General features: G+C 36.5%; 4 protein-coding genes across 7 annotated transcripts in view; 1 reads left to right on the forward strand and 3 right to left on the reverse strand.

Moving 5' to 3' along the window:
* Positions 1-1,661, reverse strand: part of LOC149798004 (heat shock 70 kDa protein 12B-like) — a 9,722-nt gene extending 8,061 nt beyond the window's left edge. The window contains exon 1 of the mRNA XM_089963091.1: positions 1,443-1,661. The gene's annotated coding sequence lies outside the window, so the exon portion shown is untranslated. The remainder of the gene's footprint in view (positions 1-1,442) is intronic.
* A 19,649-nt stretch (positions 1,662-21,310) lies between these two features.
* LOC149798005 (heat shock 70 kDa protein 12A-like) lies at positions 21,311-49,556 on the reverse strand. 2 transcript variants are annotated; one of them, XM_089963089.1, is made up of 5 exons: positions 49,486-49,556; positions 44,587-44,895; positions 27,054-27,269; positions 23,862-24,000; positions 21,311-23,115 (listed from the first exon to the last, which is right to left on the reverse strand). In XM_089963089.1, exons 2-5 carry the CDS (start codon positions 44,890-44,892, stop codon positions 22,067-22,069), a joined length of 1,710 nt encoding a protein of 569 aa, XP_089819215.1. In that variant the 5' UTR covers positions 44,893-44,895; positions 49,486-49,556; the 3' UTR covers positions 21,311-22,066. The 2 variants fall into 2 exon arrangements, with proteins under 2 accessions (XP_089819215.1, XP_089819216.1); XM_089963090.1 differs by lacking the exon at positions 49,486-49,556 and adding an exon at positions 46,748-46,768.
* A 12,085-nt stretch (positions 49,557-61,641) lies between these two features.
* LOC149798006 (heat shock 70 kDa protein 12B-like) lies at positions 61,642-74,673 on the reverse strand. Of its 3 annotated transcripts, none has more exons than XM_089963095.1 (5): positions 74,374-74,670; positions 67,876-68,184; positions 66,734-66,949; positions 64,491-64,629; positions 61,642-64,069 (listed from the first exon to the last, which is right to left on the reverse strand). In XM_089963095.1, the coding sequence occupies exons 2-5, from the start codon at positions 68,179-68,181 to the stop codon at positions 63,021-63,023; spliced, it is 1,710 nt and encodes a 569-aa protein (XP_089819221.1). In that variant the 5' UTR covers positions 68,182-68,184; positions 74,374-74,670; the 3' UTR covers positions 61,642-63,020. The 3 variants fall into 3 exon arrangements, with proteins under 3 accessions (XP_089819221.1, XP_089819222.1, XP_089819223.1); XM_089963096.1 differs by lacking the exon at positions 74,374-74,670 and adding an exon at positions 68,631-68,913; XM_089963097.1 differs by lacking the exon at positions 66,734-66,949 and having other exon boundaries at positions 74,374-74,673.
* A 34,980-nt stretch (positions 74,674-109,653) lies between these two features.
* On the forward strand, positions 109,654-132,565 carry LOC149798007 (uncharacterized). The gene is made up of 5 exons (XM_089960825.1): positions 109,654-109,682; positions 111,470-111,784; positions 113,987-114,233; positions 117,391-117,495; positions 121,791-132,565. The coding sequence occupies exons 3-5, from the start codon at positions 114,000-114,002 to the stop codon at positions 122,244-122,246; spliced, it is 795 nt and encodes a 264-aa protein (XP_089816951.1). The 5' UTR covers positions 109,654-109,682; positions 111,470-111,784; positions 113,987-113,999; the 3' UTR covers positions 122,247-132,565.
* The last annotated feature ends 11,614 nt before the right edge of the window (positions 132,566-144,179 follow it).

Below are 144,179 nucleotides of genomic sequence, written 5' to 3' on the forward strand. Positions count from 1 at the left end.
GACTGGGTGGGACATCATGCTACATGTCTGCGGCATGATGCCCCAGTGCTAAATATCACTATAAACTGTCACACTGCAGATATCGTAGCGATATGACTGAAAAATTGTTAAAGCAATGTTAAAAATCCAAATCACACTCACACACCGGTGGCCTAAGTGGTTAGAGCGTCCGCTACGGATGCGGGAGGTAGCGGGTTCGAACCCCAGTCGAGTTATACCAAAGACTTATAAAAATGGTACTAACAGCTGCCTCACTAGGTGCTCAGCATTAAGAGCTTAGTGTTAGGTCTGATCGGCCTGATGTCAGGATAATGTGACTGGGCGAGACATTATTCTACATGTCTCCGACATGATGGATGTGTCCCAGACATATAAACTGCCACACTGCAGACATCGTAGCGATATGACTGAAAACCTGTTAAAGATGCGTTAAAATCCAAAACACATTCACAGGCAAACTCTCTCTCTCTCTCTCTCTCTCTCGCGTGCGCGCGCGCCAGAAATCAGTCAAGTTAAATGAAGAGATGCAAGCAAGCAAAACGGAAGATAACGTATTTATTTTCTTTCATTTTATATCCATAACATAACATACTGAATATTAATGTTGATAACTTACATCGGCCTTTACGAGTACGGATCCTACGTAGGTCAGGTTTTGGAGAAGGAAAAGAAAGTTTAAGAAGAAAGATTATTCTACTATTATAAAAGGCAAATTCAAATATCTAACTGGCTGCTTACCTACTAACTTACTTACCTACTAGTCTATCCACTTACCTACTTACCAGTCTACTTACATTCGTGCGAGCATTATTGTGCAGAAACGGACACAGCTGCTTACAAAACAAGCTAGTACTGAAGAAACATTCTGTTTTAGTCTGTGCTAGGCATAAAGGTGTTACGAAGGTGTCTCTTTGTAACACCATTATGCCCAGAGCAGGCCAAAACAGTCCGAATATCAACAATCTTAAAACCACTGATTTAAAATTTGTTGTTTTTTGTTTTGGCAAATCTAGAAAGGATGCCTTAAAATCCGTTGACAGTCACGAGAGAGAGAGAGAGAGAGAGAGAGAGAGAGAGAGAGATCATAACTGTCAGCGTTTTGTGCATATAATTATTATTTAGATACCTATTATGTATGATGACTGAATCCTAAATTATACAATAATTATAAATCACACACACTGATAGAATGAGAAATGTCTGGGCTTGCATACGGAAATCCTCAGCGACCTTCTTAATAGGCCACAACATGAACGCCCGATCTACTTTCGTTTTGAAATAAGGCTCCTGTGCTTGTGTAATACAGAACCCAGCATGTGGCATGTCTTGGATATTAATATAATTTACCAGAATATTGGCATTGACCTATCATACTTGTAGATGTAGGATATTTTCTCATGAACTGCCTTGAAATGCAAATATGGTTCTGCATGGATTCTTACCTCACCAAGGGTAAATTGCTGTGTAGGCTCAGTCGTTAATCCTAGCAACGAAGAAAGCAAAACCCTTTGTTAAACACTCTAGTAATTGAACTTTGTTCCTGTTTGTCAATGGTATATGACAGATAGTAAGTCTAAAGTCGGACCATATACCCTTACATGCCTTCTAAAATGTCGATCCTTCTTGCTCTTGATTGTGACCAGGAAGTTTATACCGGGATGATTTACATAGTGTTTAGCCTCGTTTCAGACAAGTGCTTATTTAAGTAAGTACAGTTTACTGATAACAGTTTGCATTATAAGCTGTGCTACCAAAATAAATTAACATAGCCTCAATCTTTGCTTGTTTAAATATCTATGCAAACCGTCGATAAACAATGTGCACCCAGTTTCAAATAAGAACAAAACAGAACAGATTGTTTCGTCCGTACTTTAGGCCTCCGGTTCATAATACAAAACATATCAAAACCGCTCCGGTGGCCTAGAGGTTAGAGCGTTCGCTTCGGAAGCGATAGGTCGCGGGTTCGAACATCGGCCGAGTCATACCGAAAATTATAAAGCTGGTACTAACAATTTCCTCGCTATGCGCTCAACATTAAGAAGTCAATGACAGTGTTAGGTCTAGTCAGCCTGGTGGCAGGATAATATGACTGGGTGGATCATCATGTTACATGTCTGCGGCATGATGTCCCAGTGCTAGACATCACTATAAACTGCCTAAAATATAAATCACACACACACACACACACACACACCATATTAAATAGACTTTGAAATGGAGTGTGCCCTACACAGTATTCTGATTTGTTTAAATGGTGATTCTGATACTTTTTAGCAGCCGACCTCTTAGTTTAAAAGCAGAATACCAACCTTTGAAACACTTTTAATTGGACTTAGTTTCTGATTTCACAATATATATTTTATACATTATCCAATAAAGGGTTTATATGATACATCTGGTCGAAAATAGTTCCGTCTTAAACTGATATAAAAAGCACATGCACACACAAAACACTACTCATCATTTAAACACTTGATATAGTTTGCAAACTCTTTGATCTTTTTTTTAAAATCAGCGTGTCTTCATCTTTCAATAATTAAATCCTGTTTATAAAATCGAAAAGAGGCAAGTGCTTTTCTGAAAATGAAAGGTAGATCTAATGTAAAATAGTATCAGTTTAGAATAATGACTTGGACTGACTGTAATAAGCATTTGTTGTAGAATCTTAACTGGCCAAATCTGTCACGAGGAATCAAATAGACGTTGTCTGATCTTAGCTAGAAAAATGTTTATGTCGCCCATTGTTTGCACTAGCTATGCATAGCTAAAACAATGAGAAAATAGAAAATTTAACTTTACTAGTCCATGTGCTTTTGCTGGTATTGTCTGGTTTCTTTAAAATACTATACGATTGGATAGGATATATACTTGTCAGCATATGTATAATTTTATTTCAGTACTTTAACTTTACACATCTGAACATATTTTGCATCAAACACGGTGTTTATACAGCAAAACACAAATATTAATACACAGGACGTTATGACTTGCATGCAAATGGATGCAATATACATGCTAGTAAACATCCACGATAAAGAACATTGACGGATTCTTCACGTTGCGGTGGGTAGTATTTAATATGTAATATTTTAAAATTCGTGCATACCATATACGGAATGGGAATACTGGTATAAAAAGCATAAAACTATTTGAATTCCAAGTACTTTTCTTTATTGAAAAACACGCGTGAGAACCATTTAATCAAATAACTTATTTGGAGTGTTTTAAAATGGTAATCTGCTATTTTAAAATGGTAATGTGTACAAATTGCATTTCTTAGTAGCACAAGGTTTTCTTCATAAATGTTGGTAGCACAAAGCAGCAAAATACTGCTAAATCTTTTATATAAATGTATAGAGCTGAATCATGCAAGTGCATGAGGATGCAGTATGCATCAAGCAACTAACTAGCAATAAAAATGAAAATACTCATCGTATGTTAGTATTCTCATCTGCTGGGTTAACATGGTTAATACTGAGTCATGTAAGGTACACGTGTTCAGTACTCGATTAATCATCTAAAGGAGCTATAGAAGGAGAGATGTTGAGGGTGGAAGCGTAAAGAAAGATGTGTGTGTGTGTGATTTGGATATTTAACGTAGCTTTAACAATTTTTCACTCATATCGCTACGAGCAGAGAGGAGGCGAACAGACCTTTTGCTGAAACGTAACTTTGAAAACTAAAAACATCATACGAAAACAATAATATAAAACAAGGTCACTGACGCTAAACCAAAACCTCTAACTTTAGCGAGAGTTTCTTTCCCAGAGTCTCTCTTCCAGAGTCTCTCTTAGGGCTAGTTTCTTTTGTTACTTTAGTTTTGTCGTTTGCGTTGTTTTTTTAAAGTATATGTGTAGTCGTTTACCCATATGACATGTCACTGACGTCGCACCTCCTGTGCTGCTAAAATTATCAAACAAATATTTTATCAAAACCTATACCATATATTGTTCTGGGATCGTGTAAGTTTTTTGTTATAAATCCGAGTGGAGTATCTTGTGCTTTTGAAAAGAAGTTTCTAAACCTAATTATGTCCATATCTCCGCTGCACCAAGTCTGATGAATATTTCTCAGAGTATGTATTATTAAACACAACTAAAATATTACAGTTATCTCTAATTACTTTTGGTATTTGTGTGTATCGTTGAGTGACATAAATTATATCTTTATTATTATGCCTACCTCGAGAAAATATTCTAGATGGATTTGATTGTTTGTCCAACATTACGTCATCATATACTACGAGATTATTAATAACCCCGTCTAGTTCATCTACAGACGCTGCTTCATTAATATTGGTTATAAAATTAATAATGTCGTCACCATCTTCATTTAACAATCTTACGTTTTTATTAAAATTTTTAAGTACATCGTAGCATCTCTGATCATCAACTGATGGTGCAACTAAATATATCTTGTCCCACTTTAACTATCTCATTATCAAATTAATTGAGTCTTATCAGACCCAGATGGACCTATTATAATCATCATGATTGAATTTGGTAATGCTGAAATATGTTTTACTGGCTCTTGCTTTCGTGTCGCTGAGAAATCAATTATACCCATATTGTAAATATACATGAGTCTATATTGTTTACTTTGTAGAGTTAAAACTCCAACCACTGATTTAGTCACGGTCACAAAAAAAAAAAAATAGAAAAATAGCATATGGTGGAAAATGTACAATATATAACATAATTTTTTTCGTTTTTGCCTAAAATTCAACGTAAGGATGGTGGTGATATTGCTACATTAATGTCAAAATTTCCAGGAACTCCATGGGCTAAATAACCAGAAGAAAAACATCTACCTGGATATAATTAGTGTGGTCCTGGTACCCGACTTGATATGCGACTTGATAACCAAGATCAACCAAGACCTGGAGAGTATCCATTAAATGATATTGATCGAGAATGTCTCGTTCCTGATGTAGCTTATAAAAGTAAAAACCTACAAGACAGACATATTGCAGATGTGAAGTTGAGTCATTCGTTAAATTCTATAAAAAAAATTAAAATATCAGAGAATCACTCGCCAATTGGTTAAGATCTGCGATAAAAGGTAAACTAGCATTAGGGGCTAGTAATTAATTAACCAATTATTAAAATAATGGGATCAATTTATCGTATCCCAAGAGGATATTGGAGAGGTAGAGCAGCAATTAGTAAACTTGATGATGCATCAAATGTTACATGTTTTACTGCTGAAAAATAGTTAGCAAGACATGCAATATGGCAAATTTAATTACCACCACCTAAACGAATTCAGCATGCACATTTTGATGTCAGCATTCCTAATGAAGTTCATCAGGCTGACATTTTATTTTTACCACACGATACTATCAAAATTGGAAGACGTAAATTAACATATAAATACGTGTTAACTGTCGTTGACGTTGCAAGTAGATATAAAGAAGCAGAGCCACTATCATCTAAAACAGCCGCTGAAGTTGTATCTGCTTTTGAGCGAATTTATCAACGAGGACCCTTACGATGGCCACAACTATTACAGGTTGATCCTGGCAAGGAATTTCTTGGTGCAGTATCATCTCTGATGAAAAAACATAATGTCGAATTTAGACGAGGACATACTGCAATACATCGTGATCAGGCAATTGTTGAACGACTTGATTGAACGCTTGCTGAGCGGTTATTTGGATGTCAATATGCGAAGGAAATAATTCAAGATACAAGATCTCGTGAATGGGTTGTAAGATTACCAAAAGTGATATCTTCATTAAATAATGAAATTACTCAAACAACTTATATGAAACCTATTAATGCAATTTAGAAAAAAAAACATATACCAATATAACGACATGATTTTTCAAAACAACCAGATATTTATATGAACCTGTTGAACTTGAAGGTGTTAAGAAAAAGAGCGACTGATCCTATCTGGGGTTTAACGACACATAAAATATCTAGCGTGGTAAGATCCACGGGTAGACATGCAATCTACCGATTAGATTCAACTGCTCCTCAACGTGGATTTGTACGGGAACAATTACAAGTAATTCCTGAAGACACACAATTACCACCGCATTCACTTAACTAGCACCTCGACGTCGGTTACATTCAAGACAGGTCAGCATTACATTTTCGCGTGTATGACCAAACTTACTATTAATTCTGTCTACGGTAAATTGTCTTGGATCATTACTCGAGTATCGCCACAACATTACTGTGTTACAGCTCGCACAGTGATTATTTTGCTTTGTTTCAGCATCATTATAAATTCAGCATCAAGGTCAAAGTTTTTTTTTTGGTCACACTGTTCAAAACTAACTAAATTTTTCTTATTATACATTGTCAATAACATCGCCAATGGTTTCTGTAACGTAAATAATAACCCTCCACAACTGAGATATTTTCCTAACTCTAGACACTGCGAGATAAACTAAATTTGACCATTCGATACGATCTTCGACGAGCCAAACTCACGTATCAGAAATAATTAACCTCTGAGATGAATTAATCGTCACTGCGTATCCTAGCGTCCATGGAGTTTTGTCAATAAATAACACGCTGTCAACAACATTGACAGGAACTAAAACAATATCATTTAATACAAGATTTTTTTTCCTCCTTGACTCTGTCACGGGTCCTGATATATCAACGTCGATATTCTGTCGTCGCATATCAACCAGTCGATAACATAATGATATGGGTAGATTTGAAAACTTTTCTGTATGTAAGATAAATAATTGTTGTTGAAGTGTATCACGAACTATCTTTCTACTTGCCACTATCAAATCATCTGGTCTCCACGAATTCCAAAATTTGCTCCTAGGAGTTTCCTAAATTATATCACGCATTATTTCACACTGAACTTTATTCGTTATAGTCCGATTAATTTCTTAAACTCTCTTAATTCTGGATCAAGTGCTCTATAATCATCAGTTATTTCTTCATAATAATCAACAAAGTTCTTTAACCATGTATGTGGAGATAATCCAACAAAAGGTGGTGGTTGACCATGATCGCCACACATTATTACAGCAGTATTTTTTGTTAATAACAAGAAATGTTTTTAATGTTTCTAACGACACTGTACATATTTCATCCCAAACAATTATCTTTGGAATGTATTTTTCGCCCATTCGATCAGGAGTCCATGCTTCTCCTTTCCATCGAAAACAGCTGTGATAAGTACATGATTTAATATTTCTTCCTCTCATTTCTCTTGCAAGTCTGTGTGAAGGGGTTAAAACGATCATATTAAAATTCCGAAATAGTTCAATCACACGAGTTGTTTTACCAGAACGTCCAGGCCTATTGATATAAACTTTTTTATGTCTAGTTACGGGATCATACACTGACGGTGAAGATGATAGTTTTAATGTATGATATTTTCTGCAATAAATATCTTTAATCGAAATATCTGCGGATTCATAATAAGCAAGTAAATGTTCTTGTTTTATTCTCCATTCGTCCCTTGATACATAAGTGCCGATATTTAATTTTTCCAACAATCCTGAATATATTTTATTGATTTAAAACGAATCTGTAGCAACTCTGACAGCAAACTTAGAAACTCTATTTATCATCGATAATATATTTATCGAAACGTACGCGAGCATTGAAGATCTTACACGAGTAAATTGTGGTGACTCACTGTCCATATAACTCACAATTATACCTAATTTGGCTCCATTTGACAAGAAAGCTATTTCACGACTTATAAATGTATTTTTTTCCGTTGTATCAGCAATTATAAAATCTAACTCAGCATCGTCTGTAATCAAACTTGCACAATGTCGTTTATGATCTTATGATCCTCCTTGGGTAAATTTACCGATTATTTTTCTGCCCAGATCTTTTGCGATTTTATTTTCGTAATCAGTCGTATCAGGATTTTCATCATCAGAATATTTCTTTTGTTGTGGTAATCAAATTTCTTTCTGCGGACGAGATGATATAGTTGCTTCACCTACTGTCAGAAATATCAGTATTTTTACACCGAGCATATATCGTAATAATACTGTTGGTACCCAAACTTTTTCTTAAAAATGTTTGCCAAACCAAGCATAACAAATCGGATGAAGACCTTTAGCAAACTCAAATGACTCGAACAAGCGAATTCAGTCAGGTCAAAATCTGGTAATGGTCCGTGTATCGATATTCTGGTCATTTCATGTGTGGGATGACCAAATCGCTCAAAATACTTAGAACACTCTTCCATACCAGGAAAACCTCCGGGATGCAACCATATCAACCGAGATAACATCTCTGTGATTGTATTTACTATTCCACAGTCCGCCGTGTCCGTGTTAGTTTCCACGAATTTTCTCTTTAGCAAAATGAGCCGCAACTGACCAAACAGTAAAACAGTTACTCAGTAATTGTTCAGCATCATCGGTATATTTCCATGCAAGATTTTTCATTTCTTTGTGAAGAGATTCTGTACGATAAATAACGCCATCAGGTCGTACAAATTGATCATAATTTCCATCTTCAGAACCCTGAAATAACATACTGATACAGGATCGTTTTTACTTATTTCTTTAATAGAAATCAAAAATATCTCCTTGGTAAATTTTAACAGTTAGATTTCGTGGAATTATTGTTACTGCATTAGTCCACGCATGCGCATAATGATCAATAATTTCAATCGAAGCTCCTTTTGATTTATATTTTGATTCGTACAAAATCTCTTCGGTTATCGTGTTTAGTATTATTGGGAATTTTAGTTTCTTTCCTAGCTCAGCGATATTTCTCCCCACGCTTTTATTATTTTACGTCTTTTATCCGTTAGACCGGTTCCGCGAGTCGAAACGGTAAAATGTTCCGTTATTCGTTCGGCTACACAATTCAGTCTTGAAAATGTCATTGGTTTTAAAATATTAACGTTCTGTTTTTTATTTATCGGATAAATTCCATAAATAACTGCTGCTACAGGATACGCTCTTTCAAAATACGGTTTGTCAATACCAGTCAACATTCCTGGTTTGGAATTTTTACTCAGTATGGCAATTTTTTCATTCTGAAGGACAAGATCATATTTATCACGGATAATCTAATTATATGTTTCTTCTAGTACAACAAATTTTACTTTAAAAATATATTTTTTATTGTCGAGATAATTAAAGATCGTTGCCGCTCGTTTGTCGTTCATCGTAGCATCGACACCAATGGTGATTTTGAATGTTGACCACACATGAGATGCGCCATCTTTGCGAAATTCTCTCTTGGCGTCATGAATTTTATTACTCAAACTTTTATTCTTCGGACGAACTAGAGCTTTTATCGGTAAGTCAGAAAATATTCTATCAAGATTACATTTATTTTTAGACGGCTTGATCTTAGATAATCTCTCAAATTCGTTCATATTATAATTAAGACAAATAGTTAATTAAAATATTATATAAGGGCCCCGCGTGGCCGAGTGGTATAAAGAGCTCTCCGTTACGGATCACTGCCATCTCACCTATGTCTGCGTGGGTTCGAGTCTCGGATTCGGCCAATGTGGGTATGTCAGAAAGCTTGCCAGTAGCTTCTCGAGAGTCGGTGGTTGTTTCTGGGAATTTCCCTGGTTCTTCCTCCCCCATTAATAGTGGCCGCCATGTATAGCCTATCGTGTGCTGAAAAATGGCGTTAAACACTACAACAACAAGAAAATATTATATATATATATATATATATATATATATATATATATATATATATATATATATATATATATATATATATATATATATATATATATATATATATATATATATATATATATAATGATTCAGACAAGGGACAAATGCAGATGCCTAATGATAGGTTCTACGACTCTTTATAACAAAGCTTGCCGAAACGACTTTTGCGGACATCATTTGCAAAGTGTTCGTAATGGAAGTCTAGGACCAAACCCGTGTTTGAAATGTGGTGTTGAAGTTAGAGGAAAAACGCAATTATGTATGCAATGTGGTGTAAAAAATAAAGAGAACTGAAAATATACTATGATAAAAGAATAATGACAGTGACAAGGTTATAAAAGTGCAGAAGACTATCTGATAAGATTCTCAAAGTAATGATTCAGACAAATAATCAATTAACCAAATAATACTGTATATAAATGGAGCAAAAAGACTTTTCTAAACACTCAAGCCAAGACTTTGTAAGATATTCTATCATAACGAATTTCGAAGCAAATCGTGATGGTGTAATCAGCCACTGTCGACTAAAAGAACAGTCGGAAATGTTAGTAATACTGGTTTTCGCAAATTCCGTGCTGGGAAAAATGTAACTTTGTCACCGATTTATATTCGAATGTTTCCATGGATTAATCGAAGATGGTCTTGTGATCGATCATATCAATGGTATCAAAATCGATAATAATTTAATTTAAGAATTGTGACACAGAGTCAGAATATCAAATTCGGAAATGCTGGTTATAATGATAATAGTGCAAGATGAGTTGTATCTACAAATATAGAGACTGGCAAAGAAAATATATTTCAATTGATGTATGCAGCTGGAAAATATTTTGATGTTCGCAGCTCTTCTATATATTTAATCGTAAATAATATAACCAAATCTGCTTTCTCTAAGAAATATAAACAAAATATTACATTTCAGTATTGTTAGTGGTACCTGTCAAACTAAGCTATCTCTGGTAAAGTAATTAAGTAGTTACCTCGATTATATTTATTATTTATGTAATTGTTTCTTTTTTGTCATGATTCAGTAATTAATTAATTATGATACTGATCGTTAGTTTGTTACTCTGAGACCTTCGGTATGAAAATGCGTTCAAAATCCCCATTCATATAATACTGCTACTTCCTTTCTTAAGGTCAGTGACATGAAGGAAGGGAGATAATTTGTCATGACGATTAACCACCTGTGTCATAATTAGTATCAGTGAAGTAACATAATTGTATATATTATATATGTGTTCATATTAGTAGAAGGATAATTTATGGTTCTAACCTACAAACGAAATCAAGGTAGGAACATGTAAGTCCTTTTTCTATCTGTAACATCACGGTTACATGTAAGTTGCTTTTCGATCTTTTCGATCTGTAATATCACGGTTACATGTAAGTTGTTTTTTTCGATCTGTAACATCACGGTTACATGTAAATTGCTTTTCTATCTGTAATATCATGGTTACATGTAAGTTTCTTTTCGATCTGTAACATCACGGTTACATGTAAGTTGTTTTTCTATCTGTAAACATGCAATAATTTAACTATCTGCGTAATAATTAACACACATACTTTAAGAAAATATTTTACGTACCTCCTGTCCACTTCAAAATGCGAATTTCCAGGCTGACTGAGAGAGAGCGATTCACTGTCTTTTATAGTCAAACATTTTGGGAAAACCCATCAGTCTGGAACGTTCCAAACGGCTTGAACGTTCTATATTGATGATTGGTTTTCCCAGACCGTTTTTTCCAGAACGACTTGACAACACAAATATCTAGTATGTTCTACATTTTGGGTTTCCCCAGACGGTTCTTCCAAAATGACTTGATCACATGATTCTCTAGAACGTTCCAGACTTATGGGTTTTCCCAAAATGCCTGACTATAAAAGCAAACCAGAATTTCTCTATCCCCCAGTCGGACTGGAGTTGAATTCGAGAGAACATGTGTGTGGTTTGCGCTATATTACATATGTACTATATCATCCTGGTTGAGGAATATATATATATATATATATATATATATATATATATATATATATATATATATATATATATATATATATATATATATATATATATATATATATATATATATGGAACATTTTAAATTTTCAGATACTAGACTTCATGTGCTATTGATGATTTTATTTAATTGTATGTTTGTGCATCACTTTGTACCAGATGATTTCACAAAAGTTACAATTATACCGCTACTAAAGAGCAAAATTGGTAACCTGGCGGACACAAATAACTAAAGACCTATAGCTCTTATGACTATTATCTCAAAAATATTTGAATGCATCATACTGCAAAGATGTGAAGTCACAATCTCCGATAATCAGTTTGGTTTTAAAAAGCAGCGTTCAACAGATTTATGCATATATGCCTTTAAGGAAACTGTTAGCTATTATGTACAACATGGTAGCCCAGAGTTTGCATGCTTTTTAGACGCTAGCAAGGCATTTGATAGGGTCAATCACCGGACACTCTTTAAAAACTTGATTGATATTAAAATACCTGTCTACATAGTTCATACTTTAGTTAATTGGTATGGAAACAGTTGTACTGTGTGCGATGGGGAAGTGTAATATCCAGTGCTTTCGATGCAACCAATGATGTGAGGCAGGGGGGTATTCTTTCCCCTTTGTTATTTAATATATATATAGACGAATTAAATCGTCAGCTCGGAGAGTGTCACGTGGGGTTACGTCTGCCACCAAATGCGTTGTTCCTTAACAATTTTAGTTTTGCTGATGATATGTCATTGATAAGTCCTTCTATCACAGGTTTAAGAAAATTATTAAAGATATGTGAACAATACACATTTGAGAATGATATCATCTATAATACAAAAAAATCAGTATGCATGGTCTTTCAGTCAACTTCTTTCAAATTACCATCTCCTCCCCCTGTACATCTTAACGGAAATGCTCTTACATATGTCAACAGTTATACCTATTTGGGTCATATTTTGAAATCCAATCGGTCAGATAATGAGGATATGATGAGACATTACCGATTTTTGTGTACTCGAACAAACATGCTTCTACGCAATAGATTGTTCAAATCCTATTGCTACACTATGTATTGTGCTCCTCTGTAGACAAACTTTAGTGAATGTCTGAAAAGAAAACTAGTTATTGGATATAATAATAGTCTTCGTTTTCTATTAGGTCTTCCTAGGTGGAATAGTGCCTCCAACATGTTTGTAAATTGTAATGTATTCAGTTTTGATGAAGTAATGAGAAAGTATGTTTTCTCAATGATGACAAGAATATCTAATAGTAAAAACTGCATATTGAAATCTCTTTGGAACTATGACATTCATTTAAATTCTCATATTATTAGTAGATGGAACAAATTGCTCTTTAAATGTGTCATTTAATGTCATTCTTAACAATGCCTGGCACGATTAATTGTTGTAGATGGATATGTATACTTGTATGTATGATATATATGTTCTTTTATGTTTACAATGTTTTTACTTTATAATTATATTTTAATTTAGAAGTATGGACTTTGTAGTCTGAACGTAAAAATTATTATCTTATATATATATATATATATATATATATATATATATATATATATATATATATATATATATATATATATATATATATATATATATATATATATATATATATATATATATATATATGAATTTTGAAAATATTAATGCTATTATTTCTGCAATAAAATATTTTAAAAAAGACGGAATAAATATTCAACTTGATCCAGAGATTCTGATCTTGAATCATTACAAAATCGTAAATTTCAGGTGGATATACACTATCATCTGAGTATCGGTTGATTAAAAATATAAACGAAATTATGTTACACTCTTTATCAACAGTGAAAGATATAGAAGTAGAAAAATTCGTACCGCTTTCTATCGCGATTGACATTATTAGATCAAAATTTTCTGACAAATACGAAACAGAAAAGAGTATAAATACACGCTTGAGACAACTGAGAAAAAGCAAATTATATCAGATATTGAAAATGAAAATACTGTCACTTATGAAAGAAGTGACAGTAGCGATGAAAACTAGTGAGAATCGTTAAAAAATATTCTGTTATAATATGTAAAAAAAATATTTAAATATACCAAATTAGATATTCTATTCAAAACTAGACATTATTTTTTAAAGTTGATCGAGTTTAATACAGGAATGTGCATAATTCAGAATCTGATCTCTATCACACGTGATCATATAAATATGTTCTCGCCGCAGTTGATTTAGTTGTTCCTGCGTCAATAAATCAATCTTTGTTACCGTACTCATCAATAATTATATCAACACTAAATTGTTCTGTGTTGACTGGAGACTGTGTCATTATTGTTCTGATGTCGTTTTCAAGTACCTCCCCCTTGTCATGTATAAGAACCCTCACGTGATGGTATATTATATAATATACCTATTGATTTTATTTAATTGTAAAACACTCTATATGATCGAAAAATCCACGGACAATATTTTAATTTTAATGATTTTATTTTTTCTGAATTATTCTGAATTTTGTAATTTTTTCATGAAAATTAGTCAAAATTCATCGTTTTAACACCTATTTTAGTCCTTTCTCTGCTTAAACAACAACTAAAATTAGTCCAAAAACTGATTAAAAAAGCCATAAAAAATTAACAGTTTTAGGTGTGTTTTACGAAAATTTAGCGATTTATTGATAATTCATTTAGAGAGTCGCTGGATTTTTCGTCCTCAAAAATTAAGAAATCTGATATATTTTCCTCGACAATTTTATGCAGAAGAAAATAAATCTTTCACGTTGAGGTTGAAAATCATTAAGATTTGACATAAAGATTTATATGAAGAAATTCTACACGTAGGTCAATTAAGTGTCCGGATTGGTCAGTAAGTTTAACATTTATTCTTGATTATAACGGATTATGACATCGTAGATAAACATGATTAATAGGTTCTTGCAAAACCAAATATCCAGGAGGTACTTGCGGTGTAAAATTATACAGAATATATCCTTGCTGAGCCTGATTTAATTTTTCAAGATCTATTTGAAAGCGGCCATCAATTACGTCGCAAGCAAGATTAACTGCAATCATTGATGTTATACTAACGATTCCTGATGAAATATGACGACTTTCACCGTACGGATTATTATTGTGTTTAAGAATAGTTGGATGAGGGGATAGTTTATTCCATGACTCGAGTATTTTGGGAAAGTTTTCATTAATAAGATCATTGAGTGATTTCTTTAGCTCGTCAGTTCTAAATTCTGGTATTACAAACGTTGGTAATTGTTCTTCTCTGATCGCATAGTGTCGTAGGAACAGCTGTTTAAGGGTCATTGTACGGGATTTTCCATGGTAATCAGCCAATTCACTGCCGAGTCGATTCATATTCAAATGACAGTTTTATTCATGTAATCAAAATCTGATATAACCTGATTCAGATGTTATATCGTTGTAATAATCTGTTGTTTTATATCATCGTTGTAGTAATGTGTAACGCCAGAAAATAAATTTTGCAATTGGTTCGATGATCGTCTAAACTCAGAGTTAATGGGATTGCAACATGATTTAATAAACTGTTCATGGACAATCGGATTTAATTTATCTTCATGGGTATATAAATCACATATTATTGTAGGAAACTCATTCTCCCAAGAATAATAATATCTCCACGGATATTTTCTCCGATATTCTGGTTCCGTTATGTATTTCTTTTCGTCGGTGGAAAAACCAGCCAGCACTGGTTCTGGTGGTCCTTCATATTTTGGTGGGATTTCAGTCCATCCTAAAACATTTCTGATTAATACTGAAAAATATCTTCATCGTAATCTGGAGAATTTATCTTATTGTAGCAATAATGTTGGTTCATGAACTGAAATAACTATTTTCGCTTCTTTTCCAGTTATAGATTTGATTCTCAGTTGAAATTCATCATTCATTTGTTCGATCTGAAAATTACCTGTAGGAATAGAAACAACATTCCAGTATGGTGTTCCATCATCTTTATTTCTATTTGCAAATACTAGTGAATTATTCGCCTGTAATCAACCAAATGATTTTGATCTGATATTTGGCCAACTGTAATATACTCGTAATTGCGCTAGTGCGATTTCTTTCACTGAAATTGCAGTTGGAAAGTTAATACTAAATTCTGGATTAATTAAGCTTACCGTTATCATTGATGTTTTTGACGAAGTCGTATTATTTACAATCTGTTGCAGTAGCTCGCTTGGCGATATCAGTGGAGTTGACATTGTTATTTAAATCCTGATTTTCTAAATCAATCACTGTCATTGCTTCTTTGTAGATTTTGATCATCTCCGTAAACTCAAATCTGATATTTTTCCATCACTAAGGCTCGTTGATAATAGCGAGGATAATTTGGAGTATGCTAGCGTTTCTGTGTAATTTTATTATATAATCATGCAATTTTGCATTTGTTCACGTGCATAGTTTTATTGCAATGATACTAAGAATACCGGCAATCGTTGTTGCAGCTGAAACACAAATTGTTACAACTACTGGTGCCATCATTGTTATTGTTGATAATAATACGCCGGTTCCAAGTTTAGGTGTATCTCCTATTTTTTCTATTGCCTTAATAGCCATATCATTAAATTTTTCCAGCATCTTAACCTATTGTTCTTCTGGTTCCGCTTCTTCTTTTAGTTTTGGCTTTGGTGTAAGAACTGTTTTTATTTCACCAATACCTTCAAGTATTTTTCATCTGCGGGGGGTGGCTGAACAGCAGCTATATCAGTTGGAAGTGTTTTTAAAAGTTATTTTGTTTTCTTAGTTCTTTCTGCTATTTTTCTAGTATTGGGAAAATATTAGATAATTGTTGAGGTATAAGGCCTTCTGCTCCCAAAGGATTTACTCCAACGTAACTACCACAGGTTGGACAGACTGATTTTGATGCCTGTAATTCTTCATCAGATGATGGTTTTGCTGATGTGGATAGTTCACAAGATGAAACTGGCTGACAAATCACCATTTTCAAATGGCTATTGACAAGCTGTGTCTTGTCAATAGCGTCAGGATTCCATGGGTGTATACCAGTTTTTCTAAAGGCTTCTTTGACCTGATAAGTGGTAAACTGATCAAGGGCATAAGACAGCACTGTTGAAAACTTGGCTTTATTTAATATTTGATTCTTGTTGATGTAACCAAGGTTAACTGTAATTGAGGTGAGTTTTGCTTTCAGTGGACCATTGATTTGCACATCCATTGGTTGTATAATGTGGGTTGTGTGTGGTTGCAACCCACAATAATTCAATTTGATTATCTCGTGTAAGCTTGATGACATCTAGGTTTATGTGGCTGTCATGGTTGTCCATGATAAGTAGCACTGGTCTTGCTGATGAACAATGACGCATTTTTTTTCCTTAAACCAGTGAGTGAAGAGTGTTCCATCCATATACCCATTAGCAGAGTTTCCAAATAACCATGAACCTGGAACACCTTCCTTATAAGCCTGGGGTAAACATCTTTAAAAAATCAAAAAGGATGGAAGACTTTTTCCACTTGCAGATATGCATAAATGCGCAGTGATGTGACCGGATGTTGTGACAGATTGTTGGTAGCTGTATTGCCTTTGATACCAATAACTTTGTGACTATTTTTTTCTTTTCCACTAAATTTTGTTTCATTGCAGTTGAAAATCTGATCTGGTTTGTTGTCTAATCCTAATCTGTGTAATGTGTCTTCAAGAAGAGTGAAGTATTGAGTCATCACATGCATGTTTGACATCCTGTTCCTGCCTCGGTCATGTGGATCAGCATGTTTCTCTGATAGTTTAGAATGTCTTTTAAAAGATTTTCGGAACCATTTGTCGCTGGGACCTTTTTTCATGTTAAATAGAGAATGGCGCCCATTTTGCTTCATGATGGTAATTACATACTGCCTGGTAATTTTGCTGGTCAGCAGAAAACCTTGTTGTGCCGAATACTTCATATAATTGACCATTAACATTTCTTCATTTGTTGTTAACATTGGACATCTTCGAGGGGCCTTTTCTTGTACCTTCCCCTTGACATGGTCTTCTACAGTTTTTCTAGGGACTTGGAATTCCCTAGATGCTTGTGAAATTGTGAGCTTTTTCTGCTTTACAGATAACACAGCAGATTGAAGTTCTTCAGTTCTATACCTCTTTAGCATTGCTAAAAATAAAATTAAGTAATTCATTTCTTGTCTTTACTGCTGTAGGTAGCATTCACCAGAAAGATGTTATTTTTCTTAACAGTTTTCATATTGCTTGTGTTGATTTATTTGAGGAAAAAAATCACCATTTCTCTTTCTCATGAATTATTAAAATTGTGACAATGAAGTATAATGATGAACAAAAATTTTATAAATCTTAAAGTAAAATTCATTAAAATAATGTGCAGTGGAAAACACCTTTTAGATGCCTTAATATGTGGACTAAAGAATATTTGTCAGCTGACTAGTTGGTTTTTTTTCATAGCTGTTTCATATACATGTTTGATAACCGAAAGAAAGATAAATAAAACATATATTAAATTCCGATTAGGAGGTTGTTTTTATTTAATTGTCCCAAAATAGTAAGTATTTAATTTTACTAGTTTAGAAATTTTTTGATATAGCCTGGAATAATTGATAGATGCATTCGTGTTGATAGTAATGGTGCACGCAGTTCCATGGAAGGGTAACAATTGTTTTTCAGTGTAATATTTTCTAAAAGCGTTGTTTCCCCCATTTCGGGAGAAATATAATAAGAAATATAATAATCAATGCTCACTGGCTATTGCCCCTTGACATTTCTTTGCAAGTAAAATATGGAGTCTGGAGACGCCGTGAATGCTGGTGGAACTGTGTTAACAAGGTCTGATAATAAATTAGATATGAATACTGCGGCCATGCTATTTGTTGTGCTTTTGCATAAGTGTGGAAAAAGGAAAAATGCTTGATTGAGGATGCTTTATTGTGGAAATGTTGTAATGAGCCTTTACAGCGTCTGCTATAAAAGCGGGAGCCTACATCAAGATATTGTTTTATGACGTAGTTCTTTTTGACCTATGTAGCTAATTGTACCACGTGACTCCCGACGTCAGTAAATGGAGGCGTAAGGGGATAAAGTGGGTATTTGGGTTAGTTTCTTTACTTAATGGACTTACATAATGCTTATTTCCGCTCGGACTTGTCAGCTTAAATCAATCTTCTTATTTTCTAAACAGGAACCAAAACTTCGCGTGTTGTCACGAGTTATTATTACCATGGCGACAATTGGTACGCGGCGAGAATTGACCTATCGCCAGTTGTCAATCATTCTGCTCGATTGACCAATCAGTGAGCGCTATTTTACACACCTCCAGGCACTGTTTACGTCCGCCATTTTCCTCCGACAAGCTGCTTCTGTCGATATCGACTCGGCTATTGTATATATTTACAAATTTCGCAACGGTTCGGAGAAGTAGCCCCACTTCGCCTGGAGAAGTCACCCCAAGGATCATATATACCAATTCTGAGATGTCGCCACATGGTTAAGGCTTTATTTATTGTTGTTTTTCTTCAACTTAATAACTTATTAAATTTATAAAATGTGCAAGTTTTCAACTTTTCCATTTGATCAGCTCCGCTTCTGTACTTAACGAAAAATAAGTGTCATCTGTCCCTTTTGCTCTGCTCTTCAAATCATTAGATGCATTTTAATAATATTTGTAGAGATAGTGTTATCAATATTTTTTATTACATTTACATCTAAAAATGAAACATGCGTACTAGATGCAGTATAAGTAAATTTAATCGTCGGGTGAAAAATAAATGATTTAGGCGATCAATAATTTTTTTCAATTCTTCAGTTGAATGATTCCAGATCGTAAATATGTCATCTAAAAATCTGAACCAAAGAGATGGATTAAACTTTTCGTTTTGAATAAAATCCTTTTCTAATTCACCCATGAAATGGAAAAGTATATAGGAGCCATATTAATACCCATTATCTGTATGTAACTCGTATTATTAAATTGAAAATAATTATTTTCCAAGATGAGTTTTTATTATTTTACAAATATCTTCGCTAGATAGTGTGATATTATTAGGATTGTTATCAAGAAAATATTTGCAGGCTTCAATACCATCTGCATGCGGAATGTTGGTATATAGTGATGTTACATTTAATGATACCAGGATTGAAATTATCAGATAGATGTGGAATAGACTTCGACTTTTTAATGAAAGTAGTTGTATCTGTAATGTATGAAGGAAGTGATTTCATTAAAAGTTGTAAAACACTATCAATAATTTTGGATAGGTTTTCAGTATATGAATTACAACATGATATAATGGGTCGTCCTGGAAAATTTAAAGGTAAATTATGGTCAGGGTTTGTATGAGTTTTGGGTAATATGTAGAATTGAGGTGTACGTATGTTAAGGGGGAAAGTATCAAATTCCTCATATACGGAATTATTATTTTTGAGGTGTACGTATGTTAAGAGGGAAAGTATCAAATTCCTCACATACGGAATTATTATTTTTAGCGATCTCATTATTGCATGTTGAAATTTTTTATTTAATTTCTAATTGACGTTCAACTTCTTTAACATAATTATCTTGATTCACAATAATAATAGTGTTTGACTTATTATCCTTTTTAATCACTATACTGTCGTCATTCATTAGCTCACCAATATCGTCTGGTATGTCTTTTAATGTTATCACGCCCGCCATTTTCACAGAAGGTTTGTCGGAGGTTAAGAGGTTGTCAAGTCAAGTGTTCGGTAGGCGGAGCGATCTACCTTCTGGCGTAAGGTCAATTGGTCTCTAACCAGTAGTGTAGACAGTTGAATTGCCTTCTCTACATAATCCATCATTGCAACATTAGTTTTATTTGCATTATTTTTATTATTATTATTATTATTATTATTTACTTCTTTTGATGAAGTCAGTATTTTCTAGTGGTGAAACATTATACAACGCTCAAAATTTATATCTTTAGTTTAACAGTATTACGTTCTGCTTGCAAGTGCAGTATTGAGTCTAGATCCAATTTTTTTACAATTCGTAAGCATTACAAATGGCATTATGTTTATGCAGCGATGCCTTTAAAGCCAGTAATAACTGAACTAAAATTTAATTCCCATTGAGCATTTGTAAAGTACAGCTAGTTTTACTACCATTCTCATCCTTCATGGCAGGCATACAAAAGTTTCACGTTGAGCATTGCAGTGGCGAACACAACTAATTGGACTATCTTACAGGCCCTTCGTTTCCTGCAAGATAGTCAATGGTGGTAATATCCGACACAGGATTGCATTATATGGCGTTTTCTGGCAACAAATAAATAACAATATTCTTTTCCAATCGCAGGCCCATCTGGAGATACGTCGTTCGTATTGTATTGTCCTGTTGTGTTTCGATTTGTGTTTTCTTTTCGTTTTTTGTCCTAGCAAAGTTTAAATAGGCGAAACAAATTCGAAAATATATCTAAGTGGACTGTTTGCTATGTTCTTGGTACATTTGTGGAAGAGAGGTGCCGTAATTTGTGTGTGCCCTCATTTTTTCTGTTCTCATAACTGGATCAAGTGACTTATGCAGACCAAATAGGAAGTGATCAGAATCCAACGGCCACGTATGGGCTAAATTGTTATATGCAGGGGGTAGAAGCGATGACGGGTGGAAGAGCCACAAATGGGATAAAAAGGCAAAACGCCTACTGTGACACTACTTATATTGTTTTATTAACAGATGAGTAATCCATTCCATTCGTTGAATCTTAGAGTAAATAATTCCTGTAACTAAAGTAAAATTAATTGGAAATACTATTTCGTACAGATTTGAATTGATCATGATCAACAACATCGAGTGTCATGTGGTTGTAATATCAAACACTTTGGGCTTCTTGCCAGCCTTGAATTCTTGCAGCGTTTTAATCACGAAACATGAACCAACAAATATGAAAAATGTATTATGCTCCTTTTCAGTTACTTTCTACATACTTTTAGTATCATGTTTTGCTTTGACCTTTGCGCTCGAGCCTGGCTTTGGTGTTCAACAACTTTTCATTATAAAAGTTTTTTATTTTCTAAAATATCCCATAAAAATATAAATTATTATCCCCAATTTTCGGAGTAACCTTCTCGTTTACAAGGACATTCTGAATAAGACATTTACTAAAGAAAATATTCCCTATCGTTGACAATTGTAGAGCTTTCTTTCATCTCATCTAAAAAAGATAACGACGATTCTTCTTCAATAGTCTATATCTTAGTAAGCCTTTACAATTGGAAGTAAAAATTTACGAATACTTCAGGATTCATAAGTGGTCGAGTTATATTTTAGTAACCCCTGGAATGTTTGTCTTCCCTTCAATAGTCACTTATTAAAACTTTTATGGAACGCGCAAACTATTTGACAATAGCAGAATATTTGTATTTTAATAATTACATCTTCTTGAGTTTAGTTTTTTGGTCCTATAGGAAGTCAAAATATGCGACAAATTTCGATTTCATAGTTTCCTCTTCTGCTTCCACCATCAATTCAGTTTCACCAAACATCATCTTAACATCGACCCGGATGTTCTCAGCCGTGTCCGGCAGCTTGACCACAACCTTACCCAGCATTTCGCAATTGGAATCTGTAACAAACATGGGGTTCTTATCGGGGCTTGCGTAGACCTTCAGCAGCATTTCTTTCTGATTCGATTTGATGGTGACATGTTTACCAGTTCTGACTTCACCAATTTTGACAGATTCGCCAACTTCGATATATCTCTTAAACACATCTTTGCATCGATCATTCCCTCCGACTGAAACTTTCTTGTCTTGCGGGTGTCTTGCGGGATCGAATGGAGGCGAAATATTAATACCATAAGTATATTTGGCTATTCTAGATGTTATGATCTGCGGTGTGTGTCCAAAAATAACGGCTCCGTTCAAAACCGCCAAACCAGCCTCTTTGGGTATGACGACCTTAGTCTTGGGGAAAGCCGTCCTTATGGCTTCTTGCATAAGCTGGCATTCAGAAAATCCTCCCACCATTAGCAAAGTTGAGGTTCCCTTTACACCAGGCTTTTCAAGAAGATCTGCTAGATGTTCAGTGATTTTGCTGATACAGTTTTGGAAAAGGCTTCTAAACAAGTCAGCATCAAGTCTCATCTTATCCGCTGTCCAAACAATTTTTCCTTTATAAGGAGTTTGCTCTATCGCGTCTTTGATCTTCTCTCCACAACTCTTTTCATATGTGTCTATAAGAGCTACTGGTACCTTTAATGTAATCTTGTCATTCTTGTCTGTGCGAACACTTCTTTTTTTTGTTTCGAACTCTCGAAGCATTTCCATGTGGTCAGCTTTGTCTTTATCACAGAACTTCTTGAACGTCGGGGCTCCAATAATTTTAATTATCATTTGGTTAAATTCCTCATCTACTTTAGTGCCACCCCACGCTCCACCGCTGGCTTTGTGAATCTCTTTTATTGTTCCATCTGGTTGCTTCTCGTGGACAGTAATATCTGCCGTTCCACCTAGAACAAATTGATATTAAGTTGATAGAAAGAACTCATTGTACTCATATAAAGAGAGTAAAACACTAAAAGTAACTATTCAGGAGCAATGGTTAGATGCAAATCCAAATAATATAACTAATTTAAATTGTATTACCTATAGAGAAAACACACAAGTTCAAAGTTTTGACCATTTTACAACAGGTTCAAGCACCGTCAGAAGACATATATTACAAATGTTACGCTCCTTTACCCCACACTGCCGCATGTGCAGAATATCCTCATTTTGATAAATATACACAAACCTCCTTAAACAATCACTGTGAAAGAAAGTAAAATGTTCTTGATATTGTGACCGCACATGACCTTTCTCGCTATTTGAATGAGTCAATCAGTTTCTTTTCCAAACAGTCACTTACCGATTGATAGACGATACACTTTCATTGATGCGTAGGAAATTGTAACATTGCGTTGCTTGCAACAGTTTTGTTTATGCGTACTTGTTAGAAACAGGAAAATCTCAACACATACAGCCAAATGTTTTAAAGGAACCTAGTGGATTGTTGCATGTAGCTTGCGTCAAGGCAGGTAATGCTCAGTTCAAAAACAAAATGAGGCTTAACAATTCGTCATGAAAAATAGACAGTATGAGGTAAATATTACAAGCTTACAATGAATCGAACATTTGTTTATGTTGTTTCTTGCGGTTTGGATTGGTTCAGTATAGTTTGTTTTACAAATATAAAATAAACATCACAACATTTTACCTCCTAGATCTATGACCATGTATTTCTTGTCATCAAATTTGCCCATGCTGGAAAGCTTATCAGAGGAAAGCAGCTGACAGTACATGGAGGCAGTCTCGGGTTCCAGGGCTATAGTCAGTAGACTCCCGTCTATACCAGCCTGTTTATGAGAAAGTGAAATTATAAAGCTGAATTTTTATTATCACTGCTGTTTCTTGGAAAATGCTGGAGAATTTGTGATCATGCCCGTCTGTTTGTTTGTTCAGAATGTGATGCAACGCTTCCCAGCTTATTTAGCAAAGTGACTTTAAGGTACAGGAGATAGAGATTGTATGTATTTGTCAATGGCGGTTTTAGAATTTGTATGGTAGGCCACAAATACCGTTTTAAAGGCTGTCTACCGCACATAACGTTTTATAGTTAAAATCCACCGCTTCTGAAAATTAAAAGAATTTTTTAAGAAAAGAACAAACACACACACCTACACCCGAATATTGTATTTTTATGTGTTGTATCGCCACACCAGAGAAACCAGCCAGAACCAGTTTACCGGAGACCAGAAAGTTTCCACCAGTACAACGACTAGTGCAATGATACGTGACAGAACAACTAGGATTATAATTGTTGAGGAATAGATGACATGTGTGCAGTAAAAGCTGTTAATTAATTACCTTGTTGTTGGATTATGGGGAGCTTGAGGCCAAATGAGGTGGTGTAAGTAATAAAGGAACAAAAGGTGGTCATGATGTCTTATGAACCTTTGATGAAAAATGGCAACCATTTGCAGATAAAGATCAAATAGAGAGACCATCCATATTAAATTATTTCTGCAGACACATTAGAGTAAGTATTTAGATATTATGTAATGTTTAACTGCTATTGCATCGTTCAAGATGTTTAAAGTATGATCTGTCTGGGTAACTCTTACATTTTTTTTCTTCAAATCGAGGCAAAATGCCGATGTGTTCGCTTTTTCCCAAAGTTAAGAAAACCACAGCATAAAAAATATACGTTCAACAGTGCTGGGATAGCAGAGTTTAAGCGTGTGCAGGAGAGTAGCAAAGGTTTTGAGTCTGCATGGTGTATTTTAAAGGTATTCATCTTTTGTATTTCAAGCATATAAATTAATTTCAATCCCTAGATAATATAGATTAGTAAACACTATATTACAAGATAATTATGTTTAATACTGAGATACATTATTCATAAAAGCATAGGTAATATATTTTGTCATTGTTTACTTAAAATCTAAATCAATCTTTCTTTAATTTACAGTGATGAAACTTGCGAAAAGATTGTTGAATCTGTGCCATGAAGAAAAAGAAGCCCAGGAGGATGAGATTCAAGAATACAGCTTAAGTACAAGCCATGAACTTCCTCTGTGGAATGAACATAACTTGGAGAACTATTGGAGATCAATCGGCAACCTTACAAACTCAGCAACAGGAAAAATGGAGCTAGAAGTTCTTTGCAGACTGAACATACTTCTCCTGTTATTACACCATTCTTATACTTATACAGAGAGGACATTCTCTGTTTTTACCAAAATACAAAGTGATTCGGGTGAAAACTGAACTATTGAGAGCCTGTTAAGTGTGCAGCTTAAGAATCACAATGAATGACTTCAGTGGTTACCAGACAATATTACCAGACAGTAATCTTGTGAAGGAAACAAAACATTCTTTTGGTTGTTGATAAATTTGTTTGCAGTGAACTATCAGATAAATAACTCTTCCGTTTTCATTAATTAAAAATATACTGACTCGTAATAACAATATTGAATATTTATGTTCAAAACATACTGTTTCTATTATACTATGAAGAGAATACATATGGCTTATTTTGCTTAAAATTCCCTAGTAGAACATAAAATTTATGCCAATAAAAAACTCTTTTTGGTTTAGAAGTCAATCTACTGATAAAAATGTGTAAATCTACTGGTTTGAGATTCTGGTTCTGTCACACGTATCAATCTGATGTACAAAGGGAGGGGTGGGAGTTGCTGTAAGAGAACTGAAGTAAGGGATATAAGAGAAGTGATGTACTTTAATAACAAGTTAAAATAATTTCAATGAGATTGAAATGTCCGTGAGTTTCTCTGTACGATCTCTGACCAAAGCATCGAAACATCTGAGATGGGGTATTGAATTAAATGAATGAGTCATGCTCAGGATTCTCACATTTTGGGCTAATTGGTCAAAAGTAAGAAACAGTTGAGATCCCCAGCTTACATTTACCCACATTGGACATTAAACAAGATTTAAATATGCAACTGCCAGTGACTCCTCTGTCTGCTCTTATTTCCAAAGTCTTGATCGTTTGAGCACAGATTTGTCGATACATTAGTACTTGAAGACCCAGTATGTTTTACTTAAGTTGTCAGTTGTTTAAAGCCCAGCATTCTCGAAAACGTATACTTTTCGGAAACTGCAGGCAAGAACCGTTGAAAATGCAGCCATAAAGTTTCAATACAAATGAATATTTTTTTCCAGCAGTGGTTTTAAAACAATGCTACTAATGTAAAAGACAACCACATTAAAACCAGCTTCTATATTTGTTTTAAAAAATCATTCAAATATGACATTTATTATTGACATTTTTGTTTGCTGACCTAAACTCTCCTATGGAAACAGTGAATATTGTATGAGATTTGAGTCATGCAGCCACACCAAAAGCTCGCTATTGCTACAAATTAACAATTAATGGTTGCTGTTTTTATTCATTTATAGCTAATAATTTTTTACAAATGAAATAAAAGGTACATATCTTGAGTTCCCACTGTATACTGAATCTATTTTCATATTTCTATGCAAGATTTATACTTTCAAAACTACTAAACTTATATTCGACGGAAACAAAATATTATTTAACTTTTCTTTACAAATATCCTTTATTGGTGCCTTCTGACACAGCCGATCTTGTTCCTGCCAAATGATGAATAATACCAATACTTAGCTGGAGAAAGTGTTGTCAGACGAGTATATCAAAGCAGTTGTCTATATCCACAAAATATTGCTGTCATACTTTTAATGCCTGTAGATGTTTGGTTAATTACTTTTTATAGTCTTGGTGAATAAAACTATGCTATTGCATCTTTTACGAACCAATAGATATTTAGGGAATAAATAATATAAATTTCTAAAGAAAAATTAAACCAATACAATCAATTCATACTTAGTTAATTAATGTTTAATTAAATAAATAGAATGCTACCTCGTTTGCTGCCTCTCTCATAAATTGTTTGGCAGAGTCCGTCCAGATGGCTGGAACAGTAAGTATCCAGTGAATATCGTCCACCTTTAGACCTGTACCACGTATTTCTAGTGCCTTTAGCAGGTGGTCCTTCATATAACCGATTGCCAGCCCAAAAACCTTTCTAGCTGGCATCTTTAATCCCTTATCATCTTCTATCTCAATCCCTCTTTTTATCTTTAAATATAAAGTGGAAAAAAAACGCAGGTGACATAAATTCCATGCAACTGGTTCAATACAATCTCTTAAGTGAAAATATTAAAGTGGTGTATTGATTGCTGGGGGGTGGGGGGGGGGTGGGGTGGATAGCACTGATTTTTATAATCTGTGCACAAACGGGCTATTGGATGCCAATGCAGCGACACAGAACATTGAATAGCTGCATGAGCAGCAGAGAGGGTGAACAGACCATAGAATTCCGACAAACAAATAAAACAAACAAAATAAAATCATGTCGTAGAAAGGTCCAGATTTTTACAAATTAACGTTTCCTTGAAATGTTTTATTTCTGTAATGGCCGATTATACTAATGAAACCCCAGTTCGAAATAGTAGCTGAAAAAATAAAGTACTCTACGTGTTTATTTATTTTTTTTGTTTATTTTTTTGACGACCAACGTTGGTAGGTACCCTCTCTGCTGCTATTAATTTACCACCATACCAAGTTTGATGAAAATTTCTCAACGCGTTCTCGCTGTCGTTTCTCCTCATCTGTTTCATCTTTATTTGTTCTATGTTTCAAGTAATATTCAAGTTCTGATGGTGGTTTTTCTATTTTTGGATTTATGTTCTTTCTGTGTTTATAATACATCATCAAACTTCTGTATCGATCTCCACCGCAATTTTTGCAAATCTGATATAATCCTCTAACGCCGTTGTTACATCCAACACAACTTCGTGGACCAGCATGAGGATTTTTCTTTATAAGATAATTATGTTTTTTACAATATTCTCCACGGCGCATTTGTTAGTGGTTCCCTGACGCAGCCACGCATAGTTGAATGATATCTTTTTAATTAAATTTACACCCCTTCTGCTGATATTAATTAAAAGATTGTTATATTAAAAAATAATGGTACATTCGGAATCTCATACTGCAAGAATAGCTCGAGAACGATTAGAAGCAATTAAAAAATTTCTTCCTGTCAGAGACTCATTCAGAAAAAATCTGCAAGCGCAGCAAGAAGCACAAGTTGAGTATGAAGAAGAAACTAAAAAACTATTTAAGCCCGTCACTGCAGCTACTGAGAAAGTTACAACTGTCATCAAAGAGGATCTTCTTCCGGTATCAAAACAAACTGCAGCACAACAGCACAAACTAAAAAAATAGCAAGAAGAACTAGAGAGACAAGGAAGATTTTACGAGACCTTCCAACTGACATAGCTGCAGCTCAACCTCCACGTGTTGGTGAGGAAATACTTGAAGAAATTGGAAAACTTCGTACTGATCTCGCCGACGTTCAAAAAGTACATGCACCTGAACCCAAACCAGTAGGAGAAAACTTAGAATTAATTGCAAGATTTAACGAAGGAGTTGTTGATGTTATTAGAAATACTGAAAGAGAAAAATTACCTGAGATGATATTAAATAATATATTTGATAAATCTAGTATTTTAAAACCCCGTCATGAAAAAACAAATGATGATAATTTCATTAAATGGATATATCGCGTATATTACAACAAAAAACAAGCTAGAGGTCTAGAATACGAAAGTCTTAATAGAGAAGTAAAAAGACTTTATAGAGAGAGACTGAAACAACAAGAACAACTCGCCCAGCAGAAACCTCCTCCACCTTTACAACAAATAGAACAACAGCAATTGATGTTAAAACCATCTGGAAAGAAAAGGAAGCAGATGGCAAGGGAAATGAAACGAAAAGCAGAAGAAAAATGGAAACAAGAAGAAGAAATATTTAGAGATATAGAACCTAAACAACAGGAGAAATTACGTTCACTGGGTAAAGAAATTGATCCTGACGATGATCCTCCAAGCGCTGTGGGAAGTGGGTTCCTGACTACATCAGAAGGAAATAATTTTATTTGTCCTGATAATATCATCAATGACGTGTTACGGTTAGAAGTTCTCATAGGGGGAAAACGTGCCGGAAATAATTCACCAGAAATAATTAATGAAGCAGCTGATATTTGTCGGCGATTATTTCAAGGTGGTATCATGGATATCGGCGTTTACCGAGAACTTATCGATGAACTTATTGATGACTAGTTGTTAGATAAATGGTAAATAAAAATAAGATGATAATACATAATAATCATCGCAAACCTGTACAGGTCAGAGCGGTAAACTCACGATTACCAATCTATAGAGCTACTTACGGAGATGGACTTGGTGATGTTATTCAGGGATTATTTACAAGGATAGCTCCCAAAGTAGCACCCGTTGCAAAACAATTATCGATGAAGGCTATTGATATTGTTCGTGATAAAGCTCCTGGTGCAATTGTCAATGTTGCTGGTAAGGCGTTCTCGGCGATCAAAGAAAGACTAGCACGATTATTGCGACGAAAACGACAACCACCAGTAAAATTACCAAGTACTGAGGTGATGCCTGCAGATGTCAGTAAAATAATAAATCAAGCTGCAAATCAAAAACTAGCGGAATTATCTGAAGAAGCGGAAAAAATATAACAGCAAATTTAATAGCAGGAAGCGGTCTTCGTCGACGATGATCACCATTTGGAAAAATGGTAATTATAATAAAAATGTTCAAGCGCGAATCAGACCCAGAATTTGATATGGAGGCACCTGTCCTTAAGTACGAATCTGTACGTGATTATCAATTTTATTCCTATGACGCAATACAAGCAAATCTGCGGGGGAGAATCGAATTACAGGTTCACGATACAAGTAGATATTTTTTATCCGCCGAGGCGTTTATTGAAGTAGAAGGTAGACTTGTAACGAATGTTGTAGCTAATACGCCATATGCTGCCAATTTGCGTGTTGGTTTTGTCAACAACGGAATTATGGCACTGTTTGATAGCGCCACATACATGATTGATGGAAAAAATATTGAATCGATTCAGAAGGATGTTGATGTTGCTACAACAATAATTGGTCTAGCGAGATATTCTGACGACTTTACAAGATCAGCCGGTCCAACAATGATGTTTGCCAAGGATATTACTGACAACGCTGATCATGTTCAATATACTAAAATACGGACACCACAAAATACTGCTGTTAATCCACAACCGGTTGATTTTGAACACGCAGACAGACCGGGTGCTGATTTTGATATTATAGGAAGTGTCAATGCGACTTACAACTTAGGGTTTGCAACACGCCGAGCAGCGCTGTCAGGAAATGATAGAAATTTTTCGTGTGCAATTCCATTATCTCACATCTTTGGATTTTGCAGAAATGTTAAAAGGTAATCTTTGGAGCTAAACACACAATTGTGCTCGTAAGAAAGGTTAATGATAATGATGCAATCTGGCGAGGTGATGGTGTTGCTGAGGGTAAAGTAAATATATCAAAAATCTCATTGTGGATGCCAGTAATGACACCATCTATTACTGAAGAACAAAAATTACTATCTTTCATGGATCAAGGCGGTAAATCACTGCTATCATGGTTAACAGTAACCACAGATGCTGCTCAAAGCAATGTTAATGGTTTATTTACATGGCATATAGCATCACAACAGGGTGTTTGTGCACCACGACATATTTTTATTGCGCTGCAAGATAATGCTCGGACGAATAATCAAGAACGTTCACATATGATATTTGATAACCTTGGAGTTAATGAAGTTTCCTTGCGGATAAATGGACATCAAGAACCGGCTGAGGATATATTGTTAAATTTTAATCAAAATCATGTAGCGCGTGCATATCATCGTTTGATGTCATTTATGGGACGTGATCAAAATATAGATACCGGTTTGCAAATATCACAACTAGATTTTACAGGTCTATATCCGATTTATTATTTTTCGCTGGAGCATCTTGATTTATCCAAGCAATCTGTCGTTGATATACACTTTCGATCTCATGTTACTAACCCGCCAGGTGGTGGTGCCTTCTACAGAGCAATCGCGGTCATACTTAGCGATAAAGCCATGTTACTTGAAGGTGGTAGTGGTCGAATGAGAGTCGTTGATGCACCAGTGGAAAATCTTTAATTATTCAGAAAAAATATTATTTATATAAAAATGTCGTATAGTCATGTTAATGTTACTCTCACTCCTGGTCAGGTAAAAAAGCTTCAATCAAAAACCGCCAACAAATGCGGAACTAAAATATCACTAAAACGAGATCAGATTAGTGGTGGTCCAAACAAATTATCGTTGACAAATAATCAGATTAAACATTTCAATAAAGCCCTAGAATCAAAAACTGGAGTTCAATTTCATCTTTCTCCGAGTGCCATCAAAGACATGGTTAAAATAGGTGGTATATTTCCACTTCTTGCGGCTATTCCAGAGTTAATAGCTGCTGCTGCTCCAGCCGTAGCAAAAGCAGCCGCGTTAGGTGCTGATGGAACAGCTGCTGGAATGGCTCTAAAGAAAGCAACAGGAAATGGATACAAAAAAAAGGGACGCGGTCTAAGATTACCGGGATCTCGTTGGGGGAGAGGTCTAAGGCTTCCACGTTAGACGTTCCAGCATCAAATTTTGATTTACTTGATCCTGCTAAAAAATTAAAAATAAAAGCCTTTAGAGGTGTTTTTATGCGAGATCAATTACCGAAACAACCAAACAAACTCGAAACAGGTATTATTAATCTAGACTCGAATTCAGGACCCGGTACTCATTGGGTATCATACGCGGTTGATCCACGTGGAATCGTTTATTTTGATTCGTACGGGTTAGCTCCACCCGTTGAATTTATCAAGTATGTTGCACCACTTCATAAAAAATTTGGTATTCAACGCTACCCACACAAACAATGACAGATCCGCCAATATGCGGCCGTGAAGTAATTAATGTACTCGACGCTATATCAAAATCATCCAAACCACCGCATAAAGTTGTGCATGATTATACAAGTAACCGATTCGTTGCGCGTAAAGCGTTTTAAACAACAGGTCTTATTATAATGGTTGATATTTACGGAAGATCTTCTACCAGTAAGAAAATAAAATCCGACGTTGATCTGTCGAAGTATGTGACTAAAGATAACCTCGCTGATATCATGAACATGGCTGGAGTTGACCCAGATGAGGTTGTTATTTTTCAAGATCGATATGGTAAGCTAAAAACCAGCAATATCAAATGGAATGATATAGTTCGACGAGTACTTGGTGCAGTTACGGATAATATTCCCGTGTTTACTGACGATGGTAGAATCAAAGATTCAAGTATATCGTTTGCAACAATTAGAGATGAAATTGCAAAAAGTGTTGCTAATCGCGTGAGAAACACCGGTGACACAATGACAGGTGAACTTAACATGAACGGGAACAAAATAGTAGCTGTAACAACTCCAAAATCTGACAACGACGTCGCAAACAAACTATACGTCGACGAGGTGGACAGTAAACTATCCATGCTGCGGGCCGAGTATGATGTTCACGTGGGCGCTTTTACAAGACTTCGAAGAAATTTTCAAAAAACCGACGAATCCGTAAATAAATTCTTTGGCACTCCGCACACCATTGATATAAAACTCGTTGATATCAAAAGTAACCTAGACACGATCAAACAAACACAGCAAAACATCGTAGCGGGAATTCCTGAGATTGTCAATAAAACCAATTTGATTAAAATTTCAGCTGGAATAACTCCCGGACATATCACAAACATCGTATACACGGTATCATCGGGTTTTGCAACATGGTCGCAGCAAAATAAAACTATCAAATATACCGCAACAGTCACTGGCGTGTACAGGCTGTCTGTGTTTAGTGCTGCAAAATTTGAAATATTTACAACGTTTCCATGGCGTCATTCCACCGACAGGTTTTCCGGGGTTGTATCTGTTATATTAAATAGCGGAAACGAGGAAATATTTATCCTCGAAGCAGCTGATAAGAAATTAACCGCAACATCTTACTGGTGGTGTTTGGAATTTGTAGCTGAAACACCTCAATTGGTTACTGCATAAAAATATATATGGACGGTGCACAATACAGGTACAATCAAGCGCGTGAATGGTAGGCGGCGTTAAAAGATCAAGTCGATCAATATACAGTAAAAGTAAAAAAATATCGACGACGATTAGTTATCGTTGATGTGATTGTTTATTCAGTATCCGCTGTTGTTGCTGGAACCGGTGTCATATTATCAGCGTTGACAATGATGGCACCAGCAGCTGTAACTATTTGTATTTCAGCAGCAACAACTATTGCAGGTGTGCTTAATATCATCGCAAAAAAATATGTACTTGCACGAACGAAAAATTATCCGATTACATAATAAAATTACACACAGCGACGGTAGCATACTCGAAATTATCCTCGTTGTTATCAGCGAGTCTTAGTGATGGAATTATATCTGATTTCGAGTTTTCAATGATGACTAAAATATACGACGAAAGTATCGGTATTAAAGATACAAGTATTAATAATGACAGAATTACTTCAGCTGATCGTGACCAACACAACTCCACCAAAGATAACGATGATCTCGGTAAGTTCGTCTAATCCTGAATTTAGTGTTAATTTTCCTACTGCAATTCCAGTAAAAGAAATAGCACTAGCGCAATTACGGGTATATTACAGCTGGCCAAATATCAGATCAAAATCATTTCATGGTACACCAACAAATAATTCGCTTGTATTTGCTAGTAAAAATAAACCCGATGGAACACCTGACTGGGTTGTTGTTGGAATACCAACTGGCAGTTATGAGATCGAACAAATGAATGATGAATTTGCGCGTAGAATAAAATCAATAACGGGAAAAGAAGCAAAAATATCAATTAATGTTCATGAACCGACCCTGTCCTCGACGGTTGAAATACATTCTCCCGATTATGCCGTTGATATTTATCAATCCACGATAAGATCCGTACTAGGTTGGCCGGATGTCCCCCCGGTGTATCATGGACCACTAGAACCGAAAAAATCTGATTATGTCACAGATATACAATCATATCATGAAATTAATCCATCATACAAACAACATCTACTTAATATAAAAAAAGCAACGTTGTTGGGTTATAGTTTTTTATTTGTTGATAAGGACCGCATACGGTGGAGTTTTATTTATGAACAAAAACCTGGAGCAAGAACCGAATCTTATGTTATTCACCTGATTGAACTAAAAACATATTTTGAGATCATTAATCGAGAACATAAGATACAGCTAGAAAAACTACAACTAGCTCTTCAAGAGTATCAACTTAATTTGTCATCAGGCAAAGTTTTCCTGGATGAAATTATCAAACAACAAGAAATATTAAATCAGCTTGTATCCGACATGGAATATTTTCACCAGCGAGTAATTGATGCAACAATAAATTATACTGACGGCGACAATAAAGATAAAGAAAGATTTTTAACCGCATACAATATAAAACAAGCTGACCTAGTGAATTTTAAATTTCCAGGATATAACGTAGACAAACTAAAAAAATCTGTCAGTGATGTCATTGATGAGAACTTTCCTAAAATACATGATGCATGGAGAAAAATAGCACCACCTCCAACTGTTCTTAGATATGATAATGATCCACATGGCGGCGGAAGACACGTATCTCCGGGAATCGTTAATATAACGTCGACGGTCGCGGTTAATCTAGTTTGTGACGTAATCGATGGCAGCTATCAAATAGATCTCGGAAGATCAAATCAGGCTCAACAAGGATACATCCTATACACATTTACACCACAAGTTTCCCCTGGAAGTTTAATCGTGCAAGAACCAACTAATCCTGTGTATCTGCGGTGTCACAATAATATGTTAACACGAATAAATTTTAAACTCACAGACCACCTTAATCGCTTAATTGACATACGTGGAGAAGAACTTGTGATAAATCTGTATGTGAAATCTTAAATATTATGTAATGGAGTGTTTTTATACACGAGGATTTCAGACTCAAATTCGATCAACTTTAAAAAAAAAAAAAATATTTTATTATTACTGATATGGTGATTGGCACAAATTAATCAGATTGTGTGTTTGGTACAAATTAATCAGCCTTGCAAAAAAAATATTTTATTATTACTGATATGGTGATTGGTACAAATTAATCAGATTGTGTGTTTGGTACAAATTAATCAGCCTTGCAAAAAAAATTATTCTGAAATATGTTTTTATTCAGAAATATGTTTTTTTTTTTCTGAAAATTTAATTCTAGCCCACACGTGGTCAGCGTTGACAGGGACCCCAGTTACCAAAACTTTCATTTTCATTATTACTTTGGATCGTTTCACCAGTATCGGGGTTACTTTGGATCGTTTCATCAGTAACGAAGTTACTCGCTGACATAATTTTTCTTAATTGTCTTATACGAGTACTAATCGTTTTCTTTGCCTCGTACTCGTGGGATAATAGCGATTTAATTCTTTCTACGGCGACAGAGAGAGGAACGAATTCCTTCACCTGATTATCTTCTACGGTAGCTAGCGACTGAAACATTGCCGCCTGAACCCGTTTCATGAGCTTGTATTCAGTTGATAGTGTGTGTGTTCCCTGGTTTTTACGTTCTTGTAAAATCTCAAAATCAGAAACTATTTTTTCAGGATTTAGTTCATCCGATATATTAATTCCATCTTTTTTCAATTTTTTAATAGCAACAATTACATCATTGATATTTTCATGGTTCATTATGTAATATATAAATCTTTAAAATAAAAAGTTATCCTTATAGAACCCCTATCGAGTCTTTAGCGAGTTCGTCGGGATGTTTCAAGGACAGCACAACATATACAATGAATGAAGAGCCCCTATCGAGTGTATTAGCGAGCTCAGATTATGAATGAAGAGCCCCTATCGAGTGTATTAGCGAGCTCAGATTGTGCATTGGACGGCACAAACATATAACTTAATTAAGGAAATGAATATATACAATGAATTGGATATATACAATGAATATATGCAAGGACAGTACAAACATACACGCTCAGCAAAAATCCCACCCACAATAATTAATCCAGTGGGTGATACGAAAATATGTATCAACCACCGGTCAATATGATGGTTGAATTTTGCTGAGCGGGGGGTTTTGCGGTTCCCCCATTATTATAAAAATTGCAATTATGCGCACCACCGACAAATTGTCAGCCATTGGGATTCGATCCTGGACCGCGAGCGTCACAGTCCAATACCATACTGATTGAGCTATCGAACCTTGTTACAAACATATGTTTCGGAAGTTAATATATAGCTAAGGAACCAATATTTACACTAAAACAGCGGTTTCTGAATAATAACTACTTCTGCATTAAAATAACGGTTTCTGTATTATAACAACAGTTTCTGAATATATAAACAGCGTTTTTCCTAAGCAGACTGCAAATACAACCTGCGAATCAATAAGCGGCATGAACACACCTGCAGATCGATTTATACCATAACAACGGTTTCTGTTCTGTACCTATATTACAGCTTCCCTGCGGATCAATAACATTGTCATGATTTCTCGTAATGTTGTATGATGGGAAATATTTAAAAACCATAAATATACTTCTATGAGTAATTAATTACGACGTAATTAGTTAAACTGACTAATTACGATCATAAAAAATAAAAAATCTACGAAGAAAACTATATATTAAAAAATAATCCCCCCTTATATAATCAAAAATTCAGTAGTATACGATCAGACAGTACTGGGTCCCAATGGTTTTGATAGTTAACAATACTGAAAGGTGATTTTCTGTTTATATTTTTTCGAGAAAGCTGTTTTATATATATTTTCTGCTACTTTTTGTACTGATTGCGGGTGAATATCAAAATATTTAGCAGCAGAAGATATTGAACGAAATATAATTGCTTCGCCAGTTTCTGTGTTTGTGGAATTTACCGCCCTTCTAGAAACTGTCTTACATCTTCCAGTATTACCACGTATATTATTCTCACTCCGTGATATAGCTTGAAGGTTGTGCAGGGAGTTGTTCTGAGGATCTCCGTCAACATGATCAATAACAAGATCGTCTTTGACCAAACCCTTGTGACACTCATACGTGAATCGATGACAATGATATCTTTTCTTCCCAACTGTAAATCTAAGATAGCCAGTATAAGAAACAGTACCAACCGGTCTCTTCAACTTGCAGTGTCTGAAGACACCATTAATATCTGATTCATAGTTTGTTATGACAGGATGTGGGACAAATTTATTTTGCTCCATATATACAATAATATTATTTGTTTAAATCATTGTTTGTCTGAAATCTTGATATATAATCCTCCACGGATTTTATAGCGTTTTCACCGTTATTATTTATTTTTGTCATAATATCTTTTAAGTTCTCTGAACCGTTTTCCACCGCACTTTCCACATAATTCTGTTTTTCCTCGCACTCCAATACCACACCGCAGACATGGTATTGGTCCTAAGCTTCCTCGCCGTATGTTTTGTAAGTGCATCCAACAAAATTCCTTTCTGCAGGATTTGTTGCATCGATTTACTGAGCCGATCATCAACCATCTGCATTGAGACATTGTATATATAATATTTTTTATTTTAAATATTTGTTTTAATTATATGAACGAGTTTGAGAGATTATCCCAAACTAGGCCTGTTAAATATAAATTCAACCTCGACAGATTATCTCACTTGCCAGTGCGAGATTTGGTTGATCCGAAAAATAAAAGTTTGATCTCGAAAATTCACGACGCCAAGAAGGAATTTTACACGGATGGTGCATCTCATACATGGTCAACGTTCAAGATTATATGCAACACTGACAAAGTCAGTGTCGACTCTGTCACGGACGCCACAATGAACGACAAGCGACAACTATCATTAACTACATCGCTGAATACGAGGGCAATCAAAAATATGTCTTCAGAGAAAAATTTATTGTATTAACAGAAACAGGTAGTTGGATTATCCGTGACAAATATGATCCTGTCCATGGCAATAATAAAACTGTCATATTAAGTAAAAATTCCAGACCGGGTCTACTGACGGCTATTGACAAACCGTATTATGAGCGAGCGTATCCTGTAACAGCGGTTATTTATGGAATCTATGAGATAAATAAAAAACCCAACGTTGATAAACTAGCGCCGATGAAATTTTCAAGGTTAAATTGTGTAGCCGAACGAGTAATAGAACACTTTACAAACGCGATGCGTGGAAATGGATTAACTGATTTAAGGCGTGAAAAAATAAACTCGTGGGCTGATTCAGTTAAGGATACCGGTGCTACAATAAAAGATGTTGCTGAGTTAGGAAAACTATTAAAATTTCCAATAACCGTAGCGACAATAACGGGAGAGGTACTGTACGAATCGAAATATAAATCGAAAGGAGCTCCAATAAATATTATTGATCATAACGCGCACGCATGGACTAGCGCAGTAACAATATTTCCACGTGATCGAACTGTTAGATTTTACCCCTCAGATATGAGTATGTTTGATTTTATTAACGAAATAAGTAAAAACGATCCTGTATCGGTATGGTTATTTAAAAGTAATGAGGAAGGTGAATTTGATCAGTTTGTTAGACCAAATGGTGAAATATATCGAACAGAATCCCTCCATGACGAGATGAAAAATCTCGCGGAGAAGTTTTTAGAGTGCAAGCAAGCGGAAAATACTGACAAATTACTAACTAATTGTTTTACCGTTCCATCTGTTGCGGCTCATTTTGCTAGAGAAAAAAATTCATGGAAACCAACACGATTTGATTTACTCGAGGACGTACGCGCAAGTTGCGTCGTATACGGACATGGCGGATTATGGAATACCAAATATAATTACAATGATGTTATTTCGGTTGATATGGTTGCATGTTATCCGGGAAGTTTTCTAGGATACGGAGATTGTTCTGTATACTTTAAAAGATTTGGTCACCCAACAAACGAGATGACGCGAGTGGCAATTAATGGACCATTACCTGATTTTGATCTGACTGGATTCGCCTGTATTGAATCATTCGAGTTTAACGAAAATCTTCACAAGATTTGTTATGTTTGGTTTGGTAGACATTTTTGTGAAAAACGTTGGGCACCTATAGTTTTATTACGATATATGCTAGATTGTGCGATACTGACATCGTTGGTGGTCAGTGAGGCGATTATATCATATCATGCACAGACGAAAGTTTGGTTGCCCATGTCAGATTCTGAAGTTATTAGCGAGTTTAAGGATGTTTCCGAAGATGATATTCCTAAAATTCTCGAGAATAAACTCAAAACCGCAAAAGATCTCGGTAGAAAAATTATAGGTAAATTTACTCAAGGTGGTGCATATGATCATAAAAGACATCACGCACGATTAATTCTAGATGATGCCGAGTACGATTTTATAATCGCTGATACAACAGCGAGAAATATATTTGTAAATCGAGAAAGTGTTTATTTATCCGACGGAACAAAATTGGGTACGATCGTTAGTTACATAAATGACGTCTCCCCACAGTATACTCATCTAAGATCTTCCATGTTGGCTTATGTTTCTATAAATTTATTATCGATGATTAATAGATTTCCTGAGACCGCAGTCAGAGTCGCAACAGATTCATTTTATATTTCAAGTAAATATTTAGAATCTGTTATGAAATTTACAAGTAATGATGAACGATGGGGTTCGTGGAGAATAAAAAAGGAACTATTACACAATTATACAGAATCAGCGGATGTTCCAATGAGAGATTTTTATCGTAAGGGTAATAAAATATCAGAAATGTCGAAAGCGCCATCGTTGAGTGATCCAATAACCAGATATAAGACAGTATATCTCAATGGACCTGGTGGATGCGGCAAAAGGACTCGAGCAATTAATGTTTTTAGAAATTTAGATATAATCGTGCTGACACCCACACATAGACTTGCACGCGAGATGAAACAACGGCAAGTACAATCGTGTACGTATCATAGTTTCTTTCGGTGGCGCGGGGATACATGGACTCCTGAACGAATGGGAGAAAAATATATACCTAAAATAATTATTTGGGATGAGATATGTACGGTGTCATTGGATACATTAAAAATGTTTCTTGATTGGTTGCTGACGAAAAATACCGCTATAATAATGTGTGGCGATCATGGTCAACCGCCGCCTTTTGTTGGACCATCTCCACATGATTGGTTAAAAAATTTCGTTGATTATTATGAAGAAATAGATGATGATCATAGAGCTCTCGATGCAGATTTAAAGGAGTTTAAAAAATTAATCAGATTACAATCAAACAAAATTCAGTGTGAAATAATACGTGGAGTGATCTCAGAGACCTCAATGAGTGATTTTTTAAATTTATGGAGACCCAATGATTTGATCGTAGCAAGTAGAAAAAAAATCAGAGACGATTTACAACAACAGTTATTTCAACTACATAAAGAAAAATACTCAGAATTACCCATACCGTTGTGTTATAGACCATCAGATACACGAAAACAGAATATTAATGTTGATAGTCCAGGACAGACTGAAAAACAGAATCTCGTATTAAATGATATTGTTGCCGTTGATATCAGTGTGGTCGAAGATGCATTACACGCTGACAAATCTCCATGGGTGTTGGGATACGCTATGACGATCCACTCGTCTCAGGGATTAACTATTTCTGACACACGTGTCTGGATTGTAGACGATCGCATCGAGTGGTCAAATTTAGTTTATTTAGCGGTATCGAGGGTCAGAAAAAAATCTCAATTACGTAGAATTATAATTCCTGAAATCTTTGATAAATTTAACATCATCGATGATGATATAATAAGAAAAAAATTAATCGGATACAAACAATCTGATAAAAAAAATAAACGTGACTTTGATCTTGATGTTGAATTTATTATTGAGTTAAAACAGCAGCAGAATAATCATTGCGCCAGTTGCAATTGTGTAATGCTGTGGAGGTATTCGAGTAATGATTCAAGACAATTTACCGTAGATAGAAAAGATAATAGTCGCGGTCATACACGAGAAAATACCATGTTGACCTGTCTTGAGTGTAATCGACGTAGAGGCGCTAGTGCTAGTTAAGTGATCGAAATCACTGAAGTGATTTTGGCGGTAGTTGTGTATCCTCGGGAATTATTTGTAGTTGTTCACGTACAAATCCACGTTGAGGAGCAGCCGAATCTAATGTGTAGATTGCAGGTCTACCTGAGGATCTTGTCACGGTGGATATTTTGTGTGTGGTAACACTCCAAATAGGATCAGTCGCTCTCGCTTTACCACATTCAAGTTCACCAGGCTCATATAAATATCTAACTGTAACATCACCCAATATTTTTTGTTTTTCAATATCTTTTCGTTGTGTTGGTATATTTGTTTTTGTAATTGCATTAATGGGTTTCATGTTGGTTGTTCGTGTAATCTCATTATTTAATGCAGCTATCACGCTTGGTAATCTTGCAACCCACTCGCGAGATCTTTTATCCTGAATAAATTCCCTCGCGTATTGATATCCAAATAACCGCTCAGCGAGTGTTCGATTAAATCGCTCAACAATTGCCTGATCACGATGAATTGCAGTATGACCTCGTCGTATTTTGGTATTATGTTGTTTCATCAACGATGATACTGGACCAAGAAATTCCTTGCCAGGATCAACCTGTAGTAGCTGTGGCCATCGCAGACCACCTTGTGGTCCGAGTCCTCGTTGATAAATTCGTTCAAACGCATCGGCTACTTCAGATGATGTTTTCGCTGATAGCGGCTCTGCTTCTTTATATCTACTTGCAACATCAACTACGGTTAACGCGTATTTGTATGTTTTTCTACGCACAGTATCATGCGGTAAAAACAGAATATCAGCTTGATGAACTTCATTAGGAACACTGACATCGAAATACGCGTACTGAATTCGTTTCGGTGGTGGTAGATAAATTTGCCATATTGCCTGTTTGGATAACCACGCTTTAGCAGTAGAATGTTTAACCGCTGCTGCATCAGCAAGTTTACCAATTGCTGCTTTGCCTCTCCAGTATCCTCTTGGTGAATAATAAATCGATTCCATTATTAATTACCAGCCCCAAGCGCTAATTTACCTTTCATCGCGGATCTTACTAACCAATTAGCTAATGATTCTCTAATATTTTTATTTTTTATGGAATTTAACGCGTGAATTAATTTCACATCTGCAATATGTCTATCTTGTAGATTTTTACTTTTATAAGCTACATCATGAGCGTGACAAGCTCGATCAATAGCGTTTATTAGTTCCTCGCCTGGTTTTGGTTGATCTTGATTATCGAGCCTGATATCAAGTATGGTACCAGGACCGCAATAATTATATCCTGGTAGATGTTTTTTCCTGCTGTATTTAGCCCATGGAGTACCTGGAAACTTTGACATCAAATTAGCAATATCACCACCGCGCTTATTAGGTAAAAACGAAAATTTCTTTCTACCGCATACAGAACATTTTCCACCATACGCTATTTTTTTTTTTTTTTTTTTTTGTTGTAACCGTAGCTAAATCAGTAGTTGGAGTTTTAACTCTACAACGTAAGCAATATAAATTCATGACATAATATATATATGGATATAATTGATTTCTCAGCGACAAGAAAACCAGAGCCAGTTAAACACCACCCTGCGTTACCAAATTCCATCAGAATGATTATCATAGGACCATCTGGATCGGGTAAGACGCAGTTATTACTTAATCTGATAATGAGATGGTTGAAATGGGATAAATTGTATTTAGTAGCACCATCCGCTGATGATCAGCGATGTTATGATATACTTAAAGATTTCAATGAAAACGCGCGATTACTGGATGAAGGTAATGATGTTATAGAGTTTATAACCGATATTGATGAAGCACCATCCGTTGATTCCATAGACGGATTTATTAATAATTTAGTTGTATACGACGATGTGATGCTAGATAAACAATCAAATACAGCCAGAATATTTTCCCGAGGGAGACATAAAAATACAGACGTGATCTATGTTACTCAACGATACACACAAATTCTGAAGGTGATCAGAGACAACTGCAACATTTTAGTTGTGTTTAATGGCGTGGATACACACACACTTAGAAATATTCATCAAACTTGGTGTGGTGGTGACATGGATATAATTAAATTCAAAAATTTCTTTTCACGAGCGCAAGCTACTCCGCACGGATTTATAACAATAAATTTACATGATCCAAGAACAAGATATCGTGTGGGTCTTGATAAAATATTTGGGTAAATTTAATTAAAAAGATATCATTCAACTGTGCGTGGCTGCGTCAGGGAACCACTAACAAATGCGCCGTGGAGAATATTGTAAAAAACATAATTATCTTATAAAGAAAAATCCTCATGCTGGTCCACGAAGTTGTGTTGGATGTAACAACGGCGTTAGAGGATTATATCATTTGCAAAAATTGCAGTGGAGATCGATACAGAAGTTTGATGATGTATTATAAACACAGAAAGAACATAAATCCAAAAATAGAAAAACCACCATCAGAACTTGAATATTACTTGAAACATAGAACAAATAAAGATGAAACAGATGAGGAGAAACGACAGCGAGAACGCGTTGAGAAATATTCATCAAACTTGGTATGGTGGTAAATTAATAGCAGCAGAGAGGGTACCTACCAACGTTGGTCGTCAAAAAAATAAACAAAAAAAATAAATAAACACGTAGAGTACTTTATTTTTTCAGCTACTATTTCGAACTGGGGTTTCATTAGTATAATCGGCCATTACAGAAATAAAACATTTCAAGGAAACGTTAATTTGTAAAAATCTGGACCTTTCTACGAGATGATTTTATTTTTTTTGTTTTATTTGTTTTGTCGGAATTCTATGGTCTGTTCACCCTCTCTGCTGCTGCATGTGTAAATCTAAAAGATGCGCGTTCACGAAATTTATTTGATATAAAAGGAACCAAGACTAATGAAGATGTAGCGAAGTCACAGCACGTTCAATTTGTTGATGAGGCATATGTGCAGTGCAGTAACATTGTTTTGGTAGAGTACAGTGTCTCTAGTGGAGTGTACAAAAGTTATGAGAGACAAAATATTATATTATTGTGAAGTATGCAAAACTAACATATTAGAACCTTCATTCGGAATACTTTTAGACAGTTTCCATAATAATGTGAAATCGATGGTACAATTTAGGATAATAATCTAGGAATTCATACACTGTAAGTTATTTTTAATTATTTGACTTTGTTTGATTTTATATTTTAGTAAAATAAATTTATTTTATTTTATGGAAAAATGAATGCTTGCTCGACTTTACCTTGTCTTATTACTATGTTTAACCCCCTAAACATAGCAATACATATAAACATACGTACAACATTCTCAGCTAAAGAGTGTCAGAAAATCAGCAAATACTTCATTTTGATTTCATCTTGTTCACTTTTGGAAGATGTAACATATTTTACGTTTTATACATTAAAATTTACATGTAAGAATTTTAAACGCTGTTGCCATATTATCGCGTTACCTGCTTCTCGTGCAGCACCATTTTGAATCTTCGGAAAAAGTACCATTTTTCATGTTTATTTTCTTCAGCCAGTGCTAAGTACTTATCTTCTGCATCATAACCAAAACTATCCAGTTGACCGTCTGGCTTACACAGGACACATGTAGGCTGTTTAAGGGATAATAGACTCCCGGAATTCCATACTTGATTTGCGCTAACTTTGGTTGGGTCTTTTTCATAGTCATGCTTGAAGGAGAAGGCGTATCCACTGTAGGTTGTTCCGAAATCAATTGCAGCTACAACAATCTTTTCCTTCTTTTTTGACATTTTCTGAAAGAAAGAAAAAATCTGAAAATTGTAGACATGGGTGCCTTCGAATACTGTATCTATTGTTTCTGAATTATGAGCTGAGCTGACAAAAAAATCTTCAACAATTGTTTGCACGAAGACCTTAACATTAGCCCGCACAGAGACTTTAATATTGGTATGTACCGAGACTTTAACATTGGCCTGCACAGAGACTTTAACGCTGGCCTGCACAGAGACTTTAACACTGGCCTGCACAGAGACTTTAATATTGGTATGTACCGAGACTTTAACATTAGCCTGCACAAACACTTTAACCTTTGCAAAAAACAATTAACTATGGTATGCATACAAATTTCTCATTGGCTTGCACAAAACCGTTAGCATTGACCTGGACAAAAATGTAACAATGGTCTGCACAAAGATTTTGACACTGGCTTGCACACTGGCCTGCACACTAGCCTGCAAACTGGCCTGCACACTAGCCTGCACAGTGGCTTGCACACTGGCCTGCACACTGGCTGGCACACTGGCCTGCACACTAGCCTGCACAGTGGCTTGCACACAAATTTCAACACTGGCTTACGCAAAACTTTGATATTAGCTTGCACAAAATTTTTAGCAATGGCTTGCACAAAATCTTTAACAGTGGTCAGCGCAAAAATTTGAACACAAGCTTGCGTACTTTAACATTAGCTTGCACAAACCTTTAATATAGGTCACCAAAAAATTTTTAACATTAGTCTGAAAACTGTTTTGCAGTTGGTTTTCACAGAGACGTTTACATTGATTGACCTACACTAAAGCTTCACCAATGACCCGCACAGAGACTTTAATAACACTGACCTGTACTAAAGCTTCAACATTGACCCAGATGGAATTTAACAAAAGCCTTGTCCTTGGTGTGCAAAACCCTTCAATACTGTGCTGATGGCAGGTAACACAACGCCGACGACGTAAACATTGCACAAAGGATATATATATATATATATATATATATATATATATATATATATATATATATATATATATATATATATATATATATATATATATATTCAATAACTCGCAAAATGTAATAATTCTCTTGAGATCGTAATTTTTCAAATCTTCCTAATTTATATGCATTTCATCTAAGTTTTGTTAAATTGTTCCAAGATATTTATAAAATAAAAATTGGGATATTTTATCAAACTCTCTAAAACTTTGCAAGAGAAGGCAATTTTCAGAGGATTTTCAATCCAGTTGAAATGACATAACCGGAAGTAAAATCATATATATGTTGAATTGTGTATTAAGAATTGTATATGTATAACTTGTTGGCTGGGTGATATAGAAAGGGAGGGTTGTTTAGAAGGAACGAAAGAAGAAAAGAAGGAAGGAAACATGAATAGATTCATTGGATGTATGGAAGCAAGTAGATTAGTTGATACAGACTATTTTTCCTTTCCGGAGAAAACGTTCTTCCACATTTACTTTACACTTCACACTGGGTGTCACTACACGAGTTAGCATTAAGGTATTAATTACGGGTAATAATTACATATGTTCGGGGCGTAAGAAAGATTTCATATATGATATAAATAATACTTTCATACAGGTTTTAAAAAAATTCAATCGTAGTGTACGGGAATTTTTTTACCTATATGGTATTATTACTTATATCAAATATTAGTTCTGCATTTGTATTTTCAAGCATTCTCCTGTATAATCCAGTGGTAAAACGTTCTGTTCTGTTTTGTGTACATTTTAGCTAGCCATCTAGCCAGATAGACAGATAGATAGATAGATAAATAGAATTTATCATTTCAAATAGGGGGCCCCGAGTGGCCGAGTGATCTAAAGTGCTCTCCATTACGGATCATTGCCATCTCACCTCTGTCTGCCTGGGTTCGAGCCTCCGATTCGGCCAATGTGGGTATGTGAGAAACTTGTCAGTAGCTTCTCATGGGTCGGTGGTTCTTTCCGTGGTTTTCCCGAATTCTTTCTCCACCATTAATACTGTCCGCCATGTATAGCCTATCTTGTGCTTAAAAATGGCGTTAAACCCTACAACAACAACAACAACAATCATCTCAAGTACTGATTATATCAAATAGTATCAATTTTCAATGAAAGATTTTAGTTCAGGTTCATTTTGTTGCTCTCTCTCCCTCTCCCTCCCTCTCTCCCTTTCTCTCTCTCTCTCTCTCTCTCTCTCTCTCTCTCTCTCTCTCTCTCTCAGTCTCATCCTCTTATTCTCTAACTGGTCATTAAGCTACAGAAAACGAGGCAAACCAGCCAAACTGGCAGTGCATGAGGTCATGTTTCTGTCTGTCTGATGTATATGCATGTATATGTCTGTATGCAGAGTAATCGGCAACAATGTAATAAACATTATTATCATACTAGAGAACGCAGATCTGATTGAAATGGAAATTAACTCCACTATTGTTGGAGATCTCGATTTTAATCAGACAGGAAATAAAGTTTACTAAACACATAAGGAAAATTGTCTGCATTCTTTGACAATCTGCTGAAATTTAACTTTTTATGAATATTTTAGTTTGAAATATAGCAATATGTATAAAAGGTTTTGTTTTCTTGCACTTGCTATAGTCATGCTTTTTGAAGTAAGTCGGCAATAATGTAAATCCCTGAGTCAAAGCATATAAACGATTTATATCCCCGTTTATTATCAGATAAATTTGTGAGATATCTATCATATAATCATATATACTTTTACTTGGAGTCCATTTCTAACCTCCAAAAACTTAGCTCCACCCCACCCCACCCCCGAGTCATGTCTACGATGCTAATGAGATCCCCCCCCCCCTCCTCTATCATACCTACACTTACTGAGCGTGTATAGACATCGGTCCTAAAGTATACCCCGAACTCAAGGGGCTTAGCCCATCTGTCGCAACCTGAAAACTATTATGATCCCCACCCAATGCATATACTTACTCGGCATTAACTATCTACCGTCCTGTGTGCATCATTATTGTTTTAAACCGGCTTACATAAAACAATTGAATTTTCTTTGCAAAACACATAGACACTGCAGATCAAGAAGGTCCAATAAAACTAAAAGCTCTAGAAAAATGTACAAACATTTCTTTCATGGCTTTATAAACTAATCAGGTCCTAAATGCATTCATAGAAACATGTATAACGAATTTCATTTATCTTCCTCTATTCCTGAATTGAGCTTATAAAGGTTTTGTTTAAACAGGTCCAACAAAGTTTAACAATTTTAAACAAAATTTACAAATTGCTTTAACGACCTCAAAATCAAATCAGTTATGCACACAATTAAATATAATATGCTTACAAAATGTCATTTATCTATCTCAAGTTTGAAATTGCTTCACAGTGCTAATTGTTTTTGTGTCCAGAATTATTAGTCTACAAAGTAAAAGTTAATGTGCGAAAATAAATTGACTATTTGGTGTAATGGCATGAAGATCTTATTTTGTCATCTACTTTTGACCACAGTGAAGTGTAAAATTTTGTGGCCAACAGTTTTTATGATATATGAATAGAACTGATTGTTAACGAACATATATAAGTGCCGACGGACGTACGGATGGACAGCACGAAAGCATAATAAATGTATAGAAATAATCATTGTTTTGCTTTCTTTTGTTCGTTTCCTTTTTTGTTTGCTTTTCGGCGGGGAGGTGAAGTAGTTTCTTCTATCTTTCACTTGTATTTCGCATGAGCAAAAGAAAGAGAAGGTTCCTAACGCTTTGAGATCTATCGGAGAGAGAGAGAGAGAGAGAGAGAGAGAGAGAGAGAGGTCGGGGGTGGCGGGGTAGGGAGGGAGGTGAGAATCAAAAGAGATGGGGTGGATCAACATAGAAACGGAATTTTGAACACAAAGAGAGAGAGAGAGAGAGAGAGAGAGAGAGAGAGAGAGAGAGAGAGAGAGAGAGAGAAAGGGGGTGGCGGGGTAGGAAGGAGGTGAGAATCAAAAGAGATGGGGTGGATCAACGTAGAAACGGAATTTTGAGCAGAGAGAGAGAGAGAGAGAGAGAGAGAGAGAGAGAGAGAGAGAGCGGTAGAGAGAGAGAGAGAGAGTGATAAATGAAGTTGGAAAGTACATCATAACTGGCAACGTTTTGGACATATTACCCAGATAACTGTTGGATGTTATAATATAAACATTTATAAAACAATAAATTGTATACACTAATATAATAAGAAATGACTGGGCATGCACACGAAGGTTTCGCCTCCCTTTTGCATAGGAACCACAATGAATGCAAATGTACTTTCATTTTGAAATGCCTGCTTCTGTATCTGTATGACAATTGAGCCCAGCATGTAACCTGTCTCTGATATTGCTATAAAATTACTACAATATTGACAGATGTATCATACTTGTACATATATTTTCTAATTAACTTCCTTGTACACTATAACGTGTCTCTACATGTTCGTTACCGCCATCGACCAATGGTTAAATGTTATGTAGACTCAGTCGTTAAATCCAGAAAAAAGCCACATCCCTATTTCAAGAAGCGATGATGGAAATATTCTTATTAAACACTCTAGTAATTGATATACGTCGCTGTTTGTCGCTATTTTATATAACAGATCGAAAGTCAACGCATATATATGCCTTCATACCTTCTAAAATAGCAATCCTTCGTGTAGGTGGTGACCAGGAAGGATTTTATACACGAACGATTACAGTGAAGAGCCTCGTTTTAGAAAAGTACTGATACTCGCTTGTATTATACGTTGCGCCAAAAATACAGTAGCATCACAACTCATTGCTTTTTTTGTTTTTGTTTACATATATGTGCAAAATGTCAGCAAACAACGTACGGTTCCTACGCTTTGCTTCGGCAAGCGAGTCCGGTATTCTCCGGAGATATATATTAAATGCAATATTTTATGGTAATGCTTAAACTTTTAAAGAGAACAGAATTGATCAGCTTGATTGGTTGATATTTATCGGCCCAGAAATCTTTTCCGTTATAATTACTGAAGTATCTGATCAATACTAATTGGCCAGTGTCAAACTGATTCCAACTGTAGCTAATATCCAACCGTATTACACCAATTTGATTGTAAAATATGCATACATTGCATCTTCTTGTCTTGGAATAAACTTTTTTTTTTTATAACGTACACTGCCATATTTCAGTGTACCATTGACAAAATAAGGAATAGCTAGAACTGAGATGGCCATGCCTACTCAACAACAGAGCATTTATGTAGAACAATTGTATTTTCTTTTCGGAACAAGAAGCATAGTTTTGCTTGATATTTAAAATTTCGCCTAATTTGGATTTTAATAAATAAATTATTACTAATTTAATTTATTATATATTTTATAATAAGATATTGAAATATATCGATGGGAGAAAAAATGTTATTGTCACATTGGCGATATCATGTTTTTGTTACCGTTTTGGCGATATCACGTTTCGGAACTAATTTCATTTAAAAATAGGAAATATATTTACGCTTATATGTGTCACACAAACCTGTATTTCTACGTATATAGGCCTCTTATTTTTGCTTCTTCTTCTCCTTCTATCTTTTACTCTCTTGCTCTCTCACTGTATGTCTGTCTGTCTTTATCTCAGTCAGGATGAAGAGGTCTTAAAACTTTCTACCCTTTAGTATATGTATGTAATCAACGACGAGGCTCAATCATTAATGCCTAAAAAAGAACCTAATACAAGAAAAAAAGTTGCATTAATGTATTACGGTTTCTAGAACTGGTTTTCCAGACGAATAATACAAACTGTCAGTGACTGGACTTACATGACCTATTGCTCTTGTATATTCTATGTCACCCATTTGGTGTCGTATACTCTGTAAATCAGTACAAATTTTGTATAAAATAATCTTGATTCACCATATCAGTAAAATCGTTTAAATGACGATTTTAACTCTCATTACAATCATAACGAACAAAACTATAGAGAAATCGGCCATTGACGAATGTTGATTGCAAACCGAAACTAAGTAACTATCGAAATTCGGATGCAGCCTCCATTACCGCAATAGAATGCAAGCTTTCCAAGACCACACAAAACATGAACGCAGAATGTTACGTTCTGAAGTCTGTCGGATACGATTGTTCTGTCATGTTTCTATAGTAGCTCCTCCACCCATTTCATTAACATCCACTATATCAATCCGCGCAAGAAACGCGTTATAAAAATAAAACACCTCCTCATTTTAGTATTAAAGCAGTCGTTAATTTCACCTAACACACATTGTGAAGCAGTGTATGCACAAGCTAAATTTGTACTGAAAAATAAAACTCCTTTTTATTGATGTAGTAATGATGTAATGTAGCCGTTAATCGCATTGGTCAGAATGGGGGATAAATCATGCAAATCAACGGAATTTGCCTTATATCAAAAGAAAATCAAACTTTGTTTAAGTAGATTATATATATATATATATATATATATATATATATATATATATATATATATATATATATATATATATATATATATAAACATTTCACTCGTGAAATGTAAACATGACAATAACTATCTAGGTGCCTAAACTTTGTAGATGCCTTAAAAGCTGACAGACACGCAATCAGTTAAACAATCTTAGCAGAAGAGGTATCATTACGTAACGGTCTTAGCGGTTTACGTGAAGAGATTGGCTAACGACCTCTTGTAAGTTGAATAAAACAATTCGTGGCAAACATTTGGTGTTAGATGAAGGGTTCTTTAATTGTTTCTTGCAACCTAAGTTTTCTGATCAGAAAACAAACGACAAGTATTAATTTTATATGGATTTCATGCCTTTGTCATTTGTCGGAAGACCATTACATCCGTTCCGGGATCGTATTAGATGAGTTGAGAATATACAAAACATTTTGTCACAAAAGAACTATCCTTAGCAAGTCCAGAGTTGCCTTTGTGGTTTTGTAGTATATAAAGAAACGATAGTTTTACAGTTTGATAATCGATCTTTTCTTGGACGTTTTGGACTAGTAACGTACAGTAAAACCCCGTTCTACCGGACACCTTCATATCACTGACACTTGTTCAGGTAGCATCATTCCTGAACCATCTTCTAAAATTTCTTTCATGTTTCACCCATGAAAAACAATTACCTGTAAAGGTTAAATTGTGTGGCCACTTATATATCCTCCCTTGACTGCATTTTTGTGTTTCTGTATTAAAATTCTTCCCCGAGTAGTACTTTGAATTTAAATATTGTTTCAAACCTCTACTATTCAGTTCATCACCCGCAGAGTCAGGAAGTATCCTATGGTAAACACAGCAAATTATTGATTCATTATCAAGATAAAACGGACGAATGACTCCAAGAATCAGTTTAAGGACTTTACGATATGATGACTTCTATCTACCACCTATTCGTATGTATTGTTTCCGTATGAAACTTTACCGTTAATCCTAGACTTCTTTATTGTTATGACATCACACGAAAGTGTCAGAATTCCCAGTCGGTGACCCATTTCGTGGTTAAGTGTAATGTAAGTTTTGGATTGAAATCAATTTACAAATTCAAATATTTTCAGGCAAAACATGATTAAAATCTTCTTTAATAACTTTAGTAAATTATATTCATACTCAAGGAAACTCACTCAATGTTCCCATTATTCATTTTAAACATGCAATTACTGAAGAGTAACAACCAGGAAATAAATCCCATTAGCCTTGTAACAAGATGAATTAGATTGGGGTCAGATTATTACATTGAAGACACTAAGAATGATAACACAAATAAGATGTTTATTTATATATGATTAGATATTGAAAATTCCTACACCAAACCCATGCGCATTAAGTCCAACATTGGATTTTTAACACAATGATGCTCAATGAGTTAAATAACTGACTAAAATAAAAATGATACGGTCTTTAAATGGAACGAATTGTAATATGTAATGAATTGTCAAGAATAATAAATTAATTGAAATGAAACAAAAATGAAACGCAAAATATTACTCAAAAATGAAACGCAAAAGATTAATCACTCAAACAATTGTATGATTTCAAATACACAATGACACGTTTTCACTGAAATAATGATAACGATGATTTTCAAACAAACAATGATGATGACTTTCCACAAATAACAATGACGGTTTTCGCTCAAATAGCGATAACGATGTCTTTTCTGCTTGAACAGCGATAATGGTGGTTTTTCTGCTCGAAAGCAATAATGGTAAGTAACCAAAAGCCGGAAGATAACTAGTGGTGTCCACTTGACAACCACAAAGTACCTTCAGTCCCACCAGTGTCGAATGGTCAAGGAGCCACGACGAACGGTTCGCCCCAGCCTGCCGAACGATCCCTAGGAACCTATTGTTCTCAGCAGGCCCGTTTGTCTCGGAGCTTTGGTCCCTCAACCACTATCTTCCTCCGAGCCAGAGTCATCACTGTCAGCTGCACACCAGGTACATACCAAATCACACATAACCACTTCTGAACATAGAAAACAGCACCACGGCTAAGACCATCCCTCCAACACATAGCTTCACAGTTGACAAAATAGACAGCATCAACAGCTATACAGCTGCCCAAACACACACACACATACACACACACACACACACACACATACACATACACACACATGCAACACGAACAGTCAAATAATGGCTTCCACAACATCTCCATCACATCACATACAGCACAGTTCAGAAGTATCACAGCTCCAAGACGGACAGCATCAATAGCTCTACAGCTGTCACACTGCCCAACGTAGTCAGCCCAGACAGACTGGTAGATTCCGACATGAACATATTGTATCCACTCTCAGTCAAACAAATGGTTGCCACAACAGCTCTACTGATGGAGATATTGCGCTGTAAAGTGGACCGCTCACTGACAAGACTTCGTAATGTCAGGTTAGAATCTACCATGAGCCTATATGTACACTAAGTTGCAATGCACGGCCTGTGAGCACAACGTATATCGGTTTTCCCATCGTAAGCACTTTGCTCGTGCACCGTGAACCGAACTCATTATATTGAAATAATGTACAATATAAATATAAACAGCAACAGCAACGGTACAGCAACTAAAACAATTTGAAAGTGAGCATAATATCCGAATGCTAAGAGGTGCAAGAAAAGCCGACATCCTTGTTATATTAGGTCAGTATGAACAAAACCGTTGTCGTGATGAGGAGGAATGAGGAGGAACAAAACCGTACTCGTGATGAACAAAAATGTCTTGCATCTGCTATTACCACTGAAGCGGCTCAGTATGTTTGTGCAAAAGCACAGCAATCACAAGTACGTGAATTCAAATTGCAAATGCGTAGTGGTGAATTAGAAAATCATGTGGCGATTTTTCCACCCATACACAAGCCAGGCAAAGGAGGTCGACAGCTGATAGTAAATATCATTCCTGGAATCACATCAGAATTACAAAACTTTGACCAGTTTGGAAGCAGATATCGTTCTGAATGTGCATTTGGTTATGCCGCCAAGTCGCCATAAGGATGAATTTATAACAACTACACCGTGGATTCGCAGCGCGGCACACGCAATCATCGGTTGCTTAACCGACACAGCAAGCACGCAAATGAGAACTTTCTTTGCAGATGTTACGTGTATGTAATTAATACCGAAAGCTGCTCACCAACCATGACTTTTACTGTATTATGATTAATGAAAACTATAGCGGACAATAATGCCCGAACCAGGAAAAAAAATTCTCCAATTTACTGCTGTGCAACGAAAGATGAAATTTCCTTATATGATCTAATCGGACTTAGAATGTTTCAACGTTCACCTCCAACAAAGATCAAACAACACAAGCCGCTGAACAAGTACCATGCGGGTTTTGTTATACAGTAATTAGGTGTGACGGGTAAACTGAACCACCAATTTTGTATCGTGGCAAGGATTCAGTTGAGACGTTTCTTAAATTAATCGAAGTTATAGCAAAATGGATTTAACAACAGCTCCATTCACCTGCTAATATGATTATGACCCGTGAAAACATTCGTCAGTTCTCTGCAGCCACTAATTGCTGGATCTGTGAAGAAGCTTAAACTGCCACTTAAGAATTTTCCCCACAGAAACAAAAATCCCTGTTGTGCTACATAGCTTGCGTAGGTGCGATGGTCTCTTAATAGTGCAAGCAGTAGCCACAACATCAAACTCACAGAAAAGCGTGATCCCCAACAACATGGAAATATACATGACGTTTCGGCTGGGTCAATTGCAGTTCATCGATTCGTTCTCGTCCATAGACAAGTTAGCGAGAAATCTAACGGTGAATAACTTTGAAATCACTCGTCGATATTGTCCACAGTGCACTAGCGTATCTAACATTGTCTTGTTAACGCGGAAAAGTGTGTATCCACACTACTGCGACAAATCTGCTGAAACTCTGTTACCACGTTTTATGCATTGTTGTCACGTGAAGGTATTTCAGAAAACATGGATGACTATCACAGTCTGTATCTGCTCAATGATATGTTTTCGATCGCTGACGTGTTTGTGAATTGTCATGACACTGCGATGCACATGAACAAGTTCGATCCCACACATTACTTCTCGTCACCGTGTATGCCTGAGATGCGTTCTGGTCGAAGAACAAAATCGAGCTGGAATTGCTCAACGACATTGACCAACATTTGTTCATTGGGCGATAACTTCGTGGCGGGATTTATATGGCCAGACACAGACACGCTGGTGCAAACAACCCAAACTAATGTAGAATACCCTGAACATTTACGATAATCCGCTGCCATCAGATGTGTTGTCGGTGCTTGGCATGTGGCTGCCTCCGTATTAGTGCGAGATCGTGAATGAATCTGGACGTAAAGAAACTGAATGCACTATACTAGTACCAAGTCTTAGGACAAAACAAAAATATGTTCCCAAGTCGTGAACACATCGACGGACCATATCGTCGCAACACAACGTTACCCATGCAGGTACCGAACGAAAATGTGTCCGAGTGTAGGCTGTGAAAACATTTTCTGAGTAGATAAAACAGTCTTTTGTCGAATCGCATTAGCTGGTTTTAATCCAGTGAGGTGTGTGAATGCATTGTTCAGTTCTGCTATGACTAAAGGAAGAAGTACTACCCTTTCCTGAGACCCCTGAAGCCTTCCTGCGAGTAATGATGATAGAATAACCGTTCTGCAAGAGTGCGAATAAATCGTTCCACAATAGTTTGGTCATGATGAATGTTGACGTGTCCAACACGTACTCGCACATGGTGTTTGGTTAATAGCACAGCAACAGATCCTTGAATTTCTTTACCAGAATCCACTTTTAATAATTGTGGTCATGTAAGTGATTGACGTGTATAAATGCGTTTAAGTGCATTTGGGACACTTGCAAAATATATTGATGTCAGCGGCTCAGTTTCCTTGTATCTGCTGAAAACATCGATAATAGTTAAAACGGACTTGTAGGTATGCAATCAACCTTCTCTTTCAGGGACACGATCATGTGGAAAAAACAATAAAATCAACCTGATGGACTTCATTATGAGCTTGGACATGAAACCATCCACGTAAAATCTTTCTTGGTACTGGTAACTAAATTTGTCACAACGCTTGTTTAGCCAACCATTTTTGAGCAACCCCATGCCGCTCTTGTTGACTTTTCCACGGCGGCTTCACCTATCCAGTACCCAGGTGGACTGTAGTGTATTGTTGTTAATGTCCTGCACTTTGTATCCATTGTTTATCGATATCAAGATGATTAAATTTTAAGGAGTGGCTTTGCCGAGTGGACTTTGTCCACCATGTGCAATCTTGGCCCTCATGTCTCCTTTAAGGATCGATCTTACGATTTATTCTTCAGCGCCTGTCCAGAAATCGTATTCAAGTCATGGATGAGCTCCATGTCGGCTCGTTTACGAGCACGGATATCATTTGATTTTTATAAGCAAGGTAACGTCGGTAACCCGCAGCATCAACACCAACTATGGTGCTTCCCCAGGCAGGCTTTAATTGGCTGTTAGAATCAAGTCTTATTTTTGGCCATCCACCGGGTCGACGGTAATTGTATCCAGGAATGTGTTTTCAACAGGTTATTTACTCCACCGTGTTTCTAGTAACTTTGTTAATGCAGCCGCGATATTACCCCCACTCTATTTTAAACCCTTAGGAATTATGGCTATCCCAAAAGACCTGAAAGGTCTAATGAACGTGAACTTATTTGCTCCGCATCCAACACAAGTTCCCTTGATCACTGCTCGCCCATTACGTGTTTGAACTCGAGTTGGATTTGCGATACGTGTTGTGGCGCGACATCGTAAACAATATGACATAACGTATTATCCAATGTTATCAAGAAAACTTAACTTAGTCGTCATTCACTTCCTTTGATTAAATATAGGCGTGCTCCACCAGCTGAAGTTGTTAATTATTTAACCAGGCACTATGGAACCTGGACGACATAGTCGTCTACCTGGTTATTCGACTATACCAGAACAAACTCAGTTGGTTGAACCCATATGCGGTGATCTTCTCGTTTAAGCATTGCATGCTTTTGAGCGTTTACCAGCCCGCAAGCACATATTAATTTCACATTAAAGTATCTTTAACATTATAGAATTGTCTATTAACATTAATGGAAATTGCCCAGCTCGACGACATGGTGCTGATATGGATCGCAGCCGATTTGCCACGAAAGCGGTTTGTCATAGTTGAGCAACCGGGTTGTTTCTGATGTCGACCCAGAAGAGCTTGTGATTTTTGAAGATCAAAATGGAGAACTACAAACGTCTAATCTCGCTATTCAAGATATTATTGTAAAATTAAAAGTCGCTGTTGCAACAGACCGTGCTGAAGTGACTGAAAACGGAGGCGTTTCAGCTGCTTTTATCAAAGACAATATTGATGATATTAATGGTATAGCAAAACAATATGTGGATGAGCAAATCAAGATGTGTCCGCACCGCCACATGTAGTAAGTTCATGGACCACATTCGGGAGCCTATTGACAAGAGAAGGACAGTTAAAAACTGAAGTTGAAACAAATGGCCGAATTGTTTTCACTGCTATCGAGGAATGTTTTGATGCACCTAACACTCACATCTTAAGGGTGCGTGCGTCTGGATCGTAGTTATTTGTCGTATCCAGTATTATAGTGGCGACTGGAGTACAACGTCAATAGTGATAAATATCAACCAGTGGGGTAGATCATGAGTAACTCGTAGCCACAAAGATAATAATGTTCAAAAACCATTCATATATACAATATCGACGTCATTACTCGCCGGAGGTAAAATTTGGTTCGAAGGAATCAACATTTATCCGGACGGGTACTTATCCATCTTAGGTGTTTGTGTTAAACATTAGATTTATCAATATATGTAAGTAATGGGATCTGTCCGCGGTGACCAGGTTACGGAATTTACCGACGGGGTGTTAGACCAGTTTACAGCAGTTGTTAATATTGAGGAATTCTTTCTACAATGGCGAAGTGGTATTCACTGGTTTATTCATTGCGGTTAAGTTCACTCACGAATATTTTACACCAACATTGACTCGGCTAAGAAAAGAATGATTTCGACAGTTATTCAACAAGGACGCCGTACTTGTTCGGCTAACATTTATTGAGTAAACACGATCCTTAGATGCAAAAGGTGCAACAGTAATCGGTCTTTTTTAAACGAAAAGGGTGCCAAGCCATCAAAGAGCACAATCGCCGGAGATTTAGGAGTTTCCAAGGCAGAAGTTCTGTATAAGTGCATGAGAGTTATACCAGTAAAAAGTCTAATTAATGGCTAGAAGTGCGCGTGCATATTGCACCTGCTAGTGATGATGAAACTTGACAGGGTTTGCCTGTCTTCCAATTGTACTACGCGATTGTTTTACTAATAAAATAACTCTGATACACCCTCAGTGCTATCAACGTGAAAAAGTAATCGAAGCAGACCAACAGCTGCAAGATGAAATGACCAAGAGAACCGCGATGATCGTGAATTACAAACGCGCGTGTTTGGTTTTAATTGCTATTTGAGGTCTTGTTAATCTATCGTGCTATAAATCATTTCCATAATGTCTTGCAATTGTAGCTTTGATACTTCTAGTTCTCCTCGAACAGCTTGCAAAGCCTGAAAGGAAGCGGTTATAGTAACCAGTCTCCATCTAAATATATCTTGAACTTCTGAATGTTTCGTCTGATTTGCGTCTGTTTCTAGACAGATGAGAGTTAAGTAACTTCCTCGGCTGTACTGATCTACAATAGTCAATTTACCAAGCGTGATCTCACCGTGTTCTTATATCTTTCAAATTGTTTTTCCCATATATTTTACGATTATGTCCATCCACATCAATGTGTAACCTGATTTGTAGCTGCATCAGTTAATCTAACAGTGTCATTATTAAAGCCTAGCTCAGTTGAAATACTCGAAGCATCGTCTGTTTAATTGTCTTCATTGAACGAAATGGGACTTTGTAATTTTCAGAAGATTGACGTAATTGTCAAGCCATGAAATCACCTTCTCTTCTTCATCATTAATTGCAGTGCTTTATATGCTTTATGCAATTCAAATGTTATGACATCACTATACAATACATTCTTAACAGTTAGAAAATACAACAGAGTAGAGTAAGACCCATTGTGGTAGTTGGAAATGTGGGGAGTAAATGTTGGAAATGTTAGATTCTTCCGTCTCGAACATTCATAACCTGTACGCAAATCTGAAGATGGCTGTTTATATTTCATCTCATTTAAGGCTAACAAATTATCATTATAGTCTGCTACGTAGATTGTGTCAATACCATTGTTAAAGTCACATGGGCCATGTATATTCATTTACTCATTTTAAATTAAATAGAAATTGTTATTTTAAAATTTAACACTAATTTTCTTTAACCAAAGTCTATTCAATCCTGATTATTGAATGTTCTGCACCTTAAGTGTCATCAAAAATTTTTTAGACGAAAACTATCGATCTCTATGGTCTTTTACAATGGTGGCATGTATTAAACTTGGGTCAAGAATGGCGTACGTCTATAGTAAAAGTCACTGTGGCATGTATGCTCATTTACTCATTTGAAATTAAATATAAAGTGTTCTTTTAAAATTTAACACTAATTTATTTTAACCATAGTCTATTCAGTCCTGATTATTGAATGCTTTGCACCTTAACTCTCATCAATAAACTTTCAGACTAAAATTATCGATCTCTATGGTCTTTTACAGTGGTGACCATGTACTAAACTTGGGTCAAGAAAGAGCACGTCGAATACAGGGTAGTACGAAACTGTTTATCAATAAGTGTAGCTTTCATTGTGACATCACAGCGCGTGAGATTCAATCCGGATTATACCGAATCACACATTTTAGGATCATTTCGTCCAAAAATGTCTACGTACTTTAACATTGATATTGCCATATGCACTTCCCGGGGCGTCTGGATAATGACCTTCCAAAGGAATCTGGGTGCATAAGAATCCAGAATGAAGTGAATACCAGCCATTTAAAGGCATGAAGAATCAAATTCTACAAGCTGACACCCATTACTGAAATAGATGGCATTGAATGCCTACATGACTTGTGTGACTTTTACTCTTTTATAGAAGGCGAACACTTGAGAGTTATATTTCAGACATTTAGTGTTTTCTTCCTTATTACCATTACCTGGCATTTTCATTATATTCATATGTACTTATAAATTGTATAACCCATCTGGGATGGAGACAGCCTTGGTCTCAATATTAGCATATGCTTAGTTAATGTTAATATTTAAATCAAAGGATATATTGTAATACCTTGCCACACCATTTACTGATTTATTGTCTGTATATATATATATATATATATATATATATATATATATATATATATATATATAAGAGAGAGAGAGAGAGAGAGAGAGAGAGAAAGTAACGTCACCAGTACCGTATTTTCTGTAGGATTAGATAAATATATTTTTTCATATTATCACATATAGATATGATCTAATTTCAAAACATTCGAGACCGCTCCAGTGGCCTAGTGGTTACAGCGTCCGCCTCGGATGCGGCAGGTCGCGTTTGTACCCCAGCCGAGTCATACCAATGACATACAAATGGTAGTAAAAGCTGCCTCACTTGGCGCTCAGAATTAAGAGGTTAGGACTGGTCGGCCTGGAGTCAGGATAATGTGGATGGGTGGGACATCATGCTACATGTCTGCGGCATGATGCTCTAGTGCTAGACATCACTATAAACTGCCACACTGTAGACACCGTTACAATATGACTGAAAAATTGTTGAAGCTACGTTAAAAATCCAAATCACACACACACACACACACACACACACACACCTCATCTTATCATATATAGATGAGATTTTAGTTCAAAGAATTCGACCTATCCATGAATATGTGGTAGTATAATAAAGAATACAAGTTCATTCTGTTGTAGTCTCATATTTCATGCGTCATACGCATTCCACACGTCACCACGCTTACATCAGACAACATACACATTCGCATCTCATACCTCATATATTTTGCATATGCACTTGATACTTCGCATACGCACTTGATACTTCGTATACGCTAATCATACACTTCCCCGACCTCATACACATCATAATGTCACAGTCATCATCAAAACTCTTCATAGTCTTCTAGTGACGTGGTATCTCTATTTACTTAAGTCTACCTTTCTATAATTTGAGAACAAAACACTTACCGTATATTTATTGTACTTGAGGGCAAAATGAGAAACAAATCGATATTATTTTACGAAGTGAAACTTCTTTCCCATACCAGACCTAGCTCTGTATTGAAGTGCTTCTCTGTTTCATGTGCTAATATTAAATTAAACGGCAACCAAACAATGACAATTACGTGCATAAACAAAAAAATAATTTATTTAAAACATTTTGAAAAAGTTAGCTAAATATTATACACCCTTAAAGAATACAAGAACTAAATCAAATTTGACGATTTTTCTTGCAAAAACGCATTGTGCGTAGATGTTTCAGTAACTTAAACAGTAATAACTAAACTGCAATCTAAGTTTCCGTGAATTAATTTGAAAACGCAACCAAGTTAACTATCACAGAGCCCTGTATCGGTGACAAGCATAAATCAGATATCTTCTTTCACTAAAAACTTATGATGTATCAAAAATTAATAATATTTGTCGTTTGTTGAATTGTATATTAAATGCCTTCTGTAATCAACATAATTACTTAGCAACATTATATATATATATATATATATATATATATATATATATATATATATATATATATATATATATATATTGAACTGATCGTCCACAAAATTGAGTTAAGTGCATATGCGATCACAAGACATGGATATTTATAGTTTCTTTGTTAAGATATAAATTATCAGTCCCTGAGTGAACGCAAAGACCACAGTGTATGTGCCATGTGTGCCCAGTCTGACACGTGTTAATACTTGGTTCATTCATGATACATGCTAATTCTCGGACATGCTATGCATTCTATTCCGGAAATGTATGTAAAATCATTCCTCAGGCTATATACCATCTTCTGTGAAGTGATTAAATTCACAATGTGCACACACAAAACTATATATTACCGAAGTCTAAGTATTGATCTTTAATGGTGCCGGAAATTACTTAGTGTGTAATCTTCGCACCACGTGCAATGTACGTACATATTTAAGTATCGACAGATTGTGTCACAATATCATAGAGGAGATAATGAAGGAAAATGTCTACTTTACAAAAATAAAATCGTAGTAAAGTATTGTCTAAGAAAGTGTGAACTTTTCCTTCTAAGGAGACAATGAATAACACTACACACTTACTGAAGAAAATGTTCCTGGTTCATGACATGCTTAGGAAACTAAACCCAACCAATCGAATCACTCAGATCATCTGAATGAAGGATAATATTAAGTTATGATGGCTTTGGGTGGTCAGATCCTAATGACGTTATTGATAATTCTTCCACAGTAGTCTCATTCCTAGTAAAGCCTTAGAACATCATGTAACAATGTACGACATTCTTCACGATTTATCTTTCGATAATATGTCTGCATGATTAGTATTCGGGTCTTATGCAACCTGAGATAATTCATACAAGCAGTTTCGTAGTATCCTATAAAATGTTGTTTTTCGGTTTTTCTTTGTTTCTTCAACAATCACATATTCTTCGATAAGACTTTCAAGGAACGTGTAAAAGCTGACATATCATTAGAAAATAATTAATAAGTCTTCTGTATTTAGCATTCTAGTCTATAAGAAGTCAAAGTAGGCCACGAATTTGTCCTTCATTGTTTCCTCTTCCGCTTCGATCATCAGTTCGGTTTCACCAAACATCATCTTGACATCGACCCGGATGTGATCAGTTGTGTCCGGTAGTTTGACCACGACCCGACCCAGCATTTCACAGTTGGGATCTGTAACAAACATGGGGTTCTTGTTGGGGCTTGCATAGATCTTCAGCAGCATTTCTTTCTGATTCGATTTGATCGTGACATGCTTGCCAGTTCTGGCTTCACCAATTCTAACGGATTCACCAACTTCAATATATTTCTTAAAAACATCTTTGCATCGTGCATTCCCTCCAACAGAAACTTTCTTGTCTTGTGGGTGCCTTGCGGGATCGAATGGAGGCGAAATATTGATACCATACGTATACTTGGCGATTCTAGATGAGATGATCCGAGGTTTATGTCCAAATATTACGGCACCTTTCAAAACAGCCAAACCGGCTTCATGGGGAATGACTACCTTAGCCTTGGGGAAAGCCTTTCTGATAGCTTCTTGCACAAGCTGACATTCAGAAAATCCGCCCACCATTAACAAAGATGTAGTACCTTTTACACCTGGTTTTTCAAGAAGCTCTGCTAGATGTGTAGTGATGTTGCTGATGCAGTTATGGAAAAGGTTTCTAAACAGGTCAGCGTCAAGACGCATTTTATCTGCGGTCCACTGAATTTTTCCTCGATAAGGAGTTTGCTCTATCGCGTCTTTGATTGTCTCTCCGCTATTTTCTTCATATGTGTCTTTAAGAGCAACCGGTATCTTTACGGTAATCTTGTCGTTAGTGTCCGTACGAACGTTTCTTTTCTTAACTTCGAGCTCTCTCAGCATTTCCATGTGATCAGCCTTGTTTTCATCACAAAACGTCTTGAAAGTCGGGGCTCCGATAACTTTAATTATCATTTGGTTAAATTCCTCATCTACTTTTGTGCCACCCCACGCTCCACCGCTGGCTTTGTGGAGCTCTTTTATTGTTCCATCGGGTTGCTTCTCGTGGACTGTAATGTCTGCAGTTCCACCTAGAAAACACACATGATGCATTTATAGAACGAAAGAGGTAATGCAATGGACAGAGATATGTAAATGAAAATGATGTTCCGAAGATAACAATTACAAGTCAAAGCTAAAATCTACACGTCAAGCTAAAAATTAAAATATCTAATTGCCTTTTAATGCGTGTGAAGAATACCCATTGTATAACAAGAGCTTGATTTAAGTAATGTGGAGCAGCAGATACAAACTTCAGATCAAACTTCACCGATCAATAGTGTGCCAGTAGAATGGTATAATATTTATTTTCCATGATGTTGCTAAACACTGCTTAATTGGACCCGATGGCTTATACATGATTTGTACACATTTTAAAGGCTGTTCCTACCGTATTAATTATCTGAGATCGTCTTCTGAATTTGGATGAAAAAAGACGACATAAACGTTTACCTCCTAGATCTATCACCATGTATTTGTTGTCATCAAATTTCCCCTTACTAGAAAGCTGATCGGCGGAAAGCAGCTGACAGTACATGGCGGCAGCTTCGGGTTCAAGTGCAATGGTCAGGAGTGTCCCGTCTATACCAGCCTGTTTATCAAAAAGAGTTTTTCTTTATCGGAAAAATATTAAAAAACATAAATATTCATTGTAGTCGTGTAATTTAAAACCGTCGTTTCGAAAATCATTAAAACTTTAAAATTCAATGTTTTTCAGCTTAATAAGCTTTGTTGTGTTTTAGGGTCTTCAAATTTGTCTTGATCGCTGACAAGACAAAGTTTTACCTTGTTACGAAGCAATTCCTATCGAGTGATTCCTAGTTGATGAGTTTCCTTACAACTCTTTCTGTCTATTTCCCCTTAAAAATATTATGACTTCTTTCTTCTAAAAACGCAAATAAAAGACCCGAAGAAATCTTGCATAAGAAATTATGCACAAGTATGTCAATAAAATGAGTATGTTCAAGCGTCATGAAATAGTTCAAAAATACTCTTCATAGTGAAGATAATTCCAGTAGTACCAAACTCCATCAAGTGCTATTTGAAAGTTCCCATGTGCTACTGAACTTTTATTGAACTGTTTGCTGAACTTTAGACCACTTTAGAGTAAATTAAACATGTTAGAGATTTATGTAATTTTAACCAAACTACAATTGTTCATGCACTTAATGAACCAACTTCACAAATATGAATTCACAAACTCGCAAATAAGTATTGTAGTGAGGTATGTAATATAATCGAATTACAGCTGCATATGTTTTCATTGCACAAACGTGGCAAATAATAATCCATAACACACAAATAATTATTGTTACTTCATAATTTTAATTGCGGCAGCTGACATCTTGAATTTGTTTATCTTTGCTGAAAAGTAATAAAAAGTTCAATACAGTTCATTCCATATTTCTAAATATAAAATTATTTATTTTTGTAAATAGAAGAGAAAAAAAAAACAGGTTATAGTGTTATTTTTCATGTTCAAAATAAAATCTAACCCATACAGCAAGTAGCATGACAGATCAATCACCTTTCATAGACCATGGCGTTTATTCCACCTTTAAAAGAAAGGAACAAGGCTGAACTCGAGTTGTACAGTTATTTTCTCGGCAATCAAAAACTAACACGCAGCCAACTGCAAACTTCCACCTTATTTCATTTAAAAATGCTATATTTTGTTGTCATTGGTCTCAAGGGCCTTTTCAACACATTATTGGCTATATCGCGCCAAGGAAATGGGAGGTAAGAGACCTTCCATAGGACATAAAGGCAGTCTACAATCCCTGGCCTGGCCCGGTATGGAACTACTTATATATATATATATATATATATATATATATATATATATATATATATATATATATACCTTGTATGTTTGTATGGATACATACTTATATAAAAGAACTTTGTATACAATAAAGTCAGTATAATAAATTATGTGAATTAAATACCGAATTATGCTGATTGTATAAACTACTATCAAATATTCCAAGAAAAAAGTTATATTCTAGCGTGCTCAAGTCAAAGCAATTATTATATATTTCAGCAAAGGTTCGCCGTTTGGCTGCATTCTGCAATAAAGGTTACGATATACTTCTGAAAATCACGAACAAGAGTAAATGTCATATCTATATCCTATCTACATAGCTATCTATACAACACAGTTCTCAAACTCAGCTCTACCCTTGTTGCATAGTGGTACGTCGATTTGAAAGGTCAAAGCTTATTCATTATACAGTTCACGCAGCACAATTCTCCGTGCTATAGTTTGAAACTTTAACAGAAAAACTTATGTCGAACACTTTAAGTTTTCAAATGACCTTGACCTTGCCTTAGGATTACATAGATGATTGGTGTGCAAATATATGAAAAGTAGAGTGTCCCTGAGTTTATTGTTTGTGTATTACAGACATTCCCACAAGCCACTGGATAATCTTTCATAAGATTTCGATTGAAGTTTCTCTCTGTGGCAGTAATTCACTTGTCTGGGGGGGGGGGGGGGTATGTGTATTTCTGTGTGAGAGGAGGAAGCTTCATAATTTTAAAGTCTAAGTATGAAAACAATTCCAAGAGGGGTTTGAGACTTATTAGGATACAGAAAACCAAAGCATTAACCAATGTTGGCGATGCCACCGTTACCGCCGTCGGAGTAAGTAACCCTAGGTCGCCTCTATGATGAAGCAAGCAAAGACAATAACCTCGTTCGCTGCCTCTCTCATGAACTGTTTGGCCGAGTCTGTCCAAATGGCTGGAACTGTAAGTATCCAATGAATATCGTCCACTTTTAGACCGGTACCCTGCTTTTCGAGTGCATCTAATAGGTGATTCTTAAGATGACATATTGCCATCCCAAAAACCTTTCTAGCTGGCATCTTCAGTCCCTTGTCATCTACTATCTCAATCCCTCTTTTTATCTTCGGATAAAAAGGCAAGGATAAGTACATTTTACTGAAATACGATTTTACTTACACGTAACATTGAGAGAAAAAAACGCTGTATTAACAGGTGGAGGAAATATCGTCATTTTATGCAAGAAAGGTGTTTGTAGCAACTCACAAAAATAAATATTCTATGTTGACCAAATCATAAACGTTTCAACTGCATTTTCAAGCGAAAAGTTTAAAAAATTAAATCAGTCAACATTTATTAATGTAACAGTAGTTTTAATAAACACAGAGTAGCTTATTTTTGTATTTTTGGAAGGCACATCTGGTGCATTAATCACTAAAATAAAGGCAAATGTAAATATTTTTGAGCGTTGTTGTTAATATAGGGTTTAACGCCATTTTTCAGCACATGATAAGCTATACATGGCGGCCAGTGTATAAATGGTGGAGGAAGAACCAGGGAAGACCCCGGAAAGAACCACCAATCCACGAGAAGCTACAGGCAAGCTTTCTCATATACCCACATTGGCCGAGCCCAAGACTCGAACCCACGCAGAACGGTGAGTGCTTTGGACCACTCGGCCACTCAGGGCCCCTATTTTAGAGCGTAAAAAATGTGCTACTAATCGTCTGTGACAAAAAGAATAATGAAGACATAAAACTGGTCGTCACTCGTATTGATGAATTAACAGGTTAAAATGTTCTGGATTTTCTGATATGTGTTGTCTGTAATAAATCTTTAAGTCGTTTTTTTAATCAGATATTGTCATAGAATCAACAAACATTATACTTCGATTTCATCTTTAACACTTTTGGAACATATTCCATATCTCACATTTAATATATGACAATTATCATTTAGCACTTTTAACTAATATTGCCATATTATTATATTTTAAATAATATTGGCACATTATTATATTTTAAACAATATTTCTATATTATTATATTACCTGTTTATCGTGCAGTACCATTTTGAATCTTCGGAAAAAGAACCACTTTTGATGTTCATTATCTTCAGCTAATGTTGTGTACTTATTCTCCGCATCATACCCAAAACTGTGAAATGCACCATTTGGTTTACATAGGACACATGTTGGCTGTTTCAGAGATAAAAGACTCCCAGCATTCCATGCTTGGTTTATGCTCACTTTAGATGGGTCCTTTTCATATTCATGTTTGAAGGAGAAGGCGTATCCACTGTAAGTTGTCCCAAAATCAATTGCGGCCTTAAGAATCTTTTCCTTCTTTGATGACATTGCCTAAAGGACAAAAAAGTTTTCTTAAACTTAGAAAGCCAAATAATGGAGTTCATACTTACTAACTCTTCTTAATAAATGTATATATACACATATATTTACAGATTTCCTTGAGGTTATAATTCTACTGTACACAAGAAATAAATGAATTTCTTCAAATATCTACGTATATCCGCGTGCTTTTAAAGAGTTTCGCTGGATATTTTGATTGCTTTGAATTATCTGTTCGCCTGTCCGATTGCCCCTAAATTTATCTCCGTTAAAATCCACTATTTTGGATATTCACCAAACTTGGTACAGTGGTTGTTAATGTCATAACATTATGTGAGGGAGTTAGATTGTTGCAGCTCTCATCTAGGGCCTCTGGTGTGTGTGTGTGTGTGTGTGTGTGTGTGTGCTGGGGGAGGTCACGAATACAACAACGGCAATAATAATAAAACATTTTTTACCACGCTTCACACATGCGTTTGTAGCAGGACACATCATATGTGTACCAGATTTTGTGCTGCTCCCTAGCCAGTGCCTGGAACTTTATCCATCTGCTGGGAACTGAGCTTTTGGAAATGGGCCTCTTTGTAATACAGGGGCTTATGTCCCGATGGAACAAAATGTAGCTGAAATCTAGTTCATATATATAATTCAGAAATCAATGGTACAGATTATGGCATGGATTACAAAATATAGTTACCTTAAAATCCCATATTTTTATTTTTTGTCTTAGTATTAATTTTTAAATTATCTTTAGATGTACACAAATATGACTTACTAAAACGTATCCCAGTATTTCGTTTTCTTATGATCAATGGCAAATTGTTAGCGGTGAAGTATATGTATATTTGCTCTCTGAAAAGACCATCGTACCCGTGTTTTCTTTTTCTTTCCTCTTTGTTTTTTGTTTTGTTTTCTTTAAGTTGGAAAACGAATCGATTACACATAGTGGATAAGCAACAGACATTGTACTCATCAAGTGATTTAATTCTAGGTTGTAAACTGGTATTTAGCCGTGTTTCTTTCTTTATAAATTGGAACAGAAATCTGCAGTTTGTATCGACTTGATAAGCTCGTGCAACAGGGACAAGTTAGGTGAATGCTCAGTCTTGTTTCTAAGGAATATTGATGGGAGCTGATTGAAGAAATAAGAGTCCATAATCCGTTGTTAGTGAATTCACAGATGTCGACAGGGTCGGGCTGTCCACTGTGAAACCGGGTTATTTTCCACTGGGCGAGTTGGGGTTGGGGGAGTGGGAAGGAGCCACGGGGCCTTGGGTCAACAGGGAGGAAAGTGGCATTGGCTACGAGTCAGACCCGGAATGTAATTCATGTTTGCCAAGTACATTGTGTTCCTTTCATTCCATGACCAAGCCAACTGTGGAATTTTAATATAAAAATTAGGATAGTGTTTGAACGCTAAAGACCCAAATTCACTAATGAGGCACAAATCAATGTCGCTGACACGTTAACTCATTATAAACGTTACTTTCCTTAATGCATACTTTTTTTGCTATATCACTATACGTCTATCATTCCCAAAAGATCAATATAAACAATAAATAAAGCATGGATATAAAAATATCGCAACCTAAATGGTGTATATCAATACCTACGTTACTGTCGCCAGTGTAAAGATGGATAAAGATGGAAAATAAAACTAAAGATTGAATTAAAAAGTCTCGAATCAATCGTGTATACTCTTTGAGAAATCTAAAAGCAAATTTTTTATAATTATACCCTGAACATTCATTCACGAGGCTTCAGAATGTAGGTCGCTAAGGTCATGATACATACGTAACCCTTTTTTATGCACGGCGTTTTCTTGTGTAAAACGAGGGTTTTGGAGAGTATAAAAGGCGCTCAAAATTCACTTGTACGTTTTATTATTAAAAAAAAAACAACCAAATAAATGGTTATTGTTGATGCATATCATTTTTACGTGCCATATGTTGTGATGCTCGTTGGTTATAAAATATGGGATACTTACGTTACTTGTTCCAAATAATATGAAATCAAACGATTGAATAATCCCTTCGAAAATGTAATCATGTTTCATATATGTCTGAAAATAAAATCCTGATAAATCTATCAAGTAATATTTTGAAACATTTTGCTTAAATAATGCTTAATAATGCGTACGTTACCGATATATACGTGACAAATATATACTCAACTACGGAACGCGTGATGATAGCCGGCCAACTTTGCATGCTGAACGGTGTCATCAAGTACAACGAGGACAAGCCAGTAAAACTGTGTTATACTCTGTGTAATAAAGACCACCTAAAGGAAAGCGATTCCAATTAAAACTTTTGATTGACACGTTTTTGCTGGACAGGAATCAGTGAAAAAGAAAGAGTAGATATCATACATTAAAACAGAGTGACCTCTTTGATTATAAACAATGTAATCACTTTGTACTGATACATACGTTACAGAGCGTAATGTATGTATTAAGACTTAATCCAGAACAAAAATGACTATCAGTGTAAAATATTAGTACAACTTAGATCTTCATTTATTATACAATTATTCTTAAAAAAAGAATTAATATTGGATACATTTTTAAAAAAGTTTTAAAAGTGACTATGAATGACATGATTATACCCGGTAACTAATGGTTAAAGGATTAACATAAAAACAAAAAAAGAACAAATCTTTAGTGCGAAGGTAAATTATAAATAAACTAGGAAATACATCAGTGCAAAGGTAAATTAGAAACAAACCACGAGCATAAATATTTATAAAAAAAATAAATTAATTTCAGCTATACTCAATACTTTACATGATAATTTGGTAACGTATTATCGATACTTTCGTTATTAGTCCCCTACAGGTGAAACCGGGGGACTCTAGGTTTGCACTCACTCGTTCCTGTTTATGTTAGAATGGCCTAAACAAAAAAGAAAATACAAAAGGCCTACAGGGAACGCCAGAAGGCTAAAGGTCCGGAGTTACTTCAAAAAGAGCGAGCTAAGCAAAGGCCATATTATGTGCCATCGTCACAAGTAAGAAGAAAAGGGAGGAGAGAAACATGAAAAATAAATTAAGAAACAGACTTTCACGAATGAGAAAAAAAGAAAGAGAAGAAAGCAACGAAAGCATAAGCGAACAGACCAGTGGATATGACAGTGATATTACACCAAGAAATGAAGAGCAGAATGATCACCTGATAGTAAGGATACAATTTATTACTAAAAGTAACAAAGGAAATTGTTTGCAGATGATCAGACGTAGGGCTCTTGCGCGTGACAACAAAAATATAGGTATTCTAAAATATGTCGTTTCAATCCTGCGACGTAAGATAAAGACAAAAAATAAGAAAATTGAGCGACTAAGTAGAAAACTCAGACTGTTGACAGCACCTAAGGAAATAACACCAAGTAAACGAGCCGATGCAGATGTTGAAAATTTATATATGACCCCAAGAAGACGGAATCTTGTAAGAAGAAACCTCCTTGTATGTAATGCAGTTTTGTCTGAAATAAAGGCCCTCAAAGTTCAAGCTCTAAGAAAGAATGGAGTCAAAATAAGTGAGAATCCTGAAAATATAATCGGTAATGCAGATGACTTTCACGAACTTCTTAAAACTCTGCCCAGCAATGGACCTGGAAAAAGGTAAATCTTGACAACGGGAAAACCAAAATGAAAATCGTGGAAATCAAATGTCAAGTAGAAAGCTTCAAAGAAGATCTGAAAAATCAGTTAGAGCTTTGTGACCAGCATGTAAAGAGAGTCCGTGAGCAGTACTAGCACATAAGGCAGCTAAAAGAATTTCTTCCTGAAGATGAAATTGTTGTAGGTCTTTGGATGAAATACAGACGGCCTACTGGATTCAGTCAATGGTTACCATCCATCCAGTCGTTACATACTACAAAGAGAACGATTAACTAAAACACAAAAGTTTCGTTTTTGTCAGTGATGAAATGTCACATTATTCTGGCACAGTTGCTGCATTTCTGGACAGACTCATTCTGCAACTGAAGGAGGTGAAACCTAATCTAATGCTTATCCATTATTGGACAGATTCACCGTCAAGCCACTACAGAAACAGATTTATATTCTGGTTGATTGCTAATCACAGAAACCTGTACTCCATTGGTGCCAAGTAGAATTACTTCGAAGTGGGGCATGGGAAAGGGCCAAGTGATGGATTGGGAGGGACAGTAAAAAGAATGGCAGATGAAGCCATAAGACAGGGGGAAATGCTGTAATCCAGGATGCTTCGGATTTCATGCATGGGGAACAAAATCAAGTATGACTGGAGTCCTCTTCATTCACGTCTCCAGTGAAGCAACCAAACAGAAACAATGTGAACTAAATTCAGTTAAGACAAAACCATTGCGAAACACAATTAAATGTCACGCAGTCGACATCACTGATGACCCTGTAAAATTGATGACCCGTCAAACCTCCTGCTACTGTTTAGTGTGCATTATGGGTTCTTACTGCGACAGCTGGACCATTCAGAACTTCTCTTGGAGTCAGCTGCCCAATTCATCGGACGAGAGCACTTCGTCAGTCACTGTCAGTGACTCACCAAGAAGTACCCATCCATCTTTACAGTCAGACGTAGCTATGGATCCTACAAACTCTGAAAACGACACCTCATCGCCTGCATTTGTTGGATTTAAAGAAGAAGATTTCGTAGCTGCCGTATACGATGGAAGATGGTACCTTGGAAGGATTGAAGAAATTGATATGGACGACAAAGACTGTGAGATTAATTTTATGAAAAAAGTAAAAGGACTGTTCAAATGGCCGGAATAACGTGATCTTGTCTGGATTGACGAACAAAATATCTTTTGTAAAGTCGACTCTCTTATTCCATCTGGAAAACCTGAGCGACTAGTTAAAATACCTGATGCCGAAATTGAATTAATTAAGAATGCATGTGCTTCACGTTAGTGAAATACATACGCTACATAAACAGTACACGTGAACAGTCCCCTCACTTTCATCGGCAAAAAAATGTTGTTTTCTATATGTGAGACTGTATATAAGTTCAGGCCTTTTTAATTGCACACATAAATGTACATTTAAGTTGTTTGAACTTTAAAATATCTCCGTGTTTTACACTACGACACATACGTTACCATTCTACGTTACAAAAACATTTTATAAAATACATTATTTTGTTTTATTTTAAAAACTTCGTGAATTTACTTAATTAAGCATAAACATTTTAATCATTTTATCTTCCTATAAAATATATAATAAGTCATAATGATTATATACAGGAGAAAAATACTGAAATGACGAATATACGTGTTTAATAGGGTTAATCAAACATATTTGTAACAATTTCATGCCTTATTTTCATGACCAAAAGTAAAATAGTCAAATAAAGTTGTTGTTTCTATATCATTTTTTTTCTTCCATTTTTATACGTCTAATTGCGCCTCATTGGTGAATTTGGGTCTAAAATCTGTTTTAAGAAGTAAATAATTTATTCTCGTTTGAGCGTGATAATTATTGTTCAGTGCATTAAAGGCAAAATAAAACTGGAATATTAGGTAGTACTTAGTAATACAAGTTGCTTTTAAAAACGTTCGATTATAAAATGCCGGCAGGAAAAGAATTAAGACTGTGCCAGCCTCGTACTGAACGGGATTTATTTCCAGAGCAGACAGATAGGCACCCTCTCTCTCGCTGTTTCACGGCGTAATGTAAACCAAAGGATCTCAGAAGTGTAACTTAACTGGACATTGTATAAGACAGAAAATTCTAGTGATATACCCCACCACCACCACCGGGGCCCCGAGTGGTCTAAAGAGCCCACCGTTACGGATCACTGCCATCTCACCTCTGCCTGCGTGGGTTCGAGTCTTGGGCTCGGCCAGTTGTGGGTGTGTCAGAAAGCTTGCGGGTAGCTTCTCGTGGGTCGGTAGTTCTTTCCGGGGTTTTCCCGGGTTCTTCCTCCACCGTTTATACTGGCCGTCATGAATAGTCAGTCTATCTTGTGCTGAAAAATGGCGTTAAACCCCATAACAACAACAACAACAACCCTACCACCACCAGTACTACTTCCGTCAGGCCTTTCACCTCACTCACTGTATACATAACTTGATAGCTTCTCTCGATAGCACATATAAACAAGTCGACTTATTTAAGGTGCAAAAATCTATATAGCCGTCTTTTAGAGTTTTACCATATTTAGGCCAACTACGGTGATTAATCAATAGAGAGTATGAAACTTACCTTGGTTGTCGATTTCACGTTCTAATGTGAAAGCGTATGTACTAAAGACCAGGAAGTAATACCATGTGTCTATATTTAGTCCTTTTCAGTATTGACGGAATGCCTCGATTTCATATTCAATATATTCAGCTAGACGGGCAACAGTCGCGACTGTCAAACTGATTTGAATTCTTCTCAATTCCTGCTTCATACAACATAATACATCAGCTGAAAGTCAAGTATTTATGACGATTCGATTTCTTTCTTCATGTAACTTCTGACATGTGTCTTTCTAGCTCAGTAGTAAACTGTCACACGAACTGAGAGACCGATGTTGCCAGTTGTTCATAGATACACAAGCTCAGACAAGTTATATGTTTCTGGATATGGAGTGGGATTACCGCCATATTTGGCCTCTTTTTGAATTTTAACTGACACAGATCAGTTCAAAGCATTGTAAAATTTAGAGTATAATATCGTTTCTTTAAATGTCTTTTAAGAAAGTATTCATCATGATTTTCAAAGTCGGTGTAATTTACATAGAACCTAAATTTGTAGAACTTCTTAACGATTTTAAATCACAGTAACTTGTAAATATCCACAGCTAAATGAAGATAACGAGAGTAAACTGTACATTTTACATACATAATGACAAGAAATCACTTTCAGTGTGGATGCACGTCTAGTATCAGATCGGAAGTTTGTATATGTAGTCCTAATTTTTGGCATATTATATTTCATTTATACTGCATCATATTTGTATGTCAAACCATATACCTTACATATGCTTGCAAATATGTTATTTAAAAGTATAATGTTAGAGCAAAATCGTTTATTCATATATCTGGACATTGCTGCTTCAAAATCGATGTTGATAAGTATAGCTCTGTGAAATCAATAAACGGCATAAATTTTAAATAACGAATTCTACATTGATGATAAAACAGTCCTGATTTCAAAATCGATAATTTTTCTTAGCTTTCTCCAATTTTAAAGTGAGGGAATCGATCGATCGATGGCATTAATGTTATTATCACATAATCGGTACACTTTACATACAGTATGTGCAGTTTCATATTTTTGATACGAAAACATGTTACATATCACTTTATGCGATTCTGATTGGTCCAAATAAGCCGATGAAATTCTTACAAAATATTCTCTTTTCTGGTTGGCTGGGATCGTGGGAAAATTTCATCACTCAGCCTACTGGAACTTTTTGCTTTTACTTTTATACTGAGGGAATTGTGGAATAAAATGTCACGTCTGTCTGAATGTCACGTGCCTGCCAGCGATTACCTAAGTCAAGAACAAAGGAATTGGTTAGAAGCCATGTATATATGTTAGACCCCGCGGCTATGGTGGTCCTGTTTGTAATTGTTACGAGAGCCAGCTTTGTTTGGTGTCAAAAATCACTCGTGGACGTTGAAAGCTTTGTTCAAGAACAAAAGGCCCTTATTGGCGACGTAAATCTATCCCCGTTGACAGACGGCCGGAGCATTGTCTGTTAAGTTGAATAGAACAGGGTAGAATCTATATCCAATCAGAACTGAAAGAGGGTGTGGTCACCATTTCAATCTGAATTTAACTGAGTAATTTAGACTAGAAACTTCAGTAATTGTGAAACATCGTGCTGGAAAGTTAAAGCAATAACTCCGGGAAAGCCACTCGTAAATTGGCGGGAAAACTTAGAAAATTCTAAGGAAAGACAAAGCTTCGTAAAGGTCAGTGAGTTATTTGCTCGATTGTTGCAAAATATTACGGCATTGTAATTGTAATTATGTGCAGTATGTATACTTCATTACTAGAATCGTTAGGACGTAGAATTACCTTAGTAGTGTTTAATTTACATGCGTATTTGAGAAATGAGCTATGATTATGTGAAGAATTATGTAGTTTGCTAGCTCGTGGTTAGAATTAATATTGTAATTCGCTATTTGGTTACTTCGTAGTAAACTAGTACATTTATTCATGTGATATTCTAGATTTTGCAACTGTTGAATTGAATTGTAACTTTAGAAAATGGTTACAATGTGTAAAATTAGTTAATATGGATATTTGAATATATATGTACACTTGTGAAAGTGTAATGTACAGAAATGCTTCTGATTGTTGTGCTATTGTTCAGTATAATGAGATTAAGAATATATATATACATATATATATATATATATATATATATATATATATATATATATATATATATATATATACACTGATGTGACGCAATTTATTCATGTCTGTATGATAGGTAGTTGATACCGTGCTTTTATTACGACGTTGTTTACCATACAAGAACGTATGGGTATTTCGATGTGCACGAATGCGTGACCGAAAAATGTAATAGCCTTTATCTGATGATTGATTGTTGGTTTAGTGTGAGACGAGATGGCTAAGGAAATATGCTAACGTCCTTGTGTTTTTACAGGAAGCTTTTAGGGGACAGACTTCCGGTGTGGTTTAGTCCCGAGTCTCTAGGAGAGAGACGGAATAGAGCCTAGTGGAGAAGTCGATTTTGAATCGAAGGCTAGTCGGAGAGCAGAGTCAAGGGGGAGGAGGAAAAGGAGTCGAGGATGAGGAATTGGAGAAGGAGCAGGCAAGGAGAAGGTGTTAGGAGGGAAGTCGGAAGGAGAGAAGAAATTGGCTGGATAGGAGAGATACAGATGAGTAGAAAACAAGGACAGGTGGAAAAGCGATCTCACAGGATGCAATAGGCTATCACTTGGTCGAGAGGAAGAAGAGTGATTGGGAAATTAATATCATTTGAATATTGAATTGTATTAAATTGTTATTCTTTTGAATTTCACCTTTTGTGTTCTCAATAATTTAACTGTCGGCATTGTTGACTGGGGGCTCGGAGCCTTACTTCTTTCTATCACTAATTTCATCCCCCCCCCCTTACAAAATCGAGCCCGGGGTGGGACTTTTATGGTAACTTAAATAATATATTTGGAGCACGCCTCCCCAACCCTACCAAACGCCACACCGAATATGGCCCATTTACCCCAATGTGGGCTCGTTACGCCGTGTATCATGCGCTAAAAAGCGGCGTTAAACCCCAAACAACAACAACAACATCAACATCAAAAATAAAACTGTGAAAATTGGTCAATTGATAGAGTGCGTGTGGAAAGGGATGGTGGTGGTGAGGGTATTACTGTAACGTCGAATCCAACATATTCAACTCTTTTCGTAAATTCAATATTAAATCATTACCCATTTGAGATCTTTTTGTTTAATTCTTGTAAACACAAATATATTGCTATGGAATGAGAAACAAGAAGCAAGTCAATTTAATGGCAAGCAAATTGTAAATAGGTTGTACACACGACCAATCCATAAAATTAAGGTATTTCAAGTCTCTCTCTGGTAAAATGATATCAGTGTCTGTTTGTGTGTGTGTGTGGGGGGGGGCACTCACTGTATGTCAAAAGCATATTAGTATCTCAAGTAGAATAATTAATCGATTGCTTTCAGGAACTGAAGCAAACTAGTACACAACAACATATCCTTTTCTCTTAGTGCTTTTACCATTTTTAGTACCAAATTCAGTTTGAATATACATTGTAGTCACGTTAATTACTTTCAGTGTCCAGCAAAAAAGGGGAGGGAGTCGTGCGCGAAGATCTTAGAAGGAAACAAAACAGCGTAAAAGCGCCTTCTATTAATATATCTTGTCTGAACAGAGGTACTGTGTTAATATATTTGTATATCAGATAAAATATGCTTACTGTTGAAGTGAAAGATTCGTCATCAAGCTTCTGTATTTTTTCTCTTTATGAAGTATCATGATATGACAAATTCATGCATTTCCCTGTCTGAATGGACTAACATACTATGACAAGTTCATGCATGTCCCTCTCTTTATGGACTAACATGCTATGACAAATTCATGCATTTCCGTTTTTGAATGGTCTAATATACTATGACAAGTTCATGCATGTCCCACTCTTTATGCAATAACATGCTATGACAAATTCATACATTTCCCTGTCTTTATGGAATAACATATTATGACTAGTTCGTGCATTTCCATCTCTTTCATTGTAAATAATGAGTCGTCAAAACTAGTGGTGATTTCACCAAGTTGCTCTTCTCTTGCTTTACATTCTCAGGAAAAGAGAACATTATATTAGTTTGTATATCTTCTCTCATCAGTTGTGCTTTTGAGAGAGAGAGAGAGACAGACAGACAGATTGTTATTTATCCCTACGAGCCTTGGTGAGCAAAGGCTGGGCATTGTTCAACGAATTTCATAAATTTAATATTAAATCATTATCCATTTGAGATTCTTTTTATCACATATTTTTTATTATAGTGGAGATTATTTAGATAGAAAGAAGACGAATTTTGTTCAGTGTGAAAGACACTGTGCCCATCATTTCTTGTGCGTATAAAATAGTCCCAAACAAAGTTGAACAAGTAAAAGTAGATTATACGTTTTTTACAAACTATACGTTAAAAAACAAGAGTCCATCCGAATAAATATAACATTTTACAAAGGCAAAATCATTTTTGAACACAAAACGTCCAATGCATGTGATGTCATATTGTTTGATATGGTACACAGTACCAGTTAGTGTAGGCCTACAGTACACGATCCATGTTAGTTGGGAGACCGGTTTGTCTCCTTATTCTTCTGTGAACAGAGGTGGGTTTCTTTACTTCCTTAAGTTAACATTTAAACCAGGCTTGCATATAGGGTGGATTCTATGCTACAGATGTACTCCACCCTCACCCAACACAACCACTATCAGCTGAGCAATACCCATAGTTTTACTTCGTGTTGTTGTTCTTGCCTTGGGTTTTTACGCTATTTTTCATATGATGATATTGTTATACATGACATAATAAAACCCTCTGGGTGTATTAGCCATATTCAGACAAACGAGAACATTTTCCCCCAATTCCCTTTACTCATTCAAGTTTAAAAATGGCCGCCAAAATGGTCATTGAAAACAAAAAATTCCAGAAGGCAGAGTTAAAAAGATTTTCCCACGACCGCATTTAATCAACAACGAGAATAATGCACATGGGCTTGCTTGAGCCAATCAGAATCACCCAAAGTGATATGGACCAGTCAGAATCAGCTAATGTGACATGGAACAACTTGTGATATCAAAACTATGAAACTGCGCATACTCTAGGAACACTGTACTGACTACGTGATAAATTAAGAATATGACGTCATTGGTAATGCGGTCCGCCTCTGCAGTGCTAAATTATACCAGCCTATGTATCTCTCGCTGTTATTTTGCGCTTCTGTACTACTTGTCCAAGCAATGAAAATAGCCGTTATTGTTTTACAACTAGCAAACAATGCAGTCCAACAGTAAAAATAAGTTCTGACTTAAATTATCTTTTGATGAGGTTTTCCCGCTTTAGTGCTCATTTTCACGAGTGGACTGAACCTATTACACAGGCCAAGTAATGTTTGATCGATGTCTATGGGATTGGAACAAAACACAAGATCTAAAGTCATATTCCATATTAAAAATATCCAACATTCGAGACGCTACCGTACTTACGGTACTTTTCACACTCAGACTCTATCGGGGAGGGGGGGGGGGCATATATAACGGGACTCAGCCCTTAAGTGGCCTCGAAAAGCGTTTTTAAAATAAACAATTCTGGCAATAAGAACTTTCCTTCGTTGTGTACATAGTTGCTTTTTAAATCTTTATATTGTATTTACATGGACTAGGGGCGGGGGGGGGGGGGGGCATTCCAAATGTCAATATAACCAGCACCAGTGCCTCAAACTCTCGGAGAGGCCCCAGAGGCGTAGCTATGATATTTTGCGCCCGGGGACGAACTATAAAATTGGCGCCCCAGCCCCCTCCCCGTTTAATCACATTTTTGAATATTACCCTTGTTTACTTATTATACTTATTATAATGTAACGTTGTAAGCCTCATTTTGGCGCCCCTGTACCTTGGCGCCCGGGGACATATGTACCCCCCCCCCCAGCTACGCCTCTGAGAGGCCCGGGCCCATTTTATACTCACTCGGCAATTGAGTCCTCGGCAAATTCTGTCACAGACACGTAAGGTTGTCCATGTACGTGTGCAGGTACATTGGTACAGTAAAAAAGAAGACGAAAACGGACAGTTTTCACTAAAAGAGTATTAATACTGTACGAACATATCAAATGCTAGACGCAGTTTAAGTAGATGGGGATTCTTCACCTACATTCACAGGCCAGCGATGGAGAAGGATCCCTCAACACTAAATGACACACTGGCTACAGGTTCGACTGAAATTGATTTAAACACACTAATGGACGCATTAGCAACCCTTCAAATGGTGGACCTACATGGATTGCAAGGACGACTTAACGTAAGATAAACGTATCTATCTATCTATCTATCTATCTATCTATCTATCTATCTATCTATCTATCTATCTAAGGTCTCTTCTTGTAGTGTTGCATTGTGTGTATTTGCATACACAATCGTAACGTCTACAGACCGTAAAACTCACAGCTTGTAAAAAATCTTCCAAACAAATACGAACTGCTATAGCAACAGTACGTTTAGTAAATTACCACAAAAATTGAACAAATACATTTTCTAGTCGGTATTTTGCATATTATTATGCTAAAATTATATCTCAGGCAAAATAAAATAACTTAGTCTTTCGCGTAAAATATCGCATTTACATGTGTTGCTAATAGTGCTAGATCGGAACATCTGTTAAATCAAGCACCAAACATATTAGTTTCGGTTTTATTTAGCAGCTTTGGCTCAGTCTGGTCAAGCGCTCATTGAACGTTATCGAGGAAGACTTCCTGATGGGAACGGGTTGATTCGGCTCGGAACTGAGTGGTTTCGGCCTACTATTGTATGGGGTCGATTCGGACCGTCTCGTTTCGGCCTCACTGTATTTAGATTTGAATACACTATACAAGTAGAAATGACAACCGAATAAGTGATCACCAGTAAAGATCTGTTTGTCAATACAGGGATTGCATGATGTAGTTATCTTAGTACTTGCTGTGTCAACATAAACAGCATTGGAAATACGAGTATCAGAACCAATGGCTCTGCCTTTTAAGAACTTTGACCAAAACAAGATCAAAAGTAGAAAATCCATATATCTTGAATTATTAACGAGATACGCACAAATAGCGTTTGTCCTCCTAGTGTAATTTTTGTATCTTGTTATATAAGAAACATAAATAATAACTCTAAAATAAATTCGACTCATTATAGCACTGGTGTAGTGCTAAATGAAAAAGTGAGAGAACGCAATAAAGAAGTGAGGGGACGCATGGTACTCAGATGCTGGGGGAAAATGGCGAGCGCGAAAAAAGTAAGCATTACATCCTGCATGAAAGCCAATCCATACAAAAACACAAGTTATAGCAGAAAACAATTAAATATACATACAGCATACACTGTAAAATAGGAAGATCATTGGCAAAGATCACTTAAAACAAATAAAAAGTGGGGACGAAACCAGCTAAAAGACTTTATATCTGAGGAAGGGAGTGCAAACCATTTATAATTTACTGTTTAGACCAAGGAGAAATCTGATTAAAATAAAAAGTTTTAGAAAATAGATAAACCCCATTCAACGAAATATCTAAATAAAGTTTTGAACAAAATTCTTTACGATCTTTAACGGAAGAAAAAAAAGCTACAAGAAGATACCTTTTGGGGGCAAATAGACATATGAAAACCATTTTACAAACTTTGCAAATATAAAGTCAGGTTCTAACCTCGATAATAAAATACACACCAAAAATTGTAACGGATTTTTTTAATTTATTTAGTATAATGAGTGAAAACATGTTTATATAATCTGATTTTTTGCATAAATGCCTGCTTTGTCATAAAATTAAGCTATTGTTTGGTTTTTTTAAAACTCAATTTATGCTATATCGTTGTCATTGTTTACATTTTTTATGAACCCATCTGCCAGGAAGAGTTACTGTTCTTGCTAGCACGGGTAACATTAAAATACCTAATTTGGTTTTTTTCCACAAATATCCTCGCATATTATAGCATAATTTTGTAAAATGGTCTCCAAAGTATTTTGAAAAGTAGTCATTGGTCTGCGTATATACATTTGTTTATTTAGTTTTACTGCATTTTGAAAAAATGATGTTCTCGTTTATTTCTGCCGAATATGTTGTACAAAAGGTTCAAAAGTTATATACACTAAATATAGACAGTTGACCTTTATACCATGAATACATTCAAATTTAATAATGTCGTCTTTTTACATATAAAAGTAGAGAAAGTACTGAGGTTCCCATTTTCAGAAAATCATAATATTGTTCGCAAGCCGTATCTATCATCTTACCTGGTCGCTACCTAGAACAACAAATAAATCTCCGTTGTTTTTTCTTTTTTTTTGCTTCTGACTTTTCTGGTAGGGGAACCAGAAATGTCAGGGGAAAAAGTGAAGATCTACTTGTTGGTTTAATTGTGACCCTTCCCATCCCTTTCATGGAAGTAGTGAATAGGGATAGTATACGTACAATGGAAATTAGCATTACAGACCCCCTTGGGAACATATACGTACAATGGAAATTTAACATGGCGAAAAATCGTGGGAACATATACGTACAAGGGGAATTTAACATGGGAATAAATCGTGGGAACATATACGAACAAGGGGAATTTAACATGGGAATAAATCGTGGGAACATATACGTACAAGGGGAATTTAACATGGGATTTTTTTTTTAAATTTAAAAAAAAAAAAAAAAAAAAAAAAAAAAAAAAACGGGTAGGCAATTGAAAGGCTATCTCTTTTCGAGAAATATGGCTGGGCCTTTGGGTTTATGTTAATGTATTCATTAACATAAATGGCACCGCATTGGTCTTCTTCTTGTCCTTAGGCTGCGTCTCACTGTTGGCCCGTAAATTAGCACTCTTTTCAGGCATCCTTGCCTCTCCACGTAAATCCTACGTATCCACAGGCTGGTGTTTGTCCTGTGGACAACGGTCCACTTGGATCGGACATACATGAGCAAGTCTGTCCGAAACATCATGGAAGACACAAGGGTGGATGACTCAACTGTGGTCCACATCTTGAAGCGACGAGAACAGGTGAATCAATGCACTGAACTGCGCTTATTTATAGGCAGAGGTAGGATTGAAACGGATTGAGTTCATTCACCAATCCGAACACGCGTTACAAAATTCAGTTACCCCGCATCCAATCCGAAGAGAGCAGTCTGTGACGTCAGTTGGTCTATATAGATTCGTTAGCGCTTGTGTGCAGTCAATCTATGCGACAGTGATTCAACATGACGGAAACTCAGAAAACGATCCATTGGGGTGCACCAACAGGGGAGACTGCCCAAGGGAACCCGGACTTACTTTCAGAAGAGGTGAATTGGGATTTTGTGGATTTTCTCTCCTCGCAAGAATTTGTTCCGGAACCTTCGTTACCTTCTTCATTACCGCAAGTGGAGAATTTTAGACAGAGACAGAAAGAAGAATTGGAGAAATTTATACAACGACAAAAGGAAGCGGAACAGGCTTTTCTCCTACAGCAACAGCAGCAAGAAGAAGAGGTAAGAAAAAAACAACAGCAACAACAGCAAGAAGAAGTAGCAGCAAAGAAACAGGAGGGTGAAAATCAAACGGTCACGGTACTGTTGGACATTTTAGCGGAGTTAAGAAGTTTGAAACAAATGTATCAGACTTCTTTATTACGACCGAAGAGAATACGACCTTCCCGAGCTAAACACGTCAACCCTGTGACTAAGCCTACCGTACCACCCTTAGTGATTTCAACCCAATCATCATCATCAACGTTACGCAGTCCAGAAGTAGGCCTTGGCCGTGGCAAAGGCATAAGGCAGTTAAAGTTGATTGCTTAAACTCACCCCTACACCATAAATAAAAAAGGCCCTTTTCAGGGCCACCCACATTTCTCGAAAAGAAATACAATTTCAATTTGCCAATAACTAAAAAAAAAAACCCACCCATTTTACCCCTATAGTACGTGTCTGTGTATGAGTGCGTGAGTGTAGCTTCTTATTTTAAAATCAAAACTCAAAGACACTTACCTTATATCATTCATTTATTCTTTTATCCATTGTTACAATCCAATTCACAATTCTCAACACAACACTTTAATTAAAAGTTCATTGACTTCTTCTGTCTCCTTGTTTAGTCTCTCTGTTTTTTGAATTTCTTCACTGTCACACTCTTTTCCTCTTCTTCCTCCTCACTTTCTTCCCTTCTTCTTTTCTTCTCCTGTTTCTTTTTCTTCACCTGTCTGCTTTCTTCCTCTGAAGAATCCCTCTCTTCCTCTGAAGAACCCCTCTCTTCTTCTGAAGAATCCCTCTTTTCTTCTGATTCCTCTTGTTTCTTTTTTGGGCAATCTGGAGACCAATGTCCTTTTTCTTTACAATAATAACAGGTATCTTGACTTTTGTCTTTTTTAGCCCCTGTTTTTGTTCTTTTTTGACGGTCTGGACACTCTGAAGACCAATGCCCTTTCTTCTGACAGATATAGCAAGTATCTTGACTTTTATCTCTAAAGGAAGGAGAGTAGTCCGTAGGCTGGTCTGAAGAGAATTTTCTAATGACCCCTCGCAAAGCTCTGACGAAACGTTCCATCTGGTTAGTCTCTTCCATCGTTGTGCTCGGCTTGAGAGTGAAATGAATAGTGAAAGGACAAGACACACACCCTTTTATATACACTGGTCTGCTATGACTATAAAGTAGCTCATGGTGTTTGAACTTGAGTCATTTGACTTTTTGCTTTCAAGATGAAACGATCTAATTCATTTGAGAAGGAAGAAGAAGAAAGTAAGAGGCAGAAACGTGATCTATCGCCTCGTACCAGAGCTGAAATCTTGGCACAAATTCATGCCAGTGATTTTGAAGAGGACATGAGTGAACCAGAATCAGAACCCTCTAAAACAAGTTCACCACCCTTAGTCAACCCTGAAAAATACTATTCCATTCGAGAGACGGAAAAGCGCTCCTCTAGAAAATTTAGAACCACGGCTTACAAATACACGGTGAAGTTTAAAGATTTCAAGGCTGAAGTGCCGTTAGAGAAAGCAGAAGTGTTCATCACTGAGGTGTGGGATTCTTTGCTCACTGCACTCAAGCAACAATGTCAACCCAAAGAAGACGATCGCTTGAGACTTTCCATACAACACGACGGTTTGAAATCCCCTGTTTGGATCGAGTTTAGCACCCCTGCAGAATTGACCGCTTCCAAAGTCATGGACAAGATTCAACACGTGCAACAATCTAATGACCAGTTTGACATCACCGATGGAAAAGCCACATTGGACATGACCCACGTTTCTCCTCCTCAAGGGACTGGACGCAAAAAGATGTTATTGGTGAACGACCTTCGCAGCATTAAGCGTAGCCTTGTCCAAATTCACAATCCTCATGACCAGATGTGTTTAACCCGTGCCATCGTGGTGGGACGAACCTATGCCAACAAGAACGACACGGTAGAATGGAAAAGAACCTGGAACACTATTCAACGTTCCTATCGAGCCAAACAACGAAACGAAGCAGAACTCCTGTTACGACAAGCCGGCCTGTCCAAAGACACACCCTGTGGCATTCCTGAGATGCAAAAATTGCAAGATGCCCTAGCTCCACGATACACCTTGAAAGTGCACCCTCAAGAAGTGCGCGGGCCTCTGTTGTTTCGAGGGCAAGATTTTAAGGACGGAAAATACATTCACGTTTATCATCACGATGACCATTTCGATACCATTACCAGTATCACCGGATTCCTGGGATACGGTTATTACTGTGAGAAATGTGACCATGGTTATAATAATCGAGAGCAACACAAGCATTGTGGATTGAAATGCTCAGGATGTTTGGCCTCTTCACCCTGTCTGAGCGAAGAACCAGTGCCTTGTTCAACTTGTCTGCGCACGTTTGTCAGCCCTACCTGTTACCAACAACATCTGAAAACACAAGGTTCACAGAAGAAATGTGCTTGTCAACTCCTGAGATTGTGCCCTACGTGTGAACAAGTCATATGTACCAATGCTGCCAAGGCACACGTATGTCGAGGAAAGAAAAAATGTCACATTTGTCACCACATTGTGGACTTGGAACACCAATGTTACGTGCAAAAATACCAACCCCCACCAGAGAAAGAGGACGGTCACAAGAAGAAAGGCAATTTCATCTTTTTCGATTTCGAATGCATGCAAGAGACCGGCATTCACATTCCTAATTTCTGCGTGGCTCATCGAGCGTGCGAGAAGTGCATTCAAGAACCTATCTTCAGTCATTGCCCTCACTGCAGCAAGATTCCTGGAGGGCGTGAAAAAATCTTTCGGGGACCGAACACGCTAGCCGATTTTGCCCAATGGATCTTAGACCCCGTCGACAAAACGTGGAGCCAAGAGGACATCGAACGTTACGGAGATTGTCATCGTCATGCCACGGTGATGGCTCACAATTTTTCCGGATACGATGGACAGTTTCTTCTCAGATACTATACGGAACAAGACACCGAGCGTCCTAAAGTGACTTTGAACGGAGCCAAAATCATTTTCATGCAAGTGGGACAAGTGCAGTTTAAAGATTCGATGAGCTACTTGGCCATGCCTTTGAGTCGAATGCCTAAAACGTTTGGAATGACAGAAATGGCTAAAGGGTACTTTCCACACTTTTTCAATACGGAAGCCAATCAACATGCCGTTCTACCCCATTTGCCTGAGGCTCACTATTACGACCCCGACAACATGCGTACCGAACAACGAGAAGCTTTCTACGCTTGGTACCAGGCTCACGCCTCGGACCCTTTCGACTTTCAGGAAGAAATGCTAAAGTATTGTCGTTCCGACGTGGACATTTTACGACGTTGCTGTGGAAAATTTCCAGAACTGTTCATGGAACACGGAGGAGTCGATCCTTTGAAAGAAGCTTGCACCATTGCCAAAGCGTGTTCCTTAGTGTATCGACAACGATTCATGCCTGAAAATACCGTGGCTGTCATCAGCCCTCAAACGACCCACTTTGTCAAGCGTCAATACTCGGTCAAAGCCCTACGCTGGTTACATTACTTGTGCGACAAGGAAGACAAGTGGATTCAGCATGCCCGCAACGGAGGGGGCGAAAAGACCATCGGAACGTATTCGGTCGATGGCTGGGACTTAGAAAACCCCAAGATCGTGTACGAGTTTAACGGTTGCTTATTTCACGGATGTCCCGTCTGTTACCCTGACCGTGGCACTAAAAATCAGTTTTTGCAACGAACCATGGAAGACTTGTACCAGGACACTTGTCAGCGACGCCTAAAGTTAGAACAGCAAGGATACCAAGTGGTGGAAATGTGGGAACACGAGTACGATCACCGTATGAAAACCGATCCCGAGTTTTAACGCCTCGTGGAAAGTTACCAGTTCATGGACCCGCTGAACCCGAGGGATAGTTTGTACGGAGGAAGGACCAATGCCACGTGTTTGCTGTACCAAGCCGACGAAGAGAAAGGAGAAGAAATCAAATACTTGGACGTGTGTTCGCTGTATCCCTACGTGTGCAAATATTGTCGCTTTCCTGTAGGGCACCCGCGATTGCTGACGGAACACATCGACCTGAAAAACATTTGACAATACGAAGGCTTGATCAAGTGTAAAGTTTTGCCTCCCACGAACCTATACCATCCCGTCTTACCTCACCATTGTCAAGGCAAACTGATGTTTCCCTTGTGCCGTACTTGTGCCGAAACGTGCAACCAAGATCAGCCTTGTCAGCACACCCAGGAAAAACGGGCCTTGACGGGAACCTGGGTCAGCGTAGAATTGTTCAAAGCTCTGGACATGGGATACCAACTGTTAGAAGTGTACGAAATTTGCCACTTTCCCAAGACACAACAATACCACAAGGGCGACCCCACGCAGAAAGGCATTTTCGCCGACTACGTGGATGCCTTTTTGAAACTGAAACAAGAAGCTAGTGGCTATCCTTCCTGGTGTCACACTCCCGAAGACCAAATAAAATTCAAAGTGAAATACTACGAACAAGAAGGCATCACTTTAGACCACATCGAGAAAAACGAAGGCAGGCGATCGTTTGCCAAAGTGATGTTAAATTGCTTGTGGGGTAAAATGGCACAACGACCGTGTTTACCCAAGACGGAATATTTGACAGAACCTTCCCGCTACTTCCAGATGATTCACGACAAAACCAAATACATGAAACACGTGGACGTCGTTCGAGAGAATTTGATCTTGGTCAATTACGAAGAAGATCTGGACTTTGTACAAGACGACCCTTTTGGAAATGTCATCATTGCGGCTTACGTGACAGCCCATGCTCGCTTAAAATTGTACGAAGCTTTAGAACTGTTAGAAGAACGCGTCCTGTACTTTGACACGGACAGTTGCATTTACATCCATCACCCGATTCAACATCACCCTAGCATCGAAGGAGACCGTTTAGGAGCCTGGACAGACGAGCATCCCGACGACAAGATTCTAAGTTTCGTCAGTGGCGGTCCCAAAAATTACGGCTACGAATACCGGGACAAACAAGGAGAAGTGCACACGACGTGCAAAGTGAAAGGATTGACTCTGAATTATCGTACCAGTCGAGTGGTCAACTTTGGGGTATTGAAAGAAGCCTTGCAATCGGGAGAGGATGGAAACTTTAAAGTGACCACCTATCAACCGAACAAGATTGTACGTTTACCCACTCACCACATCGTCAGTCGACCCTTGGAAAAAATCTATCAAATCGTATACCAAAAGCGAGTTCGACTTCCCAATCATTTCACCTTACCGTACGGTCACGTCGGTATTGGTCTGTATATAAAAAGGAACCCTAGGCAAAATTGATAGTTCATCGTGACTACCAAGACCGAGCGAACAAGATGAATACTTTGAAAGAGACATCGTTCCAGTTTGGGGATTGTAAAAAAGTTGTATCTTCCTCTAGTGTGACTAATATTGGATGGATAAGACCCAGACATTGCGACGGAAAATGTCCGGAAGGAAACTGCGATTGTCCATGTGGTTACCATTGTAATTGCGTAACGGAGTTTGCAGACGAGTGCGATTGTGAGCCTTGCGATGGATACGATGCTGTACCTTGTGACCTGAGCGATGCCGTAAAGCATCATGGGAACTTTAGTGCCCCTACCCCTATCATGGAAAGGGATGCTGTGCGTGTCAAACCTGTGGGATGCGAAAGCGATGCTGCTCGTCCTCTTGGACATTTTACTGGGTTTCGTTTTAAAGGGGAATGTTCACCTTCACGTCTACCCCCCTACGGATGTCATCCAGCCCTGAGCAAACTCCTACCCATGTCACTCAACCCTCATCGAAACGAACCTGTGAAAGACGAATATTCGTTCCCTGTGCGTTTGTCGGAATACTGCGACTTTGAAAATCGTCTTCAATCGTTCAAAGGAAAATGGCCTAAGTATCTGGGAGGACCGACCCCCGAAGAATTAGCCAGAGCCGGATTTTTCTACTTGGGCGAAGGAGATAAAGTCAAGTGCTTCAGTTGCGGTGTGTCACTTCACCACTGGGAACCGCAAGATTCGGCCTACGTTGAACATGCTCGATGGTCACCGAATTGTCATTACTTACCTTTAGTGGGACCGAGACATTGAAGTAACTTCTTACCATAATAATCTGTTCATGAATACTTTACAAGAGAACATTCGTGCTTTGCCTGTGGAGTTGAGAGAACGCATTTACCGAGAACTGGTCAAAATACAAGTGAAACGTAAAGAACAATTGCATCCGTTACGTCACCGGTGTTTGAACCACTGGTACCTTCAGGCTATACAAGGACTGATTAAGTTGAAAGTGTTCCATTGGACAGACATTGATCAACGACCTCCTGGTTATAAAAAGGAATGGTTTGGTATGGACGATTCTATCTACTACATTGTAAACGTACTGCATCGAATTCCAGAGGAAGAGTTAACGAATTACCAACATCTTTCACGCAGTGTCAACTTAGTGAAAGAGGAAACTTCTGAACGAATTGTAATGTGTAGATTAGTGGTGAAACGATTTAGATTCGACACTGAATTAAAACCATGTTTGTGCAAACAGTACATTTCTTGTGTCAGACCAAAGAGGATTTAGTATGACCTATTCATGGATACTTTGCTAGAGAACATTCGTGCTTTGCCTGTGGAGTTGAGAGAACGCATTTACCGAGAACTGATCAAAATACAAGTGAAACGCAAACTCAAAGTGATTCATCCGTTTTTAAATTATGCTATGTTCCAAACTACAAGAAGACTGATTATGAGTGGATATTACTTTAGGCACAAAGTTAAACGAGGCTATTGGCTACCACCCAGCGATTCAAAAAACAGTGTATATACTTATGGATACTTTACAAGAGAACATTTTGGGCTTGCCTGAGGAGTTGAGAGAAAGGATTTATCGAGAGCTGGTCAAAATACAAGTCAAACGTAAAGAACAATTGCATCCGTTACGTCACCAGATCTTTAACCACTGGTACCTGAATGGTATAAGAGGACTGATTCGTCAGAAATTTTTTCACTGGTCAGACCTTGTTGAATACTTTCAGTATATGAATGATGATGGGCTAGATGTTCGTAATTTTGGTTACTTGGAGATTCACTTACTGCAACGTATTGAGGAAGACGAGTTAAAGGATTACCAACATTTGTTACATGGAATCTGCTTAGAAAAAGACGAAACATCTAGACAAACTCTGACGTTTCAGTTACAGTATGTAACATTTAAATTCCCTACTGGAGAACGAACGTGTTTGGTTAGAAATTACCTTTATTGCTTCCGAAACAAAGACACTATAAAATCAAGTTGCCATGCCACGGATTATGTCACATATCATTCAACAGATTCCGTGGAAGGAACTCAATGACCATATTCAAACCGTGGATCATTACCATCGATTATTACAAGAACTGTATCCATTTAATTTGGGACGACAAGTGGTGTGTGTCTTAGTGACTTGTTTTTTGGGATTTCGTTTACCAGCCGATTCTTTGTGGACTCTTTATGATCAGTACTTACCACCTCCATGGCCTTAAATGGTCACGAAAAACTCCTTTTGCTCAAAGCCTTGCGTTTTCATCTGGATACTTCTCGACCTCAACAGGAAAAAAAGATTCGTCAACTTTTAGTTACCCAAGACGTGTATGACGATGTGTGTGTAGCTTGTGACTTACATCCCCATTGGACAGATGTCCGTGCCTGGAAAGAATGGGGTTTTGAGGCTTGGACCCAAGAAGTGGCCCAGTATGCACGAGAGTTGTTCAAGGAAAAAAGTTACTTTTCAACCCGTGTTAGTGACGGTGCCAGAAGAACCCGTCACCCAGGACAGGACTGTCGTGGACAGACCTGAAAGACCCTTTCGGGAGGACACTTGTGTGACCTTACCCCCTGTTGAACTGGTTAGAACATTACCCAAAACATGTGATTGTTGTACAGACACTTGTGTTTATTCCACGTTCATCGTTATCATGTGCCTTTTATTGTTGTACTTAAGCCTTTGGCTTTTATGTATTTTTGTCTTTCGTATTCATGTTTGAAAAAAAACATTGAATAAACGTGTTCTGAAAAAAGTATATAAACTCTTGTCTTGTTTGTTTTCGTGTCACAAGTGACATTTCTCACACCAAGGCTACCTCTGCTGTCTCTGCTCCCTCTTCCTCTACTGTCAAAGTCATCGACGAACACTTAGATCGTGCCAGTTGGGAGGCTTTGTATCTTCGCCATCCCTTTAACATGCTCATTGCTGGACCTAGCGGTTCTGGCAAAACCGAATTCGTCAAACGTTTGATCGAACATAAACATCATTTGATCGATCGGCCCCCTCAACGGATCGTGTGGTGTTACAAAGAGTGGCAATCGGCGTACAGCCTCTTGCGAGAAAGTCAAGGAGATTCCATCGTGTTTGTGGAAGGCATTCCTAAAGAAGACGACGGCATCGTCTCTGACTCCCGTCTAACCCATTTGGTCATTTTCGACGACATGTTAGGAGAAGACGAAGAAGAAATTAAATTGTGGTTTACGCGCAAAGGGCATCACCGTAATGCCAGTGTCGTTTACATCACCCAAAATTTGTTTCAACAAAGTAAAGCCCATCGCACCATCAGTCTCAATGCGCATTACGTGGTCTTGTTTAAAAGCCCTCGAGATAAATCGCAAGTGCAAGTCTTAGCCAAACAGTTAGGAACGCCTTGGCTGACTCAGGCGTACGACGATGCCACTCAAACGCCACACGCCTATTTACTCGTCGATTTGAAACCTACGACCCCCGAGGATTTGCGATTTCGTACCCACTTGTTTCACCACTGGTGCCAAGACGGAGGGCCTGTCCTGTACACGTCTCCGTCCTCGACTTCATTTCACTCCTCCCATGAAAAAAATCTATAAAAACCTCAGACCCTTTTTCGTCTGTCTCACACAGTGTGAACATGACGTCCCTTCAGTCGCATCTTCCCGTCAAATTGATTCGTGCCTTGTATGGCATCAGTCGAGAAAAAGATCCACAAACACGAGCCCGTGTCTTAGAAGCTAGTCTCAAAGAAGTCTTACGATGGTTCACGGTGACGGCACGTCAATTACTCCAAGGAATCATTCAGATTCCTCATCAAACCCAACGCTTTTTTGATCGAAACAAAGTCGCTTTGGTCCAACTGGCCGATCCCCGCATCGACACTCAAACCAAAAAACAAATCATTTTGAAACCTGGAGGGAGCGGTACTCTAGGAGGGGTCATCATTCGCTCACTCTTAAGATGGGATCCTAATGCCCCCAAAGTTATCCCCAAGACAAAAGTCCAACGAAGCCCCAAGAAGAAAAAGAAAAAGACCAGGTCCCCAAGAAGAATAACTTCTCCAGTGGCAGGACCCTCCTCTTACCAGACACCACCCCGGAAAAAGAAAAGAAGCCCCCAGAAAAAGAAACAGAGAAAAAGTCCCCAGAAAAAGAAAAGTCCACAGAAGAAGAAAACTAGTCGCAAGAGAGGCACTTCGGCCAGGACGCAACCTTACACTCGCAAGCCACGACCTGCCACAGCGTCTCCGGCAGCCTCACGTTTGTCCACTTCTCCGTTGATGTCACCAGGAACTGAAGAGTACTTGGAGACGTTGATCACACCAAGAACTTCTCCGTTGATGACCCCCAAAAGAACTTCCCCAGTGGCAGGACCTTCCAATTTAGCGGCAGTGGCTGCTGCTCACAAAGTACCTTCTCCCAAAATCAAAGTCCATGAAAGATCGGGCATGTTACAAAGTTTACTGGATTTGTCCAAGCAAGAACTGGCTCGATTTAGTCCGTTACGTACCCCTGCACGACGTGTCATGCCTGTCCTCAAACTGATAAAACGTAAAGACAATCAGTGGCGACGCGTTCCAGTATAAAAAGACCTGTGACCAAGTCGGGGTATCAGTGAAGTTGTAAAAGATGTCACCTCCAAGAAGCCACAAAAGAAAGAGACAAAGGCAGACGCGTCATCCGACAAAGCGCTTAGCCAAGCATCGACGTTACCCTAAAAAAAGACACAGTCGTTCCAAGAAAAAGAGGCGTCAACAAAGGGGAGGATTCCTTGGCGATTTTAGGAAAAACATTGTCACCTTTATGACAAAGCGATAGTCCCAGAAAAAAAGATAAAAGGGTGTGTGTTAAGTCATCGACGTTAGTGTCTGTTTGGTGAATGTCCCGGAACCCACAAGCAAAGATGTCACCCTCCAGAAAACCCCAAGGAAAGAAAAGGAAAGGACTGCCACCACGTTTAGCCAAACATGGGGACATGTTATCTGTCCTGTCCAAAGCTTCTCCACCCCTACGAAAAAAACTCATTCAAACGGCCTCCAAAGAGGTCATCGATACCGTGTGCGAATGTTGTTTGAACATTTTGAAAGGCACGATCCCTTTGTCCAAACACCAGAAACAATGCTTAGGCAAACATCGTCACGTTCTTCGGAAAATGGTTCAAAAGAAAGTTCCCATTCGTCAGAAAAAGAAGATGTTGGTCCAACGTGGAGGCATTTTACCTCTCTTGTTAGGCCCCATACTGAAAGGAGTCTTGGGAACCATGTTGGGAGGACTGGTGGGAGCAAGATAAAAAGGCCTTCGGAAGTCCCAAGATCTCAGAATTCACCCCTGACAACCCCATGGAAGGACGAAAACTAGCTTTAGTGCCTTACAAACGATGGATGGAATACCATCGGTGGCAAGAACAACGCACCCCGCATTTACCTCCCAATCCCAATTTGAGCGAGATGTCCCAGTTACAACACGAATTGCAGTCCTTGATGGATCGCCAAGATTTGTCCGAAACAGAAAAATCGCAAAAGTACGGTCAACTCTTGCAAAGACTGCAACTCTTTCACCAGAAAGCTTTAGACGAAACAGCTTTACCCACTCTGAAAGATTTTAAGACCTTGATGAAAAGTCCAGCACCATCATCATCATTACCACCACCACCACCACTACTGTCATCCCCAACCGTCACCAGAGATGCTACCCCACAAAGACCTGAGGAAGAAGAGACGCGCGAAGTGTTTCAAACACCGTCAGCAGCTCCCATTTCGAGTAAGATTGCAGCATCCTTGTTGACCCCGTCCCCCACACCCCAACGAGAAGAAATGAAAGCTTGGGTTAAAAAGATGATGTCCACACCTCCTTCGACAGAAGTGAAAAAGAAAGAAGGGAAACCAGAAGCGAAAAAAGAAAAGAAAACCAAAGCCATTCCATTGCCACCTCCACCTCCACCACTACCTTCGACTTCTACTCCCGTAGCCCATCGGACACGTAAATCCGTTTCCAAACCACCCTTTCGACCCACCCAAAGTAGCATCACCGAAGAGTGGGTGACTTATTAACACACCAACACACAAAAAATAAAAAATGGAAAAAGTCTTAGCCAGCATTTACTACGATCCCTCGCATCCTGCAGGTTACGCAGGAGTTCAAAAATTGTATCGTGCTGCCAAAACTCGACTTAAAAGTCTCCGTTTACCTCAAGTGCAACGATGGTTACAAGAACAAGCTACCTACACTTTACACAAACCCATTCGACGCAAGTTTGCCAGAAGTCGCACCCGAGTGGAAGGCATCGATCATCAATGGCAAGCCGATTTAGCCGATGTCTCTCATTTGGCCAGCTACAATCGTGGCTACAAATATTTGTTTTGTGTCATCGACGTCTTTTCCAAATTTGCCTGGGTCGTGCCCTTGACTTCCAAATCGAGCAGCGAGTTAGTGCGAGCCCTGCAACGGGTGTTGAAACAAAGCGGCCGTCGCCCTCTTCGATGGCAAACGGACAAAGGCACCGAATTTCTGAACCAAGCTTTCCAAAAAGAATTAAAGAAACGTGACATTCATTTTTTTACCACCGAGAATCCCGAAACCAAAGCCAGCATCGTGGAACGTTTTCAACGCACTTTGAAAGAACGCATGTGGAAATATTTTACGCATCACCACACTCTGAAGTACATCGACATCTTACCGCACCTGGTGCAAGCGTACAACCAATCTTACCATCGAAGCATCGGACGTGCCCCGCAAGACGTGACTCCCGACAACGAAGTGCTGGTGTTTGAGCGTCTGTTCGGTACGTCCCCGACGAGGGCTGTCCCCAAGAAAAGTGGAGAGTTGACCGTAGGAGATTGGGTGCGCATTGGCAAAACCAAACGCACTTTTGACAAAGGTTACTTACCTAACTGGACGACCGAACTGTTTCGCGTCACTGGACGAGTACATGGCCGTCATCCTACCGTCTATAAATTGGAAGACATGAACGGAGAAGTGCTCAAAGGAACGTTTTATTTGCCCGAGTTACAACGTGTCACCAAAAAAGAAGACGACGTGTACGACATCGAAAGCATTCTCGAACGCAGAACCCGTAAAGTGGGCAAACGACGTGTCAAAGAAGTCAAAGTACGTTGGAAAGGATATCCACCCAGTTTCGATTCTTGGATCGACGCTTCGCAAGTCATCGACTATAAAAAGAAGAAGTGACCATCATGCCCTTTCACACAGCAGCAGATGCAGCTACGTCGACCACTCCTTCTTCCCCTAGTTCTTCTGTGCAAGATTTACAAAAACAACCCTTGTGGGTGTGGTGTGGAGAACGTGTGCCTAAAACACAAATCGTCTTTTTCTGCCAAATCTTCGTGGTGTATTGTGTCATCGGGGCAGCCATCGCCAATTTGAGTTTGCAACAAGGAGACAAACAATTGTGGACCATTTTATTCAGCAGTTGCATCGGTTACCTGCTTCCCAATCCCTCCCTGAAATTCTCCTCGAACGGGAACGTTGTGTCAAGTGCCAGTGTCAGTGCCAGTCACCACTCCAACAACCACAACCAGAACCCCATTTTGGGCGGAGACACGCCTCTGACATCCAGTAATATCCCCTCGGACAGCCACAGAACTCTGGAATTATGAGTCACGAAAACCAATTTTACTTAACCTTACCCAGTGACAGTTCCATGGAGGTGTTTCCCAACAACACGTTGTGCTGTTACACAGCCAAATTACCTCAAGCCATCCCCTTAGATCACGAAGCCCATTGGGAAGTGGCTTTAGTGGAAATGATTCACCCAACCCAAGTCCACAATATCACTGCCCAGCAAAATTGGTTTAAGGTGGAAGTTCATGACAAACAATTGCAAGATGAGTTGGATAAAATTGGCACATATACCAATAAAACCTCTGATGACAGAACTAAAACGACCACCTACAACTTGTTCATTCTCCCAGGCTATTATTTCAGTGGTCATCATTTGGTCAGCGCCATAGCCTCCAGGTTTAATGGCGTGTTCCATAAAGCTTTGAGTAATGTCCAAAAAAGTGTCACCCTGGAATACCACAAAATAGCTCGTCGCTTTCTGATGAAATTTTCTGAGGGGTCCAAAAAATTCATGTCTTTCTTATTTTGTCCTGAATTGTTTGACATATTGGGCGGTGACGCGGAGCTGAGGAAGACAGGAGAACAAAAAAAAAAGCCCCGAATTACCAATCATTCATGACAACGACTCTTTTGCCAGGTATTTTCGTTTCCCGGTAGAACTGAACCAAGGACTGAATTTGATCTTTGTGTATTCCGATGTGGTGGAGTACAACGTGGTGGGACACACCTCCGTGCCGTTACTGCGTGTCATTCCTTTCAAAGTGGATTCTGCCACAAACGCTGACGAGGAAGGTGGAAACACTTACCACGTTCACCGCGAATTTGTCCATCCTCACTATTTACCCGTCAGCAAGTCGTATTTGGACACGGTCAACATTACTGTAAAAGGAGATTTGGGACAAAATATTCCATTCACCAAAGGAAAAGTCACGGTGAAACTCCATTTTCGAAAACGGTTCTCTCACGACTCGTAAGCAAGTCATGTATCCAGTGTACCAAGGGGTGGCTCGACAGCGAGGACACGGTTTAGGAGACATGTTAAAATCGGCCTTTCGTTCGGTGGCCCCAGTGTTGAAACCGATGGTGACACGCGGATTGCACGCCTTGAAAGATGCGGCACTGACGCAAGGCAAAGAATTTCTCCAAAATGTCATCATCGACAAACAAAACCCTAAAGAAGCCTTCATGAGGGCAGGCAAAAAAGTCTTGCTGCAAACAGGCAAAGACCTTTTGGGCCGACGCGAAACACCTATAAATGCCCTGCACGCTACCGAGTCAGGCATTCAGCAAGGACAAGGCAGAAAGAGACGACGAAGAAAACACCCTTTCACCAGACTTCAAGCTAGAAAGGCCAAGAAAAGAAGAACCGTTCGAGACTTAGACGTTTTCGATTATTGAGGAAGAACAAAAAAATGATGCACCGAGAGTCTTGTGCTTGTTCCAAGACGGAACTGGATATGTTTGCCATGCCCCCCACCATGATGACGATGCAAGAATCCCAGTGGGTGGAATTTCACCCGGTCTCCTCATTGACCGATTCCGCTCCCATCGAGTTTGAAATCAAAGGACAGCCCGAAGATTACATCGATCTGAATAGCAGTTACCTATACTTAAAAGTGAAAGTGTTCGAACCACCCAACGCTGACCTAGCCGATGATGATGTAGTAGCTCCCGTCAATAATTTCATGCATTCCTTGTTCAGTGAAGTGGACTTGTACTTGAATAACAAACTGGTCAGCAGCAGCATGGATACTTACCCTTATCGAGCCTACCTGGAAAATCTCTTGACGTACGGAAAAGAAGCCAAGAACACTCATCTGGATGCTTGCGTGGTATGGAAACCTGACCAAGCGACTAGGTTCAGCAGCATTACAGTTGCTGGGGATGCTCAAAACACAACGGGATTTGTAGAACGACGAAAGAAAATTCGTCTAAGTCGTAGTTTAGAACTGATGGATCGCTTGCATTTGGACATGTGGTTACAAGAAAAGTATTTGCTAAACGGGGTGGATATCCGCTTGAGACTGAATCGTAGCAGTGCCGCTTTCCATTTGATGGCTGCAGAAAATTCCCCTTACAAAACCAAAATCGAAGAAGCCAGACTCTACGTGGGTCGCGTAGAAGTGTTACCTAAAGTAGGTAACGACATCAGTCAGACATTGAGCAGAACGACCGCCAAGTATCCGATCCGACGCGTGGAAGTGAAAACCTTCACCATTCCTGCTGGACAGCGATCCATGATCGAAGATCATCTGTTCCAAGGACAGTTACCCAAACGTTTGATTGTTGGTATCGTCAAGAATTCAGCCTTCAACGGAGCCTACCACGAAAATCCTTTCGACTTTCATCATTACAATGTGTCCAAGATCGAAGTCAGTCGCGATGGCAAGACCTTGTGTACCCGACCCTTTGAGCCTAACTTTGGTGTCGCGAAGAATTATTTGAGATCGTACTTGTCCCTGTACGAAGCTACCGGACAGTTAGGAACCAACACCAGTCATGGTATTTCGTACGACGATTATGAAGGAGGCTACGCTTTGTGGGCTTTCGATTTCACTCCAGACCAAGGCAGCGACGAGGGACATTTCCACCCTATAAAATCTGGCCAGATTCGTGTGGAAATTCAGTTTGCAGAAGCTTTACGCGCAGAAAACACAGTGAACGTCATCCTGTATGCAGAATTCGACAATACCATAGAAATCAACAGTTTGAGAGAAGTCATTCTAGATTATTAGAAGCCATGGAAGACTGTTATCCCTCTTTACCTAGTGGAGAAACTTTGGACATGAAATGTAAGGAGACTGTGGAAGAAGAAGTGATCATGATGAAGTCGAGATGGCCAGAACAAGAAGCCCATTTAGTCTCCTGTTTTGCCAAACACTTGGTCGACAAAATGACGGAATTGATCAAGAAAAATTGCTATGGATGTCAAAACGATCATCCCAGTCAAATTCAACACGATAAATGCCTAATGTTGAGTCAAGAAGAAAAATTGGACGAGTATCTGGACGAAGCTTGGAGTCTCATCTCGAACAAAGACGTGTTGCACCAGTGGTATAAAGACTTGCGTGAACATTCTTGTCCACCATTAACCACTCAAGAGATCCATCGTATCGAAGCTCTCCTGAATCAGAGTGAGGAAACAGAACGAATAACCGTTTATTCGTCAGACATTTTCAAGCAAAAAGTCAGGATCGAATTGACGACTTATTATTACGTTTGAAGAAGAAAAAAACCACACAAATGGATACCTGGGAACTTTATTACCTTTTGAACCACAGTTCGTATACGGCTTCTTGGAATCCTGTCGTCTGTGCTAAAGATGAACTCCCTCATCGCAAACCTAAAGACCATCAAGCTTACGTGATCAACACGGACGACAGTCATCTCCCAGGAACCCACTGGGTAGCCGTCTACTTTCCTCAAGAAGGCTGTGTGGAATATTTCGATTCGTACGGATTGCCCCCTTTGGAAGACGATATCATCGACTTTATGAGAAGAAATGCTCAAACCACCCGATTCAATAACGTGAAATTACAAGGCACAGATTCCTTGGTGTGTGGACAGTACTGTGTGTATTTTCTGCATCATCGCAGCCTGGGCTATTCCTTAGAACATTTAGTGACTCATTTTGATCCTCGTTCTTCTGCTAGAAACGATGTGAAAGTAGATCGATGGTTTTGTGACCATTATGCTTATCTTTTGTCTCAAGCTAGGAAACGTAGTGTCCATCAATGGCCTAATGATTTCCAACAGTGGAAATCACAATTTCATTCACAACGTTGTCAGCCTTGTTCAAAGTAGATTGTATTTGAAGAAAAAAATTATTGTGATTTGAAAAAAATTGTTTGATGTTATAGTGTTGGATTATTGTTAAAAATGTTAGAGTTGTTGTTTAGTGTTAAGTGATTTTTGAATAAAAAATGTTGTGTTTTGAAAAAAATGCCTTTGTCTTTTGTTTAGCTATAAGAATGTTGGATTGATGCTCTTTCATTTCTTACTATCCCTCTCATGACACTCACTGAACGTTGCGGCTCGAAAACCGTGTGGGGGATGTTTTCCTTCACGTCCGCGCTTTAACTTTAAGAACCGGGGTTGTTTCCAGTCTAACCATCCATTGTCGACTCATCCTTCTACGAAGATGTGCTCCAAACTAGCTAAGCTCAACGAAGCCTACGTGAATCTGCATAGGGTCAGACACAGTCTGATACCGAAGCCAGAAGAAATAGAGAATGTGAGAATGTTAAAAATCACTGAAGACCTGATAGAAGAGCTCTTCAGAGAAGAAATGAACAGGGAAAAAGAAGAATGGACAGAGAAGTACAGACTTCAGAGACAGCAGCAACAGCAGCAGCAACAGCAGCAACCTGAAGCTGACAGAGGCTTTGTCGATTGTCGTATCGACACCAAAGAATTCTTCTTCTCTTTCCGAAGAAGCAGACCTATCGCCAGAAAGTCTATCCTCAGAGGACATCGCATTCTTAGAAACTAAAAAAGAATGCCATAACAAAACAAAAAACAGCCCTTTTCAGGGCTACCCAATACTCTAGAAAAGAAATAACCATCAATTTGCCAATGTGTGTAGATAGAGTAGTGTGAAAATAAACACTAACTCTTTTTCAAAAAAATGTGAGGGTATGTGTTTGTGTGTTTGTGTGTTTGTGTGATTGTGTTTGTAAGTGATAAAGTAGGTTGGTGTGGATAGTAGATTAAAATGATGTTTGTTTTTTTTGGTGTTTGAGGTGTATATTTGGGGTTAGATTGGATTGCCTTGCGTATGTGGATAGTCTATTGAAGTGATGGGTAACGTAAAAAAGTGAGTGAGTGTTTCTTTTAGGTCCGCGCGTTGATTTTGGTCATGATCTAGGTAAGATCAATTTTATGTTATTAGGGGATGTTTTCCATCACGTCCGCGCTTTCACTATAAATTGAAACTCGTTCGGCAGTCCAGCTACCCTTGTTGATTGATCAACACCAAAAATGAACACGAGACTGGAGAAACTGTTGGAGCTTCATGTGCCTCTGGAATATGCCAGGCGCATATTAAATGAACTGGCCGCGGAAGCCATTGTCGAGGAGGGAAGAATAAGAGAGGAGGAAAGAAGAAACAAAGAAGAGGAGGAGAGAAGATATAAAGAAGAAGAGGAAAGAAGATACAAAGAGGAGGAGAGAAGATACAAAGAAGAGGAGAAGGAAAAGGAGAGAAGAAAAAATTTCAGAATCCCAGAGAGCGAAAATTGGGATTCTGAAGCGACATATCCTGCCTCTGCTCTCTCCCCCCAAAAGGTAAAAAGTAACTGGGGGATAAGATGTGTATGTGGCGCCAGGCCTGGAAGGTGCCACCATTAACCAGGTGTCCATGAAGTTCCAAACAAAACAGCCCTTTTCAGGGCTACCCAATACTCTAGAAAAGAAATAACGATCGATTTGCCAATGTGTGTAGGTAGAGTAGTGTGAATATAAACACTAACTCTTTTTTAATGTGTGAGGGTATGTGTTGGTGTGTTAGTGTTTATAAGAGCTCAGGTATGTTTGTGTGAATAGTAGATTATGGGTTTATTAATTGTTTCTTAGCGTATGTGGAGAGTATAGTTGGGGTTATATTATATGAAATGAAAAAGTAGGGGAATGTTTTCCTTCACGTCCGCGCGTTGTTCGGTCATGATCTAGGTAAGATCAATTTTATGTTTTTAGGGGATGTTTTCCTTCACGTACGCGCTTTCAGTATAAAACTAACAGTGTTGGCCATTGGAACCCATTCTACGGAATAAGCAAACAAGAAGATGCCAGCAGCTTCAGCTTTATACAACGATCTTATGGGAAGTTGGTATTGGATGGTAGATGGATTGAGTGTAGTAGAAAGGGTTGAACAGGAATGGAGGTATGCAGTGACAAAAGACTTCGTCTCAAGACAAGTAACCAGCCTCCACTTATCCGTAAATATTGTAAAAGAAATGATAGAGGATGAGGAGAAGAGAATCAGAGGTTTAATTAACCCACCGTATGTCAAAGTGGGTAAGTTAAAAGAAGCGATAGATCATGTGACAAGTGCAAGGTGCTTTCTAGAAGACATTGTAGAATGGACAGATTGGTGTTTCGCGAAGTGGGGGTTAGAAAAACTTAAGAAAGCTGAAGAACTAATGAGGAATGTGCTGACCGAAGAGGTCAAGAAGATCAAAGAAAAGTGGTCAAAGGAAAGAAAAGAAGAAGAAAATAGAAAAAAAAGGGATGAATTCGAAAAACTGAACACAAACTGGATGAAAATCCAAGAGAAGTTCCGGGCCATGGGCCACCCGGACTGGTTGCCGGAAACAGAAAAGAAAAAGAAGAAAGGAATGATGGACAAAATAAGAGGATGGTGGAAGAAGTTAAGAAGTTAAAAGAAGAAGAAGACGAAAAAACCCAAAGGCCCTTTTCAGGGCCAGCCATATTTCTCGAAAAGAGATAGCCTTTCAATTGCCTACCCGTTTTTTTTTTTTTTTTTTTTTTAAATTTAAAAAAAAAATCCCATGTTAAATTCCCCTTGTACTTATATGTTCCCACGATTTATTCCCATGTTAAATTCCCCTTGTACGTATATGTTCCCACGATTTATTCCCATGTTAAATTCCCCTTGTACGTATATGTTCCCACGATTTATTCCCATGTTAAATTCCCCTTGAACGTATATGTTCCCACGATTTTTCGCCATGTTAAATTTCCATTGTACGTATATGTTCCCAAGGGGGTCTGTAATGCTAATTTCCATTGTACGTATACTATCCCTATTCACTACTCATGGATCAGTAGTAATATAAAGGAAACTTGATGAACCCTGCCGTTTCTTCAGTTTCATAAAAGGTATTTTCTAGACGTGGATTACAGTTAAATTTTACATGGATTGGGGATTACTATTAATATGCAATACAACATAAGATTGTCATAATTTCATAGATTTACTGTGAAGATCTTGATTACATTGATGAATTTAATTTTGAAATTTGTCATTAAATGTGTTGCTGTTACATATTTTTTTCTGATTTTCTTTTTTTATATACATATTACTGGCATTGGCTGCTTTAATCATTTGCCATGATAATATGATACTATATTTAGATCGCTCCCCATCATACTAAAAGTCTTGCAGGTCATGTATGCACAATTACTGATCTTTAATTAAGTATAAAATGCTGTTTTAAAATTTAATACTCATTTTGTTTAATCAAAGTCTTCTCAGTCCTGATAATTGAATTCTCTGCACATTAACTGTCATCAAGAAACGTCCAGATGAAAATTATCAATTGCAATGGACTTTTACAATTATGGCCAGGTATTAAAAATTGGCTCAGGAAAAGAGCACAAGTCTAATCATTACACTATAGGGTAGTATGCATTTATCAACATGCATAACTTTCATCATGACTTAAGCTGTGATCCAGTACAATCCGAATTGCACATTCAATCTGGATTGTACTGGATTACAGCTTTATGCAGGCTGATAAATCAGTGTCACACCTGTAATGATACTGACTGGCTGTTTTGGGGTTGATATCGCCAATTTATGTAAACCTGCAAAAATCAACAGACACTTTTGTTAGCACACATTGGTGTCCATTTTGTGCACTTACCAGTATTTCTTGTGGCTGTTGAGCTACTATTGGCTGAAGGGTTCTATTGGCGATATGCACATAATATTTATGGCTCAAATCCTATATTTGGCAACTTGTAAATCGACATGGAATAGCACGCCTCTCTGTCCAGTGATCATTTTGAATTTTGCTTTGATATGGCTATTACGTAATGCCGGTAAGTGTATAAACTGTATACAGGCGAGTTACAGAAAGATTTGCATGCAGCACATATTGTTCATCAGTATCAACACAGATTTGGGAGTTGATTTATTGGGCTAACCTTGATGTTGATCTCGTTAAGAAATGTTGCTATAACTTAGCATTAAATTATTGCCATACGTACATCTCAGGGTATCTAAATAATGACCTACCAAAGGAATTTTTATGTATGAGGATCCAAATAAAGTAAATAATTGCCATTTAATGGTATGTATACTAAAATTCTATAAAAAATGACAGCCATTACTGAAATGATCAGTGTTGAACGCCTACATGACCGATATGAATTTTGCTATGGAGGTCACCTTGAAAAAACCCACTTTGGCAGTCCCATTACTGAAAATGAAAATCATTCACCATGATTAATTGACCTCTTGATGACTGCTGGTACAATAGGATAAAAAGTGAGCAAGTAAAGTGAAACTTTTTGGGTTTACTAGGCACTGACATGGTAATAAGACATACTGTTCCACATCCATGTATAATGCACTACAAAAATGCAGATTTTATATAGACTGGATTAGGGGTATTTGGAAATCTATACCATTTATGTTTTATCTCCAAATACTTGCAATACGGCGTCCACTCGGATATGGGAGGTCGTGGGTTCGAACCCCTGGTGAGTCGTACCAATGGCTTATAAAAATGGTACTAATAGCTGCCTCACTAGGTGGTCAGCAATAAGAAGTTAGTGTTAGGACTGGTCGGCCTCGTGTCAGGATAATGTGACTGGGTGGGACATGATGATACATGTCTGCGGCATGATGCCCCAGTGCTAGCAATATGATTGAGCAATTGTTAAAGCTACATTAAAAATCCAAAGCACAAAATCACACTTGTCATACATGTGTAGTATAAATGTTTTGGCAGCTGCTGTAGAGTTTGAGGTTACACTTATAAACAGAAGTGTTTCGAATGTTTCACATGATTTTTCTCACAATCGGATTTATCATGTTGGTATGTCAGATTGGACAGTTTGGGATGAAGCACGAGCTGATGTCAGGCAACAATGGACACGTGTAGTGTTTTACAAAATTCAAAACATAATTAAGATTGAAACAATATAATAATCAACAGAGTTACCGCTAGTTACATTTATTCAGTTATTAACCCTTTCAGCACCGCACTAAAGCAGTCCAGGAACAATAACCCCTGCTTTACACTGCAGACCTGTAATCTTGTCTCACATACTGTTTAGTTTTGAGAATATATTCTCCGATTGGTCATTGTTGGGGGTTCTCCATTATAGTAAATATTTACTTTACAGTATGAATAATTTGCATGCCATTTGGACACATTTGGACTTAAATTAGGTTCTTAACAAGAAAGAGTTTTCAATCTGTAAATATAAATCTTTGAAATCAACTAATTACACATAAAATGGTGGAATTATCGGATGATTAGTCAGAATTATCTGTGGATGAAAATTTTGGAAATTTTAATTTTGTAAATATAAATAAAAAAGAGAAAAATGTTTACAACAGGATATGTTGGCTATAATGATGACAATGAGGAGTTTGATGACATTGAATTCACTGGTGTGTATGAGACACCAGAAGTTTGTCAATGGACGAAATCGATATATAATATTCACATATTTTCAAATGACCAACATGAGTAAATCATAGATCTAGAATACCTCTTGAATATTTTGTGCAATTTTATAGTGACTGCATATTTCGAAAATAGCAAGATTTACAAATGCAAATTCACACCTGTAGCATTGGATTGATCCCAATCAACACAAAGATACTTGGGACTAATATCACGTTATCGAAAATAAATCTGGAAGTTATGAAATTTGGCAGGAATGAACTGTATTGGTAGAAAGGTGATAAATTCTGGTTTGTTGGATCCAATTTCTGAGAAATTGTATCACGTAACAGGTTTGTACAGGTAAAACACTGCCTACCTTTCAGTGATGACACAGGTGAAACTCTTCAAGATGATAGATCGCACAAAAAAAGGTTTATATTAGATCACTGTCATCACCAAGCTAAGTCAAAATATGTTCCAAGCAGAGAAATATCAGTGGATGAAGCGATAGCACCATTTTAAGGTAGACATGGAATCAAACAATACATGAAAGTCCAACCTGTCACGTTTATCATCAAGTTGTGGGTGGTTGCAGATGCATTATCAATATATTGCTACAGTTTTGAAGTTTACCTTGGGGAAAATGGAACTGTTGTGAACATAAATCTAGGTTTGGCAGCTTTAGTTATTGAACAAACAAGAAATTTGCAAATCAAAGGCTATGTCTTTAACACCGTCAATATTTACACCAGTCCTTTCTTAATAGATTTACCTGTATCAAGTAGATACTTACCTTGGTGGCACAGTTTGTACAAATCGAAAGGGATACCTGAAGGGCTTAGTCTTGTGAAATTCAGGTGCAATACACCTGGTCAGAGGATCATCACAGTGGATTGCATGTGGTCACAGCTTACATCTTATTGGAAGGGCGACATAATTCGTAACCACCTGTTTTCATTCCATGACCTGGCCATACTGGAGAAACAAAGATGGGACTCAGAATGAGCTTCAAGCAACATGGGAGGAGTAGATAAGCTGGAGCAAAATACTGTGACAATTGTCCAAGAAGTCCATGCAGTGGTATAGAAAAGTTGAAACAAAGTTGTGGGAGCAGTCACACTGCAATGCCTAGGTCATTGATTGGATTACCATTAATAATAATCTTCCTAATAAATGGAAATGGGACTTGCTATCATTTCATATTTTTGTTGCATATGCTCATATTAGAACATTGAGGTCCAAACATTATTTCAAGCAACAAGAAGTCAAAGCAGCAATAACAGTAGACTCCATGATAAAGGTCATTGATGAACAAGAGCAGGTGGATCAGACAGGTTGTGTATTGTTGTGTGTAACAGGAAATATCGTGATTGTTTGGCAAACCACACTAGTACCTCTTTGAGGGATAACCCTTACGAAAGGACCAAAACGACACGGGCTTAATATGGTGCAAACAAAGTCAAAATTTGCTATAATTCACATTTATTTTCATCAAAATGAACAAAAAAACCTCGTGTACCTCGGTTTTTAGACAATTATAGTAATATTATTACTTACCTGTGGATTTGCCTGAGGTATGAGATAACATTACATTTATTCAAGCCATAATTTTGTAATAGCACCATACTGGAAGAAAAACATACTATATATTACTCTTTACACACATTTTTAAACTCTATTGAGAATACGGTGACATTTACCTTGACCTTACCTTTTCATTTACCTGTATAATCACATGTGGGAGACTAAACATGTTTATGAGCATATTTTCAGAGACCTTGTCTTTACAGTGGTATAAAATGTGTATACCTATTTAAAAAAATGAAATTTTTACAAGCCATTGAAAATGTTTATCTTACATTTATTAAACATTTTGAAAGTTTGTTACTGCTGAATAGATGTATTTCCAATGTAGTTACTTGATAGTGAAAGACTTAAGCTGTACTGCACAAACTGTATTTGATTTCATTTAGCAGGGATTGAAAACTTGTGCTTGTGTACATGACGGTCATGTTTCTTCTCAGACCTCTGTATAAATCATTTCAATTTCATTGAACAAAGTGTGTCATAAAGAAACAATTATTAACTTTCACAAAATCCAGGCATAACAATGGAGAAATAATTAAGCAATGAATAGCATCACTAGCATTTTATTCCTTGTAGTTAAATTTTAAGTTGTTGTTCATGTGCTTCGGATAGCTTGACATTCTATTTCTAAGTTAATGTCTGAGAAGAAGCAAGTTCTTTGAATTTCTTGTATTGTAAATTTCGCTTCTCCCCTCACCACGTGCATTTGTTAATACATGCCATTACACGAAGCTGTATCAACGTATCACTTTTTCTAATAAGTCATGTGCGTGTATGTTGCCATTTGTGGGTATAGAAACAAAAGCCTCTAGATGGCTGGTTAAATGTTTGCTCACTGCATAGAAGAACTTACATAATAGAATATACGCCTATCTAGTTATTCAATAACTGTAGAGATAACACCGTGAATTTTTCCTTGGGTAAAGCACTTGATGCATGGATGGAATGAAGAAGTCTACACTATTTAAAAGTGCGTGATGGGAAGTATTTGTTTTTGTAGTGGGTTTGGCGCAATGTTTAAAAAATATGGCAATCAGTATAACTGGTGGAGGAAAAATCTGGGCAAATTCGGGGAAGAACTACCAACCTATGGAAAGTTACTGGCAAGGTTTCTCACATACCCGCATAGGCAGAATCCTTGATTCAAACCCACGAGGACAGAGGTGAGATGTCATTGATCAGTAAAGGTGAGTGCATTAGACCACTCTACTTGGGTGCTTCTGGGAAGCATTTGCATATCAACCAAAATGTATGATGATAAATTATAACATGTCCGGATTGCCTCAGCATGGTGCCCACCACCCCTAATTTCACCTCTAAACATGTTTTGGCCTACATTCCTGAAATTTAATGGCTGATCACAACATGTTTGCACACACACACACATGGAAAAATTTATGTGGGTGCCAATGATTAGCAGTCTTGGTCTGTTTGTAGCAACAATAATGCTGAATAGATCTGAACAAAAAAAGTGGTTATGGAAATGAGAAGGACAGGGTGGAAAGGAGAGTGTAGAAAACTGGGATTAACAACATATTAAGTAGTTCAAGGCAGTAGTAAAGAAGAAGTAGAAGAAAAAAGCAGTAGTAATAGCTATCGATACTATTATTGTTGCTACTGCAGCAGTGTGCAGCTACAGGGGACGCCGCTAGAGGGCACTGGCGATCAAGATTAACGTTTTCTCAGAATGTAAACCTCATTACACCCGGTACCTTCTCCGCTTTAATATATAAAAAGCCGACATTATTACATCCGAATGTATTCATGGTTGAAAGGTCAAATGTCTATATTTAGCGTATATGACACTGGGTCATTTCTACTACTTATTCATCGGAAAAAAAAACGAAAACCGAATTTTTCAAAACGCTGGAAAACTAAATAAACGAACATATACGCTCACCTGCGCATACTTTTTAAATACTTTGGAGTTCTTTTTACGAGAATAATGGTAAAATGTGTGCGAATATTTGCGGAAAACCCACGAATTACGTCTTTTTCAAAGGTCACCCATGCCAGCAAGAACGGTAACTCTTCCCGGCACATGGGTACGTACAAAACGTAAACAATGACAACAATACGACATAATTTGGGTTCAAAAACACACGAAAACTTGATTGTATGAAAAGGCAGACGTTTATAGCAAGGAATCGGATTATACAGACGTACTCTCATTCATTATACCAAACTTATTACTAAATATTTGTACAACTTTTGTTGTGTAATATATTTTCGAGGTTAGATACTCGACGGGACTATCACTCACCGACTCAGTGATACTAATATGTATGTGATTGTGATCACTGAGATATTATCAATGTCAGGTAATCTGTTCTACGTACGATTCTTATCTAGAGACACTGGTATTAAAATTAAAATGTTTATGTTTAGTAGGGACGGAAAAGAGGTAAAAGTTAACTATTTTGAAGAATGAAAACAAATTCATTTAAAATTGTCATGCCATTTTTTGTGAATATCAATATGAATATTGTCATCATAAGCCAAGGAATAGAGAATCAATCTGTAGTATTTCTCCATTTAAACAAATACATAATCATAAATATTTCTTGAGAACCAACTCAGAGCCAGTTTCTTCTCTATCTCTGATGCCACAGTTGTCTTTACTTCATGAACTACGTAATATTGCTCAAAACAATGGTCAGAATTATTATGAAAATATAGCAAAGTTAGGACATACAAAATTTAATGTTGCACCATCCTAAGTTGACACTATAGAAATCCTGACTTACTGTAATGAAAACTTAGTGGAAAACCTTTTGTCATTGGTTTCATTTTATAGATATGAAAACTGACCAAATAAATATATCATGTGATAACTAAATTCTAAAATAGCAATTGTTATTTACTAAATTGTGATTTCAGATAAATGTATTTATGTACAAGAACACTGTAATGAATATGCACTATTGGTTTTAAGAGTAACATACAATTTCAACTTGGTATGACTCATAATTATGCTATTTCTTGCAAAAATGTTAGGAGGCGTGTGATAAAAAGGCACAGAAAGTCTTCAGAAGGACCTGGAACATAGAAAAAGTGAATTTATTCTTGAAGCTGAATGTTCACAACACATTTATATATAACCATATGTAAAATGCAACTTTCAGCATGAAGTAACATGAGGTCAAGAATTTTCAAAAAGTGACCAAAGACCAATATTAAATATGGTGGATGGTACATGTGTTTGAATGCTTCCTGTGAATTTATTTGAAAAGATATCATAAAGATGGGCTCATTTTTGAAATCTGCACACTCAAATTAAGCAGAAAATAGTCCATTTTAAAAGCAACATATAATTTCAACTTGTGCATGATTAAAAAATATAGTATTTCATGCAGAAATGTTGGTGGTGGGTGATAAAAAGGCACAGGGGGGCTCCTGAATTACCTGGAACATATAAAAAGTCAATTTATTCTTAAAGCTGAATGTTCACAAAACATTTCTATATAAAATATATGTAAGAAATGTGCAAATTTCAGCTTGAAATAACATGAGGTCAAGAATTTTCAAAAATTGCCAAAGACCAGTATTAAAAATGGTGGACGGTACATGTGTTTGAATGTTTCCTGTGAATTTATTTGAAAATATATCATAAAGATGGGTTCATTTTTGAAATCTGCACACTCAAATTATGCAGAAAACATTCCATTTTTATATATTCTATAATTATGAAAAAATCATCCCCTGTTGCTACAGTGTGGTAGTATAGTTGCTTGATTGTTTATGCTTTTGTTTGAATAATCGATGTCGTAATTGCTTATGATAATGCTGTATTCTGTGTGGATCTTTTTTAACAGTTTGATAATTGTTGCAGAATGCTAAAAATGGCCAAGATGTCAGTATCCAATTGGCTGAAAATGTGGACCGGAAGACGAAATACTCAGACTTGAAGGAGAAATATGATACACTAGCAGCTCAGCTCAAGATGGTGGAACAGACGACATCTTTGGAGCAGAAGAGTGAACTAGTTCTGCTTCAACAGCGTATTGAATCTGATGAAGAAAGCTTTAAAGCTTTAAAAAAAACTTAAAGAGTATGTGAATGAATTGGAAAAAAAGGAACAAAGACTGCTAACACAACAAAAGGAAATGGAGGAAGTTTGAAAAGCAAAGGATGATGCATTGATAAGGTAAATTACCATTTAATGATGCTGGTATCTAATATTACACAAGACTCATCTTTATCATGGTTAGAATTTGATCTTTTCATTCTTAGATATTTATGCAGATAAAACATTACAATTTGTAAATTACATTTATTTCTTTTTTATGTTAAGTCTAGAAAATTTTAATTGATTAGTTACACTGGCAACATAGACCACTATATATTTTATTCATTTCACAAATGCAAGAATTCATTTATTTCATTAAAACAAAGGGAGAACATATGATGTAGGCTATTCTGTAAACATTATTTATTAGTACAGTACCATGACCACTATCATATGGACAAATCCATACCTAATACAGATCTTTTGTCATCAGCTATTCTATAATTCTAAGTGCTCCAAATAAATTAGCATGTTAGATTTATCTATGACTCTGGCATCCATATCATTTGGGGCAGGGTGATAACTGGAGTCACATTGCCTGTCCCTTCTATAACCCTCTTACTTTGAACTCTTTAGGAGATAGTTTTCTTTATAAACCCAGAGAGCTTATGAAGCACATATCCCTGTTCTCATTCTCTTTGTCACTTCCACATCTCAAAATCTGTGCTGTTAGGATCAGTTTCCAGGAATCCTGGAGCCAATTTTTAGTTGCATATCTGTTTTGTTTCATGCAGGTTAATTGTATGCATTATATTATAGGGATGGGATCTCAGTATTTTCCAAGTTATGAACTTTGGTGCCTTGGTTTGATTTCCAGTGCAAATATCAGTTGCATGTATGTTGTAAGTGTATATAGGTTGTAGAATTCAATAGTTTATATGTTATGTCCCATGGGCTATATTTTCAAGTTGACAAATTGTATTCTTGTTTTGTACTAGATCTTGCCCACACCCTTTGGAAACATGAGCATTTTGCTATCTCATAGATGGAGTGACATTTGGCAGGTCATATTAAGTAGACTGTCTCATAGGTGGAGTGACGTTTGGTGGCTCATATTAAGTAGACTGTCTCATAGGTGGAGTGACGTTTGGTGGCTCATATTAAGTAGACTGTCTCATAGATGGAGTGACATTTGGCAGCTCATATTAAGTAGACTATCTCATAGATGGAGTGACATTTGGTGGCTCATATTAAGTAGACTGTCTCTTAGATGGAGTGACATTTGGTGGCTCACATTAAGTAGACTGTCTTATAGATGGAGTGACATTTGGTGGCTCACATTAAGTAGACTGTCTTATAGATGGAGTGACATTTGGTGGCTCACATTAAGTAGAATTCAAATGTTGTACTTGTGCAGGTCAATATCTTGGTTATATTTTAATTATGTTAAGTCAGTATTACCTTTCACCTTACTCACTGAGTCTTTTTAATGGTTTTATTAAGATGTGCTGTCTACATTTTAAGTTGACATCAAACAAATGAATAATTGACAAAAAAACATAACAAAGTCACAACATTGATTCTAAGCATTTTTGTGGAACCTTGGGTTCTAAATTATGGTCTGGCAAATGCTACATGTGTTTGCAGTGATGAAAATCCCACTTGTATCTATGTATGGAGTTTTAATGATGTCTTGATCAGCCATGCGATCAGAGGAAGCAAGATATCATGTTGTTGGAATATTTGTATCCACTTAATGTGACTGTATTTTGTAATTGCAGTTTTTAAAAAATATGTATGAACATATCACTAACAAAACCCGTTCACATGTATGTATGTCTCTTCTTACTTCCAGCCTGCCTTAATTGGTTACTTACAGACTTTAGAAGTTATTGCCTCCAACATGGTTTTGGTAGATATGAGGTTTAGAATCACATACAGATTGAACCTTGTACATGTTCTTTGCAGATATGGAATTAGGAATTAGGTTTAAGTTGAAAAGGTACTTATTTCGTATCTGAAACAGAGTTCACATTTACATACAGTTACAGCAAAATTGCAAAGCAATTTTAAATAAATATATTCTACTGCCTTGGAAAAATGAATACATCAGTAGAGATAAATTGACAAAAGTAGAGACAAACACCCCAAAAGTATTTGCTCTATACTAGTAAATTTTGTTTACCTGGCAATTATTTTTTCTTTTATTGGTTGAGGTCAATATTAGAGTCCTATAAATGTAGTTATGATAAAAGCTTTAATATACATATAGCTGGCAGCAAAGATAACATTGTATTGAAAAGAGAAGAAAACAGGTGATTTTATTTTCATAAAATGCAGATTAAGTCAGCAGATGGGGCAGCAAATGTCGGAGGGAAACCCCAATATTACACATCTGAATGATCAAAACAGACCTAGTAGGCTTGGAGAAATGTATTCCGAGTTGTATGACAACGAGTGGACAAATGCTTTTGAAGTACTGACAGAAACCTTTCATTTGGATGAGAAACGTGCAATAGAACTATTGCTCAAGGTTCTGTGGGTAAATAAAAATATCAAACACTCAGCATTTTATATTGATAGCTTTAAAAACTAATTGTATATATCGCACAATAATACATTAGCTCTGTATCACAGACCAGGTCCCAGACTTTTTGGATGACTTACACTTATATTAAGGAGAAAAATTTTGGGATTAAAAGGGCAAATGACAAAGTTATTCTGACTGAAAGAAAGAAACCAAACAGTTTCTGCTCCAAATTTCAGTCTTCTGCACAGATGATTTTAAAGATTGGGTGGGCATATAGCGTGCCACTCAGTGGGTTGTATGTCAATTTAGATATCTCTTTAGGTCATATTATTCATGAATTGAGAAGTATTTTTATTTTCAGAAATAAATCCCACTTGTAACTGGTTAATTTGTTTTTTCTTTTATGTTGATAAATTTCTGAAAATGCTACGGGTATTAACAGAATTTATTTGCATTCTTTAGGAATCCATTAAGCATGCAAGTGATGTGTCCCAGTCAACCATGATGACGATCGAGAACCTTCTGGCAGGATCTTCAGAATGAGTTAGCATAAGATCGACTGGATAGGTTTCTTATTGTTAATGTAAAAGTTGTTTTTGTTATTTTATTTTTAACATGAATAATATTCTAGTCACAAGGCTATGCTGATCCATTACAGAAACATGGAATTCAAATTAACATCAGCAGGTTAAATTATGATAAAAACATTGTCAAGGTACCTACGATTCCCTTGTACCTTTTGTCATGGAGTAAAATGTTTTCAAGCAGATTTAAAAAAAAAATAATGTTTAAATCTCATCATACAGAGATGATTTAGCCCCCCCCCCACCACCAATATGTCTTTCCTGTTGCACTGGTTATAAAATTACAGTATGGAGGTTTTCTTTTTCTAACATTATATTTGTATTATAATGATTAGTATATATAATATACTAAGTGCTTCAAGAACTGGGCAGAACTGGCTCAGTTAGATGCACAAATCAATTTCAGTAATTAAGTGGTTTTTTTTTTAAACCATGAGGAAATAAGTGCTTGGGTTGGCAGTTTATTATACAGATGTTCATACTTGCAAGGGTGTTACTTTCATATAGTTGTGAGTTTACTGCTTCCTTAACCCTTTGAATATACTCATTGTTGATCTTTGTTTTAAATCTTATTGTGCGTCATGAATTGCTTGTCCTTCATTCATTCACTGTGTCAATCACTCTGCCACAGAGGCATTTGTATTGCTGATTCTATTGTTTGTCAGTTTGTCAGTTTTATAGTTAGATCCACACCATCGCTGTTAACTTAGCACACACATTTCGTCCTTCATCAATAATGGAAACATGTTGCATACTGCAGTGTTACTGTAAATAATTGTATACAGACACATGCAATACTCACTAATTTTGCAGTCTTTTAATAATAATTGAATTAACTTGAGAAAAAGACCTCATTTGATTAGATATCCCTTGTCTATTATCATGAATTTTTAATTGCATGTTATAAGACACCATGATGTTCTCATTGAATAAGTATTTCTGGCTCAGTCAACTAATACCAGATATCACATGATCTACTATCATAAAGTTGCTTTATAGAGTCATATTATGTGATCAATACATGTATTTTTTTGCATCATCATCAGTTTTGGAAAATATCTTGTCACTTAGCAGCTGGTCCTTCATTTCTCTTGGCTTTCATCACCAAGATGTACTCCTCTGCATTTGCTATCTAGGTGATCATACATCAGCATATGTTCCATTTAGTAGGAACCCTGATAGCTAAGTTTGTAGAGTGTTGGACTTACAATCCAAGTGTCACAGGATTTTACCTTGGTAAAGGCATTTAGCTCCCAGTTCCTAGGCATGATGTAGGTAGCAAAGTGTTAAAAGTGCCATTAAACCAACAGAAACAAAATTCCATTTAGTAACTACCCATGGAATTGCTAGGCACATTTTTGGCGGATAATTCACCAAGTTGGATCTTCTTGTCTGACATCATGATGAATCATATTGTTTTGATTTCAATTTCGCACTCTTTCATTATCATAGTAGTCTAACAGTTATGTCAATAATGTTATCCATGTATATGAGTCTATTTTCTTCTGTGAATATATTACCTGATCACATTATGTTTTGGTAACTTTATTTGCTACTTCTGAATCAAGCCCTCTCAGAAAGACAGAGAATCTTTTTTCTATATATTTTATATAGATTAAGGGAAGCAACTCTTACAGGTTATCTCCCCTCTATCTGCTAGGTGGATTTTTGCTAAAATTGTGATGTTTTCTTGCTGATTAGCACCAGTATGACAATTTGTTCACTCATTTATTGCACACTGGGCTATCCTGAAACAGTGTTTGCATGAAATGAATTTCTAGTGTTTTGTACTATTTGAATCAGGTCTTTATAGACTTTGATGTTTGCAGCCATTTCTTTGATTTCTTGTATTGTTTGTCTGTTACTTGCCCTAATGACTTTTTGTTTACATTTCTTTCTAAGGCTTGATGTTCGGATGGTTACTAGTGCTTTTATTGCAGTGTTAAAGATTGTTCCATCTTGTATCATTATTTGTTTTCAGAAACTCTTGTTTGAGTTGGAACTGCTTGCTTTATTGCAAAGTTTATGGTCCAGTATCCTGGTTAAGGCCACTTGACTCCTATATGTAATTGTCTTAATTTGTTCAGTGCTCCAGTACAAATTAGTGGCAGAACCTTGTCTAACTTTGGTACCTGTCTCCAAATTATTTTGTAATTTATATCTGGTTTGGTCAGGGTGTCTCATTCTATTATTTTTGTTTATGCTGCAACAAATTCTCTTTTGATTCCATCATTTGAAGCTTTAGATTTATGTCTTCTTTCATTTCTCTTGTATGCCAAGTATTTGTCGTAGGTTTGTCTTTTGCATCATTTTATAATACATGTAGTTTGATATTTTGTGACTGTATCGATGCTTGTCTCAACCGTTCCCTTTAGCTCTTATATCTGAAATCTCTTGAGTCGGCTTTCCTGTAACATGTGAGTGTGGTCCTCTTATCTCCTTTCAGAAGCTAATGGCATGATCCCTTAGAAAAAATATCCACTATGATGTGGTTTACTTTTGAAATAGCATTCCTCTGTGTTTGCAGTTCCTTTTTTTAATTTTCCAGTATATATTGTATTATTATTATCAGCCAGTTTGCCAGAGTTATTTATGTTCTACAGAACATTAGTTAAATGTAAATTTGGATTTATTCAAGAGATCATTATCATCAACAGCCCACTCCTGATTGCAAGCAGTTGTTGAGGGAGGCCCAAGAGCATGTTAACATAGTGAAAGCTGATGGTCTTTTCCAGGTACAAATTTTATTTTGATGTTAACAATTATATTAGTGATAAAACAAAAACCAACAATCATCCATGATAAGTACAGAGATCTTCTAATGTGAAATACAATGTGTATTGGAGTACAGGATAGTATTGTTTACACAAAACCTAAATTTCTTACTTTTGCCAACAAATGTTATGTGTGTGTGTGTATATATATATATATATATATATATATATATATATATATATATATATATATATATATAATTTGCCTCAATATTATTGTGTAAATAAAAAATTAATTTTCTCGCCAGCACACATGCATGCAAACACACAGACACACGCACCTTTTTTTTTGCCATCAATTTATTCCTCATTGAAAGTTTTTCTATGCCATAAGTTACCTACCTTTAATTGGCTGATGAATTTTGTCTCAGATTTGGATGACGTCATTTATTACTTTTATCGGTTTTGGGTTGCAAGTGGTCAAGTCTCAAGTTTAATTCCAAAACAATATATTATTAGTTTTAAAAAAACATGCAAAGAGTCCTAATAAATATACTGAAATCGTTGTGTATGTTATAGTATATGCATTTCAGCATGTTTTCACTGTTTATTTTGACAGGCCATTATCAGAAAAGGTGATGTGACACCTAGACATGTAGGTACCATTTATGGTTGCAAATTATGACTGGCTAATTGAAAATTATGTCAATTTAGTGACAGTACATGCAAAGCTGGATAAATGAATGTTTTCTATTACAAAATATTGGAAGATAAAGACAGAAGTTTGAGCAGGTGTTCGAGTGGTCCAAGTAATTTACTGCTACTCAAAAATTACAACAAAAATGTACACAGCCTTTGATTAATCTTGTATTCATTATATCAGGTTTAGGATCAAAGGATATGACAAAGAATTTATTAATGCTCTTGCACATATGTCATAGACATTTAAACTCAAACCTGAAAAAAAATTAAAAAATTTGTTGTTTATTTTGATAAAATTTGGTAACTGGGCATTCTCACAACAATCAGAAATATTTTCAGTACAATTTAACCAATCAATTATAACTAGATAAAAGATGTTTCATTTAGTTGAGTGTCAGTCCATTCGAGTTACTCTTGTTTATTTAAAGTCTGTCATTTATATATAGATATTTGTAGCATTTAGATTTAAGATAAATATGTACTCTGAGCAGTATACTATTTTATTTAACTGTTAACTCTTAAAGTATTTGCTGCAACAAAAGTCACTTCACTGGTAGAGGTCTCATAACACTATCTATTTACAGGTAGGCAACTTTTTACACACTGGTAGAGGTCTCATAACACTATCTATTTACAGGTAGGCAACTTTTTACACATCTGGGTGATTCATCTGATTGAAACACTGCTCATTCATTTCTGTCAGGTCATGAAGTAATCTTGGAACTTAAGTTGGAGTACACATTAATTTGACATGTTTGGTGAACCGCCTCAGCTAGAGTGCGCCATAAATATTACAATTATAAATATTAATAATAATCAACATGATGATGAAAATAGGTATAACTGAGAGTTCTAAACACATAAAGTCAACATTTGTAATATACTAACAATATGGAAACACCTAAAATGCAATCCACTGATGACCATACCTTGTCAGTAGTTGAACCAAGAGTGTACAATATCTATGCATTCTGCAAGAAAGGATGTATGGTGCTCTTATATTAAAGATTGGTATCCCTATATCAAAGAAGGTATAACTAATATGTTTAAGAACATTTCACATTTTGTGGAAATAAATGTAAAATGTCCATTAAAAGAAGTCTTTGTATATTTTTTTGGGAATAAGAAGAGAGAGAAACATTTTACACAGGTCATAGAGACATAAAAACTGACACTTTTAACTGCATAAAAGAGCATGATCACTATATTACATGTAAAGTTGTTAAATGGAAGTATAATTAGACCCGACTCCCTGCGGCCCTCTCTTGAATAAGGTCATGATATTATTTATGATCACTACAATTTAGCAGAGAGCTACAATATTATAATTGCTCCTGTGTCTTATTCTGTCCATCCTCGACAAAGATTAATCCCAAACCATTTAGAAGATTTTTATGAAACTATTGTAAACTAGAGAGTTTTTGTTCAAGAATGGACATAGGCTTGCATGTCTCTTTGGACATAATGATCACCATTGTGTGAAGTATTACACATTGTTTCCAAATACTGTATGAGTGAAATGAAATTACTTATTATCACTTAAGTTTAGCAAACAGCTGGATACTTCATTGGCTCATGCCTCAGTCTGTCCATCTATCCATTCATCCTTGACAAAGATTGTTCCCACACCATTTAGTAGATTTTAATGAATCTTTTGTTAATTTGTTAATTAGATAGCTCATGTAAATGTGTTGATTTGATTAAAACTTTGTAGGCTAGATATGTGGTTGGTGTAGATGTGCAGTAAAGTTGTACTTTTTTCCTCTGGCTCATTTTTGAGGAATGTTGCTTAAAAGATTGTCAGAAAGGGTATTTTTGTGATTAAATTTGTCATCACTTCATCTCCTACACTGCTTGAAAGATTGTATTGATACTTTGGAAGCTGTACATGAGGTTGGTGTTGATGGGCAGTTGGGTTTTACTTTCATTCTGGCCCATTCTTGCAAACATTTGTTAAAACAATTGTCAGAAACAATTGTGTTTTGAAAATACAGCTTGTCTCTGCCACTCCTTCACTGATTGGAGCTTTTTGGAAATGCTATATAGGTTCACATAGATGCATAATAAAAGTTTACTTTTTCTCTCTGTCACAATTGTATGAACATTTATTGAAATATTGTCAAAAAGGGAGGCACTTGGGGGATTCAGTTCATCACCACTTGTACATGTTCTTTGTAATTAGAATTAGGAATTTTAATGAATCTTTGTAGCTAGATGTATTTGGTCAGGGTTTGCACGGTACCTTGAAAAGTACTTGAAGTTCGATCCTTGAAAAGTATTTGAAAATCATTTTTATGTTGAAAAGTACTTGAAAATAAGCCTTGGTCCTTGAAAAATATAAAAATAATCTACAATCAAATGTATTAAAGTTGTGTTTCATACCATTATATCATGTAATTGAAATAAAACTGAATGATGTTGGGTGGTTTACAACATGTGACCAATCAGATATTTATAATTGTGCATGGACCTGAATATAGAGAGCATTCAAAGATTTTCCAACAATCATTCTTCTTCATCAATTTATTTTCTGTGGCAGTTGTACTTTAAATTATGGTGAATCAGCTGTTCAAACTCTAGAAACAAAAGATTATGAAAAATATACACAAAAATGGTTGCAATTTGTTCTTATTGTATGTCCAAGCTTCTGATTTTTGGTTTACAATCTAAAATTCAGAAGTCTGCTGTAAGTCTATTATTTACTTTTTTGGCGTCGCAACTAAACTTTGGGTGTAAATTATGGCTTTATGCCTGTGAACAGAAAAACTGCTTTCTTCACAATGTACTTACATCAGTGTGTAAATGTACCTGTAAAATTTTGATGAGCAATCACATGACAGCAGATAAAAAAAAATATCCTTTTAAATGGCCATTGATAAATATATTTAATGTGCACTGGGCACTTGACAAACTTGGGTAAACTCCTTGAAAAGTCCTTGAATTTTGTCACACCAAAGGTGTATGGACCCTGTTGTTGCATTCAAACCATCCATCTGTGAAAAGTTTGTTATCGTTTCCCATCCCCAACTGCCTGGAAGATGATAATGAAATATTTTGGACTAGATATGTGGTTAATGTAGATATACATGAAAGATTTAGCTTTTTATCCTCCCACACATTTTGGAGGCTATTTCTTGAATAAAATGCTTGAAAGAGGTATTTTAAGAAAGCTTATAGTTGCCTTTCCTCCCACACCACTTTTAGGATACTAGTGAAACTTTGTAGGGTATATTTGTCATTAGTGTCAATGTACAGCAATGTTAATTTTGCCTTTGGTTCCTCTTTTGCGAAATTTCTTAAAAGGTTCAAAAGGGAGAATTTTAGCTTCTTTATTTAGCATTGATGCAGTGCTGTAAAATATTACTAGTGAACATTTGCCATAAACACTTAGATTCAGAAAAATTATTGGTGATGATATGCATGTCTGTGACTATGTTCATGTAGTTGTAAGGATTCCATGTAATTTTGCAATTTCATGCATCAATGCAATCATTTTCGATGCTGATTACAGTGAATAATTTATATACTTGTTTGCTGAATGGCATGCTTACATGATATATGCCATACCACAACTGTTTGAGATTGAGATTTCTTGAAAGAAATATGCATTTCAGGAATTTATACAAGAGAAGCTTACAGGCTTGGTGGGAAGGATTTATCTGGAGAAGGAAAAAGTGGAAATTTATTCAAAGAAATGTTTTCATCTTTGCTGGCTGATGTCCATACAGGAGCCACCTGTTGTTCTTTCTGGAGACCCTGAAAGAGGTGCACATTTTGACTCCAACTTGTACAGACATTGCACAAATTCTGGTGACAATGTTGATTACGTGTTATGGCCAGCATTATTACTTCACAAGGATGGCCCAGTTCTGGCAAAAAGAGTCGTAGAGCCTTCTACAAGTCCTAGAGAAAAATCTGCCGCCATCGTTGGGAGACTCACAGCAAGTGATGACAACCCGTACAGAAATTTCTCATGGCTTCCATATGGAATACTTCAGGAATCCGTATGGAAGAGATATGGACCGAAAAACTTATGGAATCAGACAATTTATTCCATGTCAATTCCATAAGTACTTCACAGCAAGTCAAAATTCCATATGGAATAAAGTTGTAACTTTAATCCATAAGCACTTTTTCCCATATGGAAAGCAGGCTCATGTATTATAGCATCATGGAAAATACTCTCTGAAGAATTAATAACCTAAACTATCTGATTCAAATAGAAATATTGGTGGAAGTTAGAGTACATGTATATGTCAGTATAGCTGATGTGGAAGGAGGAATATATACATGTACTCATATAAATTTGAAGAAACACATGCATGTCAGTTTTCTGTAATTTATTTCCACAGATGTTTAAAAGCAGACAAAGACATGACCAAAAAAGGAGAGAAAATGTAGACATGATCAGAAAATTAATATTTGGTAGTACAAGCATAGATGAATCTTTGGACTTATAAAATTTGGTGCAAGGTGGAATTTGGGCTTGATCTGATGTTTACTCTGAAAAGTAATTTTTGTTGGCTTCCTTTTAAAATATGCTCTACAAAGTTCGTACCCTAGTGAAAATGTGATTGAAATTTCAGCAAAATCACAGTAAACATTTGTTGACATTCACTCAAATGTCCTTTTCCACTAAAATTAAGATAATTTAGGAGATTTTACCGAAATTTCTGAAAATATCAGTGAAATTTTGTGATGTAAATTTCACTGACTCTGCCAACATTTCTGAAAATATCAGTGGGAATTTGTGATTGAAATTTCACTGAGAGTTTGTCAAAAAATTCTGAAAATATAGTGATATTTTGTGATTGTAATATCACTGACATCTCATTAAAAAGTATCAATAATATATAATAAAATTTATTTTTTGTTTCTCAATTTGAATGATTTTCAGCAGCATTTATATCTCCTGTTTCTGATAACTGTAATTGTACTGTTTATTTTGGGTACAATAACTTCTTTCCACATCTTTCCTGGTTATATTTCTTTATCAAATTTTGTTGTTGTTGTTGTTGTATTTTTGTTTAACTTAAACTGGATTTAACTGCCCTCAAACAAATTTTCTTGTTTTCTGTTTTAAATCAGAATTTCGCTTTTCTCCTGACCTGAATCTGATTTTCTTCGATACGGACCCGTTTTTTTAATATTGTTTCCGAAACATTTTTTAAAATAATGCTCTATCTGGTCCCATTCCACAGTAAGCTTTCTAATAAGTATTTGTTCCGTTTATTATTTAAATGATGATAGCTGTAAAGAACTTTCTGATTGGTCAAAATTTTGTACTTACCCAATGAATCGTTGCGTAATGGAAACTGGTGGGAATGCAAAACATGGCGATTCAAATTTTCGAGCAGGATACGAGATTGAATAACCATTTGAAAAATGTGTGGCAATGAGAATAGCTTGAATGCAAAGACGATGGGAACGTAATTGGTCAGTCTGTATGAAAACTGAACGCCAGGACTAGTATTTTGCTTTTGTGCCATAAAGAGCTTCACGGTAGTGGCTAACGTGCTAAATATGACAAGGACTTGAACCAGGATGATTTCGAAGTTATATAACTAAAAACTGATTAACTTCCAAAATGAATTTAAAGAGGCCAACGTATAGATCACTGGTGGGAATTGTTGCCAAATACCCTTGTCTATCAAAGATCGTCATATCTTTGCGGAATTTTCTTGGCCCACACACAGAATCATTCAATATAAAGAGGCATTATTGTGTATGTTATCAAAATATTCTAGGTGTGTTGGAATTCAGTGTAAAATAAGAGTAATTATGATAAATGTTTGTCACGGCTGCTTATAGAACAAGGACTAATTCAAGAGACCTCAACAGCATCATAGTTTGTACATTAATGAAAAATCAAGTCTGCAGTACAAATGACATAAGGCAGACTCCAAGCATTTCTTCTTTTCATATCTCAAATGGATGCTTTTCTATAATTTTGCATTATTTTCACAGTTGAATTTTTCAATGCAGATTAATATTTTAAATATGTTTATGTGTTCAATGATGCCTGTGCATATATTCCAGGCTTGATTCTTTGATTTTTAAAACCACTTATTATTTATTGTCAAGCCAGATTCTTCACATCATGTTGTATTTACTTTATATATTGTACATAACAGATAGAAGGCCTCATTGGTAGATTAGTCCTGTAACTAATTAAGTTACCTTCTCTAAATAAAGTCATTATTATTATATTATTATTATTATTATTATTTTTAACTCCCGTATCTCTTGCCTTGGATGTCGTATAATTACAACATCTGTAAAAAAAAAATTCATGCACACTTAATATTACCTTGGTTAATAAGTCCTGTTTAATTCATATCCATTATTAATTTGAAACCTTCTGAAATGTCTCAAAAACTATTGAAACATAAGTAAAATGCTAAATAATAATCAAAATTTTAGTGAAATCTCAAAACTTTTAGTCAAATTTTTTGTGAAACCTCACAAATATTTCAGTGAAATTTTAGTGAGATCTCACTACAATTTCAATGAAAGTTTTGATCGAAATATTTGTGAAATCTCACCAAACTTTTCAGTGAAATGAAAAAGACTTGAGTGATGCCATCATGGATTAGGTTTTATATGCAAGAAAGAAAATGAGGACAAGAAAAACCTAAATCTTATTTGATAATGTCTGTCAAAATAATCCATTTTAAAATTATTTTGAATATTTATCATTGATTCCCAATAATATCTAAGAATCGTTAGGCAGTTTAATAGAAATCTTAAGCAGACTTTTTATGGTTTAGGCAGAAAGCACTTGAAAAACTCATCTGAAATCTGCTTAAAGTACGCCTGGAAAATTTCGTACGGGATGGACTATTACTAAATTCCATATGAACTATTTACAAATTCCATATGGTATATTTCCCAATTCCATATGGACTATTGCCAGATTCCATATGGATTATTCACAAATTCCATATGGAATTTTTTATATTATTCCATATGGACAACCTACAGATCTCATGGATTAATTTGCATATTCCATGAGATTTTCCATATGGAGTACGTAAGGAATCCATAACATTTACATGGATACACTGAAATCCATAAGACTGGTTCAGCTGTAGAATAAAAATGTCCATATGGATACTTCTGTAAAAGTACATATGGATTCCATATCCAATCCATGTGGAAAATTTTGTACGGGAAATCCATTGATTCAAGGAGTCAAACTCAGTATGATAAGGTACAAGAGTCCACTTCTGGTTCTGACAGGATGGATAAGAAACAGTATATGTATCATGCTCGATGTGATGAGAAACTGGGAGAATCATCTTTTGGTTCTGACAGGATGGACACAAGTCATTATGAACATCTGGCTCGAAGTTATGACAAACTTAGAGAGCCATCTTTTGGTTCTGACAGGATGGACACAAGTCATTATGAACATCTGGCTTGAAATTATGACAAACTTAGAGAGCCATCTTTTGGTTCTGACAGGTTAGACTTGACTCGGTATGAACAACAGGCTAAAAATTATGAGAAACTACGAGAGTCATCTTTTGGTTATAACAGGATGGACACGACTTGGTATGAACATCAAGTTTGAAATAATGAGAAACTATGAAAGTCATCTTTTGGTTCTATTGGGATGGACATGACTTCATATGAATATCAAGCTCGAAATAATGAGAAACTATGCGAGTCATCTTTTGGTTTTGACAGGATTGGTAGGACACCATATGGATATCAAGTTCAAACTGATGCTACATTGTTGTTGAAGTTATGCCATGATCCAATGGTGACTCCAACACATTTGGCTGATGGGAGCAAGTGTAGAGTTCATCTACTAACAACCACATCACTAGGACAAAGGCAGCTATCATAGAGAATGCAGGTGTATCAGCATCACAGTTTTCGAAATATGATTGATATAAAGAGAGGTTCCAGAGATTCTGTGAAAATATCCAGAGCTTCAAAGAGTCAGAACTTCAAGTAATTTATGGAGCAATGTATGATCGTTACAACATGCTTTATATAAGCCAAAAGTGTGACAATTGAAAGTTTGCCAAAATTTGTTTTTCAGTCAAAGTTTCCTAATTAGATCAGATAGATTTAATAAGGTATCACAATGATAGTGTGCATATATGTTTGATCCAGTACATTACCAAGTCATGTTCCTGATATTTTCTCTTGTAATCAATAGCACCTTTTTTGTTGTCCCCTTGTATTGATAAAGTACTTTTCTTGTGTACATAGAAAATAAGCAAAAATAAGTTTTTTAAAGTCACATGAAGTAATTCTTATTCTGTTGAGTTTTTATGTATTAGGTTTATAAATATAATTTATTCCATCTACAGTAATATTACTTAAGTGATTAAAACATTGATTATAAAATCTATTTAAGGTCACACCATGTAATATACTTTTCAGTGATCAACTATTCCTATAATTTTTGGTAGGGAATGTAAAACACCTTATTACACGATTGAATTTCTGTGGCAGAAAGCAACTGCATTAACCTGTTAATGTAGAAAGTTTTAAATTCTTTCTTTCTTAAAATTTGGTTAAGTTAACAAGATTGGAATGATTCAGCACATATTGGAAGAATATTTCATCAAATCAACTGAGGCCTTACAAAGATAATGGTGCTTGGTTTTCAGTTGACATATTATTTTCTATTTATTATTCTACCATAAAGTCCAAACTATATTCTTACAACCAGTTTTTACTTTGCCCATGATGAATGTCACAGCGAATGTGTACCCAATATCCATCTTTTTATCCATCATCTGTCACTCTGTCCAGTGGAGCCTATGGGTTAAATTTTGTTTAGTTTTGATTTTTTTAAAGGGCAGTAATGTAGTTTCATTTATTTTTGTGGGTCTCAGTTTTTGTGGTTTGTAGAAAAAAGACGTTTTCATGGGTACTGAAATTTGTAGTTTTGACTGAGTTTTCGTATTTGTAGTATTTAATTTCATGGACTAACCTCTACAGAGAAAGAATACAAAAGAAAAAATCCATTCTGACAAGAAATGGTCACTCTTCTCAATGTTTAAAACAATACTACCACCTGTATGGGGGCCCCGAGAGGCCGAGTGGTCTAAAGCGCTCTCCGTTACGGATCACTGCCATCTCACCTCTGTCTGCGTAGGTTCAAGTCTCGGATTCAGCCAATGTGGGTATGTGAGAAAGCTTGCCAGTAGCTTCTCGTGGGTTGGTGGTTCTTTCTGGGGTTTTCCCGGGTTCTTCCTCCACCATTAATACTGGCCGCCATGTATAGCCTATCGTGTGCTGAAAAATGGCGTTAAACCCTACAACAACAACAACAACAACCACCTGTATGAGCACTAATTAAACACTTTTTAAGAATAATCATTTACACTCAACATCAGAGCCAGTAACACAACTTTTTATTAAAGTACATGAGTATGATCTCAAAACACTGTCCATACAGTTGCATCATCAGTTCCTTTCTGATGACCATGGTTGTTAACACAGCAACTAAAGAATGGTAAAATTCAGTTTATATCCTTGTCGGTTTGAATAATATGGCCCCATGCTCAATGAATTTAGCAAGCAGTATCAACCTTTGATGTGTTCAGAGCTCATCAAAGGTTGAAGATGCTAACTAAATTGAAAATTAATGGTATCACTCCTTTGTTTGAGCCTGCCTTGTGTATGAACCATCTTAAACTGCCAGACTTTCCTTCAAACCTTCTCAGTGAAACCGATCAATGCTAAATGGATGTTTATGTTTGACATGAAAACTTGTGTAACACTGGACCTGATTTACCATTGCTTTGAGAATACTGGACTTGTTTAATTCATGAATTTCTGGATTACCTGTCTGACAAACATTTTTGTGTACGGACCTAACTGACATGCTGCTTCCATGGTTTTGTCAGAAAATCAGTAGTGTGAGCTTCTGTACCTCCGGTACTCAGCAGTAATTATTGTGTATACCTTGTGTTTCATTAGTAATTGTGCTGCAAGCAATTCGTTCTAATATTTTGATCATGGTCCTTGGGATTAAGCATGTGTGAATAAAATAAAACATGGTTTCACAAGGATTGATTCTCTCAATCATTCATTATGACACAACATATTGATTTCAGGCAGCGAGTGGACATTACAGCTACTCAGTACTGTATATGTATGCATTGAAACAATATAAACTGCTTTATAATTCCTGTTTAATAGGTGAAAATAAAATACGTATAAGATAATATTGCCAGATTAAAGAAATGATGTTCAGTTTTGAAACAGCTTTGTTGATATCTAGGAATGAAACACAGAAAGAAAATGAAGGGAGGGGAATTTTCATTATCACATGTGGCTAATTTTTATTGGGTCTTTAAATTTTGTGGTTCTGGGCAACAGTGAAATCCACCAAAATCAGGACCCAACAAAAAGTAGGGATACAGTATCTTGTGTTTATTTAATAGTAACATTTCTAGACATCATTGCTAAAGAGGCAAAAGGTAGAGAAGCTACTGGTTAAATAAAATATATAGGGCTAGTGGTGGGGTGAAATAAAATATTTTTATGTCCTTGGATACACATTGGAGAATAGGCTTTATACCAGATTCACCTTTGTACTCGGAAAATAATTGGCAGATCAGATCAAAAGTTGAAGGTCAAGAGGATGTTGATTTAGGTCTTGGTTTGAAGGGATGATGGGTGGCTAAAATTCTCTTGCAGTCCATAGTTAAAAGGTGCTTTAAAAGGATAAAATTTCTCAAGTTTGTTTGAAAGTGGCCAATCCATATTTATTACACGAGCCATTTAACTCTAAAGCATGAATTATAGTTAACAGTTCTGTTACAGTAATATCTTAGAAGGCATCCATATTGTATTTGAAAATAAACTTTGTGGTAGACAAAAGTCTTTTTCAGGGAACTGTACCTCAGGTGTTTTATATTTTGCTTCATTGCCAAGTTATTAAAGAAAATACACAAAAGCCTCAAAAATGCAATATTTTCCTCTTACTGGTGGCTCTAGAAAACAAATCTGAAAGGTTTGGTACCTTTAATTGAAAATCCATGACACAGATCCTTTTGATCAAAATCTATTTTCAAATAACAGAATGGTACACATTCAAATTTACAAATGTCTTGAGTCTTCATGTGAAGAAGGAGACAAAAAACTCATCCAAGTCAGTCAGCCTAGATTACTGAAAAGATATGACATTTAATTGGTTAAAACTTGTGACCTTATGATCTGATGCAATACCAGCTACCCCATACTGCAGTGGTTTATCAAAATTTTCATACACAAGTCAAGAAATAGTTAATTTTAAATAATGTAGGGGTAAATTACTGCCCTGGCCAGCTGTTATTAGAAGTACAACATTAGTCGTACCAGGGCAACAAAGGCATTCGCTACCATTTGCAGAGTAAGAGGGCCTGCAGTAAGAAAAAATGAACCAGTGAGGATGCAGTGCAGGTTTACCTGAAAAAATGAATTCTTTCTTGAGACAATTAAATAATATTAAACATAATTCATGAATAATAATAACAATGACATCATCATCATTGTGTTTTATTGTTTTTTTATCTTGGCACTAGCTTTATATTAAATAAAGTATTTGATTTATTTGATGAGAAACTGCTATGTGTAGTTTCTTAAATGTAATAATTATTACATGACATTAGATTATCTGTCAATATTGATGTTATCATCAACTTTGTTGTCTGTTGGAATAGCTGCTTGAAAAATCAATTGAAATGGTTTTTTGTAGACTAATTCTCTTGAAATCATTTATACTTCAAGTGTATGCCTATGTGTTACTTCTTTGTATTTCGATATCTTTTTCAATTAAGTCATTTTTTCATTAGCTTCAAAATGACTTGTATACAATAAAAGAGTCAAATATGAAAGTATCTATGTTTTATTTCATTTTTATATTTTTTTATTTTTGCCGTTTGTGTGTTTGAATTTTCAGATGTTTTTTTTTATTTTCATTTTTTATTTATTTATTTTTGCCATTTGTTTATTTGAATGTATCTATTTTTTATTTCATTTTTATATTTATTTTTGACATTTTTCCACACCAACTCCTAAGCTTAATTCAAATTTTTTAATGCAAAAAGGTTTTATATGATAATTTTTGTTTTAAAATTATTAGGATATCATTTAGTATCAAAATCTTTGATGATAAATAGGTAATTCAGAAGGCAGGTACTTATAATAGATGGCTGGACTGGAGACAAATCAAAAAGATTCATTTATTGTTTAAACAATAAAATATTGGACCCTAATGGACACTATAAAAAGGAAGCCAGGGACACTAAACATTGATAGCCATGATGGCAGTTTCTTGAATTTTTCACATTAAATTTGTTAACAAATTGGTCATAGTAGTCATATTTTAGCACACTTTCACCATGTAGGACTGGATAAGGTGACATTGAAAAGCAAAGTTAAAACATATCAGGATCTGCTTATACAGAAAAGGATCTATACAATATTTTAAATTCTATACGTGTTACAGTTTTCTGAGTAAGCATTTGAGGTGCATGGTATTACCTGTATTCTGATCACCATGGTAATTTTTCCTGTAGTACATACCACAGTACTTTTTCACTATACTGGTATGTTGTTAGTTTCCTTCAGTAAGGAATGTATGGAAATGCCAGAGTAATCTTATTATCAATTTAATTATATTAACTTCATTTTTCCATTTTTCATGACAAATTAATTTTCAAAAAATATTATTTGTCTTTTTACAAAACAGTTGTATTTGTCACAAGTTAACAATTTTACAAATATTCCGTAAAATTCTGGATTTAGAAAAAAAAATCATTTTATAGTTATTTACTAGCTGATGTTAATGTGCTAAATATAGGTATTACATTGTAATACTGCGAATCATCTTAAGATGTACAGGAGAGCATTTGTTTATTGTTTGAATTATACACAGATCAAAAGGTCCACTGAATATTTTCTCATGTACTGAGTAAGTGTGTTTATGTTTACTGGATGGTTATTCACTAGTTTTGATAAATATCATGTGAGGTTATTGGCATCCCACTCAAAGATTCCCAGGTGTCTGTTATATCAATAGTGTGGCTTGTAAATTTTAAGGTTAGTGTCAACATTCCTATATTTACTAATAACCTCTCTAATATTAACACCATACCTTTCACATGATGTCAGCTATAGTGAAATCTTAATCATCTCCCTTTCGTTTCTGCTTTTAAATAGAAAAAATCAAAACTTCTTGAAAATATTTTGCCATCTCTGAATGTTTTTGAAAAAAATCCTTGGCCACTAATTCTTAGCAATTTTTGAACGTTCCTAGACCAGTAACACTCAAGACCACTGGCATTTGAAAGTTTTCAAAAAATTACATGTCACTGTACTTTCTCTCTCTCTGTTTGTTAAAAATCCTTGGCCACTAACCCACATTTGATGAAAACAAAATCTAGGTCGGTAACACTCAAACAAACTTAAAACTTGAGAAGAATCATAGGGACAATTTGATTTCAACAAATCCAAGGTCACTAATGTTTAAAAATTTTTAAAGTATCCTATGCCACTATCAGAATTTGACGAAAACTCGTGTACCATTAATCCTCAAATTTTAAGAAAGACAATCATAGTCTGTAGGAATCCATGAGAACCTGGATAACGTGATCCCATAACATGATTGTGTGATATTAGATGATGTAGAAAGGAATGGAACCAAAGTTATTATTTTGTGGTAGAGACTGAGGAATACCAGTATGAGTGCAGAAGCATAAAATTCTGTCATTAAAGATCATTTTGAAATTGTGAAATTCTTAGTAGTCTTCTACTCGAAATGCAGTCTATTGAAAATATTAAAAAAGATGTAAACCTTTAAGAAGACTGGAATGTCAGTTTAAGGAGAAACTTGCTAGGTTTGGACATGAATTAATGTTCATTTGCTCACTAACTCCCTATGGTGCTATAGTAAAGTATTTTTGTTACCCTCTAAATAATGTTTATTGCTATATTGCAAAATAAAAAGGTAAGATCTAATTAAATTTATCTACTGATTATTTGTAGTTTGGATTAACAAATTATATCTGTGCTTGATTAATTCTATATTCTTAGCAACATGTTTCTTGAAACCATTTTATTTTTGTCACCTACCACATATGGTATTTTTATTGTGGTAATTTATGTTGTAAAACATTAATATGTTTGAAAATATTATTGCAAAAGCTATGTTTCTGCATGAACATGAGTGTTAAACCACCATAAATTGGCTTTATCCTTTTTTCACTCCTTGGTGATGCTTTTTGCTTCGCTGTTTCTTCGTTTGAAAACTGAAATTGCACTTCACTTATTAGCTGAAACACAGATTTAATCCAGTACCATTATGTTTTGCTGAATGATTATGAATACTACACAGCTTATGCCATTCGAATAAAGCAGTCGGACTTGTACACAATTTTGTTATCTTTTTACTAATTTCTTATCATTGTCCTGCCCTTTTTTAATGTTTACATTGGAAAAGAGGTAAACAACCATCATGTTCATTTGTCATATAAACAAATCTGATGGAACTAATGATAAAACAACTGCTGGTGATTTAATTCCTGTTCTTTATAGTCTAAAACAATCACAAACATGCTATTTGGGAGTTACAATGAATAATAATTAATCAAAATATAAACAAGACCCATTCCATTGATCAAAATATAAACAAGACCCATTCCATTGATCAAAATATAAACAAGACCCATTCCATTGATCAAAATATAAAAAAGACCCATTCCATCAGGAGGTACAGTCATATTAGCAAGCAATATCATTATGTTTCTCATATATAGAACTAAAACTTAATGCACAGTAGCATTGCAAGAACATTAGCTGTGGTTTGTTCCCATGCTAGACTGTTAAGTCTAGCATTTTCAGAAAGCAACAGCTTGGTTTAGATGGAAATGAAAAATGATAAACAAACACAAAATCCCATTGAAGAGTACCAGATAAAGCCAGCTGAATTAAACACAGGCAACACAATTGACAATTTTAATGAAAGATTAAGAAAAAGGCTTGGTGTCTAAGAACCTGAACCTGCTGGATGGCGTTTTTTCTCCATATTTGTCTTTAGGAGTAAGGACTTCAGGAGGTAGAGCATGTGATGATGGTAGACTTCATTTAAACAACCGTGTTAACTCGAAAAACCACAACTATAAAGATTTTTTTCCAAACATTTCATGATTGAATGAACTACAAGTACATATCCAATGCACTTCTGAAAGTTGTTTATGCACATTTTTTTTAAAACAAGATTTTGCAAATAAATGTCACCGACATTTAATAAAAGAAACATTCACGGTTAATGTTGTAGGTAATAAATAATACAGATGTAGAGTCATTTTGGTATATCATTTCTTTTGGTGGATACCGTAAATTCATACCCCCTCATAAGCATGAATGGATACCAGACAGATTCAATATTTGATTCTATCACATCAGCACAGCAAATGATTTCATGGGTTCCTGTGCCGTTAAACATCAACCAATCAAGCCAGCATTAATCCCAGGCAGACTTTAGACATACCATACTGACTACAAATGTGTTAACTGTACAAGGTAGTTTCTCAATGTCATTTGATATGAAGGTAATTTCTCCATGTTGTTTTATGTGAAGGTACACCAGATATTAGCAATGCAGTGGAAAGCAATTTGGAGAGTTGTTGTGGGGTTTAATGCCATTTTTCAGCACATGATATGCTATACATGGTGGAGGAAGAACCCGGGAAAACCCCGGAAAGAACCACCGACCCACGAGAAGCTACTGGCAAGCTTTCTCATATCCGAGACTTGAACCGGCGCAGACAGAGGTGAGTTGGTAGTGATCCGTAATGGAGAGCGCTTTAGACTACTCGGCCACTTTGGGCCCCAATTTGGAGAGAATATATGTGAAACACATCACCATATCCTACGAAAGCTATGATCTTTTGGTGTTAAATAACTAAAATAATTTCATGACATTCACGGATCTGTATTTATCTATTTCACATAGAACAAAAAAGACCAAGCAAGGCTACTTGTACACATTGAGAAAGTTAAGACACTGTGTGCTTTGTAGAAAGCAATATTGAATACCATCCGAGTGAATATTGGCATTTCATCGTCCAGTGTGTCTTTTGAAGCTTACATCTAACATACACTTGTACAGCAGCTAAAGTGGTGGAAGGTAGAAAACGAGATTGTGAACTCGAATTATGTATCTAGTACAATATACAGCTATCTCCAGATCAAATACATAGTAAGTGTAACATGTTATGGTAAAGAACCGAAAGGACTGGCTTGATTGGTTGATGTTTAACAGCACAGGAACCCATGAAATCATTTACTGTGCTGAGTTATTAGAATTACCTGTCTAACTCTGAGAGACACCATGACAAATGAGCCACGTCGGCCTGGGCAGAATTTGAACCCGCAACTTTCTGGTCGTGAGCATGCAGAGTAAGCATTAAACCTTTCCGGTGTTTGCAGGTTCTTTTATTTATAATTGCCATAATATGATATGTACTAGTTGGCTACTGCCAATGATAGCGGGCTGTAACTCACCATTTTAATAGTAATATATTGTCAGGTTTTCACCTTTTGTTATGGCAGTTCTAAAATAGCATACACTGGCATTTTCAGTATCCACTGAACAACTGGGGAATAGCCAGGACTGAAATGACAGCAATTTTGTTTCCTTTTGAAAATTACTACTTCGTTAGATACTTTCAGTTTACCGTTTTGATTGTAATTCACATGCCATGACTAATTTCATGTATACAATCTATAAAGCAGACACTTCCCAGGCTCCTAAACGTTAGAGAGGTATACGATCAATTAGTTAAAGAAGCTAAGCACAAGGGTGCTGTTATGGTGTGGTGTTTGCATTGCTGGGAAAATGATTGGCATGTGGGTGTTGGGTATTTGGAATAATAAGGATTGACAAATGGTGATTGATTATGGATTCCTCAGTTGTGTCATACAAATCTGTGATTTATATTCTGAAAATAAAAGAATAGATATTAGTTTATATTCATTTCATGTATTATTTTATTTTTATAGGACTGTTAGATCCATTCTGGAACAGTATTACATCAGCAGAATAAAAATAATATAATTTTGTCAGAACAGGCACATTATAAGCAAATCTAAAATTAGGTTTATCAGACTGTAGTGCACAAAATTGTGAAACATATATTGTTGATAGTCTAGCTTTTCCTACAATTTCTGGCAAGAAATATACATTTAAATCGGCTGGGACGGATACGTCCATCTAAAAGACACTTGCTCATGAAGGAATTATTTATTACTTCTGAAAGTCCTTACATGTTTTGTGGCAATGAAAGACGCTCTTCTGTAAGGGATAAAATTGAGTGGTCACGTGTGTGTGTGTGTGTGTGTGTGTGATTTGGATATTTTAACATAGCGTTAACAATTTTTCAGTCATATCGCAACGATGTCTGCAGTGTCGGTTTATAGTGATATCTAGCACTGGGGCATCACATTATCCTGACATCAGGCTGACCATTCCTAACACTAACCTCTTAATACTGAGTGCCAAGCGAGGCAGTTGTTAGTACCATTTTTTAAAATAAGTCTTTGGTATGACTCGACCGGGGTTTGAACCCGCGATCTCTAGCTATCCATTTTTGAACATTCTGATGTGAAGACCTCCATTGGTTACACGAGTTCACTGTTTCTGTAGCAATCTAGTCAGATACTCCTGAACTCGTGTTTTGTTATGAATTTGCACGAGAGTTCGGAATTCCCAATCTGTAACCCATTTTGTCTTGAAGTGTAACAGCTGTATCGGATTGCAATTCGTATCAATTTCAAATCTTTTCAGAAGAAAAATGTTATTAAAATCTATCCTTGGTAAATTATAGTCTTATACAAAGAACCTCTCACCACTTCTCTCTTAATAACACTGGACAACAAATTTTTACAAAAGTCATGTTACTGAAATAAAATTAGTCAATTCTTATCAATTTTTATGTGCTGAACACGAATATGACAGTCAAATTGCAAAATTGGCTCTATTTTTTTTGTAATCTGCAAGAAATTAATGTTTACATAACGAAATGCATTCCAATAGTAAAAGGTCAACTGTAATAGCCTACCTATAAAAAATCAAGTCATTGACTACATCTTAGATTTCTTCGCCTGTCTCTTGTACAGCTCTTCGGGAGCATCTCTGAGGAGTGTCCAGCAGTAGTCAGCCAGCATTGTAGTGGACCATTTTCCCTGGTATCTTTGTTCCATTGTTGCGATATCTTGATGAAAACGTTCGCCGTGTTCATCACTAACAATACCACAGTTGCTAGGAAAGAAATCCAAATGGGAATGAAGGAAGTGAATCTTTAGAGACATATTGCAGCCAAGTTTCTTATACTTCATCAACATGTCTTCTACTAGTTCCTTATAGTTTTCTGCCCTAACATTTCCGAGGAAGTTTGTAGAAACTAGGCGAAAAGCATTCCATGCTTGTTTCGCGTCACCTTCCAGCAAGTTGTTGAACCGGTCATCTTTGAAAAGCTCTCGAATCTGAGGACCCACAAAAACTCCCTCTTTAATCTTTGCTTCGCTGAGTCGAGGGAATTTTTCATGCAGGTATCGGAATGCTGGCAAAGTCCGGTCAATGGCTTTCACGAAGTTCTTCATCAAACCTAGTTTGATGTGAAGGGGTGGTAGCAAGATTTTCTGAGCCTCAACCAGAGCTGGGTGTTGGATATTCTTCTCTCCAATGGCTACATTCTGCCTGTGAGTCCATTCCTTCCTCATGTAGTGCATTTCCCTTGCTCGGCTATCCCACTCGCATAAGAAACACATGTATTTTGTATATCCTTGCTGCAGTCCCATTAAAAGGGCAACTACCTTCAAATCACCACAGAGGTGCCAGCTGTACTTGTTATACTCAATGGAATTCAGTAGCTGCCTTAAGTTATCGTATGTCTCTTTCATGTGGACAGCATACGCTACTGGAATAGATGGAAGAATGTTTCCATTGTGCAAAAGCACAGCCTTGAGACTCAGTTTCGAAGAGTCCACAAATAGTCTCCATTCTTGTGGGTCATGAGTGATTTTTAAAGCATTCATGAGGCCCTCAATATCGGAACAGAATATCAGATTACTTTCCTTTCTGAAGAAAGGCTCCAATTGCTGGTGGCGCTTTCGATATGCAGTAATTGTGACATCTTCTTCTAGAAGATTCCATTGTTGGAGTCTTGATCCTAGCAATTCTGCCTTGTTCTTTGATAAGTCCAAATCACGAATCAGGTCATTTAGTTCTTCCTGTGTTATTCTGTGTGGGGTTGATGATGCACCACAGTGAAAATCTGGATCACTGCATGCTGATGGACCAGGAGAAGAACAGGTCGACTCACCTTTGTCTTCGTCAGATGAATCAAGAGAATATTCTGCTGGAGGTTCTGGAATAGGAAGTCCCTCACCATGTGGAACTGGTCTCAATGCAGACGGAATGTTTGGGTAGACTATTCTCGACTTCTTTCGCTTCGTTATTCCGCCGGAAAGAGGAGGAACCAAGCAGAAGTAACAGTCATTTAGGTGGTTGCTTGGCTCTCTCCACACCATTGGGACTGCAAACGGCATTGATGACCTTTTGCAATTCAACCACTGTGAAAGCTGTGTTGTACATGTAGCACAGCATATATGCGGAGCCCAAGGCTTGTCTTGGTCACCAACCTTGCATCCGAAGTAAAGATGATATGCCTTCTTCACTTGAGAATTGATACTTTTCTTCTGGTTGGCAAATGTCACTTCCCCACAAATATAGCAAAAATTGTCCGCGGTATTAACACACTTTCGAGGCATTACTGTTCTTTATTGTACGTAAATGGATAAAATAATAAGTTTTATGTAACAGTAGCTTGAACTGTCTCGCACAACGTCTAAAATATTTTAAATGCTGAACCTATCTGATTGGGCTTTATATAGTACACTGCTTACGTCAGCTTCAGCAGCCGCCTGGCATTAGTATAATAGGCCTACACATGTATAGTACACTGCTGACGTCAACTTACTTCAGCAGCCGCATGGCATTAGTATTGCATTGCATCAGAAAATGATGCAGTCAACTGTGGATGATGTGAGCATGATGGTATTATGCAATGTTACATCATTATTCCGGATGTTGCTGCAGTCCTACTGGAGAAATTTACACAGTGAAACATAGAAAATGAGGTATATGAATATCTTCAAAACGAGAGCCAATACAAATTTTTCACGGTTATATTCGTGTTCGGCACACCAAAATACTACAGATTAGGGCCTTTTCAAGTCAGTAATGATTTCACTGTTGACCAGTGTAATTTTAAAGAGGAAATTATGCAGCATAATGCTCCAGTGTTAGACATCTCTATAAACTGTCACACTGTAGACATCGTAGCGATATGACTGAATATTTTTTTAAAAGCTACGTTACAAATCCAAATCACACACACATACAAAGCGGAAATTACTTTTGGTCATTTGCTAGATTCTACGTAAGTCTTGCATCTCGACAATTACGTCCTCCATCTATGTTTCAAATTATTTTGTAACAAAATAAGACCAAATATGGCATAAACAAATGATTTTGAAAAAGTTAACTTTGAATATTCACCAACTTGCAACTTGAAGTTAATACATGCTTTTAAAAATTCCTTGATGAAACGATCCCCAACCCACCACTTTTGTCCACGACATGACCACCATTGAAGGTTCTTCCCCTTCTTTATTGTATAATGGGATTTTTTCATCAGATTCCAGCTGTGTTTTATATTCTGGTATCCCACATCTAGTACATGGGGTATCAGTAGCTCGTATTCTATGGATTGGCGTTACCAAGAGCGATATTGATTAATGATGTGAGTGGTGAAAGACAGGTTGTGCAACAGACAGCGCTTGTTGATGAGAGAGAGAGAGAGAGACTATGTAAAATAAATAAAATAACAACTGATAATATTTTAGACAATTTTAAATTGATCATTTTTATAAACAATGAAAAAGTATCACATCGCAAATGGCCATTCAGACTAGACAAAATGAATCAGATCATGTAAAAATTAATTTAAAAAAAAACAAACAAAACAACCCAAACAAACAAACAAACAAAAAAACAAACACCAAAACCAAACAAACAAAAACCTCGTTAAGGCAATCTCCAAGGAACATGATCCAGAAAATACGGTTGGACATTCTGCAACACTTGTTCAATGTAATGTCAAACAGGCAATTTTATAAAGGTTCCAGACAAAAATGGAATGAATGTTACGGCCATACAATAAATTAGTTACAGAATATTCATTCGTGTAACTGCAGTTTGGGAGACTAAAAGAGGATTGAGAGAAAAATCTCAGGAGCTAAAGCGCCCATCGACTTCTCAAACAACACCCTTTTCGTCATCTCTGGTATCCCACTCCCGAATAACATCTAAAATATAGATACCAATATGAATCCAATTGTCAATAAGAATGATGCATCTATCTCTTGGCATTGAAGTACAAACCACACTGAAAGGCATGCAATATTTATTGAAGTAATAGATGAGCCAAACCATTAGCTTATTGACGTGGCCAAAATAATAATAATAATAATAATATGCATAAACTGGGTCTGTTATGATGCACTGTACAAAATGGCTTAATTAACCAACAAGGTTTGAGGCTCGTGAAGTCAGTTCGATGCTTCCCATTGAACTTACAATGATATTAGCTGTTCTATGCTACTAATACGAAGGCAGATGCTACCGACAACGAACAGGACCAAAATAAACTTATCACATGAGACGTGACTGCTGTATAAGTGGGAAGAAATACCCTTGCTCTCGATTAACAGATGGAATCGGGTCACAATTAATACTTCCAGTTCAGTACCCGTAATTCTAGTCTATTTTTAGAACATTTTTCCCTCTCTCATTTTGGTGGTGATAGAAGAGTTTTATTTATGCTTTTTTCGTAGGGATTTAAAGGTAATTGTTTATTCTTGAGAATATGAGCTCAGGGTGTTGTTGTATATGTGTATTTCGGCGACAGTGCACAGTGAGTAATAAGGCCTTGGTGATGATCCGGAAGTGAAATCTGTGTTCTGTTTACATGCTGATATGTTGACAGTCCAGCATCTAAAAAAAGAGCAGGTCAACCTTTGACGAGAACTTCACCGTGAAGTCATCTTTGAAGATATTTTAGATTAACATATGATTTGTATTGATTGTCACACAGTGGAAAGGTAAGTACTGAGAAACAAATGTATAGAACATATACATGTAGTAAAATTAATTGTGTTCTATGTCCTGTCAGGGCAGCATTGATTCAAATTTAAATCGCTATAAAAGTTTTATTATTAATGATAGACACATGAGATTTTCACACCATGTGTATATTGACTGTAGCAATCAGAAAATATAATTAAAATTAAAAAAAAAATTAATTTTTTTTAAAAATTAATTAAAAAATTTAAAAATTTAAAAATAAATATTTCTCTATAAATTCACAGAAATGGTATCTGTTGGAGATGACACTCATTATTATTAGCTGCAATGTATTCCTGCACCATATAGAAGTTGCAATGGAGGATTTGTTTCAAAACCTGTCAGCAAAAATCTCATTAAACTCTGTAATAGCACATAATAGTGTTTGTAAAATATGGACAGGAAATGTAACAACCAATGGATTATATGGCCTATTGTCATATAACGATCATGTGACAAACACATGGAAGAAAAAACATGTTCACAGACTGGCACTGATGGTGAAGTTGAGAAGTCTGACTATACCAAAAGAGCTAGATGCATCCCATTTATGCCATAATAGTTTGTGTGTGAATGTGGATCATCTGATTCTAGAGCGTCATTCTGTTAACAATAATAGGCAGTATTGCAAAGGTTATGGCAATTGCATTGGCCATGGTGACTATCCAGACTGCATGTTAAAGTTGAAATTGTAATATGGAATAAATTTTATGTCTGGCATGGAAGGAAGGATGGATGGATGGATGGATGTGCTGAGTAACAAGGAGTAAGGAAAGAGTGTGGTCTTTATTTTAGTAGACCATGCTGGTATGACAGTGCTTTCTTAAATACATTCCTCCCTCCCTCCCTTCCTTCTTTCTTTCATTCATTCATTCATTCATTCATTCATTCATTCATTCATTCATTCATTCATTCATTCAGCTAGTCTTGTAAGTCATGTCTTGTCATGTCATATTATTTTAATTTTGAATTTTTTAATCTTTATTTATTTTGCTTTTTAATTTCTTTATTTGTGTCTTCATATTCAGAGAAAACTGTTTCGACCTCTCCATAGGTCTCATCAGGTGGTAGTAAGTAACACAACTGCACATAACATGCATTGTTACCTACGGATTTCCCCACTACAGTTTTCCCTTCTGTATAATGTGTTATTCATGGTATCTTTGAGCACTTTCATTTTACACAAGGAATTAAGATAACTTTTTCTATCTGCAGTGTCCATTGGCTCCTGCTAAACCTTTGCAAAGGAGTGATCGCCCTTGGTGTCTAGCAGTCCTTTGCAGTAGTCAGACTTCCTATTGCCTTGCTGTTTCCTGTACCTCAGATGGGCCTGTATCATATTTCCTCGTCTTGCTAGAATACGTTTCCTGGTTTGTGGATGCTTTTGATACAACTGTTGGTAAGTGCACTCTTTATCCATTGTCTCCAGTGATCTTAGAGTCCTTGTTGAAAGTTTACCTCCCAAGTGTGTCACTTTTATTTTCAGTGATGATCCCAGGCTGTTATTGAGTCTATGTATTGCTGAATGCACTCTTGCCTCAAAGTTTCTGGAATAGTTCACATTTTTAGGTAACGAAACGCTGATTGATCTGTTCACCGCCTCACATTTCTGTGTGTTTGTGTTCAGTCGCAGTCTTTCTACAACATCACAGGAGAGTTTCATTTTCAGAACTTCTAGCAGGATATTCTTATCATTTTCTGTCATGTTGAGATGAGTCACTTGATGAGGGCCCAGGTATGCTGATCGCATCCACCAGCTGTTAGTACTTCCTCCCCCACAGACCTTTGAATAATGCTGGCATTTTGGGCAGTCCCCTGAATAACAGCGCAGAGTGGCATCCAGTACTTGGGAAAGTTGACATTTCATTTTTGTAACATCACCACTACTGTCATCCATCATTTGCTTGAAGATTAAACCACAACATGCTTTAATGTCTTGACTGACAATTTTCTGTTTGAACCTTTTTCCTTCTCTCGTTCTTATTCCTGGAAACATGTTTTCACTAAATATTGCAGAATTACACCGTTTGAACTGTAAACGACCCAAATGGATGAGATCCGACAGTCTTTCTACTTTCCACATTGGATGCAGAATGGTGTAAGCATTTTGGAAGCCATCAGCAGCTTGTGCATCTCCATCTGTTGTTGCATGTCTAATGAGAATCTCTTGCAGAACAAACTTGTTTCCCATTTCTCTTGCCATTTCATACTCTGAATGTGGTGCAACTGGTGACGGATTTGCTGTGCAGTCAACATGGCCTCCTGGACAATGCACATCAAAACCTTTCCCCTTCAGCCATGCTCCAGTCCAATACAGCTTGTTTTCTACTGTAGTCCCCACAGTGTATTGCTTCTCTGTAACAGTTTCGCAGGCAATTCCAACAGCTTGTGATGAACTTTGACCAGGTTTCTTTTCATGTCCAAAGCTAATGGCATTGTATCTTGCATCAAAAGCAACATTTATTTGCTCAGGATGCTGAACACCACGCATAACATTAACTTGTCTGACTAGTTTTAGCTTGTCTGTCATGTCCATTTCATTGAGCTCCACAGATGCTTTGCCTACAAGGTTGGAGGCCCTTTGCATAGATGTTCTGCTAGGTGGCAGAATGTCATTGGCTGCAAGCAAGTATCTAGCCCTGGTGTTGCCCATTGGTGTATCTTGTAGTCCAGCTTGAAACATCATATTTACAGCAGCAGGATTTGGGCCACGTTTATTTGTTTTTATCTTCTCATACAACTTATACTCTGGTGACTTAAAGCTGCAGTTTTTACACATCATAGTATGCTTCCAAGCAAGTCCCCATTTTATTTCATTAGCAATTTGGAACTCTGGTCTGCCACATATGTTGACTTGATGACCATGGCGATGAATGATATCATTCCACATTTCAACATTTTTTTTCATACAGATCATACATGTTCCATCATGCTCATTCAAATTTGTCTCTTTCAGGTCCAGTTTTGCTTTGGATGATGGCCGTAGAATTTTTGCAGACCCAGGTGTGCCATTACAGTCTGGTCCCTGAACTGACTTGAGACCCCCATTTGTCGGCTTTGTCACTGCTATGAGAGAGAACTTGTCTGCATCAATTCTTCTGGTCACTGGTACAGATGCAGCACTGGAACTTGGTAGAGTATCATCAGTCAGATATGTGACTCCTTTGTTATGTGGAATATATCCACGTTTTAAAAAAGTTGTCTTCCTCTTCTTGTACCCTTTCATGGTTTCAGTTACAATAACTGCATGTAAAATACAAGAATTATCCTCTCTCTCTCATTATATAACTAGGAGAAGGCACGCTAGCTTGGTTTCAGAGAACTTTACCAACTCTTCAATACTACTGGAAGCCTAACATCTGAAGACTCCTCCCCTTCATGGGTGGAAATGATGTCATGTACTTGGTTAGACCTAGCTTGCGTATTTAGATACTACCAGATTTCATGTGTTACCTTTCATTGACAAGCTCTGGTTTAATTGCTTCACACGTGATAAGGAAAGGAAAACCATTGATGTTTATGACAAAGGAATGGACAGACTTTGCCACAGAACAAAATTTGTCAACTTCAGGCTTTAAATTTTCATTAAAATTTAAGTTAAATCAAAATTTTCATATCAAAATATGTATCATTTTTTAAAATTGAATTTTCTAAGAAAGTTAAACAGTGATGTTTAATTTCTAGTAATTTCCAAGTTGATGTTAGAACTAAAAACTAATTGCAGTTTATTTGAAGTGTTTATCTTGATTAGCAAAATCACAATTAAACTTTAAGTTTTGTGCATTTTTGAAATTCAGCC

The sequence above is a fragment of the Sinohyriopsis cumingii genome, chromosome 6 (assembly GCF_028554795.1).
Source record: "Sinohyriopsis cumingii isolate HCF-2022 chromosome 6, ASM2855479v2, whole genome shotgun sequence".
Classification (NCBI taxonomy): domain Eukaryota; kingdom Metazoa; phylum Mollusca; class Bivalvia; order Unionida; family Unionidae; genus Sinohyriopsis; species Sinohyriopsis cumingii.

Coding starts and splice junctions, on each gene's coding strand:
- LOC149798005 (XM_089963089.1), bottom strand. CDS start 44,892: ATGTCAAAAAAGAAGGAAAAGATTGTTGTAGCTGCAATTGATTTCGGA. Junction 27,270..44,586: donor TGGTGCTGCACGAGAAGCAG/GTAACGCGATAA, acceptor TTATATTTAAAG/ATAAAAAGAGGGATTGAGAT. Junction 23,116..23,861: donor CATGGTCATAGATCTAGGAG/GTAAAATGTTGT, acceptor AATTTGTTCTAG/GTGGAACGGCAGATATTACT.
- LOC149798006 (XM_089963095.1), bottom strand. CDS start 68,181: ATGTCATCAAAGAAGGAAAAGATTCTTAAGGCCGCAATTGATTTTGGG. Junction 64,630..66,733: donor TGAGAGAGGCAGCGAACGAG/GTTATTGTCTTT, acceptor TTTGATAAACAG/GCTGGTATAGACGGGACACT. Junction 64,070..64,490: donor CATGGTGATAGATCTAGGAG/GTAAACGTTTAT, acceptor TGTGTTTTCTAG/GTGGAACTGCAGACATTACA.
- LOC149798007 (XM_089960825.1), top strand. CDS start 114,000: ATGGGGCAGCAAATGTCGGAGGGAAACCCCAATATTACACATCTGAAT. Junction 114,234..117,390: donor CATTTTATATTGATAGCTTT/AAAAACTAATTG, acceptor TAAATTTGGATT/TATTCAAGAGATCATTATCA. Junction 117,496..121,790: donor AAGCTGATGGTCTTTTCCAG/GTACAAATTTTA, acceptor TATGCATTTCAG/GAATTTATACAAGAGAAGCT.